This window comes from Trachurus trachurus (assembly GCF_905171665.1).
Source record: "Trachurus trachurus genome assembly, chromosome: 4".
NCBI classification, from domain to species: domain Eukaryota; kingdom Metazoa; phylum Chordata; class Actinopteri; order Carangiformes; family Carangidae; genus Trachurus; species Trachurus trachurus.
Window position 1 is genome coordinate 7600993 of NC_139898.1, and position 144179 is coordinate 7745171.

The 144179-nt window shown below is 39.9% G+C and overlaps 3 protein-coding genes across 4 annotated transcripts in view; 1 reads left to right on the plus strand and 2 right to left on the minus strand.

Moving 5' to 3' along the window:
- Positions 1-10042: 10042 nt before the first annotated feature.
- On the plus strand, positions 10043-76671 carry LOC310984913 (uncharacterized protein). 2 transcript variants are annotated; one of them, XM_083970288.1, is made up of 5 exons: positions 10043-10330; positions 17842-17981; positions 22141-22188; positions 67931-68136; positions 75435-76671. In XM_083970288.1, the coding sequence occupies exons 1-5, from the start codon at positions 10273-10275 to the stop codon at positions 75640-75642; spliced, it is 660 nt and encodes a 219-aa protein (XP_083826414.1). In that variant the 5' UTR covers positions 10043-10272; the 3' UTR covers positions 75643-76671. The 2 variants fall into 2 exon arrangements, with proteins under 2 accessions (XP_083826414.1, XP_083826415.1); XM_083970289.1 differs by having other exon boundaries at positions 17842-17963.
- A 23627-nt stretch (positions 76672-100298) lies between these two features.
- lmo4b (LIM domain only 4b) lies at positions 100299-111484 on the minus strand. The gene is made up of 5 exons (XM_083970290.1): positions 111010-111484; positions 109174-109414; positions 104527-104623; positions 103498-103653; positions 100299-101234 (listed from the first exon to the last, which is right to left on the minus strand). The coding sequence occupies exons 2-5, from the start codon at positions 109407-109409 to the stop codon at positions 101226-101228; spliced, it is 498 nt and encodes a 165-aa protein (XP_083826416.1). The 5' UTR covers positions 109410-109414; positions 111010-111484; the 3' UTR covers positions 100299-101225.
- Positions 111485-139587: 28103 nt separating this feature from the next.
- hs2st1b (heparan sulfate 2-O-sulfotransferase 1b) overlaps positions 139588-144179 on the minus strand; it is a 9543-nt gene continuing 4951 nt past the window's right edge. The window contains exons 3-7 of the mRNA XM_083970285.1: positions 143142-143227; positions 142616-142754; positions 142422-142519; positions 141271-141428; positions 139588-141155 (exon numbers count right to left, since the gene is read on the minus strand). Of these exons, the coding sequence (XP_083826411.1) occupies positions 140935-141155; positions 141271-141428; positions 142422-142519; positions 142616-142754; positions 143142-143227 (702 nt within the window). The 3' untranslated portion in view covers positions 139588-140934. The remainder of the gene's footprint in view (positions 141156-141270; positions 141429-142421; positions 142520-142615; positions 142755-143141; positions 143228-144179) is intronic.

Genomic DNA, 144179 nt, shown 5'->3' on the forward strand with positions numbered 1-144179 from the left:
AAATAAAGGCTGCCATGAAATTCTGAGCAGCCACAACAGTGATCCTTCTACACAATCAAAATTATCACCATCATGGACGGAGTAGAGTAATGTAAATGTCTTGCTGCTTATGCTTTTATTTTTATAAAAAGCAGCAGAAATATCCAAGTGATTTAAACATTTGCTTTACCAGGGTTTGTTTATGAAGTTAAAAAGACACTGTTCACTTCACAGCAAACAAGGTCCTCTGTCACTATATTGTGGTTGTGTGATTGTATAGAAAGACAACAAATGTTGAAAAGCTTTTAATTACAGACAAAATGCACATATCTCAATTAAGACCTTTTTATTCTAATCAATGCAAACAGAGACAGGAGGTGTGTGAGAGGGTCTGAAAAAAAAATAGAATGAACTGTTTCTGATCAGCTGAGCTGAGCTAGCACACTTTCATCAAATGTCACGTGTCCAGTGTTGTCCAGTAGAGTGAGTGTGGGTGAGAGTGAGAGTGAGAGTCCAGTAGAGTGGGTGCAGTGCCCATTCAAAAGAACGGGCACTGCACCTGTTAAGGAAGGTGGATTAATGCAGGCCAAATAATCAGCCCCATTAAGGGCAGCATGAAACCTTTCCTAGTAGTAGAAGGTGTCTGGCTGATGGCTTAGTGACCCAGGCATGTGTGTACACTCGTAGTGTCATGTTTCAACGTAATGTTGAAAATTTATGTCGACACTCCTTGGGTCCTCAGGAACACGAGCAGAGTTTAAAGTCGATTGCACAGATCTGTCAGTCTGTTGAGATAATTGAAGGTCATAAAGGCAGACAGGGTCCTCCACAGATGCATGCTCAAGCTGAAAGTTCAGTAACAAAATGTGTATATACATAGTGTACGTATGTATGTATATACACACTCAACACACTCACTGCAACACTCTGAACACTTATTTTCTTGTCTATCAATATAATGTGACCCACATTTTTCAAGCCCTCATATCTGGATAAAGCCTTATTTTCAGTTCCAAATGGTGATCTTTCTCTCTTCACCTTTTAGCACACGTGTGCAAAAGTATTTAACACTGCATCAAAGTCTTTTAAGATGCGAAAACATGGTTTTAACAAATTTTAACAAAACACACACCGCCAAGAGAAGGGAAAAAAAAGAAACAACAAAAATAAGAATATGATAAATAAATAATTAATAACGTAGCAGTAATATACTCAAATGATATGCAGAAAATGATGCCTGTAACTGTATCAACACAATAAATTCAGCATACACACATACTGCAGGTTGTCTCAGGCAGGGCTGCAGCTCTTGCTTACTGTAGTGCTCCTTGAAATCTCCCCGCGCTAACATGCAATATGTTACTTAGAGGACTGAAGATTAGCATATGACATGACAGATTACATTAAATCATGTCTGCGCCGTACTTTATGACATTAGCCTCTTAGCCCAGGCACATAGATGCATGCAAATGCTCCCCCAAACCCTCTTATTTAAATCTGCTGCATGACATGGCACCTTTGATATGATTATTAGTCATCTAAGCGACTTGACTTCACCCTCATCAGATAGGAGATGTCAGCGAAGGTGAGAAATGATGGCCACTTTGAACATGAACCTTGACAAGCTGCAGAAAAACACTGAAAAGCAGGCGTCTGACTGAAAATGTTAACAAAGGATGTCCACACGGGGAGGTTTACCTTAATGCTTTCCTCAGAAAACGTGTAAAAGTATCGCTGTCTCCCCAGATATGATAAAGGAAAAGGAAGGAAGTTGTTGAGAATGCGGTTGTTCTTTTCATGCTGCCCAACTCATTAGTAACAGAAGTCAGTCAGTCTCAGTCAGAACTGCTGCCCAGATGGCTCCCCAATCTGCCCCATGTAAGGAGTGAATCATCGTAATCACACATAATCTGCTTTTTAACACATGCCTTTTGCTTCAATTTAAAAAAAGATATACACTACAGTAATACATAAATCATGCTCTTTGCTTCTTTAGATCCTGAAGTGACACTGAGATTGCGAGTTATCATGCAGTCTAAAAGCACTCAGCGTTCTTGATATTTAAACCACATTCCCATTGTCAGTCACATCCAGTGTTTGCATATTGTGATACCCAGTCTCCTGCTCTTTGGGGAGGTAGGGATTGTAGATACTTCTCTCCAATTATTCCCAGTGTCATTGGAGAAGCCCCCAACACCACTCGAGTGTCTTGTCTGTGCTCCGTGGTCTTTAATCTTAATTATAAAGCTATCATTACAGCATGAACCCTGGGCTGCCAACAGTGGAGCCCTGGGCTCATCTGCTCCGAATCAATCAAACCAAGTTCTGCACTGGAGGACTTTTTCTCTTTTTTCAATCAGGTCATTTTGATTCTCCCTTATCTCATTTTCATAATTATGCTTGTCCCTTCTCTAATGGAGTGAAAATGCTCTACCTTTAGAAGCTTTACATGGTCAAGTCTGAATATTTAAACCTTGAACGTGTGACCTTGGTTTAGAACATGGTGACAGTGAATAATCCAAAAGATCTGAATTTGTTCCCTGCAGTGCTTGTTAACAAAGGCTTGTTAATAGTAGAGGATGAGACAAGAACAAAATAACTTCTGCAGTTTATTGTTTATGAGAAGGTGTTAGATATGGAGTTATGTGTCTGCGAAACTCCCTCATTCGCACTGAAATTGTCAGCTTCTGCTGTAAATCAAAGCAGTAAAATTGGATGACAGAGAGAAAGTTGGCAGCAGTCAATGACAAATTCTCCCTATCTCAAACGCAGCTGACATCTTAAAGCTGTGATCAAGTGGAATAATCAAAGGCATTCAGTATGTGAAGTACAGAATGTGTCTGTGGTGGGTGATATTGTTAGGGGGTTTGTATAAAGTCAAACTGAAATTTAAGATAAAAAGATCTCCATATACGTTTTGTTTGTTTAGACTTGTGTAATTAAACTAAGACAATTTAATTTCATCTCTTTTTCTGCAGTAATGGTGCCCCTTATATACTAGTCTCTCTTTTTTCTCTTTTGGGTTGTGAATTTTTAGTTGCAGAATTTTAGAAGGACAACAATGTCTCTGCCACATAATCCTGTAAAAATCCGGTTAACGGTAGAGTAGGAGATCCTGGAAAAACAGTTTGAGCAGGCTACATTTTAAAAATACACAATTGAAAAGTCAAAAACCCTTTCTATTTTTCAGACTTCTCTCTGAAGCCACGCCCGCAGAGCAAAGGAACACTCAATGCTTGTTCTTTTCTGCCCGAATGTTGTTGAAGACTCTGAGCATGCGTGCAATTAGTGCATTAGGGTACGCGGGGAGGGGCAGTTGGCAGTTTAATATCACAATCCAATGAATTATTTCATGGTGTCCAAAATGATTGGATGGTGTCGGTTCCACAGGTGACTGACATTTTTCATTTTTGTGAAAAAGCATTTAATTCATTGGTTGCAATCGGGGTGTGAGGAGGATTTCAAGCAATACAGTAAAAAATGCTCCAGAAAAAGAACTCCTCCCATAGAGTACCTTTAATGACGTCTAGTGGTTGTAGTAATGATGTCAGAAACCTAGCGTATCTCACTAAACCTAACAAAGTAGTTTTAGCACCCGAACCTAACCAAGCTATAACCATTACCATGGTGACAATGGTAGTTTCTCTCTCTGTATAGCCTGCTTGTTTATTATTGTAACCATGACAACCTAGGTGCGGCATGGCTGCCACCTTAGAGGCACAACTTTAGAGACAATCTATGACTGTTATCGCGGGGGTTGAAATATATGACTTTGGGGGACTTGTGGCAAATTTGCAGCAATTCAGGTGGAAGTAACAGTGTCAGCCATTGCTTACACCATCTGTTATTTATGATACAGAGGGTTACTTGCTTACCATCACCATGACTGGACCCATTAAAGACAGGCAGTTAACATTAGCTAGATTGAGTATAGGTACAAATGGGTTGAAAAGCTCTCAAATGTGTGATGGAGGCAGTGTTTTAGTAAGAAGTAAACCCTTAAAGTTTTGAATTCAAGCCAACTCAAGATCAAGCTATCTCTACTGAGTCTGATGTTAACCCAATACGTTGAGTTGAATATGCTACCCTACTTCTATAGTGTCCATATTGTGCAGATGCAAAAACTTAAGAACTACTCCTCCTAAATGCCGAGACGGATGAGTGCTACAGTGTTGAGGCTCATTGAAAAAAGGAGGAAAAATAACCTCTACCAGTATTTATGGGTTATACAGTTTTACATGCTCCAGTAAAATGTGCCATGGAAGTCCACAGTGTGTCTGAGAAATGCCAGCTTTGAAATGTCAGTCAGCTGCTGCCGAGGTTAACATCCATGCAGCAGCAACACTGTGTCCACAAACATGTTCAGAAATATTCTTATCCTCTTTTCAAAAATTAAAGGATCAAGACTTTCAATATTAGGGCATTTTCTGTTTGCTGTTGAAAGTGTCTGTTTAAATGTTCAGAGAAACTTTAAAAAAAAAAAGGCCCTCACTCAATAAAATCAAGTAGGCTATATTTTGAATTAGTTGTAAATCCTGTTAGAGAGGGGCATAATATTTTGGTTTTCAAAATGTAGTTTGAATTATTTTTTAACAGCTGCTCCATTCATCCTCTGGATTCTGCTCACAATTCATCAAAAAATTCAATATCTCTATATAGCCTACAGTGCAGACAGTATTTGGACAGGAAAGACATTTTTGTTGTTACTTCAGCAAATGCATTGATTCTGTCAAGGGCCCAGTGGCTTCAATTTAGGCAGATTTTCCACAAATATTGCAAGAAATGTGTGACAGAAATTGACATTACATAGTAGTCAAATTTTACAGCCTTTTGAGACAAACTGTTAACTGTAAAAACGGGCTATACAAATAAAATTGCCTTTGCCTTGCCTTATGGGTTCAAAAGACACACATGACATCAAATAAAATATTATATTTTGTGGACATTTGTTTTAATGACTGCCTGAAGTCTGACCCACAGATAACGTGGATAACACTTTGTATCCTCCCTGGCGCTATTTCTAGATTTTATTAAGAGTTTTGATTTTGTTAAAACACAGATAAATGGGCTATAGAACACCATGAGATATTTGAAACCTTGTTTTATATATTTTGTAATGTTTTTAGTTATTCAAACACTGAAATGTAACCAATATTCTCCTGTCTGGAACACTGGGGGTGTATCCACCGAAGACACTGAAACCACACCTGGTACTGGGAACAGTTCCACATCCATGTCATTTAACTTAATGCTAAAAAGAAACATGACTTTATCCACAAACCACATCAGCGACGTACAGTACAGACATACATTGTCTAGCCACCAGAGCCATATTCTGAGGCAGAGGAACCCACAACCTCATTCCTTACTATTGTCAGTAAATCCTAGTTGTTTTTGGAGGCTGGTCCACAAAAGCAATCTGCTTCTTTTCTTACCATCATCACAGAAACAACATATCACTGTAGGAATTGATGCGTCCAGGCTAGACTAGCAAATTGACAATCTGACTATCAGTAACTCGTTCCATATTTCTGTTCTGGTATATTATTAAGGGAGGGACACCCCAGGTAGGGTACCAAACGCGTCACTGTTTTGAGGCTTGCCCAAAAAATCCACAACCCGGAAACATGAAAGTAAAATACAGTTTAACAATCAACATCCACAATTCAGTACCACATGGTTCAGTGTTTGTTTTGTTTTTTACACCTATTCAGGAATATTTGATGTTTTTGTAAACAGAATACGAGTGATTCTCTCCCTGGTTTTTACTGCAGCCACCTTTAACTCTTGCTCTTTGTGGGGTCAGTTGAGGAAATTCCACCTGTTCACCCTTAAAAGCTCTTTTCCTGCTCTGGCCACATGTTTAGGATCATTGATCTGCTGAATGATGACATGGTGTCATCAATAAATGCCAGAGCAAGTTCCACTGACAGCCCTACCCAGGTCATACCAGCACCATGTTTGACAGATGGGGTGGTGGCCTTTGATCATGAACTGTGCCTTTTTTCCTCCACACTTTCTTCTCCCCTTCATTCTGATAGATGCGATTTGTATTTGCCACCAGGCCTTTCTGTTTTTGAGGCTCACCTGGACGGCATCCAGTGGTGAATCCTCTGAAGTCTTCAGTTGATTTGCTGATGAGAAAACATGTCTGCCCTACATCCTTGAGAGGTTTCTTGACTTGCTGTGCTGTCATGCAAATAGTTTTCTGCTAATCCACAAGATTTATAGTCCTTTGTGGACTAACTTGTTTGCCATTTTCTAGTTTTCCAGTACACACCTGCTTTTATGGAATATCCATAATTGTTTTTGAACAACCAGCGCTCTGAAAGATTTTGGCCGGTTTGCTAAACCCCAGTAATATCTTCTGCTCTTTTGTAAAAGACAATGGAATCACCACAGCTGCCCAAGAAAAAGTCAGTTGCCAAGTATCCAATTACTTTTGAACCCTTGTAATTTGAGTAGCATTGAAAGGGCTGTATCTCCCTCATACTTCTCTGTACAGTATATCGACATAAACCTTCTCAGGTTGACATTAGACCAATCACTTTAGGGTAATATTAATACTTTTCAGATCAAATATGTTGAAGCACAGAGTCTGAGGAATAAAGATATTCTAACTGTACAAAACTTACATTCAGGACTGTAGAGGTACCGTTTAACAGATAGTCTGTGAACTTGTGAACTTTGAACAGAGAGACTCAAATGAAATCCTACACAAAGAAAATCTGTCAGTCACATCATTCATCATTAAAGACTATGAAACAGATCAAAGAGCAGATGAGCTGAGATTTTCAACTTTGAACAGTCGCTGCAGGTACGGTATTGCTTCCCACTGTCCATGCCACCGAGTCATAGCACAAAAGGAGAGAAGCCTGACAAGTGAGCATATGAGAGAAGATTACGTTGAGTTCATAGGTCACATTTCTTTAATGTGTAAAACCTTCAAAATACCTTTTATTGCTGTCTGAGGGAAAGCCGACGCTCTAGTTTAATGCCATAGAGTGGTGGTGCTCATTGCTTTTAAAATATGCAAAGAAGTACATGCTAACATTAACCACTGCCTACATTATTTATCCTCCTGAAAAGTGTTTTATCAGCACTAAACCTGCTTTACTTTATTTTTAAATATTCAAATTAGGGCGGAACTGAAATATCTGCCGTGCAAAAAGGATTCTTTTTTTTTTTTTACATTTGATTTTAAAATTAAGCTTGCAATTCTCATATGTTTGGTTAAAGATGGTTTGGTTTATTGCATATTCTGTAGAACTGCAATTTTTAAAGGAATTGCCGAAGGCTTAGCTTATCCACAGTAATCAATATTTTTCCATGTGGCTCACATGCGGTGAGGAGTCGATGAGTGTTCAGCTTCTCCTCACAATGAATCTGTTGACATGTTCCGTCTTGACCAAAATGATCAAACCAATGGTGACGGACCAAATGTATTACCCTGTACTGTATGTCTCGTTGTTGCGTCATCATATGTAAACTACGTATAACATAATAATATGAACTCCGAGATTGTTGTGTGATGTAAGGGGCATGTCACTGTGTTTCTTAAAGGACAGTTCCAGGCAAATTCAACCTGGGGCTATTAGTTTCGCCATATTATCCTATTATGCAGTGATGAATGGGAGCGGACCGATCTTACTCTGTTTAGGCTGTTTACATCCCTCAAAACCGCAGGTTTTTTTCCACAGACAACATCGCCTCAGATGGCTATTCAAACATTCACCGAGGGTTGTTTACTTAAAGCAAGCGTGCATGTTTGTAAACGGAGCTGTAATACAAAGTCTAGCGAAGTCTCATGTGAGAGTCAAGTTTACGGCTAACTATGTTTACAGGTCGTCTGAAGCTCCCGTTTGTCTTATCAACAAAGGAACATCAACTCGCAGCCACAACGTCTTCGTAGCAGTAAGAGTAAGTCTGGCTGTTGTTTATTCTGCCTGTAAACATAATGGTAAATGATCTAATGGTCTGTATTTATATAGCGCTTTACTATACCTGAACGATACCCAAAGCGCTTTACAGTACATCACATTCACCCATTCACACACTGATGGCGGAAGCTGCCATGCAAGGCGCTAACCACGACCCATCAGGAGCAAGGTGGGTAAGGTGTCTTGCCCAAGGACACTACGGCAGCAACCGGGACAGAGCGGGATTCGAACCGCCAACCCTCTGATCATTGGACGACCCGCTCTACCACCTGAGCCACTGCCATAAACTTGACTCTCACGCGAGACTTTGTATTACTGCTCCGTTTACAAACATGTCGGCTTTCTTGAAGTAAAGAAACCCCTCGGTGAATGTTTGAATAGCCATCTGACGTTTTGTGGCATGTAAACGGCCTAAACAGCGTAAGATCAGTCCACTCCCATTCATCGCTGCTGTGGCGATGCAGGGACAGACAAAACTACTGCATAATAAAATCTTAAGAATCCTTCTTTTAGACCTAAAATATTAAGAAACTACAGCCCAAGGTTGAATTTGCTCAGAATTGTCCTTTAAGTTTAGCTCCACTTCGAGCAATTACTTCAGACTGTTTGTTAGACCTGAGAATGAACTCATACTAGATGTAATAACAGCAGTGTATCATGGTGTTTGAAAAAAGCTTGTTTTTCACAGCAACACCATAAGGTCATAAACTAACAGATTAATCTCTCTCAAGACACTTTGTCCATTTTGTAGTTTTTGGTTGATTCTTCCCTGATGTGGATGTTATTTACATGGCAGGAGGCTTTAGAGGGAGAGGGAAAAGCTTTTACTGTGGTTTACATTGGCCATGTATCATTGGTCTTACTAAAAACTAAAGAGCTGTTCCTCGCTTTTTAGCACTCAACCACCCACCCCCCAGCTCTTTATTCCCTAACACCCATCACAAATTTGGTCTGGTATGTGACTGCTAATTTATCCTTTCAATGTATGATATCCTGTCATCTCCTCATTTGTCCCTGAGTGTTTCTAATCTGAGATAATCCCAGTCAAATCCTTTGATTGTGTGTTTGGACCTGATCCATCTCTGAAGAAGCAATTTAATGGGCTTCATGGCACTTGGTGTAAAGTCATTTATCTAGTGGATTGGATGTGAATGCTTGTTTTAATAAGTGCTCTTCATGAATAGTAGGAGACGTGCCATTTAATTAGGCAGAGTATAGACCTATTCCATCCCCACAACTACTCCAAGTTTTTTTTTTTGTAGTTGGAGCTCAGTGCTTTGATGGAGAAGGTTTGGACTTTGAGATTTAGCATTTGTATAAAGACAAACCTGAGAAATCATGTGTTTTTATAGGCATAGTTAAAGGACAGTATAAACATTGTACTCCCTTAGAATCTTTGAAACTTTCCCCCCATTAGAAACTGAAGTGACAGCTGTCATGGGCAGATTTGATGAGCTATAATTAGCTAGTGTCTTGTGACCTACAGCTAACATTAAAAAAAGAAAACAGTTCACTGTAAAGTACACTCCAACTTTGGTTTTGAAGGTGCTCTGGTATATAAGATACAGGAATAAGTAGTTATTTGTGTTTGATGTATTTATTTGAATAGGCTGATGGCAACACAGCTTAGGCAGAGGACAGCTCTGATAGAGATATTGACTAGTAGGAGAACAAATAAATGCCACAACTGTTGCTTGGTAACTTTCCATCAATATTTCAGCAGAAATATGTGTGTGTGTGTGTGTGTGTGTGGGGGGGGGGGCATTCCAAAATCTGTTAGTCATTTCCCAGCCGTGGGCACGCATCATGGTTTGTTGCAACACAGCGTTGTTTTGAGGAAAGTACTGTAGTCCCTTCGATGACACACAACTTCTTCAACCTAACAACATTCTGCCTGTGTCTGTGACCAAAATACTCTTCATCTGTGCTATCACTATAATATAATGGAATATAATTTCTCACCCACAATGTCTATTTTTAGTCTTGACGCAGAATACATGAGGCTAACTGGCAAGCTTCTCTTGTTTTTTTTTTGTTTTTTTTTCGCTCCTTCATTTGGCTTCCTGTTCTGACGTGCCCCAGAGTGCAGCTGTGATTGGCTGCTCACTTTCACAACTTCCTCACAAACAGAAACACAGAGCGATCAGCTGACAGTGAATACAGTGATAGGAAGTGCAGATACAAAGTTGTACAATTTCGGTTTTGACAGACTAATTTGTCTGTAAATGTTGGTATAACCCGTGCGAGCGAAGGCAGAGGAATGTGAACAGGAAGTGGAGGATACTGCTGGTATCTGGAAGCACTCAGCAGTGGGTGGAAAAAGTCGTCTCTCAGCCACAGCAGAGAGTGAAACATGAGCAGTGATTACCAACCACTGTCTTCAGCAGAATCATGCAGAAGTTTATTCATAGGTAAGTGTTGTCCTGGAGACTATTTGCTATTTCTACAGTGCTCTCCTTTTGGGATTGATTTGTTCATATATAAAAGAGAAGAAATCTTCTTTTTCTTATCTTGAAATGCCGGCGTTCTCTGGGCCACCCAGATGTTACTTCACACAGGGCCTGTGACTGCCAAATGTCTCTGACTTCCTTCGGGGAATAGAAAGTTAGTAGGACTGAAAACATTCTTACCTCAGAGTAGGACTTGAGAGTTGTTTACACATCCTACTGAGTCTCAGTGGGAGAAGGATTACTCCTGGGAGGGAGAGGGTCGCCGCTGTTTCATGACATTCTCAGCTGCAAACTACAAATTCTGATGATGTATTGAAGATTTCAGACAGTTATGGTTTTAAATGTTAGTGTTCAAGTCATCCTGTTATAAAACAACTTACACATAACACACTCCAGTTGGGTAAAAAAAGTTTGTAAAGTAAATATAACCCTTGCAGCAAGCAGACAAAAACAGTCTTTTTCTAAATGTAGGTGCTTTGTTTTGATTTTGATTTTATTAAAAAAATACAATAAACAGTAACAGTAATTGTCACATGTACAAAAGTTCATTAAGGTCCAAAGGAGGCGTGTCCTTGAATTGTGTCAATGCCTGGTTTTCAAATCAAATCAAAATCACTTTATTTTTCTGTTAGGAACTGCATTGCAAAGAGTGTCGATGCAGGTGTGGACACACAACACAATAACAACAGCACATCACATGACAACAGCAACATTAACACGCATATTTAGCTGCAGACATGGCAACATAAACACGGATATTTACACACATTTACACAACCGACAGTTAAAAACAAGTTATAAGTGAATCTGTGTCTGTGTGTGTGGTGTCTGTTGCAGACTGTATCCCTTTTCTCCTGACTCGTGTACTGTAGATGTTAAGTGATTTTTTTTTCCCAGGCCACGATTTTATTGCTGATTTAGATTATTTAGTTTAGACTGTTACGGTGGGAGATGCTGACTGAACCAAACTAAGCTATTATGTTGAATGTGAGGATGGATTCAATGAAGCATTTGTAGAAAGCAACAAGAATTGATTGATGAACCTTAAGTTGGCAAAGTTTACCGAGGAAAAAGAGGTGTTGTTGGCATTTGGAGAAAAGGTATTTGCTGCTGAGTTAAAATGTGAGTTTGTGATCAATTATTGTACTGAGATATTTGTATGATTTGACCTTTTCTATTGTTTCACTGACAGAGTGTGTGGATGTGGTGCAGTGTCCATGGCGAAAATCAATGACCATTTATTTTTATACCTGCGCTGGTCCCTAATACAATTGCACCTGCAAATACTCAAATTTAGCCATTTAATAAACTCTTAGCATATTATATCTAACTTTTATCTTGTAATTGTGTTTATAATAAGTAAAAATGCACATATAGTACATAGAATTTAAAACAGCAGGTACCTTCACTCAGCCCTAATATTGCTCTATAATATCTGTAACAGTGCAGGGCAGTGATGTTGCAGACCCTCTGTGGCCTGTCAAGCATCTCTCCATGGAGATCACGGTCTTGTTTTCCAGTGCCGCTCTCAGTGACACTTCTTGTTAAAGGGGCACTCCACTGATTTTACCCATCGAGTTCAGTTTACTTGTCACAGAGAGCACTCCTCTGGCTGTGATAACACTAAGTCTGTATGATATCTTCAGTGGCTCTGGAGGGCCATCTGAAAAGGTCTGAAAAATAAGCCCGGCGACATCGTGATGATGTAATTTTTGAGTTATATCAAGGGAAATGAACAGATCTAGTGTACTTGGGGCTTTACACATACTTGGGCCGAACAGTCAGATTATCTCAGCCTGTGCTGGTATGATTTTGACATTTGATTTCAAGACCACTGACTGCATGTAGGTAAAAAAAAAAATTGATGGACTCCTCTTTAACTAATGTGTTCCCACAGCTGGGTAAATATCAGTTATCTGTTCCCAGGTTGTGGGGAAATGCATCGTAATATGAACATGTCTCTCAAACATTATAGTGATTTTAAGTAGGTAATTGATCATTTGAATCCAGCCCGTGGAAGTAAATGAATTATCTGATGTAATATTTGAGCTATCACAGTTTAAACCATGCCTATTTTACTGCAATCAACATTAACACACCCTTTTAAGTCTTGGTCACAACAACAACTGATGGTTTTTTTCTTTGTCAAATTCAGTAACCTGAGGAGTTCGGGACAAAGTGTATGCCTGTATTCTGTATTATTAGACACTTCATAAATGTGGGGCCAGGCAGAAATTCCTGTCCTTTATTTGTTTTTCCCTTGTTTCGTCTGTTAAAAGATCAGGAGAATGTTGTGGATAATCAGAGACTTATTTTTAGGCTTTGAGAGAGTTTTGGTTGAAGTAAAAAGTGCAGCTCAGTGCCGGGCAGATGTCTCTAACATTCACTCCTATCACTTCTCATCATCTCATTTCGTGACTTGGTGCACGCAGCAAAATAAAAGGTGAATTATAGAGCACAACACTAATCCCTGCTTCCATCTAGAGGTGCTCTAGGCCTGTGCTTGGAAGTGTTGACGGCCGTGGTGTTAGCTTACCAGTCCCCCAACCCCCACCCAACCCCACCCCCCATTGTAGCCAGATGGCTGTCACACAGGCGGTTCCTCGCCCAGACCATGCTGATTTCCCATCATTCTTTTGTTAATGAGGTCGTTAGCAATGCAACAGACAATTAAATTATCCCAATCTGGCATTTTCCCTCATTGGTATACTGTATGATATACTGTACAGGGTTTCAAACTCATCAAATGACATCACTTAGTTTGACTGCTTTTGTTGAGGTGATGGTTGATGTGATGATAAAAGGGTAGACCTTTGTCATTGTGTTCCTTATTATCCACGGCAGTAGAACTGCACAGCAGAGAAAGTGAAAGCCATTTTCAGACAGTCAAGTAGTATAAACAGAGTTCTTGACAGAGTTGGTGTTGGTATTATCCTCTGTGATAGCAGGAGATCAGTGTCTACAACTGACAAACTTTGTTTTAGTACATCGTCACCCTGTATGGAAACAACACAGCCTGGAGCTGCTGCTGCACACAGGAAGTTTTGTTAGCTGTTAAATCGTGTAGAGAGGGTGACTTCAGCCAGTTAGTCGAGTGCTCACCTTCATGTGAAACGCTGCCGAACACTGACACCGCTGACAGTTAATTATGGGAGTCACAGATCATGCAGACTTGTCAGCTTGGCTACGATTGACATGCGGCATGTTTACATCTCTGTTGTAATGTTGTTTTCTAGTTATTTTCACAGCAGCGCTGCAGCCGTTATTTAGCTCCAGAAGTGCCTTGGGGCTTGCCATAATGACCGTAAAAGCAGTACAGATTCGGAGGAATGAAATGTTAAAAATGACTTGTGGGTATAATTGGTGAAGCTGCCATCACAGTAACTTTGGAAATATTTTCGGTCAGGCTGTTGAAACACACAGACAGGCTGTTAGCTAGACTGTCATAGTCTATAGGTATGTCTCTGCATGGCTTCATTATTTTCCTCAAACTCCTCCACACATACAAAGTTATTTTGACAATGAGTGAAAACCAACTAAATCTGATATATTGTTAGACAGGCAGACGGAAAAGGAAGCAAACATAGAAATTTTGACACCCAGTAGAATTAGGAGAGTGCCTCACTCTTGAATGATTTCCATTTCTAGGCCAGGTGGTTTGTGTCAGTAACGGGGTGGTAAAGCAAATGGCAGACCAGACAGCACACATTTATCTCCAAATTCCTGATTTTTAACTTTGCTAAAATGAGTGCTGAGAAAAAAGTTCATCTGGTTTCTCTACTTTACAGCTTGTCTCAGAGATATTAATGCAAGCAGAGATATATGCGTGGTCAGTAATAAAATCCGCTTACACAGATTCTGATGGGTTACATTAAAAACCCAACCTCTGATTAAAAGGGTTTTCAGCTGAAGATAGATTTTCACCTGAAGCAATGCGTTTTAAGGAGAGCCCCCAAAGAGACAGGAGCTTCTGAGGCAGCAGTTTACTCCCCATTCAGACAAGTGCACGCATGACAGCTAGTCTTTGCTGTGTTTTTATGGGATGAAACCAACAGAATCTGGCTCCCAGCTACTGTCCACTGTTTAGCGTCAAAGCTCTTGTTTGGGAATCATCACTGTTGAGGATATTGGTGAAGTTTCTGCTGATAACAGCACAATAGAACACATCAGATGAATCTTGTGGCTACCCCAAACTTTTGCCTAGTTTCAGACACATGATGTGTTCCACTGCTGCTTACCTTGTATGTCCACTCTTACTCAAACCGGGACGGATCATTTTATTGCTTGACCAACCTCGGTTCAAAACAGCTGTTGCAAGTTGTGATGCTTCCATCACAATGGCCTGGTTCCAATCTGGCCCTCTATACCTCCCACTCTGTGATGGATAGTTACTCTCTGTGGAGTCACACTCGCGGCTGTGGAGGGTCTCTTAATTAAGGGGGAGGGTATAAATACACCAACAAGCTTTGGGGTGTCGTTACCTTTCTCCTACAGAAACAGGAAATTTATTGTCACCTAAAATATTTCGGAAATTGTATTGTAATTTCATAAATATTAATTTAAATGATGACTTTTCTTTGGCACAATGGTTTGTTTGTTTGTTTGTAATTACAGCACTAAAGATTAGGGTGGGTTTGATGTGAGGCAACATCTTACTTACAGTAGCCTACATATGTAGATATTTCATCCATCCTGGGATCAAAGCAGTGCTGCACTATTCTTGCCATTTGTAAACCTACATCGATGCAGACTCAGTGTTGGAGCACTTTATAACCCATCCCCTCTTAAGGGTAATTGGTTTGGAATGACACTTAATGTGGCGGACCCTCAATGCGAACGTGCAAAGTGAGAGTGGGTGGGAGGAGGGAGGAGTGTGTCGGGGCCAGATTGGAATTTGGCCAATGTGCTGTCATTAACAATTAACAACTCCAGATCCTTCTTTTCACCCTCCTGCTAAAATGCAGACTTACACCAGGTTAGGCTTAACAAGTTTTACAAAGTGCTGTTTTGATTGTATGAACTAATTAGAGAGAAATATCAAAATATCCAATTAAAAAATGGTGGAAAATGTAGAAATCAAGTGAGTGTAGCCCTACTATCTTCGTCAGTGTGTCACACTGATGATAGCAAGAAAAGTACTGTCAATCCTTAGGGATATGGCACCCTGAAAAGTCTGAGCGGATTTTGTGAAAATGCGCAAAAAGCAAATGCGAATTTATGACCGTTTCCATTCATTAGTGTTTTGCGATTAGGAGGAGTGTGCCGTGAGATTACGTCATAAGAGAGCGCGAATGTATCCAACAGTTGACACTCAGCTGACAGCTGACACTCAGCTGACACTCAACATCCTGGACAATTTACGTACTTTCCGGACTATAGACGCACCTGTATAAGCCGCACCAGCTAAATTTTAGAAGAAAATACTGTACATATAGGCCGCACTTGAATATAAGCCGCAGATTTTCATGTTGTAACATGAGATATTTACACAGAAAGACAGTCGGGAACTGTGCAAGTCCGCTCGCTTTTCCGCTGTTTTAGTTATGCTCCTCTCGCCCATGTGCGTCTGTTGACAACAAAGCCGGCGAAAAATCAATAAATGGAGCGGTGGATAACGTTAGGCTACATAACATATACGACGTTACGGCGTGTGTTTGTGTAGTCTTAACCGTCATAAACAAAACATTACGGGTTACGGAGCGCATTTGTGTTGCGGTGTGCAGAGACGAGAGCTGGGAGACCGGGGCGTCGTTCTCCATTTGTTTGAACGTCGCTGGGTGAAGTCCAGCAGCACTTCACCCACAAACATAATCTGTTTCCATAACAAAAAGTCGCATTTTCATTTAATCGATACGCTGACAAATCCACCCCCCCAAAGCGTAAAAACTTTCATGCGCATTTACTGCCTTTTTTCGAATTTCTGGCGTTTCCATTCAAGTATTTATTTGCAATTTTTGAAAATGCGAATAAAAAAAGGTGGATGGAAACGCAATTACTGTTAGGGTGCACTCACACTAGGGCCAGTTGTTCCGTACTGTGCTGAAGCACGAATGCCCCCGTCCCCTGTCAACCGCTGGCCTGCACTCACATTAGCCTAACCTAACACGATGAATGTGCATGTAACTGCAGAAAGAATGGCGCCTTTAAACGGTTATCGTGAAGTTTACTTAAAGGTGTTCAGAAATGGCCGTTTGTCAGTAGTAGTAGTATTAGGAGTAAGGAGTAAGGAAAACGAATTTGATTGGTCGTTATCGAGCAGGCGGGATATTCAATGTTTGGGGCGGGACCAAGCTTGGTGTGTGCGAGTGTGTTCAAGAGTGTCTGCTAACTTAGCTAACTGTTAGCTAGTAGATTTGCTACGTTATGGCTTGCTAACTTTGCTAGCTAGGCTAAGTGATGGACCGAGGAGAGTTTGTGTCGGTGGTGGTGGACGAGTCTCCTCGTTTTTCTGAGACGTTTGATGGCTGACGGATCCTGATATTATTGGCTGATGAATCGTGACCAACATGACGCATAATTCGTGCGCCTGCATTATCCAATGCGAAAAAAACAACTCCACGGCTCCTCCAACACCTCGCGGTATACAACTCTGCAGTTTCTCTCAGCGCAACAAAGCATTTTAGCATCATTAAATCTATTGTTTTGGTTTTTCACAACTTCCAAATCCACTAACCCCAATGTTTGCTCCACCAAATGTCAAACAGACAAAGTTTGTGAGTAGCCAATGACTGCAGTGATGAATTCAGCTGCAGTAGAGATGCTTCCCAGGAGTTGGTGTGTATCAAAACAGAGTAAAGGCGTGAGTGGATGTTGGACATTTAACAGGTAGCCAACAGAATGCCAACATTGGAAGTAGTGCCAACAGGCAACAGTTTGGTAACATAATTACCCTAACAACTTTATTTGTTGAAAATCAGCTTGCTGATCTCAGCATCTCCGTCTTGTTGTTTATTTGCTATTCTTAAAATTCCTAAAAAAAGTCCGTAGATGGAAACAAACACGATTCGAATTTCTTTTAATGCGCATTTCCCAGTAATTCGAATCACTTTGGATGGAAACATGGCTAATGACACACAACACTGACTTGGCAGGGTCAGCAACAAACATATCAAATAATGCACATGATCCAGGAAGGCAATGATAATAACTAAATAGATTGCTGAATCTTATTTCTCATTATCGGCCTCACATCTGCACCGTTGTGTTTATTGTCTTGTCAAAAAAGTCAACCTGTTACAATTACATTTAAAGCACAGATTCACTTTGCCACTCTCCCTCTGGGAAGAAAATAAAAGTGTAATGCTCATGGGAGCTCTACAGTTTTGAATGCTGCAATACCAAATGAGTTGTAGAGTAAGTAGGAATATTTGCAAAGGTCTTTTACCAAAGAAAATACAATGACACAATGAGCATGTGATGTAAAGCCAGTGCTAAAGTGTTCATAACCTCTATCTTCTCCTCTTCTTCTGCAGAGACACCAGAGTGCTTTATATGCAGGGATGTTGAACTTAAAGCCAGTGACCCACTGAGGAATTTCTGCGACTGCAAGAATTTACTTGCCCATCACGTGTGTCTATCCACATGGATCCAGAGGGTAAGAGAGACTTTCCATGTAGGGAACCTTGATATTTTGAATTTGTATCTCTCTCCTTATATATACAGTATATATATTTTAACTCATCAGCCATTTGTCAAAATGTGAGAGGGGGGAAATGTCTGGGTTGGATTTCTAATGGTGAACAAATGTGTTTGCCATGTGATCATTCCTTATTGAGACAAAACAATGCTGTTTGCTTCAAGTTAATGAGCTACCTTTCAAATGGCAATACCAATTAGTCTTAATGAGGGTTGCTAGCAATGATAAGACGTCATCGTTACACAGTTGGAACACAGGGGCTGAAACAGTGAGAGGTGCGTCATAATGAACTGGCAAAAATCCAGAGAGATATCATGCACCTGACACATGTCAACCTGCAGCAAACTGACTCTTTAACGTCCGTATTGCTCCTTGAACCAGGGGTTGTGTTGACGCAGCGGCCACCGGTGTCAAAAGATCACTAATAGATTTATCTCATCACATGAAATGTTTGTTTCAGTGGGTGGCATGGATTTCTGTCTGTGCAATCTTGGCGCTTATTGCAGCTCATGCTAATTACGCTTCCATCATTAATTCCCAGCAACTGCTGCTGCTGTTGCCATGATAGTAAAATTGTATAATCATTTCTGTATACCCAAGTATTTTCCCCAGAAATAAAAAGTGAAAGCCCAAAGTAACAGAAGAGGTGGTAGAGGCTCTTATGGAAATGGAAATCATACCACCAACAATTAAAAATCTCAGCTGCATCCAGTCACATTACAAAATCTCTCCATATTGACAGATGATACATGAATGCACTTTTCTGTTTTACATAATGTAATTACTACTCAGCTACTTTAAAGGCTATCATACTAGTCACATTATGTTACTAAAAGCAATGCCTGAAGCACTAAATGTCCTATCATACATATACTAAGGGTTAAAGCTGCACTAATTGTTTCTTTTAATAGATAATTTATCTTAACAACTGAGTAAAGTATAAAGAGTCAATTGTCTCCAATAATTATCCCTGACCTCTGAGTGAACATCACTAATCTAATTAAATTGCAAAGCCTTTTTACCTCATAACTTTACTGTTCTCTTAACAGCTAAAATACTGGACTTGTCAGGTGACTAGAAACTTGACCTTGTGTCATATCATATAAAAGTCTTTAGCTTGTTTTGTGTTTCCCCCACGTAACCAAGGAAAGAAAATACATGATTGCATTTATGTTGTTATAGTTAACCAGCTGAAGGCAAAACATACATACAGAGGTTGGTTTGCTTAATGTGATGTGATGGGAAAGTCCTTGTCAGCCTGAGAAACCAGTTGTGTAATGTATTTTGTCTTTAAATGAGCTTGAAAGAAATTATCTCACACAAAAGCCAGTGTTTCAAACTGGCAAACACTGAATGTTCTTATGTCAATGTGCATTTGCCAGACATTGAGAATCCAACAAAGAGACAGTGATATTGCATTGTGGGAAATGTAGGCTCTAGTAGTAGGGATTTCAAAACAGGATATCTCAGAATCTGCTGCTGTATTTAATCACTGGAGTACTGTTTTGACCAAGGAGCCAAAGAAAGGAAGAACTGAAATTTGTTTCAGTCTTTTGTACTATTCTATAATGTTCACTTCTGGTTCTTCAGAACGCCTCCTTCCAAATGAAGTAAACACCGGAATATATAGCAGTTGTATGGTGCCACAATATACTGTACAGAAAATATATATGTTATTCATTTATATAATTAATTTCATACAGTCACTGTATATTAATTCAAGATAAATACGTGTCTGTTGTTGAAACCTTTGTTGTCGTGCCATCCACTCCTGTGAACTTGGATACTCCACAAGTGGTAGACAACATGCTACAGCAGACCTTTCATCTGTACCACCCAGATGTCAGAGTGAAGAGCCACTTCCATTAAGTGTGTGTCTTCCCACTATACAATTATATACAGACACACACACTCATGAAGCAGGCACATGGACACACACACATACGCACAGTGAACCTCGGCCTCTGCTGTGAGTGTGCGCTGCTGCTGCTACAAGACTACTCTAGTTTTTGTGTGCAAGAAGAGCAGATAGAGGGAAAGAGAGTGGGAGAGAGACAGCGTGCGACCTTTTAGAGTGCTCAGGGTAGGGAGCCCCTTTCCCTTTTACGGAACAGAAATCAGCAATTGACCTGTCACTTTTGCTCTGATAGCCATCTCTGGAAAGCAGGTCATGCACATATGTCTAAAGTGCCTCTTAACCGCATTTTATGAAGCCAGAAAATGTAATCCAATAATGATTTGACTTGCGAGAGAGAGCCAGCCAGCTGGGAGTGATAGCATGCACTGTTACCACCAATAAAAGCAGCTTGAACAAAAAAGGGCAAATTCCAAGTCCTTATTTAATTTCAGCCACAACAGTGTGACACAGATGTTGTCACTAAACAACAGACTGAATTCAAACACAGCAAAATAGTACTGGCATTAATTTCCATAACTGTTGATACTTACAGTACTTCAGTGTGTTTATAGCAGAGGATTATCTGAATGATCATCATCATCTGCACTGAGGCAAACCATACGCTATCTGTTTTTAGACCGCCTCATTTAGACCCCCCCTCTTTCCCATCCCTCCCCATTCAGGTTCCCAAAGACAAATAGCATGGCACAAAACTAATTAGTAACCAGGAACTAGTTAGGAGATGCCCTTTGAAAAACATGTCCTGAGGCAGGATTTAAATATAGGGACAGAGTCAGTGACTGAGTGTGCCTAGGAGATCCCGGCCTCCAGGCGCGGCAGCACTTTGACCCCTGACCCTCATTATAGGGAGTGCATTCCTAGAGGGGTGAAACCCCTCACAGCACAAAGTACAAGGGCATGGGAGGACTGTATGGTTTGCACCGCACCAGCTGAGTGTGGCCTGGTGTGTCTCACTGCCCAGCCCAACTACAGGCTTGAGAAAATACAGAACAAGGACACAGGCTTTTGGAAAGTAATGGTATACAGTTGCTAACCCAGCAGATAAATACAAATTTTCATTTTTATACATCTGGTTTCACTCTATTGAAGTAAAAGGGAGTGGTATTCTGGAAAAAATGCCCTTCATGATTTGTAATCCCATCCATCTGAAATGGAAACCACTGTAGTTACAGCAAGAAAAAGAAGTGAGAAGAGGAGCAGTGAAAATGCTAACAACTTGCTAACTGAACATATCACTGAGAGTAGAGAGCAAAGTATCGAACCAGGCCTGAACAGATGAAGAAGATAATGAGAGAATTAGTTTATGTTTCTCTTGTGATATATACTGTAGGTATGTGTGTTTGTGTGTGTGTGTTTATGTTAGCAAGCATGCCCTTGACTATATATGCTTGCCTATATATCCCCTTAATTGCACACGTACACACACCCACACACTTACCCTGTCTCCCTCTCATGGGTTGATAACTCTCATCATTGCAAACAGACTTGGTTTACATTCATTAGTTCAACACTCACAGCAATCAGGCCACAGTGCCAGGGGCAATGGTCCTCTTTATAAAATCACATTGCCTAATAGCAGTGTTCTATAATTATATGCCATTAACATCGATCAAAATGTGCTCCTACATGCCATGCATATTAGCAGTGGATTTGGCACTTAGTGTTTGTACAAATGCTTTTCTTGTTCTTCAGTTAGTTAGCACCAGCTTGAAGATTATTGCCAGCATCTTATTTTTGTTTCTTGTGCTGCACTGTCATGTGAAGTGGTACAGTAGGGTAAGTGTATGTATTACAACAACATGTGTGTTTACTGATCTACAGAGGCCTTGTGGTGCAAAACATAACAACACAATACCTATAGAGAAAATACAACAATGTGAAATGTTGTTGTCTGTTTGGTTGTGCATTGTGTGTTTTATTGCGTTTAGGAAATTCTTTTTTGCATTGCTCATTTTTCAACTGTCTGTTGTCTATTGTTGTCATGTTTTGCACCACTGTTTGTTTTACATGTTGGTGTCACTGTAATTGAATTAACATTTTTTTTGTATAATGCACCTTTTATATTAAAAATAAAATAGCATTTTCCTAACAAACATAATTAGTTTATTGATCAAAACACAAACTCATAGTTATCATAGTGCACTAAGTTCAGCTATACATCTGTTGTTTTGATCATTCACTGTCACTAAATTACTTAAAAATATAATTTACTTACAGGGATGTGGGAGTGAAGACAGACTGAGATGCATCATCTGCAAAGCCAGGGTAAGTGTACTGATGTGTATTTTAATAGGGAGGTATTATCAGAATTCAATGAGATATTTGATGATGTCTCATTCTTTTAATCTTACTGTGTGAAATGTAGGTAGCAAGCATTTAAACAAACACCGTTTAAGTCATTAAACAGTGGCTGCATCTCACAAAGCAGATTTAAACAGAGCAGATCCATAATACTAATGAGCAATCAGGTCTTTGTTTTGCTCTGTGATTTAGCTGATTTGCCAGCAGTTGTGTTGCTTATGAGCTGTAAGCTGCCTTTTATTCCTTATTATTGCAGCAGAACACTCACTGTGGAGAAGGAGGGAGAAACATTACAATATTTGGCAAAGGATACAAGCCATGTAATGACAAAATCTGTATTCATTTCATGAGCAGAAATTAATCACGCTTTCCTTTGGTACATTCCTAATGCAAATTTTCCGTCAACACATTGTGTCTGGTGTTTGTGAGTTTATTTGTATGAAGTGGTGGAGCTGATGTGTCATCACAGATGGGGTTGCATGCTGGATAAGGTGGCCACATTACTAACCATCTCAGATTAGGAAGTATAGTGTTGATGTGTTGTATGTATTCATGCTTGCGCCGTGGGTCAAAGCATCACAAGCTGTCTACGCAGTGTTTTATTCATTGTTTGCGCTACAGCGATCAGTTGAAAATGTGATCTTTGCGCTTTGCTTTTGTGTGTATGTATGGTGGGTTTCCACTCTGTGGAAGAAAATGTCACAGTAACTCTGACAACGACCTTTCAGTATTTTAAGATATTTTAAACATGAAATCATGCACGCGCACACACACACACACACACACACACACACACACACACACACACACACACACACACACAGACACGTACCTATATTCACACACTAATGGAAGTCAGTGAAACATTTAGTGTGAGTGATGTATCTGACTGTTGTTATTCATCCAGGAACATGTGTTTGTCTACTTTTAGGGTCAAAGAACAATTGTTCTTGAGTGTGATGATGTTTTTTATTTATAGAGTAGGCTATACCATGTCTTTACATTATATACAACTGGACTTTGTTACGAAGGGGGTGATGATGTTGATGATGTTGTCCAAGGGCAGAAGTCAAACTGAACTTTGAATTCTTTTGTACAGGGAAATATAATCAACAACACTTGTACATATAATTTCATTTTTGTAACGTGGGATTTGGACATATTTGTAGTAACACCGTTTGAGATTGGGGTGGGGGTTCTCCCTAGCAGCAGCTAACTGACATTTGAGAGTCATGGTTGCTAGGAGACATGCTTTTGTGGCGTTGTAATGATACATCCTCTGACGGTTGATACAATCACACATAGCATCGGTTATCAGTCATTAAATAGGAATTGGGGGACACATCATGCTGTTTACTCCATGCTCTGCTCAGGACGTGGTTGGTATTTAGCCAGGCTTATTAGCTTACTAGCTTTCACTTTCCAACAAGTCCAGCTAGTCCAGCTGCCTTGCCAGGCTGGTTAGCTTCTTTTATTAGCTCTCACATGCTCAGTTTTGTGTTGGTCTTGCATTACTCAAAGGGAGGGTTTAACTAGCATGAGTTGTTGCAACAAATTCACATCCTCCCGGGATCTCTAAATGTGGATGTTGCATAAGAAATTGAAAACACACATATCTCCTTTTTATGCAATTTTGCATGAGAAAAGCAAACTTTATTCCGTCTATCTTTAGCTCTCTTGTCGTTTATATTGTCGATTCATCTTGCAAGTTTTTTGAGTGTCAACCTGATATTTTGATTCAGTCACTCAGCCAACAGTCAGCCAATCACAGGAGAGGCCCAGAGCATCCTTTCCTGCTGATTGGCTCACTGTTCAGTTGTTACTAGAGCACTGGAATAAGAGAGTAACGACACGCATTGGTCCAATGGAAGCGCCTCCTGATGGCGGAATATGGGTATTGCAAAAGTGCCCAAGAACTGACATCTCTGCATTGTTGGTGAATGAGCAAGTGCGGTGTTTTCAATAATTTAAGGACATTTCTAGATTACCCACGTTAATAGCATCATTGAGGACCCCTTACGGATAAACCTTAACACATAGGCGAGAAAAAAAAGAAAAACAGTTTTCTACATGAATGTTTCAATCTACATTTTATAATAAACAAATTATAAGTGTAATTTGATATGACCAAGACACCTAAAAACAAAAACACAGCAGTTTTCATCAATTTACAAGCAAGTGGGCAACACACATACATTGGAGTGAATGAGTTTTCTGGGCACTTTTGCAATACCCATATCCTGCCACTCGGGGCGCATAACCCTTACCATGGGAGTCAATGTAAGTGTCGTTACTCTCTTATTCCAGTGCTCTAGTTGTTACTAGAGCTCCAGAGAGAAGACTGAGAGAGGAGAACAAGATGCTTTGTGGTGCTTACAACTACAACTATATCTTCTTACATATCATAACTTAAAGCAATACTTACCTTTCTGGAACTTTTGCACATTTCTTTGTCTAAGTTAAAATGCTATTAATAATCTGATGATACATTAAAATGTAAGAGAAACCCAACAGGGTTAAAAACTCATCATTTTTTCATTCTCATATAATTCTGAGAAAAGTCTGACCAATAATATTATTCGGTCCGATTAATAAGATTTGAAGAGCGACCGAACCTACTTAATATGTAATCACTTTGCGCACCCCTCTCCTCCTCTCCCCCCTCCCGACCAGGAAGAACGCTTATTGACAGAGCAGTAGCAGGACACAGAGAGCAGAGGAGACTAGAGTCACAACACACAAGAAAGAAGGTTTTTGGAAATAAATAGTTTTTTTAAAAGACCAATTACTGCAGCCGCAGCTGGTCGTGGAGTTTCATGTCTGATATTGTAACGTTGATAGTGAGCAGCCCCCAGTGATACGTAAACACAGGAAGTCACATGTGTCTATAAAGCATCCAGTGCTAACGGCTAGGCTACTGTTAGCTCTGTGAGTTCTCAGCGGTCCGGACCCGGTTGAACTCCGGCCCGGCGCGGCTCGACTCGGCTCGGTCTGGATTTATTTTCGGCCTGAACCAGCGCATCAGGTGGCGCTGGTCCGGCCGCCAGCCCGGCTCGTTGAGAACTGTAATCTGTAACAATCACTTCCCCTGTGTCTCCAGTAGCAGTAGGCTAACAACAGTTTATTATAAAACTCATCAGTCATCATCACTGAGTCCGTTTATACGGTTTAAAACTCCAGTGTTGTGTTTGTTTGTGTTGTTCCCGTTTCACTCGCGTTCCTGTTCTGTTTACCGTTGCCATGCCAACGCATGCAGCGGGGAGGGAGGGGGCTCGTGGAGATGCGGCAGGAGCGAGAGGTGGGTGGGACTTGTGAGGGAGGTGGAGCTGTTGATTTTCAAATGTTTGTGCTGTGCTGAGTGAAATGCCAGATCGGTAAGTATTGCTTTAAGAGAAAGCACTGGGAAAGTGTCAAATGTGGGAAATTTAGTCATACATTATCACAATGCATTGAATCTAAGATAATCTTGAATGATGTAGTTAACAGATTTCCCCTTATTTTCAAAATGAGGTCCCCTCGATGTTTCAAGAAAGTCTTTGGAAACACAACCAAAAACGTCATGCTGACCTGCAGACTCTCCCTGGACTGTGATAATATAAGTCAGTGTTGTTTAAATGGAAGCCATTTTCAATTTTTTCTGTTTCCCTGCCAGTATATTTGGCTGCAGGCAAACACGTTTTAGGTGTTACACCCTCCCTGCTCTTCTCTCACCTACGAGGGGACATTTCTTGTACTTTTGCACCATCTCCAACTGACTGTTGCACTTGTCTCCGTCTATTATACCGATGGCATCGTCATCAATTATTAATGGAAAGCAGTAAATGTCTGAGAGACATCCCACTGTGAGACCAAACAGCCACGAACAGGGGTTAGTGGCAGGACTGGTGATTGCTGCAAGTGGCAGCTGTGCCATTTAGAGAATGATTGTTGGGAAGCTTCTACTGTATTGATATGAACTCTGCTACAGTAAGTTAATGCATCATTATAATAACATTTTAATGTCTGCAGTGGCATGGCCATTTAATATTGGTCCACAGAGAGATGTATGTAGATCAGGAATGACTGTAATGATGGTAGTGATAATCATTTGGTCCTGCTCTACTATCACTCTGTAATGCATTACTGCAATCACTGCTGGTTAACATTAAGAGGCTTTAGCCATTAAGACTTTGAGCAAGCAGTGCTCAACATATCGTCTCCAGTTCAATGTTCATTTCATTTCTAACCTTTTTTGTTGTTGTTATTGTTGTTGTTGTTGATGATGCTGCCTTTTTCCTGCATGTTGTTTTCCTTTTTGCAACGGGGTCTCAAATGTGGGCCATTTGTATGAGTTATGCTAATTTGTTGGGGCAATGAATGCATTAATTTCATTAGCACATGGCCTCAAAGCAATAATTACCAGAGTAGGTGTGTCACAAGCAATCATGTTAAAATTTGCCAGTTAATTATTAAGATTTTGTTCTGAGGGACCTGGATTTGACATGAGTCGCCGAGGGAAAAAAAGAGAAGAGAAAGTTAATGCATTCCAGTGGCCGAGGCTAGGTGCTTGTTGTTGAACACTGTGGGGGTGGCCGTGGCATTGTGGGCCTACTGGCACGATTTTTGCATGTTGACAGCTCACATTCTGGACTAATTACCACAAATAGCAAAGGGCTAGCTGGTGCTCGGTCAATCCAGGAGGGTGTAATTATAAAGAAAGGGAGGTCCAGAGCTGCCTAATGGCCTCTGCTCCCTTTGATTGGAGTCCGGTGGAGAAGATGTTGGTGGGGAGTGTTGAAGGAGGAAGAGATTCACAGCTGCCTTCCTTGGCCCTGATTAGCCCTTGTCCAACACAGAGCTGGGGTCAGAAGGACAAGACTATGTGTCTAATGATGCATACTTAATAAAAAAACAGTGTTTCTTGGTACCAGGAGGGGTTTCTCACCTGATAACTGTAGGAGCTGTATTGGTATAATAGGAAACTGTTTTCAAAAGTAATGGGGTACCAGTGGCTTGCTGCTTCACTCCTACCATACCCGTTGGGTACAAAATTTGAATTTGAATTTCCTGTAATTTTCCTGAATATTAAGTATTGCTATAAATTAGATAAGAATTTGAAAATGAGCTTCATTCGCAATATATGGTAGCACAAGGAAATTACAAGTTCTGCTAATGTGACTGTCTTAAATTGGTTGTGACAGGTGGTGACAAGTCCAGTTTCACAACAGCAAACATAATGTCAGGGATTGTAAAAAGAGAAAAAAAAAAGAGAGCACTCTAATCTAAATTGTCCATTACTCGTTAACAATAATGATGTCTAGTCTATCTGAAATATCAATGTGCTAATTTAGTTTCTTAAAGACATGAACAGCCAACTGGTTAATTGCTAATGCCAGTAGAAAAATGCAGACAGATGTGTTAATTTGGATATGCCGATTTTGCTGTGTAGACAAGAGACTAATTGAAAACTAAAAGCACTAAAAGCATGTCAACTCATTTTAAGTAAATGTGTATGTGCAGTGACTTCTCTAGTTTATGACACTTTCCATGGCAACCAAACAGAGGCTGATGAGGACTTGACCATTTAGAAAACTGGTTTTATCAGTGCACCTTCAGTGAAAAGTGGAGTTTCTGGCAGTGAGATGTCAGAATTTATTATACAATTGATTACTCATGGAAATGATTTATAGAAAATCATACTGAATTAAGTAACAAATAGGAAACACAACATTTCATTTCATACATTAAACTACCAGTCAGAAATACAGTAGACATCACTGTATGTTGTGTGTAATTTTATACATTTATTTTTATTTTTTCTAAGTCCAACTTCTACATAGACATTCATTGACAGGGAATATGTGTGAGTGTTTCAGTTTTGGGGCTAGTGTTTAATGTTACTGACAGATTGTAGTCTTTCAGGGGTAAATGTGTTGTTTTCAACAAAGGATTAGAAGTAAATGCATTTTGAGATACTCCATAGTAAAGAATAAAATAAGATTTGTAGTTTTAGATATTCTGGCCGTTGACAAACAGTAGACATTTCAAATCAAAACAGCGAAGTCAGTCCAGACAGAGCAACACTGTAACTTGAAATCTTAGTTTTCACTGGCATTCATGCAACTTAAAATCTCCTGACACCATTTCCCAACCTTCCCCGCCCCACGTCTCTCAAGTGTCTCCTTAAAGGTGCAAGCATTTACACTCCCATCCCCCTCTTTGAAAAAAAAAATGTTAATCATCACATGATTTTATATGGAAAGCAGATTATCCGTTGATTTTGATGAATGCAGCAGCTGCCAGACTCTTCATTTGACTAAAAGCAGGACATTCTGCCGAGGCCTCTCGTATGTCACTAAGCCTCTGTCAGGACAGTGCTGTGACAGGAGATGACACATGAAAGGAATTCCTCCTCATGGCTTTCCCAGGACAATGGAGCATGGCCTTGAGGTAGTACATGTGTTTGTGTGAGTTGGTGTGTGTGCGTGTGTGTGCAAATGTGTAGGATGGTTAGCAGTGAACCATTTCAATTCAACAATGGACACAAATTCAGAAATTGTTTTGTCCTCATATCTCTTGAAATAGTGTTCTTTCTTCTGGTATTTTACATTATTTTGTCACTTTCTTATAAACTTTCTTGAACTGGCATGAGCTTTTTATTTAAGGAAATATAAACTCTATTGACACTGCACCTACTGTGAATAAGTTTCCAGTTTTAAACGAGGATAAAACTGTTTTTGGATGGATTTGTGGAAACCGCGTCTTCAAACCTCTGCGAGCGTGTTTCCAATGGCAATGACTGAGGTCTAAGAGCCAGAGCTGCTAAGAGACATGTTTACATTGTGTGCTACTGACTAGTCATTATCATATGTTCTATAACCACTGGTGAAAACCCACTTGGTGTTATATTATTGATTCAAGTGATTCAAGACGTCTGTCCCTTTTAAGCATTTGGACGAAGTAATGAATGCTGTAAAGTTTTCAGTTGGTCACATTTTCAAAAAATTTAATTTGAATGCCAATTAATTCAGGTAATTAGAAAAGGTTGTGCACTTAACATTTCTCCTCTCATCTGTAGTGTCTGTGTTATGTCACTTGGGAAATGACTTAGCAGGTTAGTCTGTACATTTGTTGTCATTGTATTTCTCCCTAGATTGGAGAAGGTCCGGTCAATGTCTGTGTTATACATTTTGGTGATACTACATTATCCTACAAAAACAGCTTGAAATTTCATGCAGAAAGTGGAGGTTAGCAAACAAATTAAGTGAAAATATTGCAAGTGCATAGTTGCAACTTAGCACATTGGAAATTGGAAGCTTATTATCTTATATCAACATCTGCTGAGTCATGGACAGATCTCAGATATTCAGTGCTGTGTTCTTTATGCTTACATATACACAAATATTTTTTTTTTAATTTCAGTGTAATTGTCAAGCTGTACCCCCTTTCCTCTCTATAGTAGTAGTGGGTTCAATGAAGCATCTGTATTGGATGTAAATACCAAACAAAATTTGAACTGGAATTTCATTCTGGTTCAGACTGAAGAGCACAAGGCCAGCAGACAAAAAGCAAAACTACAATCTGGTTTTTGTGGATGAGTTTGTAAAAATATTTAATTTCCATCATTGTGGCTTGGTCTTTAATCAATATTTTTGAACAGAGAATACCCTCTCACCAGAGTAGTGGACCTTCAGAACAAAGCTACAAACAGCAGGATACATCTTTACCTTGGAAGTGGGACACCACTTGTTACTTATTTGGCAAAGTGGTCTTTGAGTTTTCTTCCAAAACTCGATTTTTATTCTGCATTAAACAATGTCTCTCATGCAGGGTCATTTTATGGGCCAAGACGACCACCACCCCGTCATCATTCATAGAGACAGAACATACTATACTTTGTGGGAGCTTACAAAATGGAGGGGTAGGGCCAAGGGCAGGAATTGGGATTGGGTTTTGGACTCTCCGTAATTTTAGCCTCTTTATTTAACCTCCATGGCCTCCTTTCCTTTCCTGCCATCCATCCCCAAGCACAATTCATTTGAGTTCCTGTTCAGAAGGGTACTGAGGCTGATTCAATTAAGTTCTCCTTTAATTGGCTTTCAGGCAGCCAAACTGAAACTGATGGAGAATTAATAACATCTCCAGTTGGTCTCCCACACTGTTTGCAACCAAGGAAACGTCCTAAAAATTGGAGGCAAAGTCGGTCCCATTTTCCATGTGTCTGTTTTGGTAGGTCGATAATACAGCTGTGAGGAAAACATGGTCACAGTTACTGTGTGGTCCCTTCTCTTGGTATGCAATTCATCTCTTTGTCAACACCCTTAGACGTTTAGTGCAAACTTTGTACCCACAAAAACACAGCAGACGCCAAAAACAGCCCTGCACAAGGACAGTAGATTTTACTATCCCTGCTTTTTTCTAAAAGATGCATACGGTTTTAAAATGTTTACTGCTGTCAAATCCATCTATTAGTGATGACAGATTAAAAGTCTTTGCATTTCTTCTACGGTATGTACTCTTTTATTTGTTGTGCATTGAAGCATGCTCTACAAATTAAACATGAGCTGAGAAAAGAGCCATTCTTCTGTCTGACAAGTAGATCTCTGTGGGTATGGCTCACTCTTTGTCCAGGGAAAGAGAGAGAAATCATTTGCAGATGCATTACTGTTTAGGTAGCTAACAAAAGACGAGTTGTGAAATGGCAGGAAATGATGGCTGCTAAAATTAAGGTTTGAAGTTCACATATCATTAACAGCCATGAAATCAACTTTTCCTCTGACTATACTTTCCCCCGGAGTCTGCCTTTGTCTTCAAACCGCGCCAAAGCAATCATTATGCTCAGACATAATGCACCATAATGACAGTAATTTCAGTATCAAATTTTCAAATGTTCGGCCTTAATTCATTGTGGTTAAGTAGCTTAGTTGTAATTCACATTTTCTCCCCTTCTTAGCAGAGTGCTCCAGGAATGAGACATTCAAAGAAGTACAGGAGAGCACGGCATGCAGGATCATTTAAAAGCCTGTGTTCATTTAATGTAAACTTAATTTACAGTATCAATTACATGAGGTCTGTGTAACGTTCAGGGTTTATTAGCAGCGAAACAAAAGATTTTTTTTATTATACCACAATGGTTACACTGATAAAATATTCAGTGCCAAGATTTGTTTTTATGGTTGTACATTTCCATCGAATACTCTATTATTATTATTATTATGATTAATATTATTATCAACATTTTTTTTTTCGGTTTTACAGATTCTTGTATCAGTAAACACTGTTTTTGTTTTGTTTCCTACTTTCCGTTGGATGGTTTGAGACAACATGATAGATGTCTCACGATAATGATTTGTTGGCTTTAAAAACTGCATATAATACATAAGCAGCAGACCCAACACTTGGCTTGCGTTGTCTCATCAACTGAGGCCATTTAAAGTAATGTGAGGAAGCAAACCAACAGAAAGTGCAGTAAATGTCTGCTATATCAGCTTCAAGTTTTTGCTGTTTTTGACCACTGCTAACCTTTCACATATGTAGCTGTTCATTAATCAACATTGTCCTCAGAGCAGACCTTGCTAGTGAGGATCAGTATTTTCATTATAAGGGCCCCCACAGCCATTATGCGCAGAATCTTTTGGTTCCAAACTGAGCTGTAAATTTTGAGAGAATCTGACACCCCAGCCCGAGGGTTACAGCAGAATGCTAACGAGGCCACAGCGACATTTCCATCACCATACAGTCAGTCGCACCATACATCAGCTCTGTGCCGAACATCTCCCAGCGACGCATGAAGTCAGTGACAATTTCAGACGTAACGCTTTATTAGTATCCCTCCCATCTCTGCCGTGTAATGAATAAGGCCATTTAAACAGGATTTACGATATCTTTAAAACTTGATTGCTTAGAATTTGAGAATTATTCATAAGAGTAAAGCATCGTTTGTCATACAGCGAGTGCTGTTTTGGTGGGAACAAATGGTTTTGTTGTAGTTTTTGAAATGAACTCCCTTTCATCCATTCTTCAAATAAGCCATTTGTATGCATATATATCCATGCAAAGGCTGTAATTAAAGGGAATGTGGCTCTGGTGACAACTCGCAATCAAGTTTTCTCCATAATGCATTGTGCCACTACCCAGCTGAAGTAATAGATATCGATGCAAATGATTAAGAATACACACACGTTTCATATTACACTGCACATTTTTGCTGAAACAAAGAAAACACTGTTCATATACAGAGATGACTGTGGCTCTGAGGTTTAATACATGTCAGATTTGGTTTGCTTATGGGTGACCTCTGTTTTTTTTTGTTTTTTTTTTCTCATTGAACAATACACTTAAGGAATTATATTATCTTCCCTTGAGTTACATTTTCATACTTCCACCATGAGAGGAAGAGGCATCCTCGCCTTGTTACAAAGATTATTGTGCTCAGCTCCTGAGGCAGTGTGACCATGCTTTGTGTGCGATGCCCAGATCATCTCTCAATTACACAAGGATCCTGAGGCAGAGGGTGGGGACCCAAGTGAAGGACCAGTTATGTCCACACACACACTGCTATAGCTTGGAGGCATGGCTTACTATAGCCACAGCCAGGAATGAGGCCTCTCAGGATAGATTTACACACAAATAAAACCAGTCTTATCTTGGCCCACATGTGAACGAGAACTGATTACACGGTCTACATTTCAATGCTCCAGATTAAATAGAGTCAATTTCCTATGGCCTATTTAAACCAATTTTAACCTGCAAACACAATGAAACCAAATCTTATATTACCACACCAAGATTTCAAATAAGTTAAACTCTCCACAGAGAAACAGTTTGAGTCTGAGTTTTAGAGGTTGACAGTCTGCACTGACTTTAATGTTAATGTAGCATTGGTACCTAATATAAAATACAAACACATTTTGGTTTCAAAAGTAATGGGGATGCAAGCTTTCTTATACAGCAACTACCTCTTCTTCACACACTACATGATATTTTGCCTCATTATTAATACATTATTATACATCACACACAGTCTTCAGGTACAAACGGGTTGCAAGTACTGTATTTGTGAGTTTATTAAGTGTATTTCCTCAACTCAGTTATTATTTTATTTTTGAAGGCCAAAGACACAACTCACTCAACTCACTGATCATCATAAGGTCAGTCTGATTATTTCAAAATTAATAAAACAACCTTCATAAATGGAGAGTATGTGTACTGCTCATTAGCTATCTTAATAATTGAACTTAATTAATTTAGCTGGAAATCAGAGAGGATGACTACAATTTAATTTCATCCTCGATTCATCTGAAATGAGAAGTTATTCTGAAACCAAAGTTGTTTATTGTCCATTTAATCTTTTTAAAACTAAATGTATGTGTGTGTGTGTGTCTTTTTCTCTCTCTATGTGTGAAGGGGACGCATGGACGCTCACACATGCGTGGGTGCGTTTTTAAAATCCCACATAACCATACTGCAGTGCCTCAGCAAAGCTCTTGATTAGTTGTGGTTTTATGTTTGGATGGTCCATTTAATTAGGTTATGTACGAGATAAAGGCCAGCTAAAAGTAATCACAAGGATTATTTACTCTCGTTAATTGAGGTTGCATCTTAACACCACAACTAAAGGTTAACGTTTTCTAGGTATATTATTTACCGTCCACACTCCAGAAGCTGCTCAAACCACACTCAGTGAAGGAGGAAGAGAAAACTCCACAGGTACAAAGAGAAAATGGAAAATGATTTGTAGCATAATATTGACAGTTGTTGAACTTTGGATATTTAACGGCCCTGCTCTAAGCCTTCTGAAATACTGTGCACCGCTCATTTTAATAATCTTACTTTGGCTCAGGTGTGATGTTCAAGTTTCCCGCAGCTTTAGGTGGGTGCAGCCCATCGCCACTCCTGATCTCTCCTTTAACGTACCACAGATAATTCCCCATGCACATGTAAATCTTAGAGCAAGCTTTAAAGTGAATTGAAAGGTAGATTTGAAGTGACATTGTGTGATTAATTCTGCCGCTCTCTAAATGACCCTTAGTTCTGTCTTCATAGGAAAGCTGTTCTAATAGTCTTTCAATAGTGATTAAAATTACAGAAATGTGAACCTGTAGGTTAATAAAAATGGTAATTTAACTAGTATCTGATTTAATTGACTCTGAAGAAGTACTTAAACGTGTTTGCACTCTGGAAAATCTACATGGCTCAGTGGCAAAGAAATTGGAATATCCAGCTGTCAAGATAATAAATTTGACTATTTCATCACTATAATCTTCATACAATCTCCCTTTGTGCTGGTTTCAACTGCTCTCAGCTAATGTAATAAATCACCTCCATATTTGGAATTATTTCATTTAGTGTATAATATTTTAGCGTAATTGTAATATACTCAACAGAACCCAAGGTGTGGTGATCCACCACCTTTGCAGATTTAAGATTTGAAAAGTTTAACTCAACTTTCCACCTTACATCAAACTTCTTATCGTGAGAATGTGCTTGGTTGGTAAGATTTTTTAGACTTTCTTCAGACTTCATGGGTCATTTTAACTCCCCAAATTCATCCATTCATAACCAGTAGGTAGAAAATAAATTGTTAGTCTGACAAACTATACAGTCCAAGTACGTAATCCTGAATAAATCCTGAATAAAATAAGAAATAAGGAAATGCAAATGAGTATTACCAGAATATTTTAATGAAACATTTTATAGGGTAGGGTACAAGTCAGAATGTCAAAAGTTTTGGAACAGCTACATTTTTTTTGTTTTTTATTCAATGTTTTTGTTTTTTTTATTTCAGTGATTAAAATTAACAAAGGCAGGCACTAAACTGGCCATGGTGCAACAAAAAAGAAAAAGCCTGGGTCACCAAAATCTGAAAAATCATGCAAATTTTATGAAAAATAGACCTTTACAGGAAGGAAGAAACTTGTGATCCCTTTTTATTAATTGTTTGTACACTTCTTATGAGTGGAGATAATAAATAAATACTAATAAAAGATAAAATGTCACAAACATGGTCATGGAATCACGTGCCCATGATTGCACATCCCTACCTGGCTCACAAACCAGATAATTCATTCAGGAGTATAATTTCTCCTTTTTTTCATTTCTTATTTATATGATGCCAAAAATATGCTCCCAGGGCTATCATTTTTCTGTAGCTGTTTGCAAAACCAGAGCGGTAAGAGGATTTATCTTCTTGACCCATCACACAAAGACAATGAGCTGCAGAATAGTGGTGTCCAACTGGGAGGGCGGAGGGTGGGTACACCCACCCATCCTCAGGCCTCCTTCTAAAGACAGAATCATGTTACAGGTGGAGAGACCCATTACTCTTGTCTGTATCAACTCTCACTGCCTTTCTGAAAAGCCTGTGCATGTGTGTTGGTTGCAGGGATTACTGTATGTCACTGTTGTGTATCTGGCCTGTTTTGACCAGTCGTGGCTTCAGGTTTCAGACTGTATACAGCATTATATATCTGCAGTGGCAGTGGCAGGACAAAGTGGCTTGTCCCTCTCCCTCCAGTAAATATCAACACAGTATCAGCCTTGGCATGCAGACTTGAGGAATACAATGGTGTTGCAGAACTCTTCACTTTTTAGGTGCCATTTGCCCCGGGGCTAGGGCTAATGGTTTACTCACTCCCCGACAGGCCCTCGGGCTCCAGGTAGTCTCACGTTGTCAAGCTGCTCTCATTAACTCCTATAACTCCTGGAGAGATAATGGTCAGACAGTCACATGTTTAGAGGTCTTACATGTGGAAGTGCAGTACACTGACAAACATGTTTACAAACTGAGCTACACAGATTATAGTTTTTATATTGGTCTTTATTTGGAGACATAAATTGCTATTCAGACGAACATTTATATTGTTCATTTGGTCTGCCCGGTGGGGGTGTTGTACCTGGGTGGTGCACGCACATAACAAACTGGAAGTCAGATTGATTATCAATAGGTAATTATAAAATATGATTATTATAAAAATTAAATGACACTTGACTGCAAAAAACAAACAAACTGTAGAACATATTTATTGACATCAATATATACAGTAGTACCAGGTAAAATATATACCTCTCTCTGACCCACTACATGCAGGGCATTGGTCATTGTTTTTACAATATATTGACATACTCTGAATTGGATGGTATGGTGTAATGATGGATGCTCAGGATCACTACTCATGATCTGTGTGGCAGACTTCTATTGTTGTTTCACAATGTATTATTAATAATAGTTAGTTGACCATTTAGATCAGTAGAGAATACATTGTAAATACGTATTGAAACAATGTTAGGTAGTCAAATAAACCTTTCTCTTTCTTCTTTTATGTTTATCTTTTTGTTCTCCCTCTCACCTCAGCCACTTCCTGTATCCATCCAGTTGTATAATTGCAAAATACCTATTATGCAGAAGGTCTCCCTCTAATTATACTATAAATATACTATAATTTGAATTAAGTTAAATTAAGAATTTTGATATGTTGTAGTTGGTGAGCACAAGATTGATATACGTAGATATACAGATCATTTGTTTTATGTTTTATCTAACTGCTGCTCATTAGTTATGTTTCCATTAAAATAAGTGTTACATGAATGACTGACATTACTTAAAATACAGTTTATATAAATATAATCATCTACCTCTGTGAGAAGATATTGGTGCTGGCGTGATGATCAAGCAAGCCTGTAGTGTTTCTATTAGCTGTAGTAGAGGGAGGTGACACGTTAGTGGTTGTGTAAGCCCCCAACAACTCTGCTCTTTGTGTTTTCTAATGCATGAGAATCTCAGTTCAGCATGAAGGTCTTGTCTACAGTAGTACAGTGGAGGCAGTGGCAGAAACTGTGGCATCAGGTTGTATGGACATTGGACAAAAAAATCTTGAGCTTTTGTTGCATATTTTCCTTAATTGATATGCCGAGACCTTTTTCACATGTATTTTCACATGTATGACAGCCTTAATGAAGTCTGGTGCATGTTGCCGACACACTCGGCCTCATACAGTCCTTCATCTCAGTCATGTCCACACAGAGGCCTTGTTAAAAGACTACATTTATAATTGGCAACTAAAAAAAAAGTGACATGAACTTCATAGATCTTTTATTCACCATATTTACTCTTTCCTCTTTTCCAATGAGCTTGTTCCAGTGCTAGTTCGGAGCCAGAGCCTGACTTAGCACCACTTCTTTGCTTTTCAACCACCTAAGCACTGGCTCCTGGCTCTCAAAACTGGTTCCAGTCAAGCACCAACTCCCTGCTGGTCTAGAGCCAGGAAACAGTTACTGTATGCCAGGGGCTGGAGTCGGGGTTAGCTGACCAACAGGACCACCACAAAGATATACATTATCAATATCTCATTACATCTGTCTAACTGCTATGTAATCGGTGCAAGCATAGTCCAAGCTAAGTAGCCGAGCTACAGGCTATGGCAAACGACGGCTAACGTTCATCTGAATCAAAACGTAATCACGATGAAGATGGCTCGCCAGTATTGTTGTATTTTCCGGCTGTGGATCACAATGTAGGCTCAGGCCTGTGAAGACAGGAGCAGCATCTGTTTGGGTAGTGTGGCTCTGACTTGGCTCCTTGCCAGTGGAAAGGCAAACTGGTTCTTTGGACGCTCTAGGGATGCACATGATTAACCGCTTAACCATTAACCGATGACAAGGACTTTGTCCGATTAATGCTATCGGTTAATTTTTTATTTATTAGCTCCTTATGTCATCAACTCATGTGGGCATGTGCAGAGTTATACATGCTATCAGTCACATTTCCCAGCAAAAAGTTACACTATCTGGAGGACTGACAGTATGTGCCAGTAATGCAGCGTAGTCCCCGTGAAGAAAGGTCAGACAACAAACTCCTAGATGTGCATCACCTGTAACAACGGCACTGCAAAAAAAAATAATAATTTAAAACGCTGGTTCACCTGCAGCTCCACAGAGAGTTGTCAGAGTGGCTCTAAAAACAGTTAAACATTGGACGATCTAACCTCCATCTGAGCTCCGATCAGCTGAGCCAGAGCTCAGTGGATGTGGCGCAGCTCAGCTGTTGCAGCGCATGTGTGTGCATTTCACACCGGCCCCTGCAAGTGTTTTAATCTCATTGGTTAACGGTTAATAATTGGTTAACGAGCGTCGGGAATCGGTCAGGAAAAAAAAAAAATCAAAATGTTCATCCAAGTTGAACCAGCTAGTAAGCACTGGCACTAGCACCAGGTTCATTTAGGTGGAAAAGGGGAATCTGTGTCTCATTTAACATCAGTCTCATGAGCTCTGAATATTCGTTTGGCCTGTAAATTTCCTGGATCCTCTCACAGTCACCTGTTCTGCCCTTTCTCTTTTAATCTTGATTAAATATGCCACTCTCTCTGTTTGACAGTGTTTGAGCTGCTGGACTGTTGCTTAGAGAAATATGCACCCAGGCCTATAGGACTGTGGACTGAATTATAGACTGCTAATCCAACTTGAGTTCGTAAAACACAGTCTCAGATAGAGGCAGTCACTTTGTTAATCTACTCATCTATTTATAAACCTTACAGCTGACTCACATTAAAATCTTCTGTTCTGATCTGGAAACTGGTGAGAGCAGACATAGCTGTCCCAGTTGTGTCACAGATAAAGACAAACAAACCAAGAGGCAGCACAAGGCAAGACAACACAAGAAACACAACACCTGTACAATCTAAATGAATTTGGTAAATAGTTGTGTAATCAAAAGAACTGTATCTGTTTAGAGATTGTAATCTTAGAGTCTTGTTGAGACAATCACAGAGGCGTTGACTAGACTGGTTTGAACTCAGAGCCGCAGCCACATGAGGTCATATCCTCAGTTCTTTCTGTGAATCAACTGGTTTTACTCACTAAATGTCGAAAGCTTCCATTCCTTAAAGGGGCATTGTGTAACTTCTCCTGCTATCTATTCACGAAAATCAATTATTTCGTTCAAAAGTCTGTTTTTCATTAATCAGTATTCCCCCCCATCAACAAACTGAAGTGTTCCTTTCAGCTCTGAATTCACCGTTCATATCATTCATATCTCCATGGAGCGGGTAAGCTCGGTGCTGGCTGCCATGTCGTGTTGCCATGTTTTTACGTTCAGTGGCAGCGTGACGGTAGGAAACCACGGAAACTCACCGGAGACACCGGAGCTGTCGGCTCAGGTCGAGGTGGCATCTGTGAAAAGTCACCGCGGTAACGCAGTGAGGAGGAATGGAGCGTTACACTGATGCTGCATTCACCTGCAGTCGGGCAGACGGCCGTCGTTAACAAACCAGATGTCATTTTAGTCACAGAAGTCGAGAGAAAGACGGTAAAACGTGGGTCAGGTAAACAATACGACATCGCCATGACAACATATTGTCACGTGTATTGTTTTGCCTCGTGCTGACAGACCACTTGTTTACATCGAGGCTTGTTTATGTCGTTACGTGCAGCGGCTGTCGTCCGTCTGCCGTCTGCCCAATTTGTGCAGCATGAAAAATACGATTGAGTTGCTTGCGATATACAACCACAACGCTAGATGGGAGTAATTCCTACACAATGTGCCTTTAACAAAAATCCCACACATGTTTGTTCAGAGATACAATTTTACACCCACTCAAAATAGTGAATAGTAAGTAAACTTTCCCTTTAGAATCCCCCCTATATTTTTGCAAAACTCGATTTTTGAAAAATTCAAAGTGATGACTGTATTATTTAAAAAATATATATAATTTCATTTATTTATTTGGTTTGTTTGTTTTTGTTAGTCAAATCAGATTCATAATTATTTTTTAAACTGTCAGTATTGAGTGAGAAAAAATAAACCTCCGTGTTGTTCGTGTTGCATGCTGGAACTTTACAACAGTAAACCCTCCCACCACTGTCAACCAGTCTGAAAGAGTTCTTTCTGGAAATAACAGTGTGTTTAAACAGCATAAAAAAGTAAAATTTTACACACATACAACACATTTTCTCTGTTCTGTTCTCTTCTTCTTTTTTCCCTGTACTTGTGCTTGTTGAGGTTGAAAAGATTAGAGGAAAATAGTGCATCATAAACTGGCTGCAGGCCTCGGGGCAACAGTGTCTGCTCTAAAGCTGGATAATCTCATATCAGTGTGGCATGTTCATTTAGCTTAAAAGATAGGACCGTTTTAGAAGCACCTCCTTAGGTTATTATGAAGCTTTTCATACTCAAGATGATAAACTCATTCTGGCACCTGTGTAATTTACTAATGACACATGATTTTAGCCTGCACTGACTGTGAGCCGAGGAGGAATTACAGTGCACTGCAGAGCCTCTGCAGATATGCCAGCCACTGACACCGAGACAGAACCTGGTTGGGTTGTGTTTTAACTTCTTTAATTAGGTGTGTTTACTCTGTATTTTATTTGCAGAGATCATGGAAGAGCCCGGGGAAAGGTAGATTTAATTAAGGGACACTGATGAAAGCACACAGCTCGTACATTCTCCAAAGTGTTTCCTCTGATATTGCTGCAAAATATCCCGATGACAGGTGGTGCTGGGGAGGAGTTGACACGGCTGTGAAATAGAACGATTTGGATTCATTCTCACCATGTGTAGGTGGGAAAGTGTTATAGGTCCTCTGTTATATATCACTGAACTCGATTTTACCGCTAAATAAAAACCCATTTAAATACACAATCTAAGTTATGCATCACAGTCAGTTTTTAAGAGCGGAAACATAAAAAAATGTGATTACACATAAAGGAATTCTGATGGTTGGTGAGATAGAGGGAATGTACGAGCAGCTTTGCAATTAGCAAGTGCAGGCCTGCCACATTGTCAAATGCCCTCACGCTCTGTCTCTGCGATAATTGTCACAGCCCCTCTCTTTTATTACAATCTGTCATAGAGTCAACCATATTCATTATGAATTCTTATCTGCTAGTGCTTTAACATTTGCCAGATGGCAGGTTGGTATCAAAAGCTAATAATGATGTAGTAAGGAAATTAAGACTTTATCAAAAGCTACTTAATGCCGGAAAAAAGGAAAATCAAAATACACTGATGCATTAGTTGATCCTTGATGATCCCATCTGTGAACGTGTAAAAGGTGAATCATCCAATCTTATAGTCACATAATATGCTAATGACTGTATGACTGTGGAGAGCAAAACTGAAATTAGATTGGGTTTAGCTTAACTAATCTTCTTTGGTCACAATTTAAGTTTGATTTAGAGAAGGATCCCATTTTATATACACAGATCTAATCTACTTTTTAACCAACAGCACAGAATCTACTGGTAGGAAATGTAAAGGGGCCATTACATTTTTAGAGTAAGATTTTAGCCTCACAAAATCCACACAGCTTTAAACCTATCAGACATTTCATTTAACTACCAATTCCCAACAAAGGGATTTACCTTTGCCACAAGCTGCAGGTGCACCTGTCTAATTAATACATGCACAGAATACCTAACTGTCTTCATAACAGAGCGGAGTCTGTATGTTAATCAACACATGAAAACACATGATTTTAAAGGCAGCAAATGCACATAAAATAAGGAGAACAAGCAAATGGATTTCATTTGTGTTTGACAGGAATCGGTAACTAACATGCTTCATGTTGCTTTCAGCTCATCGTTAGGTAACAGTGAATCCGAATAATTTGAGGAGAGCTTTTACATCAGTGAATAAAGGGAATGTGAGTTTGGGCTTTTCAAAGGAAAGTCTCTGCTCACCAATAACTTGTGCGAGAATGGATTCCTAAATCATGTGTGCATCAGTGCACCCAGTTTTAGACCCCACAGCAACTACAGGGAGGTTGAGTGACATGGAATTACTGGATTACATATAGGAACTATTTACCTTAATTCTCCAGTGGAAACTGGCCAGGTTGGCCTCAAGTTGTGGCAAAGGTGTCGGCCACATGCCAGGGTTCTTATGTTATATGTTTACAAGAAGGAAAGAGGTGGGGCCAGAAGCTTACCGATGTATAAGATTTGTCGGTGAACTGTTAACTAGTTTCTTATTTATCTGTGTTGGCTCATTTAGTCCCTTCAGGCATTTTGTCCTCAGAGACATCATTTTATTGGACACTGTAGCTCTTCCTCTATCGTTGGTCAGTATTGGGAAATTTTAGCTTGTGAACTTACTGCTAATATAGTGAACTGGTAAGGTGCTACTATCTGTAGTAAATGTAACTGGAAAAGGAAAAAAAACACAAAAGGAATTTGAGGATGAGTAAGACATGAGTCTGTGGCACTGATGTTGTATAAAGTATGAATTAAAGCTGAAAAAATGTACAATATACTGAATACTAAAATAGCAGTAAATACAGAGGCGGTATATGACATAGTATAGGATAATACAGAGGAGTTTGCATTGTCAGCATGCAGAAATGAGGAGATTTTGAGGGTTCTTATGAATATGTGTGTGACAAAATAAAACATTGGAAATAAGAAATGCTTGCCTCGCTTGTACAAGCCCATAACTCTGTGATACTAATATTATTCTTACCTAACATGCAAGTAAAGCCTGTTGTTAACACGTCCTTCTGTTTGAAAAGTAGGCCCACAACAGAGGTAGAATTTCAGCAATGCAAATAGCTGAGAAAATGAGGCTCCTGGGAACAAGAGGTATGGTCCTAGATTTCCCTCCTTCAGTGACATCTTGAAGAGTTCAGGAGTTATGTGCCAAAGTTGTGGAAGATAATGTCTGGTGACATAGACTTTGTCACATTTTTCATCCACTACTATCCAGCCCCATTGCATTCTGATCACACCTCTTCGGGCAGATAACTATTTCCTCAGGATTAATGTCCCAATTTCTGCATCCTCCAACACATCACAGTTAATGACCTTGATTTAAATCACGAGACGGTATGTAGGAACTCATATTACTTCCAAACAAGAAAATAGATCAGCCTTTAGGTGTTGTTTTTGTCTAGCCCTGTACTATGCAACTTTTGCCCTGCAGCTGTGAGTGAGAAAGCCGATCACCTCCACTCTCGCTCTGATTCATTCAGTGCTGGTTTACTAAGCTGGGACACCTCGCTCATACGTACACTGTTTATTATATCTTTTTTTCCCCTTCACTTTTAAGGCGAACTTCTGCATGCTGTTTTGATTGCTGGAGCTTAAACAGTTTGACACAGTGAGAAATCATGTAGGTTATGTGGCTTTACAAAAGTGAAAGGTATGATAAGCTCAGGGGATGAATTAGTGATACTTTAAAGCTTGTCGTGTGTTTTTCAAAATTTCCAATAATTCCCAGCATCTAAGCTAAGCTGGTGACAACATCACAAAAGTCAAGGCAGCCTGCTTATACTGTAGGCCTATAAATGATTTCAGGCTAAGGGGGGTTGGGCAGGTGGGGGTGAAACCTATGTGTGACATTCAAATTACACAAACACCGCCCCCTCAAAAAAAAAAACACACACTCCTTCCATCTTTCTCCTTTTCTTGATTTCACACACATAACCCACCTGCAGATTTCCATTGGATGGCAGTAATTCTAAGCCTAACACAGAGACACCATGACACCTCTGTACCGATTGTGGAAAATGAATAAAATTCACACATTGTCAAACAAAATCCATTATGAGAGCAAGTTTTGGGAAATGACACTGTGCTGATTGTAATTAAATTTAATACTGTAGATAAAATTGCAGCAAGGTAATATGTTTCTTGCATCATGCTCCCTTGGGTTTGGAAAGGCTCTGGACTGTATTTATTGTTCAAGTTGCTCAAGTTTTCTTAAAAATAAAATAATAATTATATAATATATACAAATATATAATCCTTTATAATCTCTGAAAGTTTGCACTTTTATTGAAACTTTTCATAAAATGGGGAAAACAATTATACATTTATTAGTTTAAATGTGTGTGTGTTTTTATTTATATTAAGTGAGGAGCAGAGTCCGGAGATAAAAACAAAAAACAAACTCACTTTCTTGTGATCTCTTTTAGCTTAAGGCCTGGACATAAACATTTAAAATGAATCATTGCAATCAAGGGATTAATTTGGGACAAATTAAAACCACCATGTATTAAGAAATAGCTAAAAGGTTTTCTAGTTACCTAGGGCTTCTATATTTTTTTGTGTCTATAGAAAGTGTTGATCCATGAAAAGATGTAGAACCAAAAACCATCTGAATGTACAGTGGTTTAACTTCTCTTTGGAGCTGTTTTCTGACAAATGAAAATGACAATAGAGCTGAGTTCAGGGGAAATAAAATGTTGCCAGGTTGGGGTGAAGTTTGTGGCATGTCTGAGAGTGATGTCTGCTTTGTTGTGACATCATGAAGCGACAGAAGTCCTCTCAGCTTATTTTAAGGCTCAGTTATTGAATACAGGCTTTGAGCATCTTTCTGTGGACTGTGTATTTTGTGTTTTTAGTGGAGACGTATTTCATAATCGAAAACTACATCTACCTGTAGACAATATGTGACCTTGAATTCTCCATTACCTGGCTATGGGTTGCTCCAGATAATAGCCAACACGCATTACTGTAACTATTTTCTCAAAGGACATGCAGATGAATTTTGCTCTGCCATTTTCTGATGTGCAACTGTCATTTCCATTTAAAAAATTCACTTTATGTTACTAAGGAGACTTAAACTTTCCATGACTGAATGTAGAAGAGGAAATCTCAGAGTTTAACCATGGAGTCTAAGTCTTTCTGCGACAAAAAAAAAACAGCTCCATCTTACACGGCATGACTATGTGATCATGTGTGATTAGGACACAGGGTGCATGCGTTTGGGTGGGTTTCTTGTTTCTTCTTTTTATTAGGATCCCCATTAGCTGCAACTATTCCTCCTGGGGTCCGAAAAAAGCAATAAAGTACACAAAGAATACAAAATATAACAACATTGTATAACAACGGGTTAGGAGGTAAAGCTTTGGATGTGGTGTTATCAAGTGTCACGTAACACTGCATTTATCACATTTTCTGTCAGCAAGTTGAAGGCGTATTAAACGGCTCTTACTATGAGTCCAATCTGTTGAGACATTATTTCAGTTTATCTACAGACGTATGCTGTTTGTAAACTAGTCATATATGTGAAATAAGATTCAATGGAGTTTGGCTCACTTGATAAATCAATAAGGATTTTTTTTTTAGATTTGATTTGAAAGACAGGATTTTGTGTTCAAGCTATTCCAAATCTCAAATAAATCAGATCTGTTCAAAGAATGTGCAGAAAATGGATGAATGTATGAAGTCAAGTGCTCCAAGGCGCAGCAGGTTGTAGTGACGCATGTGTGACAAAGCTGAATGCAGGCCTGTACAAAGCCAACTGACAACAGCTTTAACTGTTATGAGAGCATTATGGCATTTATTTCCATAAGACAAGTGACTAACAAACATGAGTCATGTGTTGTGTAGAATGGCTCCAAATGTGATGTTACTGTGATACAAAAATCATCCCCTGTGGCGTGGCTAATATTACATACAGAGTTTTTAGACCCCTTCACTTTTTTCCCATTTTGGTAATTGCAGTTTAAAGCCAACATTTTTTTAAAATGTGTGTGTTCTCCCATTATTTTCTAATAAATAACCCAATATAAGAGAATCTATTGAAAGATACATTGAAATACCACACTGAAATACACATTAAGACCTGCTCTTGTGACAAATGTACTACTCTTTTTTCTCTCGATCATCTCTGGAATGTTTCCACACGATACAGACCATCAGAACAAAAACCAAAGCATGGGGTCAAGGCTACTGCTTATTACTGTACATAGCAGTAGTGTGAATGACCAGGACTAGAGTTTCTCACCTATTCAAATTGAGGAATCACAAGGGCATTAGTAAGAGAGATGACCAAGAACTTGATGGTGACCTGGCTGACCCCCATGATCCTGTGTGAGATTCTGAACTACATGCCTCGTTTCCTCCAAAAATACCTGAAGGCCAAACAATTTTGTTCACTTTTGGTCTCATCTTTTAAAAACCTTTCTGTAAAGGTTTTCCTGCTCACAAGACGAGCGGTTCTAGTCTGACCACACTGCTATAAAGCCCAGATCACACTCGTGTCTCTGAGCTCAGCAGGCAGTTCCTTCCTCCTCATGGTTTGGTTGTTGTTCTGGAGACTTTCCCATTCACATCCAATCAGAAACATCTTTAAGTTGAGTCAAGTAAATAGGAAGCTCCTGAGGCAATTTTCAAATCTCTGATCAAAATGTCTGAATACTTGGGATATTTTTAAAAAGAAGAAGTGTTTTTTAAGTATTATAGCATAAGGCTTGAACATAACACGGGTAAAAGTGGAAGATTATGAATATTTTCTGTGCGCTCCCCATGAGATAATCTCCCACCATACAGATCCATCTCAGTAGACGATTAGTTGTGTAAATTCATTCTGAATAATGGAGATCTGTTTTGTCGTTTGCTAAACAGATATACAGATATGTGTTTTTTTCTGTTAAGGTCTCATAGCTGTAAACAAACACATCTGGATTTAATCACATAAGGCCTGAGGAGTTTGACTAATCAGTCTGAGTAACCCAAGTAAACTATTGCAGATGTGAGATAATTGCAGAGACAGGCCTCTCCAAATAACCTCATTTAGATTAGCACAAGTTACTCAGTCAGTATGAGGGGTGATAAGCAGGTTGATGTGCAGCTGACCTCTCTCATTGTAACACGACCTGCTGCAGTCTGTAAAGGCATCTGCTATTGTACCACATGGATATGTGTTCAACGTTTGGCCTCTATATTAATTATCATTAACACACTTTAAAACTTGGAGCTTGTTGTTCAATGAAGAATATGTGTTGTTGACACACATGCAGGAGATCTTGAAAGACAAAGTGACTTTGAAACGCAAGCTGCAAAGTATCCTCATTAACAGTGTAAAATAGGTTTCTCTCCAAAGAAGTGACAGAAATAGTGTAATACTGGGCTTCATGGGTAGATATGCTGGCTAATTGGCTCTTTAAAAGAAGGTTAAGACATTTTAAAGGCCTCAAATTGGTCTTTTCTCCTTCGGAGCAAGTTTGGAGTGCCAGAAATAATTAGGGTGGTGCTGATTGTTATGGAGCCTATATCACACTAAGGCAAAACAGACAGCAGGGAGGATGCCAGAGGAAGCTTTATGAGTCTCATTTGGCGTAAGCTGAACTGAACGCTCATTATAAACTGTATAGGAGATAGTCAGCAATACAGATTATATAACTATCTGGAGCTTTTAAAACAACCATTAGCAGGTTCTGAGTCATCATTGGAGGAACTGAATTTCTTTATGGAAACACTTACTCTTTGCATGATGATGTCTTAAGCCACGAAGAAACCTAAATGCAGTATGAAGAGTCTGCCTTCACCAAAAAAAAAATCATATTGATCGTTTGACATATTTAACTTGTTTTTATTTTGTTTTGTCTGCTTGTCATTTGGAAGGCATGAAGGAGAAACAACACACTAAACAAAACACTATCATGTGTGTATAATTATATTGCCAATAGCCATGAGCAAATAGCTGTTTTACACATCTGGCAATAACAGAAAAAGTTCTGCTCCTGGCTACACAGCAAACATAAATCACACATTCAGTCTCATTTCAGCTCTGTTTTGGTCTCCACCAGCTCCTGAGACAATTCAGCTTTGTTGTTAAAGATGCTGTCAGCATACAGGCTGTGACCACAAACGTTAATGATCATGGAACCAGTATCATCAAGATGATAAATCCTCTGAGTTCCATTGACTGAGGTTTTGTTTTTAGTTTTTTTGCTAACAGTTGCCTGCTGCTGGTGGAAACGCAAAACAACGACCATCAAACCAAGACAATGAGCTGAAAATGAAATAAAACACAAAAAAGAAACACCGACGTTGAGTCTCAAGACCTTTGTTATTGTAATAACTAACTTGATTCAATGTTAATCTAAATACACAGATTGGTGCAACTTCAAAGCCAAATTTGGATCAGCACGGACTTTTAAATCATTACTAAGACGCAGTGAAAAAGTGAAAATCTCGAATTTAAAGAAACCTATTGATTGATCTCAGTTGATCTTATTCATCACAAAACCTTCATTTGGTTTTCATTTGGTCCACATTAAAATAGTTGAAGAATATTGTGGATATTCTGATATGTAGACCCTTGAAACTCTTTCAGTTTAAGTGTCATCTTCATTCCTTGGCAATGACAAAGATCAAACATTAATCATCAAATACCCCTCTGCGCGCTCATTCCTCTATTGCAGCTGTTTGGGGACTTCCAGAGAGTGAGGTTTGGTAATGCTGACACGGAAACATAGTGAGCGGTCGGATGTCCTAGTAGCCTCATTCTCCGTGCGAGCAGAACATGTCCCAACTGTTGTCAATTTATCAATGTATTGTGCACTAGTGGGCACAGTTTGAGCCACCATTAGGACAGGTGCTTCCATCCATCATGGCCAAGTCACTTATTCCACCTTGTCAGGGGAAACTAAATGGAGCTATGGAAGAAATGTAAACAACCCTCAGTGGACAATCAGAGGAGCCATCTCAACACTCCAACTGGAGAGCTGAGAACAGAGAGAGTTCAGTCGACCGCGCTTCCGCTAATTGTTTCCCTTACGTCCATTAATTGTACAGAGACCCTGACATGCAGAATATGAGCTGCTGTTGAGTTTAACTGCTGCACATTTTCTTCTGGCTGTAATTATCCTATTGTCTTGATTACCCAGAAAATCACTCTGCACTACAAGAACATTGCATCTTAAGGAGCAACAAATCAGTTGGTGTATTTATGGTTTGATATGAAAATATTTTTTCTGTGTTTTTTTGTGTGTGTGTGTATTTTATGCAGACACTTCAGAATTATGGATTAAGAAAGCGGGGGAAATCTATGAAAAAAGTCTCATTTTCTGAGACACTTACAGTGGCATTTATGATTAATAGCCTGAATTAATAATACAACAATAACTAAATATCGTATGCATGTATTCACTGTACAAGGGGATGCACTCTCAATCTAATTCATGTTTGAAAATTTGTTTCGCTGAAGCTTGTTTAGGAGAGTTTCGTCTTGACAATTATAATCTTATGAGGAGCGCTTTTTCCCTCAGGCTGCACTTCATTCATTTTCGTTATACTGCTGCACACTACAGCCAGAGGTGAAGAGAACTGGGTTTTAATTAAATGACAAAAAAGAAATTAGAAGTTGGGGGAGATGCACAAATCTGTTAATCAATCCCTTCCAATCAGCCAAGGTGATGATGGCACAACAATTGTCGACAGAATGAAGTGCATAGACTAGAGAGCAGACAGAGTGTTAACTGTTTTCTAAATCAACATTTGCAGTCATGATGAATGCGTTTCTCTGCTAAATTAGCTTTATTTTGTACGGCACCGCCATAGCAACCACACCCCATACACTAAGCATTTTATTTTTAACTCGTATTTAAACAGAGAAGACAAATGAGAACTCAGAACATGGAACGCGTTTTGCAGCACAAGTGTAAACAATTTTATTTTATATATCTGCTTCAGTTCCAGAGTCCTGATGTTGCATGCTGCCTCACTGCCATCGCTTCTTTGGACACTTGAATAGATCGGAGCAATTGTTATTGTTGTCATTAACATGACAAATCAAATCAAAATATGTGTTTAGGAAAAGGGGAAAATGACGTCAGAGATGTTTCATATTATTGTTTTCATGACAAATAAAAGTGATAAAGTGGAATGTAGACTAATTCCACTTTTTAAACTGCCAATTCAATAAAGTAATTTTTGAAATTCAAATTCCAGTATTACATTTAAAGCAGAAGTAAGTGATATATTTGTGTTAATATAAGTCTTAAATAGTTATATCTTCCGACAGCAATCACTTACATAGAGTGTTTGGACCGAAACACGGGTCTCCCAGTCCCTATGCTCTGCTCTGAGCCGAGGAGAAAACATTTATCGTATCCTACAGTTTTTATCCAATGAGGAGAGAGAACGGCATGCAGGGCTGTGTGTGCAGCCCGGTGCAGCCAAGGGACGCCGTGAATGTGGTGACGTAGGGACGAGGACTGTTATGGTGCGTTCAAGGAAACTCGTAACTCGTGTTTTTCCGACCTGTGAAGTTGTACCAGTTCGATCTGGTATGAGTTCACGGGTCGGAAGTTACGGGTGGCCGTTATAGTGACTTTCACAGGTAAAACAGGTCGGAAAAACACGAGTGGGTTGCCTGAAACGCTACAAAATCGTAAGTTGTGACTTGAAGCTGTAATTTACGGTTTCAAAAGCCTGCCAGGAACGCAGCATTAGCCAAAACGACCGGATCGCTTACTTCTGCTTTAAATAACCACAATAAGCTATACATATATACATTCTTTGTACTATAGACCCTTTCAGAGAGTATAAACAAATACAGGTGTTACCAAGGATACTAATTAAGGCTCCATTCCATTTAGTGTAGCAGAGCGTTTTCTAATGAGCCACACCTGTCTTTGTTTATACTCTCTGAAAGGGTCTATATATATTGTTATTAATAATAATAATAATATTGTTAACTCACTTTGCTCACTAGCACATAACCACAAACTATCCTTTTAAAGCCCCAATGTATTATGGATTAAAGAAATATTATACAAGTAGTTCCGACCAAGCAATCTGATTGGTCAACAAGACATTTACAAAATGCTCAAGCAGCACCTCTCAGCATGACAGCATGCCTGACTCATCACTAAAAATATTACTCCGCCATGTCATGTTGTTGTATCCATCTCCATGGTAACCAGCCATGGATTCTTATTTTTTATTTTTTAGAAACGTTATGTTACTCATGAAAATAAATCACAAACTAAATCAACCTCCTATAGAGTCTTTCTGTCAGCTGCCAAACTCAAATTTTAGAACAATTAAATAACCATTTTTTAGTTAATATGCCATAAACTGTACGCTTTGTAAATGTTGAGCTAATCTCGTTAAAGCACACCCTCTAATAATATAGTAATGTTGCTTAAAAGGATAATGTCTGAACTCGTGAACTTCATAGTCACTCCACTCACTCTCACTTTCAATTCTTCATGCTAAGGTAAAATATCTATATCCTGGCCCTGGCTTCACATTAAAAACAGAAGTATGAGGGTGGCATTGATATTCTCCTCTAACTTTCTTGGTAACTTTGCATCTTCTATAGTCCTTGATTAAGATTTACTTTTAACTGATTTTCCATGAATCAGCAATTAGTTGCTGAATTTTTCTGAACTCAGTACTCGGTAGCTCCTCAGAATACTGTTAACCTGGTATTGACCTGAGGTGTTGCGTATAATATCCATCAACTGTTCTTACACAGAATAGTTTGTTAAAGTAGGAAGGGATCGTGTTATTATTCACATATTACTCTCATGAGTGTACCAGATGACATGTACTTCATACAATGTCATTTGTCAAACCCAAGATGTACTGAGATGATATTCCTGACATCCATTGTAGTAAACCATCAGATTTTAGGAAACAGCTGCTTCTTATATTTAAGGCTTTGTAATAGCAGGTCTGCACTGATTGATCCAAATCAGTGCTTGAGGAGGGAAGATGTGTTAAAAAGCAGCTTAGCACACGTTAATTGGCTTATTTCCAAACACAGAACATATCTGAAGTGTTGATATTAAATTAAAATGGATCTACATGTGAGAGGAAGTACGAGGCAGAAGCAAATTTACCAAACCTCATGAAGAGCACTCCTGTTGATTAGATGAGAATCTCTCGTGAGGTCAGTGGAACCCTTTAAACACATTCATACATGTAGATTTACACACACACACACACACACACACACACACACACACACACACACACACACACACACACACACACACACACACACACACACACACACACACACACGCATTCATAAAGACACATACTGTACATGTTGACTGATATTTTTCCTCGCCCATGTGGACATGTATGTTGATACAAGAGCAACAAAAAAATTAATCTCATTATCATGCCTTTTAAAAGACTTTTATGTGGTTATAAAAATAATAACAATAACAACAGAGTGCAATACAGTCCACATTCACTCTGTGCAAAGACATGGAACAAAAAAATATCACACTTTTAATCCAGACATATTTCACCTCATTCAGATATATTGTTGTGAAATGAATTCAATTCAATGTGAAAGTAATTATATCTATTATATTCAAACAAAATGTTGTAAACCTTTGGCCATGCTAATCACATCTTCTTTTATTCTGCGTGAAGACTCTAGTTGGCTGTTCCTTTCCTTTCATATTTTATATGCTTATTATCTAATTTTCTTTTGAAGGCCTTGATTATTCCCAGTCTGAAAATGAGCAATAATTGCTGCCCTACTGCTTACAAAGTCTGCTGAACAGAAGAATAAAAGAGTAGTCTTTTCAATGGTCAATCAACAATGAAGAACATTAATCATTATCTCACATTAACAGTTTCTTGTTTTGTGCATGAAACATGGTTCTGGAAGAATTAAAATGTTTTTTACCCTTCCAATTATGCATGGGATTTGTATGGTTACTCTGAGACATAATATGAACAACAAGCATAAAATAGAATTTACAAAGAGGAGAGGGCTTTGATCACATACTGTATGCCTTGAGGAGTCTTGCCTGAGAGTCTTTGATGTGAATCAGTGCATGAAAGACAGGTCCAATTGGCCTGGGGTGACCCTCAAATTTGCCATCTTTAATCATGTGTTCCGTGTCAGGTGTATAAAAAAATGATCCCATGTGGTTTATCTTTTTTTTTTACCATTATTGTATGAGGCACAACATTTCCTGACAGAAGAGTGTGAAACAATGCGCTGCTCTTAAATATCTATTATAGTTCTAGTATAGTAGTTATCGCACAAAAACACCACTGCTTGCTGTGAAAGACTTTGTAGAGGACACAGACAGGATGGGAGGAAAAGCCCTAACAGTTGTTGTGTTAATACCTTCATAAACACTGGGATTGTAGCACCTAATTACCATCAGATGGATGGAACTGAAAGGTCAGTCATAGCCTTTTTTAACCACGCTACCAACATGGCTTTGGGGATAGTGATGTCGGTCGGCCTGTCCCTCAGTCCAACATTTGAGTCCACAGTGAAATATCTCAACAATAGGGACGGACTGAAAGGATTTCCTTTTATATTTGCTTTAGCCATACTGAGTCCTCAGAGGATGAATCCTAATGAGTTTTTTTGCCTGACATTTCAACTAGCGCTACCAGCCAATTGAAATTTCCACCTGTCCAACATTTTACTTCTGAACACAATACTGCAAAACTCTATTAACTATTTACCATCCTCCTCATCTGTTAATGTTAATATAGTTAAGTGAACCAAAACATAACATCAGCAACTCAGCATCAAGTTTAAAGAAGCTTGTTGAACGTTTACTCACAAGTCTAAAGGAAATGTTATTAGTTCCTTATCATCTTCTACTGAATTTATCATGCTGACCAGCTTGAGCCTCCTATCTGCCCCGAAGACATACAGTAGCAGTGCTAAGGAATATAATGTTAAATAAATATTTAAATAAATACATTTTAAATACAACTTCTGCTATGAAAACAATTACAGCTGGAGCTATCATACTCACCACCACCACAAATAATTCTAAAAATGACTGATCAAATCTTGACATGCTATAAAGAAAGTTACGCTTTGTAAATGTTGAGCTAACCTCGACAGAATGCATTCATATTTGACTCTTGGATGAATCTGTAAGTCTGACACTCCTATAAGACCCCCTATACAATTTAAATGGGAGAATTTAGCTCATGGTTAAAAAAATATTTTAAGTGCGTTTTAATTTCTACAGCTCTGAACTTCCAGCCTTTCTGCTGAGATCAAATTCATCCAGTCCAACCAGGTGCACAAGGCGTTCTTCAGCTACCTTGCTCCTAGTGTCCACCAGAAGGTATTTGGATTGCTGCCACATTGACCACCAACCACAATTTGTCAGTATCCCCTGTTGGAGCCCCAGTTAAATTAGTCTCCATCCTAAGCCACGACCCAGATAAAAGAAAAGGGTTGATCTTAGTGTAGTTGTTCCAGACACAGTCGTCCACCAGGCCTTATAAACAGTGTCTCATTGGACTTAGGTGTACCAGTCCTGTTTGGTGAGGAGATACACTGGACAGCCTGGCTGGCTGCCAGACAATCAGTTAACAGTATTGTCTGACCCACAGTAATGAAACAAAGTGCATATTCAAGTTTTATTGGTTTTGATGTTGTAGCATGGATAATTAGAATGGATAGTCTACAACTACAACACTACCGTCCGATCGTTCACCAGCGAGCTGCCCAACAAATTATGGTTCAACAGTACCACCATGATTGGTTCAATAAAGTCTATGAGAATGTCTTCAAGAACAGGAACAAAGGGGTCCCCTAAGAATGATGCTCTCTGGGCGTTTTCAGGTGACCAATTAACTCTTGGCTTGACCAGAAAATCGTGCATGAGCAGTAACAGGCAAAGACTCCATAGGACAATCCCATGAAGTAGATTTAAAAGAGAAATATGAGTCTTTTTCCCATAACTGTCTCCTGTCAATCTGTGCGTCACGCTAAACCTGCACTCCCCACATCCAGTGAGAGAGCAACAACATATGAGAACAAGCAGTGTAAGGCTACTAAAGCTTACAAGTAATTTCAAATGCCTCTGACCAATAGTAAACGCAGAGATGAACCAGTGTGGCAACAGATAGGGAGCTGGCCTCATTAGCCTACCTAATCTTGGGAAAGAATAGCATTTGGATAATGTCAAAGACAGACTGGTGTTGTTTAATGCAGAAAAGGTTCACTCTGTCTTCAAAAGCCATAGTGTGGGCTCATCTTGTACAGTATATGTCAGCAGTCTTCTTGACTTATGCATCAACTTTTAATGCAGCATAGAAACATTGTACAATCCTGCATGCCAAAAAATTATGTTAAAGGGACACCCAGAGCTTTAAAAACCCAAGAAGTCCCAAACAAGTGGTCGTATTTGAAGACCATTATAGCAGACACCCCAAGATTCCATACCTTTGGTCCATGTAAGTTTCCCTTATCTCCATTTGAATTGGTAATTCAGTAGTAAATTGTAATCAGCAAATTTGACATCATATTGTCTTTATCATTCCTCCAACATATTGTTTACAGGTCATTTATTGGGAAGGATTATTTATGGCCCAAAGGGGGAAAAAATCAATGTATTGAATAAAGTGGTGAATGAATGAAGTTTAGAAAATTTACAACTTACAAAAAACTTACAAAATTTACAATTTAAAAATGATATATTGTACCATAATTTAGACATGGCAAATGCTAAATGTTATCTGTCCATAAACTGAATTCCATTGCTCCGGCTGTACAGACATTCCTGTGTTTAATAGGGTCTTGTTATTTCTATATGGAGATAGAATTTGAAGACAAATAGGATTTGAGGAAGCATATTACCTTTTGTCCCTCTCTGAATACAAAGGGCAGACCGTAGTGCTATCACAAAGAAAACAGCTTAGCAGCAATGCATTTGTTTTCCATTCACAGAGAGAAGCACTTTGTCTTTCCAATCGTTACCTGTCTGTGAATCAGTTGCTCCATTAAGGAGGGCCTAAAGAGGGAGGTGCTGTCTAGGGCTAAATTGCAATTAGTCGGCCTGCAAGTGAGGCTGGCACCAGTTAACTTGGGATATTGGAGTGCAAGGGCCCCGTAATCAGGCTTTGGTCATGTAGAACAATGCATAAAATTAAATTGACATTAATGAATAATTGTGTAATGAAAATGGAGGAGTAGAGTTAATTGCATGTTACAGTGAGTGTAATGCCCAGATAACCTTGTGTCTAATGCTATTCTTAGTCTGACTGCCAAGGCTCTCACCGTGGCTCCTCTCGGCAGGAAGTCATTAAAGCTAGGGAGTAGATAATGCCAGTGTGCCGAAACCCAGAGTAGCTACAATCTTGCAGACTTTCTTTCAATGCTTTTTTTTTCTTAAGTGGGCTATGCTGAAGTCATTTGTACACAGTCTGAATGAAATTAAAGGTCACCAGTGCTACACATCTATGTCTGGATGGGCTTTTAGAGTGGGGCCCACTCACTTACCGGGGTTGTCACGCGGTAGAAGAACGGGTAGAAAAACCTTTAGAAGAATCAGGAGTAAGATATTTGCCACAGATGAAGAAGACCTGAGTGATATGTGGTCTGACTAATTCAGAAATGAAGCACACCTTTTACTTGAGAATAATTCCATCAATTAGATGCTTCGTTCATAATTTCAATTTCAGCTTCACTTCCATTATCAGTCATGCAGTTCCCTACTTTTTTCAAAATGTCAGACCTTTCAGGCTTTGGTCATGCAGAACAATGGGAGAGAAGAACACATAGTATATTTTGACACCACTTACTGCTTGTCATCCTGAAAGAGTCAGGAGCCCTCAAGGTTTAAGAGATTTAGGTGAAGGATGACAACATGATCAACAGGAGAGGCAAGCATTAAATGTATGACATGATACACAAACTGATATTTATTTTTTCGAATGTTCAGTTTATTTTTGGGAAGCCCATTTTTATTTATTCTAACCGCTTAATTATTTCAAATAAAACAAGAGGCAGAGCAGGCAATAGCACTTAATTTTAAGGCCCATAATTCCTATTAAAGACAGTTCAGTTCAGACAACTTTATTTATCCCCAAGGGGCAATTCAGTTATCATTTGTTACCCCTCCAATTATTTAAATCCAAGCAAATCTTAAACTAGTGTAACATACAGTGTCCAAGAATAAAAATTAAAAAAAATATATACAAAAAAATAAAGTTTTTCCCATCAGATTCATGTCATTTAACATTTTATCCATGTCCATGTGGTTTGCAATCACGTGATACAAAAAAGGCACAAAAATACACTACTAATTCAAATTCTAAACTCACAGTACAGGACCATCAGCAGTAGCTTCCCAAAGGGACAGTCGGTTAAAAGAGCAATGTATCTATTCACTAACTGCTAATTTAGCATTGTCACACCTCATTAAGTTGAAATGCATCAGTAACATCATATTCTCAAAATAACATACAATAAATAAAGCTAAGGAAGCAATATCATAGTAATTTACCCAATCATTTCTGGTGATTCTGATTTGTGTATTGCATTTTCTTTTAATGTACTGACTGACTGAATGGGTCACTCATCTGATATATCGACCTTGAAGGGAATGAAAAAGATAAAGCAATACAAGTCCAGTGGTTTTTGGGTTACAATGACATGGTAAGTGTGTGTAATTATTACACATAAACAGAAAATCAGACTTTGAAAGACCAAAAAACACCCTGATTGTCACACATTTTAACTGCCGCAGTTTTATCAAACATGATAGACACAATACCACACAACATCCCACAAAACACATTACCACCTTACAGTACATGCACATCAGTATAGTAGGATCCCACTTTATAATCTCCTCTTGAAGTCCTGTTTTGGTGTGACACCCAAAATAAGTCTAGTCTTTCAACCTTTACTCGTTCAACCTTGTGTTCAAATGTTTTTTTATTCATGTTGAAATAGATAATCTAAGTCTGTTGATGGTGTCCCAGAATTTAAAAACTGCATGGTCAATACTGCAGATTATAAAGAAAAGGCGCAGCTTTAGGGCAGCAACAGCCCTGCTAAAAGGTTAATTTGTAGCTTTTATTTGTGATAAGCTAATATCAGCTGGCAGATTTATTAGGCTCTCCCTTCTGAGTGCCCCAGTTGTGTCTCCCGCAGGAGTATACAGGACAATAAATCAGACTGATGGACAACTCTTGGTATCACCTTTAGTTTGACAGCTGCACATGAACATCCAGCACATGTTTAAACCATAATTCAATATTTATGGAGTAAAGTGAACCTGCAATCTGACATGAGGTGAAGATTGTTTTCAATGACCAGTGTCCATCCACTGTACAATGAGGAGGTTCCTTTAGCCATTCTGTCTGATTTATTTTATTTCATCCATTTTTGAAGTTATCAGGCAGCCACTGTACTTCAAAGGGGCCTACTAGTGGTCTTTACAGTGACTGCCTGCTGCTGTCTACATTGTTTTAATAGGGTCTTCACAGCAGGTAGCAATACTACCATTTGTGTTGTTCAGCCCTTTCTGTAGTCTCCCTGATCTTCACTGGTCTCCTTCTTTGTGACTGAACTGTAAACAATACAGTGGTTTTCCTTCAGTTCCCTGTGTTGGGATGGTCAGGGCCAATGTGCATGTCTAGGTCATGGCTCAGCAAAACATACTGCATAATAGTGGATTAAGTAATAAGATTTACCGATTTGGTCATGTTTTCTTCGGTTGGCTGCAAACACTAAGAGTGAGTCAATGACGATGTCATAACTACAGTATAAAAGCTTTATAAGATTATTATGTATGATTTCATAAGAATCCAAGTGTGAGCTATATGAAATATTGTGAGTGAGAAAATAAAGCAGTTTTCACTCAATTGCTTCACCTTTGTAAAAGCTGCAGGCTTCATTCTCACTATATATCTCTTAACTTGCACTTTGATTCAGTTCACTCCATACTTTCTGTTGCCTGAAGCAGATTTTTTTAATGTCTCAACTTATACTGATATACATAAAAAGATAAATCCAAACTGGTCAGGTGGTTAAATTGTTGATGTCAACTTACTATTTCTGTCTATATCAAATAAATTAAAAAGTCAGGGCTTAAAGTCTTCATAAGCTTTCATAAACTTTTGCAGCACATTGACACTTGGGGCTATGCTGACTTACCTGTCTGAAAGGGAGCAATGAATAATTTGATCACATTTTTCATTTCACTCGAGTGCTGAACAAACAGGAATCTGTGATTAACAGTTTTAATTAGGATTCTAACTTGACAAATTCTTACAGCCTCGCAACGTGCCTAAGATGAATAAATCACTGGCCTGGGATCATCAAGCTGCCTCCTAAGTGAATGTGCCTCAAGATTACTTTGTGATTCCACAAACTGTGAGTCAGCCAAGGCTGAGTGTGTTTAACTAATCCTCTTCCCACCACATGTCAGGTGGAGGAAGTTTATGTCCACTCAATGCGCTGACTACCCCGCTCAGGTATGGGACCCACATGCTTTTCAGTGTTTCTTCTTTGACTCTTGAGAGCTGGGTGTCAAAACTGAGTGGACCCAGTGTTAGTTATCCTCCCAGCGTGTAACATGTCTGCACACGGGTAGTGGAAAAACAACAGGACAACGTTTGTGGGAATATGTGTAGATGTCAAGCTAAGGTTCATGTGCAGGTGATGCCGGCTAGTAGACAGCAGTGTCTTTCATTTTATTTTAGGGATCAAAGAAGGTGTTTTGTTAATTGGCCTTAAACTGGTGGAGCTGGTGTGTAATTTATTTAAGAAATCCATTAATCCTCTGTTTGTTTTGACTCATGTACTTATTTTACTGCAATTTTATTTTAAAAAAAAAATCTGAGTGCCAATGCTGTCATTTGATAGTGTAATTTTTGTGTGGGTGGCCACTAAAATAGTTACATCTTTTAAATCCCATCGGTGACATCCAAATTTTAATCATGTCACACTAAGGCTGCAGGACTACTTGTTGCTGGGAGTTTTCACAAGCTGGCCAAAGCTACTGATGGCTTGGCACACGTTGAAAGAAAACAAACAAAAAAGTGACTAGCTAGGCTAACTAGGTTCCACTTTTCAAAGGGAGAAAACTAGGCTCCAGTTTACATGTGAAATCCAAATTTAAAAGCATAACGGCTCTCTCCAGACGGCAAATGCAGTACATGAACTGCTATACTGCCTCTACAATATCAACATTTTGGTCAACGTGATGAGATTACATCAAAGTCAAATATACAAAAATCTCATTTTAGTTATAGTTGCTTGTGGCGAGGAGTGGAGTCTCGCTATTCTTGCAGTTCCTTTCTTTGTTGTATAATCTTGTTAAATTGGCTTTGAGAAAAGAGAAGTGCTGGGGTCCCAAACAGCTACCCTGTAGGGCACCTTAACATATAATCCTTGATTTTAAAAATATCTTTTGTGAGAAGCAGGGTTCTGTTCTTTCTAACCACAGAAAGTTTTGTGAAGCTTTTATCTATGACATCAAATTCATCACAAAAAATAAAATAAAAACTGTCTATTCTATCTAGAGCGGCACTAACCAGTTACTGTCTGTATCTGAACTGCTAATTAACCAACTCCATTAAGGTCGTGACAGTACATGGTCAAACCTCTGTTTCAATAACTTCCAAGGTAAAACTTATACTAACAGAATGTGTTGCATGAGAAGCTCCATAAAGCACTTTATTTATACTTTTTTCCTTGAATCACCACTCAAGCCTGTTCTTGCTGTGCATCAACTGTAAATTTATAGCTACAAAAAGTGCTGCACTGTAATTTTTGTAATAGCAGTTTGGTTAGGGTTGTAAATGGAGATACACACCATCCCTCAACCGCCATGACCCGCCCCAGTGCCAAATTTAAACATCAGTAATGTGCACTGGTGTCTGAAATTCCATTGTGAAAAGTTAAATTTAAATATTGATGATATGCATCATAACTATTGTAATCAGACATCCCAAGCTTCACCTCCATTATTAATTGTCCAAAGCATAATGATTTATTGTAGTGCTGCAGAATGATTATTAATTTTCTGGTTGATTATACCTGTGGGCGGCAACAACACTGTTCTGCATACAAGCATCTGCTAAATGAAAAAGTATTCTTCACATAAAAAGATGTCCTTGGAGAAACAACAGCTCATTTTTACTTTAATCAAACATATGTAAAGGTGCTGTTGATTAAGGGTACTGTGGCATGCATTCACAAGGGAAATATGTAATAAACGTTATCCGATGATTTTCTTTGTTCAGACTTGTAAGAGAAAAGAAAACTTTGTTGTGCATGCAGTTAGGCCCTGGATTCTTCTGAATCATTTGCATGCTGTAACTTGGCAAAGCACTTTAGAGCTGCACTCCAAACTGCACCTGCACTGCAACAAAAACGTGCAGCCCCAGTACATCACACTGGTATGACACTGGTGGTTTACATTCCAAAAGAACAGCGGAGAGTGACAGGAGTGTGTGTACAATACAAGCCGCTCTCAGCCAGGCATGTCTGGATACGCCTGAGCCACAAACAGCAGGCCAAGTTCAAACTTCATGTCAAGATTCGCTGGGATCTCAACACTTAGAGGAATGCACAGGTGCAGACACTCTGCAGCAGACAATCCCTGCTAACACTTGATCAATTTGACACTTTGCAGGTCCGAGGCCAATGGCAAGTTCCTGTGGGATTGCGATGGGCCTCGTGCAACAAAAGAAAGCAGCCCGAGCTGTTTGTCCCCGCATCCAGTCTCATACTATCTGGCCTGGTAGATCAGTTTCCTCCTGCTCATTTACAGCACCACAGCTGATGGTTGTGTAATAACACTTTTACCCTGATAAGCTTGGCATGGGTATCCAGTGGCATATTAATCTAGCCATGTCAAATAAATCAATGCTGGTGCTCTTAACAGCAGGCTCCCACTTACCTTTACTAATATCAGCTGGCATGTTTTATCAGGGATTACCTTCCCATAGAAGATTGCATATTTTCCTGTAATAAATAATGATGAAATAGCCATTTTACCGCCATTTCATTTATATTCTGTTCTAAGCGGTTTCACTGTCAGAGACAAACATGATCTCAGAAGCAAGTATCTGAAGAGCTCTATTTGCAGCTTCATTGATCACAAGAGATATCAGTGTCCCTCAAACAACATTTCCCAGGACTTTCATTAACTAAATTAAATTACATTTCCAATTAAAGTGCTTCACTCATAAAATTAGAGTGGAAAGACATGATGTAGTATTTTAATGATACTGATTAGAGATGTTGCTTAACATCACAGTAGCCTTATCCTAAATTAGATGAATATTTATTTGGAATAGTACATCTGACACACTGGCGCTGTGGAGGGAACATGGCGCTCTGTTCACCCCGTACTCTCCGGCCATGAGAAGGAGAGGCAGATTCATTAACAGACCTTTGCAGCCAATGAAGACAGGTGGCAATAATCCTGACAAGAGACAGATATGAAGCCTCTCATACAAAACCAATTTCAACTGCACTCCATTTTTCAAAAGCTCATCAGGGTGAAGAACGACGGAGTTGAACCCGTGTGGCTGCAGAATTTGTTTCTCTCTGATTGCCTTGTCAGGATATCTTATCCGATGGCAGATGACCAAAACCCCACCCGTCACAGACAAACTCTCCCTCTTTTTCCATCTCTGACACACAAACTGTCTCACACAATGCACTCTCTGTCTTACCCACTCACAGACACTTGAGCACATTCCCTTGCACTGTCTCAGGCCATGACCACACTGTATGCGTGCGGTGAGGGCGTGCATCTGCAGAACGTGTAGATATTCATTTTGCTGCATGTGTTAGAACAGCTGCATTTGGAGAAAGTGGCATTTAATGACGTTTTCTGTTTGAAATATATTCAAAATTAACATATACTGACAAAAATCGAACATTCTAAGTCGCAATACTCAGAGAGGCCATTGCACCAAAATCAAATCATGGCTCAGCATTGTGGAAGTAGAGCCAGTTCTGAATCTACCATGACCTGAAACCCCACAAAATAATGTAGATCGCCCTGCAACAGCACTGGTTACTGGTTACAAGTTCAGTGCCAATCAAGACACAGCTTAATCTGTTCCTCACAGTTATTATTTTTGATAGGCCAAGAAAAAGACACCAGCCTCCAAACTCTTCAGATACCTAGTATCATTCTCACTGTCTGGTTCTCAATGTCTGGTTAATAAATGGTTGCTTCTAATGTCAAGCAATAGATTATTGCTTATTCACACTGCAATGATTTGCTGGTCATTGTAAAAACTGCTTCTAAAACTTTCAGTTGACTCCCCCAAAAAAACATGGTATAAATGTTAACAGGAATCAGCTGCAAGCACAAACTAAACTGTTTCCATATAGGGCATTGATTCTGACTGTTGATCTTGGTTGTTGTCTTAGGTACAGTGAGGTTATATATCTCAAGAGAATGGACTCCTTTCTGTTTGGAGCCATGCAATCAGCAGCACATTACAGTAATGCTGCTATACATTAGCAATTAGTATATAATCCCCACCTCCATTAATGTGATTGAGCATGACTGTGTTATGGATATGCATATGTACCATCCTTTCTCTTCCTTTTCACCACTCCAGCTAACCCTGCTCAAGAGAGCCTCTGTGGTCGATGATAGGATCCACCCTGACTGTCCAAACACTGCTCCCACAGGAACATTAATTTCCAAGCAGTCCCATGAGTGAATCAAGAGGGAAAGCTCACTGAGCATGAAGAGTTGGGAGTGGAAACCACACTTCTTGATTAAAATAGTCCGTTTTTTTTCCAAGGGAGAATGTATAATGGCAAATTAATTTCCGAGAGATTAATGTACAAAGTAAATATTTTAGTATGAGTACTTATCTTTTAAAAAGTCAGAGGATGGACACCTCCTTTACACCCTTCCCCCTGCCTTGGTTTCCCAGTGTGTGTTGAAACAGCTTAGACGCATAAGGAGTCTAATGAGAGAAGAGATTCCAAGCTACCTGATGGCTCTCATCAATCACCTTTCTCCTTTGGAGGTGTGATGCCGGTCGGGGGATGGGGCCATGGAGGGACGTGTGGGTGGGAAGGCATCAGGCTTTTAATCTCAATAAGTTAATAGACTTTCTCGTCTGGTTCTTCTAAGTAGAACTTCATCCCTGTTGTTAGCAAACAGGCAGCATGTACACAAGAGACTGTGTCAGGAGCTGCTTGGCATTTCCACAGTTAATTTGTGTTGCACTTGAAATTAGGAGATCTGCCTAAAGTTAGTCGATACACCGATTACCATTTAAGGGATACTACTGAGCCAGGTTACGAAAACAAATCCAGATCTCTACTGCAGCAGGTATACATGATATCCCTAGTATAATGTGTGATTGGAAATATCAAAATATTTCAACAGCAGTTCTTCCTTGTATCAAATGTAAAGAAAAATGTAGGTATGAAAAGCTATTAAAAAAGCCTTCCAAAACCCCCAAAATCTCCAGTCATCCAACATAGATAGCGATCTGATATGATCTAACATTTCTAATTTCCCCTGCAATGAAGTGGCACTAACTAATGAGATACCTGCATATCCCTGTCTGAAATCAAGGCCACATTCTTTACAAAGTCATAATTTTAAGTGGTACCTGTGACTGTTATCTCTATAAACATCCATTAAGTGCTTGAACTCAAAGTTTAACAAATTAAAAGTTTGTTGTCAATCTACCAGCCTATATGCCCTATCAATACTTTGTTTCTGAAGCAGTTCATTCCACTCTTAATATTACATCTTACAGTACAATACTGGAGCTGTTTTGTTTTATTTATTGTTTTTTTGATTTTATTTTATCTATTTTATTTTGGTACAGTTGTGTAAATAGCAGGTCACACATGTCTGACCATGAGGATAATATTGCATTTGTCCCTTTATCCCCTTTGCAGTACTAATGTGGCAGCTCAGCTGAATTAATTATCCCCATGCTGGACAGTGTGTATGTGGTTGTACTTCTAAAGGGAGAGGGGGTAATGTGGAAAATATGCAGAAAATGTATTTGGGTTGACTGTCCGGCTATTAATAATGATTGTGTTTGGATAAATAGTGCCCTACTTTCAGAATCTGTGGATCTAAATATTCCCAATAGACTGCCTCCCTCCTGTATTGATTGATTGGTATAGTGTTTAAAGGTCATAGTCATAAAACATCAGGATGTAATTAACACACTGTGATTTTTAACCAGTGGTTAATGTATGGAGTGTTGACTTTTATGGCTTGCTTCTCAGTGCAGTGTTTGGATTACCACGTGTTATTTGAATTTAAGATTAGTTTCAGAGCAGATGTAATTTCTGACAAGACGGTGTTTTTTGTTGACCAAAAAGGGTCAGGTAAGTCTGCCAGGCCTGTGATACATATCTTCATATAGTGTGTCTTTAATCATGGTTTCCCAGGAATAGATAGACCATTACGTCTCCTTTTCCCTCTGAACCACTTGCCTCCAAAATACTAAAAACCTGCTTACATTCCATGCAGAGTCACGTGGAGACAAGACAGATGTGATGGTCTGCCTCCTTATGGCTACTTCACTCAGCTTCTTCACAGATAATTAATTTGGCTGAGAGAATACAATAAACATTTTGCGCTGCTTTTAACCTGATTCAAAGTGTCTTGACCTTGAAATGACTAAAAGCTGAGATCCCACTGATGGATGTGACGCTAAGAGCTTCATTTAAAAGTGCCTTTTCAGGATTGTCACCAAATTGTGTTCAATTGCTTTCAGTCATCCAAAACCTTAAAGACTGACCACCACATTTAGTCCCCATTTTAAAGCTCGTGTTGTCAGGTTCCATTCCTTAAATTACAAAAGAAGGCATTCATTGTGTGGCAACACATTCGCTCTGTCATTAACTTGGGGCTTGAGTCTATTCATATTTCCTCTCAGATTGAAAACACATGTTTTGGTTTAAGAAGACATTTATCTGAATATCTGGGGTTTCTTTGGCAAAAAGGATGGAATAAGCTGACAATTTGTCTCTCTGGGTGCACCAACGAAAACATTTGCTCATAATATATTTGTAATGTGAAGCCACATGCTATAAAAACCATAAATTGAACATAGAGTTGTATTTTATATATGATGAATTTAATAATTAATTTGATAGATACCAAATTTCACATGTAATCGTTTATGAAGTGTTAGTTTCCTAGGTCCAATTGAATTGAAGTAGAATTATTCATTATTATGACCTGAATGTGATCCACAGCTTTTTACTTTTCAGAGTAATGTTAACCCTCAAGTAGAATATATAAAATGTGTGGTTTAATAGACCAAAATGACCACTTTTCCTGACTTATATGGCTCCAAAGTCTCAAACCAATTAACCGAGTAGGACAGGATGTCGCATTAGCATGAGAATTACAAATTAATTGGCTTCAGTGTTTATCTGATAGTTCTTGGTGTACTATCAAAAAGATCATTTGTAATCAAAAAACACAAAAAGGTTGTTTTTATTTCACTGCACCACTGCTCCACCTTGAGAAAAATCACCACAAAAGAACCTAATATGAATTGGAAACCACAAACTCGGTAATTTAATCAGAGCGACCAAAATCAAAGGAGGCAAAAGTTCAGGATCTGAATGCATGAAATGGACCAGTTCCTTAGAACCTACTGACATAGCTCAGTTGTGGAGGAGCAAGCCTAGACAGAAAGGGCTGAGTAATGAAGATGGATGCATTCTGTTATCAGGCAGCCACTTACTGGGGCCTGATGTAACCTTAAACACTGAGGATAGCTCAGTTGCACAAAGAAGCTAATTAATGAATAGCAGCCATGAAAGAGGACAAGGCAAGTGTGCATTTGCAGATGAATTCCAGACACTAATCAAACACTGTTTGAGTGGTTTGGTTTGTCTCCAGAGCAGGGCGATATTTGGCGAGGATTTAAGGCAGTATTTGCATGTGGCTTGATGACTGCATACATGCTTTACTGTTTTTATGTATGGGTATGGCCCTGTGTGTGTATTTATTTATGTGTGTGTCTGGGGGGGGTTCTCTTTAAGCGTTTGTGCAGTTTTTGAAGTGTGACTCAGAGAAGTTTGGCATTGTCCTAAGTAACTATTTCAGCCAGTTGACGATACATTTGGCTGATTAACGGTGGTTAGTCATCTTCCTGCATAACTAGGTATCTAGAGTTTCATCCATAAAGACTAAGTAGAATAACAGAAGAACAAGCCTAGCCTATGATTGTCACAGCTGCTGAAGTTGTTGTTGTTATAAGTCAGTTTTTAAGTCTGCATATTACTGTGTTATAAAGTTAATCAAATGATACTAGGTAGTGAATGTCAGCCTGTTGTTTAGCTGTATTTTCTGGTTCACCCCTACTGCTGCTAGAGACAAGAACCAACTGAAAGTGAGTATGATAGTATATTGGACACACATTCATCAGGTGGATGCAAACATGAGTCCAAATGAAATATGTTAATCTGTAATAGCTGAATGTGGAAATTAAGGAGCTTGTTGCTGCTGCCTCTCAGAAAACTGAGTTATTACAAGTAACAACTTCTATCAACTGCTATCACTTCTTCAATGTTAGGATGTCAGAAGGGCAGGTGTGTTACTAGAAGCTGATTTGTTGCTATTGCTAATTTGTGGTTATTTCATTTCATTTCAATCTTAAAGCCCCTGTACAGAGCTTTTAACTGGATACGCAAAAGTCTCTGGTTTCTGCTGATGTGTCTCTGTGACCTACAACAGCAAATGAGCCCATCAGTGTGAAGATACGCTATTTCTAAGTAGTCTAATTCTATACCTCTGGGAGGCATGGTCGGGTCGGACCACTGACGAAACGATACGAATAGATACATTACGCTGCTAAAAAAAAACAAAAAAAACAAGTCCCGTCTTCTTTCCGACGTTTCCAAAACAAATCTACAAACGTCTTCATGACAGTGGGAAATGCAGTCTTCATTCCGCTGCTTTGGTCCACAGGGGCCGCCAAAATCAACACTAAATGAAAAGTCTGTACAGGGGCTTTAATTTAATTTAATGTAAAGTACTTGATCATAAACCAAAGTCTGGAGAAAGTGAAACTTTGACTTAATGTTGCACACTGGATTAACAGAGTGGGGATCGATTCAGTGAACCACAGTGTTAATGTGCGTAGCTGCAACGCCCATCGTGTCCTTGGTTTTACATTCCTGTTTATTCATGTTAAACTGTAACCATGTTGCTGAACAGTGTGATTGTGTAACACCACGAGGACTCACACATGCATATCGTGTGTCTCTGTCGTTCTCCAGTACCAGCTCCAGTGGAGTTCTCCATGGCGGTCGGTGAGCTTCCAGTGGCAGACGTGGCTTGTGCTGATCACTGTGTTTGTTTTGCTGGGTCTGGTGCCTTATGTCGTTCACTGCATGATGACCGCCTTCACCAGCCCTCCCCCTCCCAGCACCTTTAAAGTGGCAGCAGCCTCCTTTGGTCTGCTGACAGAGATCCTGCTAATCAAGTGAGTGTTTACATTGTAACTCTGTGTTTATTAAGCTTCATATCTGTACCTGTTAGAGATAAAGTGCCCTTGGTCTGATCTTCGTACAACATGCCAAAGACAGCCTGAATAGTAGTGATTAAAATGATGATTGTATTCTGGGTTTATGTGTGTTTTCATCTCCCAAATGCAAACAGTATTTTCCAGTAATATTTCATTTTTATGTGAGTTTCAAAACAAGAAGCGGCGAGCATCCGTGTCACCCAAATAATCATCTCTGAAAACATGCTGTTGTCCAACCCCCAGCACCCCCCTCACCCCTACCCCCACCCCTCTTGTTTTCACTTAGTCTTCTTTCCCATTTTGATATTGCTAATTGGAACAATGCCTGCGGTTCTGTAAACCATTAGTAAATGAACAGTCTGTTTTTATTAACATCTAACTTGTAAATACTGAATTAGATTCCTGGCATGAACAATTCTCTGTGATTACAAAACAACATGTGACAAATACTGTAATCAGATTACTAAAGCAGATTACGTAATCTATAACTGTAGTAGCTCAAACACAGTGCTGAAAAATACTTATATGCTTAATTACCAACAGACAGAAAGAACTATATGAGAAAGACAGGCTCCCCTGCTTTGTAATTCATCATAAAATATGATGTTGACAGTAGAGATTAAGCAGAAACAACCATGCAACCTTTAGCTCCTTTTCAGGCCAATAGCAATTCAATCTTTGTGTTCTCCATCTGTCCGTCCTCCAGTATTTGTCTCAACTAAAATAAGAGGCTGTTTGTAATTAACTCAACAAGGCTCGTAACATTTTTCCCCCCTTTAACCGCTTTTGCAAGGAATGTGGCCAGTGAACTGGTAATTAATAAATATGGTTGCACTGGTAATGTGCTTCTGCATCATTATGCTGTTGAAGCCCTTATCCACGCTAACAACGAGCTGTAATTTTATGACAGGAAATTGGTTTGTTTACAACACATTCAGCAGCTTCAGACGAGCTCCACTCTCGGCTGATCTCAGCTGCAGGTATTTGCTCATTGTTTGAGTTGAAAGAGGCTCAACTATGTTGTCATGCTAACAGTTATGCTGCTCAAATAGAAATACTTTGTTAATATCTAGGAATCATTTAAAATAATAAATAATAAACCACAAATATTAACATTACATACTGTATTTGATGCCTAAGTTTGCAGAACATTTGAGCTATCTGTCTGTAGTGAACAGGTTTGCTGTCAGCTGATGCTTACATTATAGCTGGTGCAGTAGGAGGGTTGGTGGGTGCCCTTATTAGGATCGGTGGGCCTCACAGACTCGTGCCCCATGGTGCCTGTGCTGCCTGGGATGTGCCAGCCTCCTGCTGCCCCCTGTCAGGGTGCATCTGAGTCACTCCTCAGCCCCAGGGGGGAAGTCCTTGTAAGGCACAACCCCCTCATCTCTCACCCACCACACACCCTGTTCATCTCTGAAACAGGCTTCAAGACAAAGATAAACAAGTAAACAGTTGGGACTGACCTTTTTTATTGCCTTGGACCTGTGCTGTGTTCTCATGTGACTTTTGATGAAATGATAACATACAGTAATGTCTGTCTAATGGCAGGGGGCTAAAGCATTTTGCCATCCTCCCAGTGACTGAGCCACTGTGTCTCTGTTACTGTACCTGTTGTCAGTTACCATGGCTACAACACCTTAGAGACACGTTGGGTTTGCTGTAAAGCAATTAAACACTGTAGACTAATATTTTGCTTACTAAGATTAGTAAATGCAGGACAGGCCTGAATAAATTTGAGGTAGTATGGTAGTTGCACAATGACAATAGTAATCGTAATAATGATTAAAAATAAATAAATAATTGCTAAATGATTTAATAGTAAATAAAAAGGGGCAAGATGAAAATTATATATATAAACAATAATAGGAGGAAAAAAATATTTAAAACCAAATATGTATTAGACATTACCAAATGTTCAAACAAAGTAATGTGTTTAAAGAAGAGATTTAAAGGAAGTTGTTTGAATTGAGACTAGAAAGAGAACCGGCTTAAATAGTGAACGCTGTTGTCAGTCTTAAGGTGATCACAAGGCTTCCATCCACAGATCAATTGGGTGTATATTTAGCCAATAATCAGAGGTGCAGTTGGGGGCAGAATTGAATTGATTTAGGTTATTTTTTTCTTGTGGTCCGACAAAGAGTAGAGAGTGTTACCTGCTTGACGTCATCCGAGGTGCTGATGACACTTCTGAGGAAGGCTGAAGTCACAGTCGAAACTGTCAAGCAGGTAACACTCTACTCATGTCTGAACACAAGAAAAAAACAACCTATTTTATCAAGAAGACAAAATGAACAAAATTAATCTGGCTGAATTGATTTTACTAACTGTATTACAGTTGACACACACACACTATAGTGGTTTTTACTTAGATGCTAATACACCATCCAAGCTGCTGTGGTAATAATGCAAAAGACAACTAAATGTGTATCATTCCGCCACTGAAAATAGTTCACAACAATAAACGGTTTTCTCCTGTTTGAGTATTGTGACAAAAAAACACAATTTAACTAAGAAATTATTTGAATTAACCTACATTTCCATCTTCAGCAGGAACCAATGGGCTTGTAGCTAAGTGTAGCTACAGTAACATACTGATTAGACAAGTTATAAAGTAGTGAGGGACAGACTATCACAATAAGAAACATACACAAGAATGATCATAATTATGTTTCTGTTTAGTTACATATCTATCTCTGAGATACAGCAGAGTAAGTCATCCTGCTTTTATAAAGATAATGTATCATTACACATGCAGGAAGAGATAAGGGAGCTGCAGCTTTGGATTTAGGTGACAAAATAAGATGATGTAGACCCTCTGAGTTGTGTTCAGACTGTTCTTCCTTGAGGTCTGCCTACCAACTTCATTCACATTAATCTGTCTAATTTCCATGGAAGTCTATGGAGCTCCTGAAGTCCTTTCAACATTTCGAACCTCTAAAACAATCTGTGAAGCCCTGACCCTCTTTCTACAGGTCTCTTATTGGACAGATTCACAAAGTCACATGACATTTGTCAGGCTTGAACTGCCTTTCAGAAGGCTGTCACACAATATGCACCCTCTCCTTCCTTTACTGTCATGGCAGGAGTCGCGGTGCTGAGACAGTGCCCTGACCATGCAGCTCCGCACTGTGAATTTTTATATGCCATTGCCTGGAGGTTAGAAACTCTCATTATGCCGTGTTAGATTTATTAAAATAGATTATGGAAATGTTAATTAAGTCATTAATTACATTATTTAAGCAGCATTGACAGATAAGGGAGTGTGTGTGTGTCTGTGTGTGTGTGCAAGGGGGGTGTCAAGCTCCCTGGGTGGTTTAAAAGGATGTGATTGGTGACAAGGGACACTGTGGAGATGGCGTCTAACCGCTAGCGCTGACATGATACAAAGTGGCCTACACTGCTCTCTCACCTCACGCTACTGTCTGCAGCAGTTTGCAGAGCTGCCTGAGGACGAGTAGCTCATCGCCCTTTTGCAGATATAAGTCTACACAAAGGGTACAAATGTGTTTTTTTGTTTTCTTTTCTTTTCTTTTAAATAACAACTACACATATAGATGGGTGACAAATTAAAGGAAATACCTGAAAAATGAGTGGAGAAAAGGGATGATAAAGCCCCCATCCATAGGGTAGGAGGGGTCAGTGAGTGGTTTAATGGGTTTGAAAATGATGTGAATCATATGTTGTGGCCTTCACAGTCACCAGATATCAACATAATGGAGCACGTTGGGGAGATTTTGGACAGACCATCAGCTAAACATCTAATGAGGGAATATCTTTTGGAGGACTGGTGTCCACCCCTCCAGACTGGTAGAGTATAAATCCCAGGAGCAATGAAACTATTGTGGCATCCCAGCACCTTACAAAGACACTTGATGCGGGTTTGTCCTTTAATTCATCACCTGTCTGGGAAGTATGTGAATTTGAGGAAAGGGGGGGAGCACAGTAAAACACATTTTGCATTCAGCTTTACATTGTCCTTTGTGTGAACATGTGAACAAAGCATTTGCTGTGACATTTGAGCAAAGGCCTCAAACCATATTTCCAGGCTGTTCCAAATGAAAACACAACGGCACAATTGTAAGATGAATTACCCACAAGTTGATACTATGGACTCTCTTATCTGCTGACAGTTTAGTTACCACAAAGCACAAGAAATGTGTTTTCCAATTCTCTGAGAATTGAGCTTTTCTCTTTCCCATCAAACCTATATTAAGGGAGGGAAAATTGCTCTGATCACACTTGATAAGAACAAATGATAGATGTTGTAAACAAGCAGAATGCTTCAATTCTGATCGGAGGCATTGATTTGCTTCAGTAGACAATTACTATGTGGACCGAGGTTATGCGTCCAGTCAATCTGGAGGGAGAAGGATTTTGTGTTTGCTGTCCAGCATTTTACTTTGTACAGAACAACGGCTCCCAAAAATGTCACACTGTTAAACTACAATGCATTATTGAATATTATAGGTGGAAAGGTACATGTGGAAATAATGAGCATCAGCCTTGATTTCTGTGGTCCTCCCACAGGTTGCCAGGTATTACTGAAAAGTGTCTGTCTTGATATTAAGTGGCTGCTGATTGAAGAAAATGATACAGTATGATGGCGTCAGAGTCAAGCTGTCATGATTAACTCCCACATCAGTCATATCAACCTCATGATAACTAGCTCAGGATTGTTGGTGTGCACCAACATAAAGAATCACATGATTGCACTTAACCGTCTCCAGAGACTAAAATATGCACATTTTTAGCAGCGAAGCACATCATCAGGGAGGCTATACACTACACCTTTTATACCTTCTTTTTTTCACATAGGGTTTTATAATATTGTGTAGCATTTGGTTGTGTTTGGGGGTCTATAAAACTAAAAGAGTTTTTGGAACACAGTGTGTCCACATGCTCATTACTTCTTAAACACACATTACATAAGGTGGAAATTATTAGAGGTACTTGTAACCATTTGGCCAATCAGCAGAAAGTAATGTTCAGTAACAACTCTGTCTCCCACATGCAGCTATTGCTAACATGTATTAAAGATGTAATGGATTACACTTTGATCAATATAACATTGCAAATATTGAATTTCTTCTCAAATTTACAAAACCAAAGTGTTTTTCATTCAGCTGTTTTTCTAAACAGCATGACTTGCATTTAGGCAACTAGAAGCTGCTCTGTTCACTGTTTTTAAATCAACAAAGGATGAAATCTCAGTGTGTATAAAGTGTCGCTCATAGTCACAAAATAGGGAATTATCACCTAACTCTGAAGTTACCTCATGGATTTCTAAGCCATCTTCCAGCTCATTGTTTTGGTTTTACCGCTCATCTTAAGTTTTGTTGATCCCACCACTCAAATCAGTGTTGTTGAAATCTCTAAAAACCCACTGCACAGCACCTGTTCATCACAACACAGCACACAGATGAAGTTCAAGACTACACAATGAACGGTGAAGGTAGCCAGATATTTTTCCACACATCACTGAGACCAAAAATAGAGCTAAATATAGAGTGAGCATTGGCCTGATACTCACCAGGTGGCCGAAAACATGACTGCAAATGACGCTAATGTTGGTCCAGCTCCGTTTATTAATCTAGTTTAGTCTACTCTGAAATTGTCACAGTGGTGGAAAACCTTCAAATCCAAATAGATCCTAATCTAATACCCACTTTGACCCCCAATACCTTTGAAAAGAGTACATTTAGAATAATGTATTGCGAGGAAAACATATCCTCACAATTTGGCACCTTTCAGCTCATTCATGGTTTCATGGATGATGGAGACCAAAATAGAGTTACCAGAATGCTTACTAACTTCTTCACCATGGCAGCTCACTAGGTTTTAATGTCAGGGACATTTGACACCTTGGTGTGCTGTCCCCAAATGTCCAAAAGTTACTGCAGGTTTCGGGGGTTGGTCATGCCCCTGGTTCGTTAAATATTGAGAAAGATAGTATTCATCCAAACCATTATTGTTGTCTTAATAGCTATCTTAATTTTAAAGGGGTAGTTCACTATTTTGGCCAATTGGCCCATTGCCATAATCGCTATAGTCATAGCAGTAGGTTCGTTACCTTTATTTGTCGGTGCAAGCTATTTTTAGAATGGCGGAGCAGAGCCGCGAGGTGCTCAGAGCTACGCTACGGCGGCTAATGGGATTTCTTGGTTTCCCTCATCAAACTCATCAAATACACAATCCAACAACTCCAAAACGCTCTTGTGGACAAGTTGTGACCTGCACATTCACCACGCTATGAGATAATAAAAGAACGTTACGAGACAGAGTTGTTTTAGAGGCAAATGCAGAGACTGCTTGATGAAAAACTGCCCCTGATGCGCATCAGCAGTTTTGCATGAATTTACCTCTAAAACAACTCTGTCTCCCATGAGCCTCCGTAGCGTAGCTCTGAGCAGCTCGCAGCTCAGCTTGGCCCATCTAAAAATAGCTCGCACCAACAAATGAAGGTAACAAACCTATGTGACTATAGCGATTATGGCAATGGGCCAATTTGCCAAAATGGAGAACTATCCCTTTAAGGGCTCTGATGTACTGAAACTACATACTTTGCTGCTTTGAGGACATAGACAGAATGATCGTCATGTCTATGTGGACACCTGTGCCCTTTCTTGAGACCCAGCCATCAACACTGACCTCCCACCTCCAGCTTCTCTGCAGTACAGGAGAGCAGCAGCTCCTCTGCTCCACAGGTTGTCAGAGAACCTAATCCAATAATGTTTCCTCCAAAATGGATTTGGCAAATGTGACAACCCCAAGTGGGTGTTGTTTTATAAACTACCATTATGTAAATATTTTGGTGGGAGACATTGTTGAATACGCTATAATTTAATTTCTTTGTTGCAGGTGTACGTATAGATACATGTGGAGTGTTTTGAAGTGGACATGAGACTGAATGAGACATCAGTTCAGGTTTACATAGAAAATATGTCCTCTTCCTAAATATTTGGAGACAGTGGGTCCAGACCAGACTCTATTGTCACATCATATCAGGCAGTTAAGCGGCGCTCAGGATTCAGCAGTAGTTTCCCACATACACTAAAGACTCAGTTAATGGGAGGAGAGGGATTTAATAATGAGATTAGGATTATGTTATTATACTAACAAAGTTATTTGGGATGAAGTGTGAATGTACCTAATTGGACTTGGACGACAGAAATGTGTGGGATGACGTAGTCAGACCCTGGATATCTGAGTCAGTTCTCTCCCCTAATGTTTGTTCACTGGTTGTGTTTTCTCAGGTGTCTGGCCAGCTTCCTCAGCAGCCGGTACCGGCAGGCTGAGCACAGCTCCTTCATCGTCCGGGCCCGCGGCTCTGAGGAAGACAGAACAAGTCTGGGCCGCAGGGATCGGGCTGAGGCCTCTTCAGCGGCGGCAGGTCATGCTTCATCAGCGGGCTCACCCAGTCAAGTGGATGCGTTGAAGAGTGGATGTCTCAGCCTTTTCTGAACCACTAACAGAGGGATTTTACAGAAAAGAGGGCCAGACAAAATCCTTTGGGTATGAGATGTGTCTAACAGCCATTGGAAACATCACATCTGTTTATCAGTGTGGCATTTATGAGATCTTACACTTTAAAACCTGTTTTTGAGGTGTCAAATATTCTTGTTTTCTTCTGTGTCACACCCTTACACTTTATTCAGTGGATGTATTCTCACATATTGCAAATTGATGATAAGGAAGAGAATGCACGCAGCTTGCATGAGTGTGTTCAGGCTCAGAGAGAAAAAAAAGCCTGAAATCACTCTCTATCCTTAATGATGCCCACACAGAGACAATGGGGCGCCGCTCTGATTAGTGTCACCTGTCCTTGTGCATCTCATCAGCTCCATTATGGCTCCATCTCCCATGCTTCTTCTGCTAATTGAATAGCCTGTGAAGTGGTGACGAGGACGGGGGCGAGAGCAACGTCTGTCCCACTGCTGCTTCAGAAATGGGAGTAAAGCTTCCCAGCGAGACACTAGTTCTTAAAACATAAACCATTATCATACAAATGGAAAAAGTGCCAACAAGTAGCCCTCGTGTTATTAGCATCATATCGTCTATGGATTATTTTCAAATGTAGCAGTTTTCCCATTGCATCTACTGCATGTTTTGAGAGAGATGCAAAGCCGCACTACACTTCAGTATATCAGACAGAACGTTCATATTCAACGTAGCCAACATTTTTCAGCCGTGTAGTCATAAAGCATGTGCACTTAAGAAGTATTGGAAATGATATAGCTGAGGATGCGAAACTGAAACGTTTGGCTAAAGGATCTGTATATTCAACCACAAAATCAATGGGAAAACCAAAATTGACAATGCATCAGATTGCAGCAGTGACCTGTTCTATTTTTGTTTTGTTTTTTTATTGAATAACAATTCACAGGTTCAGTTATTTTCCAAACAGCAGATTTTTGTAAATATGACTTAACTCACAGTAAATGGTTTTTGTCTTTGGCATTGTTTTCTACTGTTAACGCGCATTTGGTGCACTAGTGAACTATGGCGTGTATGTTAATGGAAATGAAGGAACAGGTGAGATACTGTATATCAGGCACAGTATTTGTCGGAGAGTCAGAGACTTTATTACTGGTTTGGTATTTTTGTGGAATATCATCATCACAGAGAAAAATTATTCCAATAAGTAGTAGTAACATTTGTCCACCAGGTTAATGACAGACATAACTGATTGGATTATAGCGATCACAGCGCTTCGGGTGATCAGAGCACATCATTATCATCTGTACCAGTTCTGTGTTTGGTGTGGTAAAGTTCCCATTATTCTGAGCCTGCGTGGCCACCATGCTTCACTTTAATTCTTTGGGTGAATCACAATTTAAAAGGACGGTACGGTTCGCTCTGTACTTTCATTGGAACAGTGGTCAAAATCAACGCCACAGAGGACAAAACATACTGACCTGCTGTTCTGAAAATGTGTCAAGCTCCACAAACACTGCATCCTAAATTACCCACAATGCAACCAGTAGCTTTTTTCTGTTAACAGAGGCTATCAGTTTTGTATTCTATTGGCTCAAGCAGATATGAACTGATGACATCATCAGGGTCGCTAACCCACCCCTCCACAGCCACAGAATGGAGTCCTCCTGTAAGGCCCCTGTAATGCTTCTTAAGAAGTTACTGTAAATAAAATAAATGCACTCCATAGGAAACTATCTTGTATATTAAATAATGTTGAATAATGAACTGTTGTGTTCCTGAAAACGGTAATTCAACCACTATGTTGTTAAGAAGTTTTTGTGAAAACAAATAAAAAGTGAGGCGGGCCTCAGTCTGATGTTTATATTGAATGATTTTCAGGTCTCTCTGTATTTAGTCAAAATAAAATACATATAATATTTTTCATTTCTGCAAAGAAAAGCCTGAAATCAAAAAGCAGTCTTTTATTTTGATTGGATAAACATTGCCAGCTGTGATGCAGGGCTGTAGTGTTGGTGCCTCTCCTGCCAGGCAGCAGCTTTGCTGTTATCTGCATGTGCCTGAGGCACAGCTAATGTAAAAAGATCCTCCTCACTCCACTCTGCTCTGCTCTGCTAGCAGTGAGATCTGCAGGCTTATCCTGCCCAGTCCCTCTCCGTTTCACCTCTCGGTCACAGCCAAGTGACTCTCAGCTGTGCACTACCTCAGCCTTGGCTTTCTATGGACAGAATAGAAGACGTACAGCAGTATCTCACTGCTGTATCTGGTAAATGCCACAATAACAGGCCTGCAGAGGCCTCCCAGTGTCCCCATGCCTGTATGGTTCCGGGGCTTAATGTGTGCGTGAGGGGCCAGATGGACACTTTCATGAGTGTATGAGTGTGGATTATTCTGCCGGCAACATCTGGGGTTCCACATGGTACAGCAGACTGCAGTAAGAGAGGCAGGTGGGCATGTAGGGAGGGCGCCCCTCCAGTGGGTTCTCTTACATCTATACCCACCGACAGGACGTCGCCGCAAATGGCAAACTGAAAGGTTACAAGACCATCCTTGAAGACAAATGCTCAACACCTTCCCCTGCTTTTACCGCCACAGCACGCTGATTCCAGGTGCACAATTTTGGAATGAGGCTTCTTTACACTACAACTAATTTATTTGAGAGTTGATTTTGTCCAAGAAATTTTAGCCATTTGGAAGAATTTGGATGTGCCAAGGATGAGGCAAGAGGAGCCAAGGATTGGACTGCCACTCTTCTGATTAATAGCCTACCTACTCTACCACCTGAGCTACAGCTGCCCGTGATGTGAGCGTGTCACCGCCATCAACGCATTATCACATTATGTTCTGAATGATTGTTGTCGGTGTTCATCACTGGCTCAGGCAAGCAGATCATGTGACAATGTAGACAATAGAAAGTAAAGCTGAGCAGGACAAGTGCTGAAACAATTAGTCAATGAATTATTTAGTCAACAGTACAGCAGCATTGCAATAACAACCAAAACAATGAACGGGGTTGTGTGAGGTAGTTATCGACAGTCTGTACGTGACTATGATCTGTTGTAGATCCAGATCGGTTTGTTTGCAGTTTGGAGAAGCAGCTGGGAACACCTGCACAGAAGCTGAGCGATGTGCCTCCATGGACGGGGCCTCCACAAAACATGTTTTAGCCAATTTTCTTTAAAAGAAGCAAAACATCACTTGAGGTGTACATTTCACTTAAAATATTTTCACCGTTTTATCTTGCCATCAAACAGAACTTTGCTACATACTGTAATTGATATCAACGTGAATACAACATTTTACTCTTGGAGCTGGTTTTAATTAGTTAATATATTGGTAGGCATTGGGCAGTGTAATCTTAAGCTATCATGTTGTAAAAAGATGGATGTTTATATTGAATCTCCATACAGTATAAAGGTCAATCTCCATGTATTGTTTGATTATAGATCAGGTCTAGGTTCTATATAAATGCTGTGAAAGTATCAAAAACCTCAGTCCACAGGTGCACACAACCTGAGCCTTAAAACAAGTTCTCAGGTCTTCTGTTACAACAACACTCTTAGCCATGCCCCACATCTTGCAGTATTTACTTTCTCAGAGCCAGCCGTCAGCCAAAACAATCAGCCAATTAGAAGACAAGGTCAGAGCCTCCTCTCTTCTGATTGGCTGACACCGACCTGTTGTCACTAGAGCTCCCAAGAGAAGCCTGAGAGAGGAGAGTTTTTGGCTCTTAAAACCACAAATATATCTCCTTATGAATCAACACTTCATATAAAACATGGGGAAGTGTAACATAAGTTGCCTTCAACTAAATGTAGAGCCTAACGTCCCATACCACACTATGTTACCTTCATATTAAAGGTACATTGTGTAGAAATTACTCCCATCTAGCGTTGCGGTTGTATATCGCAAGCAACTCAATTGTATTTTTCATGCTGCATTCACGTGAAATTGGGCAGACGGCAGACGGACGACAGCCACTGCACATAACGGCATAAACAAGCCTCTATGTAAACAAGTGGTCCGTCAGCACGAGGCAAAACAATACACGTGACGATATGTTGTCATGGCGATGTGGTATTGTTTACCTGACCCACGTTTTACCGGCTTTCTCTCCACTTCAGTGACTAAAATGACATCTGGTTTGTTACCGACGGCCGTCTGCCCGACTACAGGTGAATGCAGCATCAGTGTAACGCTCCATTCCTCCTCACTGCGTTACCGCGGTGACTTTTCACAGACGCCACCTCCACCTGAGCCGACAGCTCCGGTGTCTCCGGTGAGTTTCCGTGGTTTCCTACCGTCACGCTGCCACTGAACGTAAAAACATGGCGACACCATATGGCAGCCAGCACCGAGCTTACCCGCTCCATGGAGATATGAATGATATGAACGGCTAATTCAGAGCTGAAAGGAACACTTCAGTTTGTTGATGGGGGTGATTACTGATTAATGAAATACAGACTTTTGAACTAAATAATCGATTTTCGTGAATAGATAACAGGAGAAGTTACACAATGTCCCTTTAAGCAAGTAATGTAGTTAGGGGCAGCCAGAGACAGTGGGGGGGTTGGGTTGAGTTGGTCTGTTACCACTACACCACAGGAGCAGACCGGTCACAAAGGTATACCTACTTACTGTTAATTATAGATGTAAGATTGCACACCACAGTGTACAGTGTTAAATTGATTATATTTCAAAAATGGCAAAACTCAACCCAAACTTATTAATTCCCCCCTCTCACATTAGATTGAAGTCAAGCCAAGGCTTTTGTGAAACCAGAGCTCATTAGACAAGTCCACCTCATAATGAGCGGCCATGAGAGATAAATCTCCCACTCTGTGCTGACTGAGATCCAGTTAAACACACCCGCAGTGCCTCAGACCACATGTGAACAAGATATTTGCTTTGAAGCACCAACACACAGATCTGAATCAGCGTGTCAGAGTGCCAAATGTCCTAGGTTGTGAGTGACAGGAGATCCGCTTTAGAGTTGGCTACCTGTTGAGGAGGATTAAACAAAATACAGATGGTGTTTACATATTAAACAAACAAAGGCTCTGTTGTAATGGTGGGCAAAAATGCTTTCATCAAGTGAGGACTCAAAGGAGAAAAAAAAAACCTTGATTAGCTGTAATACATCAGTTCTATAGTCTTTCACAGAACCGTCAAAGTTGTGATCCAGACTTTTCGTTCTTCCACGTGTTCCCATATTCGTTCTCCATGAAAGCATCAGATAGAAAGTCCCCAGCTGCAGATAGGAAGTCATAAATGATGGTTTTTCTGGCCTGTGATAGCATCACATATGACCCTGGGATCACCTCTGAAGGACGAAGGCTGTTGTGTGTCCGGCCATGTATTCTGGCCGTCAACACAACACGAGCGCGGATCGCTCTGATCCACCACGGGTCGAGTTGAATAAATTAAATGAATTACCAGCTGCCTTGTGCAAGCTTGCAGGATGCAGGGTGGCATGAGCACGCCATTACAACAATGATAAGGATATCTGCATGGCCTTGTGTTAAAGGAATTACACATAGCATCCAGAGCCTTTAAGAGAGTCTGACAGTTCTGCGCACACTGGCAACTTAGTATGACATGAAAATGTGTGTGGCTGCAGAAAGGCTCGGCTGCTGCTCGGCCTGAGTCGGGGGGCACTGCTCGGCTGGCTTGCTGAGAAGTAAAAAGAAGAAGGAGTCTTATTGTGATGCAAATGGACACAGCATTGTGCTTAAACAATGCATTAATACGTCTCTTTTGAGAAGATAACATCACAAGATGCACAATAACACAAAATGATGTCCTCCGAGGTTATTTAAAGCGATATGACATCAAATCCTGACATTGCGAGAAGTGCTTACTGCCTGTCCGACTGCTTTTGTTTCCAGCTTTGATAAAAGCAGATGAAGGATAGAAGGCTGCTTCTTTATTCCAGCTACTATATGGCAAAAAGCCCATTTACATAATATTATGTATATTGTATTCCGCTGCTATTCTAATGTTTGAATGTAAACTGAATCTAAGTCTTTATGCGCGCACACAGGAAGAAGTGTTGTAGCTTAAACACAAGACACGTGGCAAGGTGTCTGATAACTTTGTCTTCTACCTGTAATCTGATGCTGCGCGGAGAGGAGGGATTGGCCTCACTTCCACGAGGTGATTTATGATTGAGGACATGCTAATAAAAATATCAAAACAATCTGAGCTCTGGTGGGGAAGATACCGGTCCACTACGTACATCATGCCCGACAGGCCTGCGCGCGGATTCGCCTGCTCCGTGATATTATGCTCGTATGGATGCCCTGTTGCCCTGCTCTTGAATAGAATATGCAGCTATTGTCTTTTTTAAATGATTATTATTATTATTTTAGAAGGGTCAGTGGGGGTAGCACTACTCACACAAGGTGACATTTACGTGAACATGTGCTCCTCCTAGCTTGATAGATGAACCATCTTCAAATCATGGTCCAAAAGGAGAAGTGGTTTTCTTGCTTTAAAATCCCATGCCAGTTTCCTTTAATTATATGGCGCTACAAGGGTCACCTGTCCTTTTAATAGAGCACAGCGGGCCGTCCTATTACACACGGTGGCACAGGATTGAGCAACAAGCTGCTTCAAAATCTGCTCTTACTAAAGGATGCATAGCCAAACTCACTGGAGAGACACTTTTCAAATAGTTCATTAAATGCCGACAATGACTGGATGAAAAGATACTGTATAGCACTGTGTGAGTACCCCCACCACCCCCCAACACACACGCACACACTCTCGCCTTTGATGGATTTATATCGAGCATGGGCGTGGACGCAGAGTAATTTAGTATGTGTTAAAAGCTCCTGCAGGGATGTAGCCTGTAATACTCACTCAATTCCACTTCCAATATCACTGTTCCTGAAATCTCAATGATTTTCTGTCTCTGTGTCTTTCCCAAGCACAAAATCATCACAAAGTACACTGTCAAAAAGAAAATGTTCTGAAACATGGAATCCACTCCAAACATCCACTTATGCTGTTGCCAGAGAGCACACAGAGTACTGATGTTGTCAAAGTGGTACACTGATGCATTATTAACTCTCAGGTTATTCTGTGTGGAAAACTCCTTTACATTTTTGAAGGCTGCTACAAGTGAATCAAATAAAATGCTGTAACTATGTGCTTGTTGTCAGATGCTTTTAACACAGCAGATTTTTCATTGCGCTGACATGCAGTTCATGTATGTATGCTGGTGAAACATATAAATATATATATATTGTTCGTCGTTCTCTAATACAAACAACTCTGGTGCTTGGAAAAAGCCATTCATAATTCTTATCTCTGTTAGACACTCATCTGTCTTAAAGGTGCATGTAGTGTTAAGTGTTACCTTGTAATCGTGTTGTTTTATTCCCTCGTGGGCAATCAGGAAGTGGAGACTGTTGGATGTCAGAAGTGCATCGCCAAACAGGAAAGCAGATGCAGACATTTGCCACAAAGGCCATGTTTAATTAAGCGAACATTGAGATTTAGTAAGGGGAAGCACTCTGCTGGAGCAACTTCACAGCCTGTGTGAGTGTGAGATCCACCTCTCAACACTGCTACAGAGCATTACATGTGTTTGTGTGCTAAAGTTCTATTTCCACTTGTAAAAGGTTTTCAAATTGCCTGTGTCCTTTTAAATTAGAGTCAATGAGGAGACACTTACGGATAATCATTTACTTTTCTCCATCATTCCTGTTGGTCGTGTTTGTTGACATCGCCACAGTGAAGTCCAACAGCGTGAGCAACACAGGTTGTATCCTTGTTGCATACATTGTTGCATATGTTACACCCAGCACACGCCTGTCAAAACATGAAATATCGTGGTCATGTGGCCTTTTGTTTTTTACAAAGATGACAGGAAACAACGCACATGCAGTTCAGAGGTAACATACAGTTAGTGTAAAAGTTTTACACCCCGTTAAAATGTCCAACTTTACAGCAGAAGTAAACATGTTTACAGCCTGGTACAAAAACAGTTTTGGCCTCTATAGTTAATTTACTAATTCATCATGACTGAACAGGGTGAATTTTTATTTAACTCACTTGTTTTTTATTCTAATTGAGGTTGTGGCCACTTTAAGTGACAGATAAACTACAAAGCACCAGAATTATGGGCGGAGTCAGGCGCTGCCAAGATGGCAACAATGGCCCAGCCCATTCTGAGCCTCAAAACCTCTTATCACAAACCTGTGGGTGGCATTGTTATAATGATAATGATGATAGATTATAATACATTTGCATTTGGTTTCACAGGCTGGTAGAACACACCTTTGTTAACAACAAATACACTAATAAAATTAGCACAGTATCAACAACAGGGATGTATCCAGGGTGAATGATGATTAAGAAGTTATTGCAGGGCTTATTGCAGCTCTACTGTGTCTTCCTGAGGGCTGTTGTGTGTTTCACCTAAAGAGAGACATTACGTCCATCTTTATGTACTGTCTGTGGGTAGAATCCAAAATGCTCCCTCACGTTAGAATAGAATAGAATAGAATAGAATAGAATAGAATAGAATAGAATAGAATAGAATAGAATAGAAAATACTTTATTAATCCCTAGGAGTAATAGGAATCACATTAATACTGATGCATGTTTCATGTCTATATTCTGTTCAGTACAGCCTGCTAGTCCTTGCATCGACAAAGAGAACAACAACAATAGCATGGTTTAGCAGAGGGCCGACTGGGCAGCAATCCATTATTAGCACATTTTCACATTTTCATGATTCACTTGACATAATCATTACCAACAGGGATGACGACCAGAATGACCACAAAAGCAGGAAGCTGATAATTTACAACAACCAACATGAGTGCAATTATAAAACGACAGCAACACCCCTGTAAACACGTCTCACCTTCAGCTACCAAGAAAACACTAGTTCTTCTCAGTTTGTTATTGATTTCAAACACAGTTGTGATGTGGAGTCACTGTCTCCTAACAGCGCAGGAAAACATTCCTTCAAGACAAATTTCACCCAATATGAGCTGTTGCACCCTGACACTGGCAAAGTTAGACTTGTATAAATGTCAAGAGAGATGTGTCCTCCTTTTGTTCGCTGCAGACATTGCCAGCAGCTCATTTCCTCCAGGAACGCATTAACAAAGCAGTTAATTCTATCATTAATTAAAAGGAATCACAATTCAGTGAACACTTCAAATTAATCTATTGAGATTTGCTCTCACACAGTGCTCATATTCTATGTTCTTTGTCTCATCAAAGAAATTGCAGCTCGAGAGGCATGTTTTTTTTTCTTTTTTTTCCCCCTCGTGTCATTTACGTCAGTCTGATCCTGTGTAGCTGCGTTAGCAAAGCATGTCACCAACGCTGCCAGGTTTACCGGTTTGACTCCAAAGGGATCCATCCATGCAATAAATGAATACACTCTTAGCAGTGGCAGGGGTCTAACACATTAGTTGTTTGTCTAAAAAGCAACAACTAAAAAAACATCTTAAAGACGTATTATGATGATGTGACAACTCATAAACTGCGGAGCACTGAGCTCATGTGAAATTGATCTAAAGGGCAATGTTTTCTTTATGGGTCTCGCTTTTTTGCGGAGAATCATGCAGCTCAATAGCAAAATGTTTAATCTGGCCATTGGCCACACGGAGCTGTTTATCTCCTCAGTCACTGGAGTTGGGTTATAAATACTTTGTGCTTGGCATCTCCACAGTATGGAGCTACTTGGAGGGTGATGAGGTGCTAATTAGCAACTGTTAGCAGGAGTAAAAAACTACATCCACAGAATGAAGCACATCTCGCTGTTGCCACTGAATGTTTCTCCGCCGATGATCCTTTCTCTGCTGCTCACAGACACCGAGGCTTGAGAGATGTCCCTTATTAACGCTGTGTACAAGAAACTCTCTTTTTTTTCCTTCCCTCCAGGCAAGCCAGGTCTGACAAATTAAAGCTGTGGAGTCATTAGATTAAGATAAGAACTTATCTTTTTCTCTGAGACAGACTTTTATCTATTGTATTTTCCCTCTCTCCCATCTCTTTGCCCACCACCCCCTCCCCAATTCACTGTGAGATTGTTAAAGTAATTGGGATGTTATGTGACCAGAAAGGCCAGATAGGTTTTTAACCCTGTCATGGATTAACCTTTCATGTCTGAGGTAGGTCAAAAAACGTGCAGTTGGAGACATGTTAAGACTCATTTAAGGGAATCTTGATGTATTATTGTCCAAAGACGGCTTGTTTTTTCTGCAGGTACATGTGCCAGGAGGTCTGGAGAAGACTCCTGTACGCTGTCAGGGGTTATTAAAGCATAAAGTGTATTTTTGGGGTCGCTGAGCAGGACTGGTGTAGTGTCTTCATCTCCAAGTACATCACTTAGAAACGTTCAACCAGGTTTCATCACATGCTTCCTGAAAGCTATTTTAAATGACCTTTTAAAGTTAATCACAGTCATGCTCTGTTGAACTAGTTTAAAGAGAATCTGCATCAAAAAAAGGGAAGAGGAAATAGCTGAATCTCTCTTATAATATAATCCGCAGCAGGATAATTAGGAACGCAGGTCTATGAACATCAAATAAACAATCACCATCAGATGCTTCAGTTTTGTCTAAAAGCTGTGTATGCATTTGACCCAATCTGACAGTTCTTCATTTTCCTGTGTTATTAATATCTAAAGGAAGAATCACAGCCTGGAGCGGCATGATTAGAGCTTTGAGATTTATTATTCTTCAAAGCAGAACATATGAAAACCACCTGAAATAAATGAGTTGGGCCCCTATGGTAGCAGCCGGTGCATTTCTATGATCCCAGTGTTTAGAATCCTTTGTTTTAAAGGTCATTGCACCACCTCGTTGATATCTAGACATTTCTTTGTAGCACTAATTGTGTCTACATTCTTGACCACTTTGTCAGACAACTCCACACTAGAGCCGAGAATTCAGAGGAGTATATGCTGCTTGTTTACTGCGATCAAGATAACAAGGACAAGTCTGTGAAATAACGAAGGCCGGGGCTGATGCAGAAAACACTATATTTTCCATTTTAATGGTGTTTAAGCGTGGAAGCTGGAGGAGAGATAGCTTGAAATATGTAACTAAAGGATCGGATTCAGTGGGATCCAAATGGCAAGGGTAGCTGTTGGGCATGATGACGTTCCTTTGATGTGAGCTATAACTAGCTTTAAACTCAGCTCGGGCGCATCATGGCTGCATCCTGACTGATGTGAGTATTCCACTTAGATGAGGGCCACTTTGTCGTGTGAGCCAACTGTACCTTTAATTTCAAATTCTCTAATGTCTCAGATGGGATGACATTAAAGGCCCGGGTCATTAGTGTATTGTAATGTTTGCCCACAACTGTGTGCTGGACTGTCATCTCTTGGAATTTTGTCATATTCATCAATGCTCTGCATAATGGGATGAGAAAGTATTTACATATTGGATCAAAATTGCCAGAGGAGAGCATTAATTATTGAAAAACTGACAGAATCAAAAGAACAGCTTTTTTCTCTTCATAGTTTGTTGTCTGCACAGACTGAAAGCCACTCTGTGCCCAGTAAACACAATTATCTCAATTTTAAAGGCATTGCTGGCTCTTTTTTTTTCGGAGAGAAAACATGCTCTACACAAAGGCCAGAGCATCTTCTGTCACCATAGTGAAATGATGGTTTGCCCTTCATGCTGCACTTTTCCAATAGGCTGTAACAAGCATGTGAGCGGGGACGTGGTACAGCCTCTGGAGAGCCACCTACTGTACACGCTGCATCTTTGTTTGTGTGTCAGACTGCTGATGTGGTTAGTGCGCCCTGAATAATAGAGAGTGCATCATATTGATCAGTGTCATTGAGCCTGAGACTTGTCCTGACTTAATTATTGAAAATAAAGCAGTGTGCTAACAAGGAAGTGGATACAGCTGTGCACATGGGTGTGCACATTCACTCCTGGTTAGTGTAGTGTGTTCTTTACCGTTGTGTGCCTGCGCATTATCTTATTACAGACAGCATCAGTTCAGATCACAGGGCTGTGAATGACATTTTTCCTCCTGTGTGATAAGAAACACGAGGCATCCACTGTGCTGTGTATGTCTATGAATTATTTGTGTAAATTCAAATTATGCCTTTATTATAAAGCTGACCTTAACCGTCATTTTACTGCAGCGGTTCTAGTACATGATGTACTTGTGAAATATTTTACCATAAAAAGTATTGTACCTGACTCATTGTTGTGGTGCTGCACACTAGAACTTTTGGATTTAGCTGTAATTATTTTATTTTTATGCATTTTCCCTATGGGGATCATTAAAATTTCATCTTGATCTTATCTTCATAATCATAATCCTAAAATCTGTTTGAATATGTTGTAACCTGCTTTTCCACCAATGCAGTAATCTGTGTTTATTTTATACTCAGTGCTAAAATCAGTCTTATAAGGTCTTCAAAAATATATCAGAATATAAAATGAGATCACAGCACTGCTGATTGATAAGGTGTCTCACACAGCAGACATGTGTTTAAACAGAGTCATAATGGTGGATGATGGAGTTTGTTTTACAACACTGCCCCAGTATATACAGTAAATTATATGCATGGGCAATGGGGACAGTAAGGACTTGAAAATGCAGACGGATACATTTTACTGCACCCTCCCCATATCCACAGTGTTGTCCCTTTAAGCTGCCAAGAGAGTGTAGGGGGGTGAATTCATGAGGGTCTTCTGTAATAGGCTGGCATACGCACAGGCACAGCCTGTGGAACCTTACAGGCTGCTGAAGCTGGTCTTGGCATTGCTTTTGGCAGCTATGTGGTTATGTGCTCTCTCACACTACACATTCTTCTGAAAAAAAGAAAGTTTTAACTAGCTGGTCTTACCACTCCTTTATAAATGAGGGAGCCCTTGGCATAAATAGATCTACATGTTCATTTGGTGTATTAAGAGAGACACACAGTTAAAGAGTGTTCATTACAATTGTAAATTTCTGCCCTCGGGCCCTTAGCCCAGCGCTAGATTACATGAGGTCTATGCTCACGGACAGCGCCTGGCATCTGATTGAGGGTCCAGTGCAGCTAATTAATTTCATTAGAAAGTGAAGTCATCTTCTAGCAGGAATTAATATTTGGAGCGTCATGTTGCTAATTTATTTCCAGATTTAATTAGCTCAGAGAAGAAATGTTGCTTGGGCAAGAGGACTTTTTAATTATCAGCTTGGATAAATTTGAAAATGTTGATGCCTAAGGGTTGAGTTAATTAAAACCTGCATTATTTTAACTTTAATTAGCTCCCATCTTTGTTTTTCTTCACCATATGGCCATGTCCTGTAGTCAAATTTAGTTAATTAAGCTAATTAAGCTAATCATTTTAATTACTCAAGACAATGTGATTGGATAGAGGATGACTACAAGTTTATAGCCAAGTACTTGTTTTTCATTAAGTTGAAGGGACAGAGTTATTTCTGATTGCAGTTGGCAAGCATAGCAGAGTAGTTTGAGAATGTGACAGCCTCTGAGATATTAAGGCTGAAATCTAATTGCATTCCTTCATAAAAAAAAAAAATCTTGTCACCAGCACAACTCTTTTAGAGGAGAAATGGTTTACTACAACATCTTTAAGCTTTCTGCTCGTATGCTGATGTTGGCCCCTTGTAGTCCATCAGATTAAATAATGTCTGCGCTTACTCACATTTAAGAGCATCAGCGTCAGACTGGATCCTCTGTTCCCTCGCAGGAGCATGTGGGAGACACAATAACAGATAACATGATCTACAGATAAAGTCGCTGTTGGTTCTGATAGTGCAGTAAACATGTGAAACCTCCACATCCAGCTTGTTTCTTTTGACCATAGACGGCTATGAAATTGAATTGAAATTGGGGAAAGAGGCCTGAGTCTGTGGTGGCTGTTGGGATAGGATCCTGCCCTTCCCCTCCATAACCCCAAAGAGTGGGGTGGCTGGGGCGTGGGTCTCTGTGAGCCTGCTAGCAGCTGTGCGTCAGTCTGGACACAAGCTGGGCCCATCCAGAAGCCAGGCCTAGCTGACAGATGCAGAGGCTAAACCCAATAATGAAATAATACTGGGAGACATCATGTCCGTGGTTTCCATCATTGTTAAAAGATTTTGGTAGTGAGTACCCCCACTTAGGTAATTTGTTTCCATGTATAATCCTATTGCTCACTATTAAATTAAACCAACTGGTCATTTCAGTTTGGAGCCTATAAATAAACTGGTTGCTATGTGCACAGGCAGCATGTGGGACGTCTCATCTGATTAGAGGGGAAGCACTTAATAATTTGAACTGAAAAAGGTGACCTTCAGTGTCAGGTGACCTCAGTGGTCTGCCACACATATGGCCCGGCAATATTACTAATGTCTGTTCCTAATGTATTTTTACAATCCCGATCCAGGACCACTCTCCACAAATTGTTTTGGACAAATGTTGATGTGCGGTGAGATGGCAAAGAGTACTACACCAGAGCTGTTTACATGGTCAACAGCAGTAATGCTCTGGTCAAGAGAGATGATTGGCCTCTCCCTGCTTTCATCAGAGGGAGGCTGGTTAGTCATCGCTGGGTGGGTGTGTGTGTGTGTGTGTGTGCGTGCGTGTGTGTATTCAGGTCTTTGTCGAGAGGAGCCTCCAGCCTTCTCATAGCTTCACTGTAACTTAGAGTGCAACATGAGAGCAGAGTTAGTCACCACATCTCCAAATGGCATTCCTCCACGTCAGTCATGTTTCTGTCCTAACCTGCATACTGTACATGGTCCTACAGCTGCTCACCCACATCCTCATCTCACCTCTGGACCACCACTTGACAACTCTCAACACCACTCAACTGTATTTGACAAAAATGTATAGCAGCACAGACTTTTATAAAGCACAAGAGGTTCATAACACAAGAGTTCATATTGTGCCCTCTGAGCAGCGTTATGTCTACAGGGCAGATCGGAGGCTACTGTGAGTCGCTATCAGAAAGGATGCAGGCGGCCAGGAGCTTCTATTAATGCTGATGTCTGCTAGCATTATTTTAGCATTTGTGGGAGCTACCAGGCTATCTTTAGGCTAGGATTATAACTATGCCTCTTTTTGTCAGCTGTGACACCAATTTAGTAAAAAGCGAAAATACCAACTTTGCTTTTGTATAGATACTGTAACACCTAACTTGATTGTCGTCACAGCATAAACAACTATCACTGTTTGAATCAACCTCAGCTGATGTTGAAGGCAAGTAATTTTTTTTTTATGTTACGTTAGCATACATTTTCTCATTGTTACTGTGGATTGTGTTCATATTTTATTTAACAGCTTATTATTAAGACATAAAAATCTGATGACAGCCACACATGGAGCTTTAAAATGAAAAACAGACACTATATATGCAGACGGTGCAGACATTCAACTTGGGAGAACCCATGCATTCTAACCTTAACTACAACATATAATCAGCCTAAATTAGCTATTTATATGTCTATATGTTTGTAGTTTTCACATGCAATAGTTACTGCACCATTGAAGTTTTGGTGGATATTTTTATACAGAGAATTAAGACAATCACACAATGTTAGAGAGTGTTGGTAAAAAAAAAATAAAAAAAAATAGGGGAGCTCCAAAGGTACTGTAGCTTAAAAGTGAACTCAAAATTGCACAAGAGTAAAATTTGTAGGCTAAGAAATTTTGTTTTCCTTTTTCTTTCACTTTCATAGCAAAATATCACACAAAGCCATTAAAATAAAATAAAAAATAGCTAAATGTCATCATCCTGACCTAATCACCTTAAAAAAAAAAAAGAAAAATCCAGGTTTGGCCAACTGTCCAACATAAGCTCCTTCACCAGCCAAGGAGAGCTTGGTGCGAAGCAGCTTAATAGATTTAGATGAAAGAGGGAGTCATGGAAGCCTCAACCAGCAGACAGTGAGGAGAGCATCTGCTCAAAGGCCACCTCCCCACGCCCGGATCACCATCTCCAGAAGAACTCGGGCATGGAGCCTCCATCTCCACAGCTCCACACTAATTCCAGTGCCCCCGCCACACGCAGGCTAATTAAGGCCATGCATTTATTTATGACTGAGCTCATTAAACAGGGAAAAAGATGGTCGCCGCTCTGAAAACACATTAGTCCCCGAGGAAACTGCCTGTGAAGTCGCTCTCCTCAGGCTGTTTCAGGTCGCAGATTCTGAATCTTTGTGACATATGAAGAAACAACGAGCTGTAATGCCAAAAAAACAAAAAAAAAAGCATCAGTTCTGAGGCGATGAAGTGATGGTACAGGACATTCTTCAGGGAAGCTGCTTGAACTGGTCCCATAATTACATTTATAGGTCATTGACTGGAGGATGAATAGAAATCCCACTTTCAGGTCTTTGCATGTTTTGTTCATGTGTATTTATGAAATCTGTTGTGCATTACATCCATGATGTACTTCCTTTAATATAATGTGACAACTGCAGCAAAAGGATGACACATTGGGAAAAAAATATCCATGATTAACAGACATAACTCAACTTAGATGAACACACCCTGAAACACACCACACCACCCCCACTTTCTTTTTTTAAACCACTATGGTATTTAAGTTAATTTAGGACTTTGGCAGTGTAGCGCTATGAAATCAAAGACACAGGATATCCCTCAGGTATATTTTCTCTCCCTGGAGTGCTTGTCTTTCTCACTCACTCACTCTCTCTCTCTTTCTGTGTGTGTGTGTGTGTGTGTGTGTGTGTGTGTGTGTGTGTGTGTGTGTGTGTGTGTGTGTGTGTGTGTGTGTGTGTGTGTGTGTGTTGTGTGTGTGTGTGTGTGTGTGTGTGTGTGTGTGTGTGTGTGTGTGTGTGTGTGTGTGTGTGTGTGTGTGTGTGTGTGTGTGTGTGTGTGTGTGTGTAAAGGGCATAGACAGAGGAATCTAACACAGATCCTACTCCCTTCCTTGTAATTGCAAAGATAATGCCAAATCACAGTCCTTTGCTGAGACAACTGGAAACTTGATTTAGTGCTCTTTAATGGCTCCAATTTTGTAGACTCTGAAGAATTCATTGTTTCTACTTGTGCTATTGAGCTTCTTGTCTGACCTGGAAGCATAACTGAAAAATAATGCAGTTTCACGCTTTTATTTAAAAAGGGTGTTTAGTTCAAAGCATATGTTATCCCATCACTCACCCACTGTCCAGAAATCAAGCAATATTCCAATAGTTGGTTAAAGGTCCAGTGTGTAATAATTAACAAAGTTAATTGGCAAAATCTGAATAAACTACCCATGAATATATTTGTATAAGTGTATAATCGCTATAAAATAAAATTTGTTTGGTTTTCGTAGCCTTATAATTATTCTTTTATAGATACATATAGCAAGGGTCTTGCTTTAGAGAGAGTCGCCATCTTGCACCGCCATGTTTGTACAGCAGGAACGGAAAATCCAGCCATAAATTACAGCTGCTGCGCAGCAATGGTCGGGGCCGGTCAATTTTAGGCAAAATTAGGCAGTTTGAAAGTGAAAGTTCCAAAGCTGTAGCACATATGGTTGAACTTGTTATGAATTTTCAAAATGTTGAAATTTAGAGGTGTGCTGTCTTGTGTTTCCAATTGAGGACATCTGGTATTTTGATCTGTCATCATCATTGCTAGGGCTTGAACTCAAAACTTCTAAAACCAAGAACCAGCTCCTAACTCATTGAGCTAATTGGCTGGATGTGAATCCTGGTGTGTGGCCTCACAAATAGACTCGAGTCACCAGACAGGCAGTAGTTGTCAAGGCAGATTTAAGAATGGTCAAAATGTCAGAAATTCTGTTATCTAAACAAAAAGCTGATAATACATAAATTGCATCTTGACAGCATGGAAATATTGGTGAAGTGTTTTGCTTCACAAGAGAAAATCTGATGTTTAAAAATACCACTCTTACTGCAGTTGTTCCCATGAGAGCAGAATTCAAAATGTTTTCAAAAATTCAGTTTTTGAGATAAAATTCTGATATTTGCCAAACTTCATCCAAAATATTGTAATTTTTTTTTTTCAGGAAGGATTGAAAATGGATTCAGCAAGAATTGGATGGTATATGTTTACAGTACTGTTTACAGTCAAACATTTTCATGCACTGTAGGCTCAATTTTTGATAAATCAAAAATCTGTGTGGATCGTTTGTGAAGGACAGCTCTCTAGCAAATTGTGGGAGGAGATAGGTTTTATAAGTTTTACAGTTTTTGAAAAAAACAGACTGATGGACTTCATAATTTGTAATGAGTTTCAGTGGATAAAAGTTTCAGCAGTATTGGGGCTAGATTTTTGTGAATGTTGCAAAACTGTAACATGTACCGTTGGTTTGATTGGTAGGAACCCCCCTATATGGGTCACAAAATTGCAATAAGTTTGATTCTTTCTGAGGACTTTTGTTAAATGTTTGCCCCACTGTCTTGTCCCATCTGCACCATCAGTGCCAAATTAATACACTTTAACTACACAATAATGGAAAAATGTGTGCTTTGTTGCATCATTTCTTAAAAAATGAATCAACTAATGTGTTTTATCACACATCTGGTAATCAATTATTGAGGTTCCCTGAAATATTACACCCCTACTCCCTTTTTTATTTTTAGGCAGTATTTGTGTAATAAGGAGCACTGGGGTAAACATTATGGTGCATTTGCGAAGCTGCTGGCACAGAGGGGCTGAAATCAATCCACAGGATACCCACTCAGCGCTTCATTTTAGGATGTCTGATAAACAACAGCATTTGGTGACCTTTTGGTGTTCTTATGGGGGATTTAACCCCCTGCTCAGAGCTGCGCCATGCTGGTGGCTCCAGCAGACAGGAGCACAATTTGCACTGAAACTCAGATGGGACTATTTCTGCATGGCATCACAGGACGCCTGCACATAAACGATGATATCACACATTGAGGTCCTCTGATTCACTGGACAGTGCAAGACTCCGAGTCTGACAGCATTTTCGTTTCATCATCCAGAGTCACAGACGGTGTGCAGGAGTCTATTGTGTGTGTGTTTGTGAGTGTATGAGACAGAGAGAGAGAGAGGGAGAGAGAGAAAGAGAGAAGTGGGGTGGGGGTGTAGGGGTGAACTCTCCACTCTCTGTAAGACTCTGTGTAAGATGCTTTCAACAGCAGGCAAACTGGTTCTGCACTTATTGTGAGAGGAAGCTCTGAGTGTTTAGAGTACTCAGCCCACTTAATGCATTATTATTGTTACTACATTCTTGAGGAGAATGGGAGAAAATGGAACAAGGAATGCTTTTCAAGAGTCAAACCAGTAAAAGGAGAGAACTCTGAGCGTGTGTGTGTGTGTGTGTGTGTGTGTGTGTGTGTGTTTAATGTTATTTCCTTTGTATTTATGCTCATTTTTTCACTAATATCTTATAAAAGCAGCCTGCATGTTTGTAATATTCTCTGGTGAAATAAACATTAATGTCGATAGAGGAAGAGGTGCTCCTATTCTTTTTGTGTATTTTATTTATTTTTTCCTGCAAAAAAGATGATGAGGTTACTTGTTTATAAAATGATTAAATGTCCTAATCTTATAACACTTCACGTCATAATGACATAGAAGTTCAGTTTAAAAACAATGGAAACGGATACTTTGGATGTATTTGGGGGAAATCCAAGATATGTTTTTATATGTGAACAGATTGATTTGTTCAGGTATTTGTTGTTTATTTTTAAAGAGACACAACTGCACTACAATTTCCACAGTAGATTTAGCATCCTGAGGGCAGGAGGTGCTTAGTTTCTCTCTCTGCATTATGAGTGCATTTCCACTGCAAAGGACGTCTGAGCGTAAAGTGAGCCTCTTTTCGTCAGGAGGTAAGAAGCCTTTTAACAGTAAAAAGCAAAGCTTTAACAGTGCTCCTTGCACCAGAGTTCACAGCATACATAATGGAGAGGATAGAGTTACCTGCTACTTTAGGCCAAACATGACTGCCAATAATTGCCTTACTAATATTTGCATGTCCCTCTCTGTGTTATCGAACACCCCACTAAGTAACTGAGCACCCCAACCAAGGCACTATTTTAAGGTGTTTGCTGATTCCATGGTGGGCTGAGACAAGACAATTATGAACCGCATTTCACACCATTATGGTGTTTTAAGTGGCCTCAGGTTTCACTGAGAGCTTGGATGCTGGCCTGCTGAATACCACGCACATGTATGGACTTTGTAGATGTTGGCCTAGACCTGCCAGATGTTACTTTTCCAGAAATACATTTTTTCAATTATGTGTGCCTGCAACTGGGCTTTTCCTGCTGACTTAGAAAATACCTTCAAATCCTTATAATCAATAGGCCTATAATTAAAAAAAAAAAAAGGAGTTCAGTCTGAGAAGCATAATTTGCTCAAGTTTTGTCAAAACGTGATAAATGGTTTATGAGATACAAAGGAACAGACAAAACCCCTTGGACCTAATCAGCGTAATTACAGAAATGCTGGAACACGATGGTGAGATGCATAATTTTCACAGGTTTTGGCAAAATCTGATCAAGAGTGGCCAAGAAAACAGATGGATGGATGAACTAATGAAGGAACAAATGAAGAAATGAAAGTTGAGTGATGATTTGATGGAAGTTCCATATAGGAAATACAGGAAATGGTTAATTACACGCTATTTATGATATGCAAGGAAACATGAGCTGAAATGAATCTACCATGAAAAGCTGCAGTATTGCAATAATACATGTTTTGAATTACAGACAACATTAGCTTTGTGCTAAAGTGGCTAAAGTTAACCACAGGTCATAGAGAGAACCATGTTAAATGAGCCAGATGCTCAGTGATTTTTATGGGAATTTTTGGGAAATTTTCTCGCACCATTCTGATTTACGACGTTTTAATGTAAGGTGATTTGTAAGCTTAGCTTAGCACGAAGATCGCAAACATTCTCGTGTTATTCAGTGTTCATTTCTGAGCTGGGTGGGTGGACTTCATATTTACAGGGGCTAGCTGTTTCCTCCCCTGTCAAAGCTAACCTGCTGCTTCTTCTCTCTAATTTGTCACTTTCTTTAGTTGTATTATTTTTCATTTAAAAATAATTCTGGTGTGTGTCCTTTTTTTTTTTTAATTTTTGCTTTATTGTAAAAAAAAAAAAAAAAATACAACCTAGCCTGGCCAAAAAACAACATTAAGTTTCTCTAAAACTTTTATGAAAATAAAATACCAAGAATTCAGCACAGACTCAAGGCTGTGGTTGCAGTTTCTTTGTACCAGAGCACAGTGTAGGCTATGCACTGTTAGTTTCACCTTGATGTTGTTCTATAGCTACAGTGCCACAAAGCTGGGTTAGATCTATTACTGTAATATAGAGGATAGTGCCACCTGTGGTGCCAAGCTGATGTTCCACTTTGAGAACAGTTTCTGAAATGGGAGGAGCTTGTGACAAAAGGCAGGACAGTAAAGCTACAGTATGATGGCTGAATATTCAGTCGAGGCTTTCAGGTCAGTTCATGACTATGTAAGCAGTGACATCTGTTCAAGGTGGTCCGGACAAAAAACACTTCTTTCCAGCCCATGAATACACTAATAAAGCCTGTATAAGGTGTTGTGTTTATTATTTCTGATACAGTATAAATAGAAAACTAGTTTGGCAGAAACTGATATTTCAAAATAAAGTCACGAGGAGCACAACATCTAGTCTGCCCTAAAAATCTCCCAATCACACTGAGGTAAATGATAATCAAAAGCGTGCGGCAGAATGAAGACATAAACTAATTACAAATAAATACAAGGTGACTAATCATAAGTAATCCAGTTGTGGTGCATCAGCCGACTCCCCAGTGAGAGCAGGAAGGAGCTGGAGTTGAGGCAAAGTGATTTCCCTCAGGCAGACATGCCATTTAAGTGTGCTCCATTGTTGTGTGTGAGATCCATTAGCCCTCACTCCGGTTTGCCACATCAAAGCAAACTTTCACATATGGATTATGTGTAAAATGTGTGTTTTTTAAATAATTTGAGTCTTGAAGTGAGCAATTTGGATCTGTGTGCACACATGTATACAGCTTATGTATATTTATGTGTGTGTTTTTATGTGTGAATGGATGTGTGTTTAGTGTGTGCGTGTGTGTGAGAGAGAGAGTGAGAGAGTAAACAGCTTAATGGAACCAAGCGGATTTCATAATGGAAAAGGCCAACGTTAGTGTAGCATGACACAGTGCTGTTCTGATGTGGATTACTGAGGTCACTTTAAAGCAAAATCAAACCCCAAATCAACTTAAAGGATAATTTATTTTTTTTAAATCTGATACTCAGAGGCGTCTTTGGCTTGACAGTCGTTTAATAGGAAGGTGAAAGTGGAGTGCATGTTCTGCCTCTGTGGTTATCACCTTCAGTGGACATGGATGACAACTGTAACATGTTTCATAATTCACACTCAAATCATCCTAAAACTCCTTAAATCAAATGCAACAGTTAAGCTAAATGAGGATGATGGTTTTGAAGCGTTTTGCAGTTATCTGAGTATTAATGCTGACTCTATTTGATGTTTCAATAGCTATTCCCACAATTTTCGAGTTTTAAGTATAAAGCCTCTAGCCAAAGCTCCATTTGAATGTCATGTGATGTGATTGTTTTATTTATTTATTTATTCATAATAAATCTGACCATATTCTTTTTGTGTATTCGCAGTGATTCAGCTCTGAGAAGTTCAATTTTACCACCAATATTTACCAGCCACATGCAGGCTGAGAGTCTGACGGCAGAGTCCAACTCCAGACTCAGCCTGTGTCACAGCAAATATTCCTTTTTTCTTTTTTTGCATTTATTTAGCTTGTTAAAGAAAAAAGAAAAGTGCACATGTCCTCCAGACTAAATTAAATAAGCAAAATAGAATGTGTTTTCTTTGTATCAGAGGTGTTGAGTGTACTGTAGGTAGTAGGTAGGAATGGTTTTGCACATCTTAATTCCCCATTTGTATGAACTCAGTCAGATCACAAATGCATCTTAGAAATGAGACCTACATTTAGTCAAATCAGTCAGATACAATATCAGCCTTAAATCAAAACTTCAAAAAGGGAACTCTTGTTCAATAAGCACAGCAACTAATGGACAACTACAACTTGTTCAGTCACAGAAAAGTATAAAGTTATTACACCCACTTTCAAGTCTTTGCATTGATTTTAAAACTGCAAATCACTTACTCTAATTGGAGCAAATTACATTTTTCTACACTTTATCCACATGAACCTTTAAGAAAACTTATAAAACATGAAGAAAGTGTAATCACTCAGTCTGCTACAACCTCTCTAATGATGTCACACACCATCAAATGTGACCATGTACAAATCTCCGTCTCAAAACTTCCTGTTTATTGTGGTCTGGAATTCAACTTTTGCCACAGTCGAGTTTTACACTTTTCATCTGATTTTAATTAAATGTTTTTTTTAATGAGTTTCTTTTTTAATTTTTTAACTTATTTTTTATTGCACTGTTTATGGAGCATAGTATAATTGACACTGTGTATGAAAGATGCAATAGACATAAATCAATCGATCATTTTGACTTGTCCTCACAGGAAACACACAGGTGTGTAAACCTGAGTGAAAGTAGAAAAAAGAAAATGTGCACAGACTTTTTTAATGACGTCGCGGTTGTGACGATGAGCTGGCATGCACAACAACAGAAGCTTGAAACTGAAGCAGCTAAATATATTTTCAGACAATATTTGTTTCATGATTTACACCTATGATGTCAAAATATCTGAATGTCTTTCTGGTTTAAACTATTCATTCAAGCCACTATATGAAGGCTCATTCACAACCTACTTAAAAAATGACACTGACATTGTTACTTTTGCTGGAATATATGAGCTGATAGTGAGTGACCTCGGGTCTAGTGTGCGCTGATATTCAAAAAAGATAGACTTACATGCAGGACTCATGTTAAATTACTTAAACATGAATAATGGGAATAAAAAGGTTGTGGGTTATACTGTGGGAGACATACTGTAGGTATCAGAGACATTAGCATTCAAGAGATCAGTTTCTCCAGTTTTGAGATAAATTCTGATTTAAAACACAAAAGTCTGTTTACTCTTGAGGTGTGTTTCCTCTTCTGTTGGTGATGATTTCTGCATGAAAGTCTTATCCCGTAGAGCAGTATTGTTTCAGTGACAGCAGAAGGCTCACGAGAGGCCCAGACTCTGCAGATAAGCCCATCAGCCATTACCGGGTCCCTCCTTCAGACCTATTAGGTCTTGCAAGGACTTCAAACACCAATTTGTTCTGCAAATAGCCCATTCAATTTGTGCCTGCCAAAGAGAGACACCTCTCTCCCTCTCTGCAGTAATTGAATCTTCAAAGGGACATTTTCCTATATTTCTGTCAGGTATTAGAGTGATGAATAGCAAACGGTCATTTGAAAAGAAAGAGAGGATACATGTTTATCCATTTTCAGTTAGACACTCATCACGCGCCTTGATGATTGCCGGGCTGGAAGCTGAATGGCAGCGCCACTGAGTCTTCAATAGAGGATAGAGGCAAGTCATGCACTGATCACGCCTTTCTCATGAAAGATAAATTCTCAGGCACTTGCTAATGGGATCTTGTAGTAATTATGTAATTCAGACATAAAGATGTCACTGGCATGGTTCGCTGGTAAAAACAAGGGTCTCAGGACAACATCGCTCAGGAGATGCAGCTCGAAATTACCATCGAGTTCCCAAATTTAGAAAACTATAACTCTAAGCAGGGATTCAGAAGCTTTGCAATAAATTTACGGAGGCTTTTAAATCTTCAATATTTTTATTAATTAAATACACCATACTGGAGCAAATGTCTCGGAAAATATCACAAATAAATTTCTCTTTCATTCAGCATTTATATGTTGGTGATGATCTCTACATTACTGACTATGAGCAAATTTCTTCAGTTTGCCATGGGTTCAGGTTTTCAAGGGGGAGGGGGGAGAACTGGAGCCGAGTGCGGAGAGGTTGAATGTACTGTAGCCACGCCTGGACAACGACATTTACATGCATACTGTACATACATGGTAGTTTTACAAATACACCAAGAGAGTGTTCATGATTTGTTTTCCACAAAAAGCCACAGATTTTTAAAACCCCATCTTTTTATATATATATATACCACCAAAGAAAAAAAAAACACATTCCCCTTTGACAACATTTAAAATATAGAAAGTGGAAACACCATGTTTTTGGGAAATAAGGATAGAAAAGGAAGAGAGGAAAAATGAAAAGGTCCCGGTTTTTCCCCAAAATGTCTTTAAACAAATATGCAGAGTTGAAAAGCCTGCATCTCTTTAACCTCATTAGTCTTTTTTCTCATTCCCTCACTTCAGTCACAACATCCTCTTGTGTGTTATTTAATTTTCTCTTCTTGAAGAGTCCTCTAGGATTCTGATCGGTCTCTGGTCTTTTTAATTCCAAGGTCACGGAGTCCTCAGCGTCCTGATTCAGGTGCGGTTAAGTGCAAGTATCCACCCATATTTGGGGAAAAGCCAAGGTTGAAGGCTGAGCGCTGGGTATGGGTTGCAGAAATAAAAGTCAGGTTACTGGTAAGATGGGTAGAGGATTCCTTTAGGGCAAAGGGCCTGGGAGCACAGCTAAAAGGCTGGGGTGTTGCTGATCCACACTGTCTCGGGTGACAATGAGTAAGGGCTAAAATGAAGGCACACATCCTGCTTCCTGCACAGCTCCCGCTTAACACACCTGAATAGTGAGAGAAAGAGAGAGAGAGAAAAAAAAATTGGGCTGTCATTAAGGGCCTCAGTTCACAAGATGACATTAATGTTTGTTTCACCCTGATAAATCAACTTTCCACCAGCTTCACCAGTGTTTAATTTATTGATCAGCCAGGCTTTGAAAACCATCTGGTGTCCTATTTACTTTGCATTAACTTAAAAGTGCATTCATGAAGCGATTCTCTTTGGTATAATTAGAGCCACGCTCTAACATAACTGCAGGAGGTGTTCAGTCCTGTGAAACAGAAAAATGCAGGGGAGTAAAGACAATTATCTGTCTTGGTTCCACCAGCATCCAACTTTTTCATCTTTTTTTGTTTTTTTCCTTCTTCGCTTTTTTTTCACTTCGTGATTCTAAGGGGTGATTTACTTTTCCCTTCATCCCTCAAATCACTAGGAGGGCTTCAGTCTATTAGTAATTGCAAACTCCTACTTGGGGGCTAATTAAAGTGACTGACGCTGGGAGGGTCTCACTCCCCTGGGTCAAAGCAGCTCTGTATGAGAGAGGTAATTTGTCTGTTCTGAACAAAGATATTAGGAAGAAGCTGAGAAGAAAGCTTAATAAATGAGCATCAAATATCCTATGCCATGAACGTAGACATCTCCAATTATGTTCCGGCAAAATCACACATAATCAAAACAATGGACAGTAGATAACCCAGTGTTTCTCTGACTGCTTCATTTTCTCCTCTGCTACACCAGCCTGTGCCTCTATACTCAATTTATGTTGTGTTGTTCAGGATACATGAGGTATATTGATTTTGAGAGCCGTTGTGCTACTGTTGGTCTGTGTTGTTTGAGACCGTCCAACTTCTGCTTTAACAGAAGAAATGAGAGCTTCAGCAGCAGGATGATTCTCCTTATTTCACTCAGCGAGATAACAAAAACATCCTGAGACTGTTCCCACTGAGCGATGTGTCTCTGTTTATTTAATAATTCTCTCTGCTATAATTAAAGCACCAGGGCCAATATTCAGATTGCATTTTAGCATCAATAATTCAGCAGTTTTCACTACAATTGATGTTAGCGCATAAATAAACAATGAGGCCTCATATTTACTATGCCAGCCATGCTACAAGAGACATTGGGGGTTGGAGTAAGGACTTAAACAAGACATTTAAAATTAAGTTAGATAATGCAACAGCTTTCAATTTAAATGTGAGGAGCTCTAAGAGCTCTAAGAGCTGATTTGTAAAAGTGACAAGCCCTTAAAAGGCCGGTGACGTGGAGGGAGGGGGGGAGGGAGGGAGGGGTGCGGGAGTGGGGGCTTAATGGAGTTCTACCTCTCCTCTACTCACAAAACCACTCAAGGTGAAATGCATGCTCCCAACAATATAATTCCTCTTTCAGTCAGACTCTGACACACTCCAAACACCTCCCATATCTCTCTCTGTGCTGTGTGTGCAGACAAGGTATCAATAAAGCTCCTTGTTGTGAGGCAAAAATGATTATATCTCCTGCGGGCAGAATGAAGCTATCCTGAAGAATGAAGTTATCCTTCATATATGATTAGGCCTTCTGTTTTGCTTTCACTGGAGGCATCAAGATCAAATCAGGGAAAGCCATGATGACAGCTTTCATGATATACTAGCTGCTGCAGCTTGCCGTCTGTGTTCAACCTCAGGTCCTGGATACATATTTTTGGCCACGAGTAATAACTTAGCCCAGGTGATCTCCCGCTCTTGTTGATAGAGAAGTCAAATACTGTTTTAAACACTCGGTATTAATGGCAACGTGTCATTTTTCAGCACAATTGGGAGTCTGGCTCGGGACAGCAAATAAATCCAAGATGAGTCAAAATCTGTATCTGCTCGTAACAAACTGAGCGCGAGGACAGCCGTACAAAAAAATCATTTTCACATGTTTTGTGCTGACGGTTAATACAGATTTTCTGAGTGTGTTGTCCTCCAACAAGAATGATGGAAAAATCCATTGGCTGTCTAAAAATAAAATTCATCTCTACTCTGTAAGATTTAATATCTGCTGCATGCCTTGCAGTGGAGTTGAATCAACGACATCGATATAAACAGAGTGAAAAATGTTGGCTTGAAAATTACAGATGTTTTTCTTTTCCTGCTAATGACTTCAACTGACTGATGACAACCTTTTACTGACTTGTCCTTTACTCTGAAGTCATCAAACTTCTAATAGAAACAAGGCCACAAAACAACTCCGGAGCCCCCTCCACCATCAGAGAGACCCCGTCACACGAGGAAGGTGGCGAGTCTTACCTTCTGGTCGGGCAGTAGTGGGTTCGTCTGCAGTGAACTCAAGTGGCCGTTGATGAGTGCTGTGGGTCTGTCGTGTTCACAGAACAGGCTGCCGTTGATGTAGTGGAACCGGTCCCCGGGGACGAGCCGGTTCCGGCAGGTGGAACATGTGAAACACTGGAGGGGCGAGAAAAGAGGAGCCATGTCAACCAGGTCTGACGTCCATGAGGCAGAGCTCAATCCTATTACTGTACGTAACAACACCTTCGAGCAAACACACATGCTGATGAAGGGACACACACAGACACGTACACATATCTACGCAGCTGTGTGTGCATTGGCTTAGTGTGGTTAAAACTCTAACTAAACTTTTTGTGATAAACTGAGAATTCCATTATATCAAGAAATTATGAAGAAATGGCTGAAAACTAAATTATATTGTACAAAGTGATGTAATTAAATGTCTTTGTTTTGTCAGACTAAGTATTTCAGAACTGTGAAAAATCCAATTCATTATCCCATAAAATGATGAAGAGCGACATTTCTGGTTATGTTTACAGGGGCAATTAGCTGCATTTAAAAATAGTTGCTAATTAAATTTCTATCGATCAACTGATGATAAATCAACTCATTGTTTCAATCCAGCAAACTTTATTATTTCCCCGACAGTTTTGGCTGTCATTTACAATTATCTGAAATAAAAACAAAACTTTTTGCTGTCAGGATTTGGATATTATTAAAGACTTAGTTGTTAAATGAATTAATTGAAAAAAAGAAAACAGCAATAGTCCTGTAGCTTTCCTGTGTGTTCTTACATTATATAAATCTTACATTTACAAGAAAATAAAGCTTAAAGTTATTTTTTTTTCAACCTGTTAATGTCATTGTGGACAGCAGCGTGCCACCCAAACCAAAATATAAATACAAAGTAGATAAGGAAAAATGCTGCTAAACACAAAACTAGGAACAAATCAGGTTTATAAACTGTGTGCAACATTCCTACTGGTACTTTCTTCAGTTCAAAACTAATGGAGGAACTTGAGTTTTTACCTTGAGATGGTACACGTTGCCCTGTGCCCTCATCACCAGTTCACTGGCTGGGATGGACTGGCCACAAGCGCTGCAAGCTCCACTGTTTCCAAATAATCTGAGAGGAGGGAGGAAGGAGGAAAAAGAGCAGGCGTTACTATGGAACCTCTGTATGAATTTGCATAGATTTGCCCTTGTGTAATGGACTGTGGCATCCACACTTTTGTCTGCTGAGTGTGTGACTGAATGAAAACTATATTTAGTGCTAAGTTCGCTATTCCCCTGCTCCATTTCTAACGTGCAGGAAAAACACACAGGAGACGAGAGAGAGGAGAGAAACAGCAAATCATCGCAGTATCAACAGAAAAATGGATCCTCCTGTACTCTGCTCTCCACAAGCATCTAGCGCTGAAACTGCATATTACTTATGGTGCACATTTTTTGCAACCTAATAATAACCTGGAACATAAGCAATCAGGACCTAAGAGGATTTGATTGTACATCCAGGCGGAGACGTAGTGCTTTTGCCATTAGGACTCCTGTGAATGCTCTGTCAGTGCCGTGTTTCCATTAGAAACCCGTAGCTACTCGGGTTGATATATAATGTGCATGGGTTAACCTTTTCAATCATGGTGTCAACACTTTAGATTTGCTTCTGCTCATCTCTTTCGTCCCTAACCTTCTCTCTCTCTCTCTCTCTCTCTCCTTCTCTCTCTCTCCCTCTGCCTCTTGATAATGAAATGCTTGCTCCAGCTTCCCTTCTATCTTCCTTCTGAGTCCACAATTTAGATTACTTCATCTCGGTGAGCAGCAAACTGAATGAAATTTCGATTTGAGCAGAAAGTAATTTACTGGGATCTGGACCCATTTGTCATCATATCTCACCGGGTGTTTGCTCTATCACTGCACTTTTCCTAAGCAATCAAATAAGACCACGGCATCTGACATGCTCCGCAGAGAAGAGGAGAGAGGAAGAGAGGGATGGAGAAAGAAAGGGATAGGGGGAGTGGTTAACACTGGTGTGTGTGCATCAGATAAAGTTGTTTGGCAAAAGAAAAAGAATTAACAAGAAAAAGAAACTACGACGGGAAAGTGTTTCAAGTTTTTCCAATTTTTCCCCCCATTAAAACGTTCTTGAGGACGATTTTATGAAAAGTATTTAACAAATTCAGGCTGAGAAAGAGCGAGGGAATTAATGCTTCCCCCATCCCAACCAAAACCCAGGCGTTTGTTAGATATATTGACGGACAAACAAGCCCGAGCTCTTTGCAAAGGGACACAGAAATGGCTTTCAATAAGACAGCCTAGGCAGAAGCAAATTTTGTCTTGGCATCATTTGGAAAGGCTCCATCAAAACTCAATTTCAGAAACTAATTAACTGGAGACTGTCGTCACAACACTGCCAATTCTCTGCTTTCACTGGGACAAGCATGATAGTGGAAATGAACATATAGGCCTTGCTTTAAGAGAAGCAAAACTACACTTCTCCCGCAAAGACATTTCTGCATATCAAAGTCGCCTCATTCGAGAACTCAAACTTTGCTCAAATTGAAAACATGTTCGTCGTGTTCGTGTTGAATTTATTCCTCGAGGAGCTTCCTCCCTGTGAATGCTTCTGAGAGGTGTCCAAACCACAACTACAGGACGGTTTCAGCCCTTTTTTAAAATATATTTCACCACTGTGTAGAACCTACAGCAGGTTGATTATGTTTTTTACCAGGGGTTAGCTCTTGATAGTATTTGATTTAAGAAGCCAAAGCCTTTAGGTGCTCAATTAAGCTGCTATATCAGTTTGAACTTGGGCTCTAATGGCCTCCTCTGCCAGTGAACTACAGCGCAGAGGTGAAGTAGACACCCCAGGTCAGTATAATTAAGGCCAAGGGACTCTTTAATTGCAATGACACATCTGGTTTCTGCTTTTTTTCCCTCCTAAAAAACACAGTGGCTCTCGCTATCTTCCTGCAGGATGGATTTATCTTGATTTATCTGTTGTCTTGCCCCTGTGGATCTGATTTTGCTACAACCAACGCGTCTGATTAAATTAAATAACAAACAAAAAAACACATTTAGAGCCGTCTGTCGTCTATATAGGCAATGACTATTGGATTTCATTTCAGCACTGACTGCCAGGTGAAATATAGCATGGCTTGCTGCTAGGCTGTCTGGTAAATGCAGACCTCATTCACCAAGGCCTTTGAGTAGGGTAAAATTACCCCACAACAATGATTTCTGCAACACAGTCCATTAAAAATGCCTCTCTACATCAGCAGCCAAAGCACCTTAAAAGCACTAGGCCATATTGATACTGAAGCGGGGCTTTGCATAATGGCAAGAGCTGCATTAGAGAAAAGGGTGGAGGGGCCGGGGACAGGGTGGGGAGGGGTGGGGAGATTGCAAGGATGAGGGAGGGTGCGTGTGGATCTGTGCTGTGGATGTGCGTGTGTTTTGGGAGGAGGGGGATGGGGATGGGGAGGTGTGGGTGTGTGCAGGGGTGGAGGGTGGTGGTGGTGGTGGTGGGGGATCAGCCAAATTACACTTGGTTAATTCAGAGTAACAGATCTGGCCCCAAGTGAATTGAAGGCCTTGAATTAATTCTGTTATGACAAATCAAGATAAACGTTTCCCCTAAATTGCATGCGATTTAATTAATTTCTGAGATCCCAGTTTTTTCCTGGCCTAATAGTTCACATTCTCTTGTGCTGTCATAGTGCTTGAGTGGGCAGACTTCAAAGTGATATTAAATAACCAACTATTAGATTTACCTCACACGTTCTATTGGAAAAGTGCCATTTAATTACCTAGGCTTATTCAATTAGGGGGACAGCATTCTCCCTGAATCCAGCAGCCACAAGTAAATTAATTCTCCCTCTACTAGCAGCCCACAGAAATAATATCACCTCCAGCTTAAAGCGACATGATCCCCACAGCAAACGCAACTTTGGCTTCAAGTTTGACATTAAAGCTTTTGGTGGCTGCACAGCATGAAAAACTAGAGATGGTGTGGGTCCTGTGATGTTTGTGGATATTCCTCCTCGATTGGTAGATGGGTATCATCCCAGGCCGGGCACACGGCCCTTTATAGCCCTGATGGGACACGTTTTTGACTTCATGCTATAGCAGATGAGCATTTTAACACCAGCTCCATGAACAGAAGTTTGGGGCTACAGCTGAAAATGTATGTCATATGGGCAGTTTAGAAGTCTATTATAAAAATGAGTCTGCCCCTTTAAGATGAGGGGGGGAAAAAACAGCGGCAAATGGCCTTCGCAATAATCCCTCTTCTCTATCTGTCTTTCTCTCTTGCTCTCTCTCAAAAGCCAATTTGGTTAATTAAATGTTTTGTTTGCAGTGTGGCTCTCATTCATTTCGGACACGTCATTGGGAGCGGATACAAGCCAGGGACCAGATCTCATTAGATAAAACCCATCAGGACTAAAGGAAATGGAGGGGGACTATAATTAAAGCTTTTAATTGTGTAGACTCACTGTCAGATGTTTTTCCCCCCTGCTCCTATCTTTATCTCTACAGAGATCTCATGGTTCCATAATATGCATTTTAGCTCTTCCACCAAGCATGCTCTCATTACAAGTGGAAAGGTGTATCCACATTTCCCCCCCTTCCAATTTTAATTACGTTATAGTCCCATTATGAATGAAGTAGCCCATTGACTTCCTCATCCTTTTTATGAGGTGGGTGTGAAAGCGCACAGGCACACTTTAGATTTTGAATTACCCGTGCAGATTTAATAGCAGTGTTACATGTTGACTGTAGTGCAGTTCCATCTTTTAGATTATTAATGCAAAAGAAATGCAGTGTGCCCAATCTCAGATACACGAATCAAAGTGTATTTTCACCTCTAACAAAAACAATCAGGTGAAAAACATACATATAAAAGTGAACTGGAAGAGTTAGAGAATAAGCAGTTAATTAATATGTTGAAAACCAATACCATCCTTTCCTTTCAGCCCAGCAGCAACGTATTTGAACTTTCAGCAAACTGTGACTTGTCCCGTCACTGCTCTACATTACCGGAATAAGGGTGTCATCAACAGCCCCTGGTTGGGTGTCTAGCACACCTAATAGAATATTTAAAGAGGGTCTCTTTGCTAATTAAATGGTGCTTTTCTGTTGAGTAAAAAAAAAAAAAATCAAAGATAAAATGACAAGTCTGTGCCTAACCCCATCCATGTACATCGTCTGGCAAAGCAAACAGAAAATCCTACAAGACCAATTTTCTGTCCTTCAGTTGACCATGAACAGCAAACAGGACAGACATGCAGATGGCCTGCAGAACAACTCTTTTGCTTTGTGCTCTGTCAACATGCCAGCGTGTTTGACCTCGTTCAGGGTAGGAGAGGGAGACCTCAACCAGGATCCTTTAATGAGCACTGATGATGTTAGTACAATTTAAGACACATGTTCCGCAGAAATACACCCAACCCTGCACTGCTTGCATGACCAGCACAGATCCCTGTTAAACCCTCTATTTTTTTTAACTTGATTTAATATCATGACTTAATATATTCCAGCATGTAAATTTATCTGGTTCCTGAGAATTTCGTTCCCCCCCCCAAAAAATGAATGCAAGATGTGAAATGAGTTATCCAACTTATGGGACAATAAATGACAGAATATTGAAAAGCGTGTTTTCGGAGGTCTTTGTCTCACCTGATATAGTCGTTTCTACAGAGGATCATGCCACTTTTTGTGTAGCACGATGTTCCGATTTCGCCCAGCTGGGCCTGACAGCAGGAGCACTTGAGGCATCGGCTGTGCCAGTAGCTGTCCATGGTGTACAGGAGGAAGCGGTCTGCGATTTTGCCCCCACACCCTGCACACCGTTTCCAGGACAGAGAACCTGTGCCCACTGGCGGCGGCTGGCTGTTGCCTCCGGGATTCACCATTGTCCCTGCAAACACAAACAGAAGCGCTGATGTTGAGAGTTACACCCCAGAAAGGTGCAGTTCATACATTTAACTAAATGAGTATTGTTGTGTGTACACAGTGGGGTCAGGACCTCAGATGGATCACAGGCAATACTGGCTACGAAAGAAGGTTAATGCAATCATGTGAACCACGGTCCATGATTTAATTTACCAATTATCAAGTTAATTGAAGATTCGAGGCACTTTAACATCTTGTTGCATCAGCGTGGTCTTTGAGCAGCTGCAGACTGCAAATCATACCAAAGCACAATAGCTGCTCTCATTAAGGGAACAGTTCCGAGTCTTGTTCTCCTACAAGAGAGCTACGAGTCATTTAGTGAACTAATCTGCCCTTGATCTCCGTCTCATCCCCACGCATTGGACCTCTCATGATGAATGTCTGTTAAATGATAATACCAGGGGGGCAAAGGAACAATTATACAGCCCAGGCTTTTGTTGAGCTGATCCAAAGAAATTCTACATAGTATTATACTTTTGCCACTTGGATGCAGTTTAAAACGTGGAAGGTGGTTATCGCAAAGGAAAAAGAAGAAATAGACTGAACAGGACTGGCTTCACACTGACACTGGGAACACTTTGGCTCTGTGTTTACCAACACTTGATGCTTGCTGGGCCTTTGACCTGGACAATGGATATGATCTGCCTGGTGACTATAAACCACTATTATAACAACACATGGCCTCTGACACACCACAGACCTGCTCTAATGATGTTAAGTGTTCTAATCTAATAAAATGCAGGCATTTGTTTCACCTACAAAATTAATGTGGGTTCCTTCAAATGTAATCCCCTTCAATTTGGTCAGACAGACTACATGCCTGGATAAAGCCAAATCTTCGTTGAAAGGCAGGTAGGCTAATTAGAGTTGGGGAGAGGGGGAGTGGGTGGGGGGTGCACACAGAAAAGCATTCAGTAAGCCCATTAGCGATGGCTCTTAGGGACAAACCACAGCGTACCTTAGTGCTGATTAAATCTAAAAGGAGATGAATCAAAAAGCCGACCTGAAAGTGACTCCCTGGATAAACAAGACGGACCATCGTCAAGTTTCATTCAGAGAGGAGTTTCTTTTCTTTTTTTCTCTCTCTCTCTCTCCCCGCTGAGGGATGGAGGGGACAGGAGGGGAGAGGGGGAGAGGAGGAGGAAGAGAGGGAGGGGAGGAGGGGTGGCTTTTAACTTAAATGGGCTAACTCAAGTAATTACACGGGCAGGCAATTTGGGCGCAGAGACCAAGTCATGGAAATAGAAGAGAGGGGAAAAAACCTATCAGGCAGCCATGTGCTAAAAGGTCCTGTCCGCTGACTGCTGCTTGTTTTAACGGGGAGGGAAAAAAATTAAAGAAATGTAGCATCACGTCGGTGTTATTGCGGTGTAAACGCGTGAATACGGGGTGAGGAAAAAGGAGGTTAATGTCGCCAGAACAACACAGGCTATCGAATATCACCTTCACATACTAGTAAAGCCGACGACGCTGGTTTCCAGTTAAAACTGGCTATAATTAGAAAGAACAAAATACATAATGAGGAGTCACCATGCAAACAGAATAGCAACAAACACCCACCTCGTTTGTCTCTTTTAAGGGTAATGGCTGTAAAGTTAAAGGACTTGAAGGGCAAGTAGGTGAACAGGTAGGTGAACAACAGTCCCAAAAAAGTACAGGTAAAAGAGCGGACACACTATCGCGCGCGGTCGGCCTCCAGCTCCGCGCGACAGCGAACCTCAGCGAGGACTCGTGCTCGTGGATTCACTGGCAACAAGCGGAGCGCCGAGCAAATGGAGTTATCAGATAGTATTTCCACTGGATGGTTCCCGTTTTACTGTTGCTGCTTTAGTGCTCTTTCTTTTCGCTGCAACAAAAGAAGTCCATAGCGAGACGTAATTACAGGTCTGCGTGTGCCGCAATGTCCTCGAGAGCGAGAAGTGCGTGTTTTGACGAAAGGACGGAAAAAGAAATAAGGAGGCTGGCGGAGCGGAGCGGCTGTAACTGACTGTCCTCTGATCTGGTCTCCGGGTCCCGTTAGCTGCTTGTTCTACATGTGTCGCTGACAGGAAGAAACCTCCAGTAAAAAACCCCTTTTAGCCTCGTGACGAAGGTGCCGCCGCAGCCAATCGGCGCGCGGTCGATTTAAGAGGAATAATAAATCCAGCCAATCACAGGGAGGTGAGATTGACTTGGACACACAGAGACGGATGGAAACGGAGGTGATCGGTCGAGGTGGACCTGAGAGGTGCGGGAGAAACAGAGAAGAGAGTCCTACTGTCAAAAAAAAAAGAAGAAAGAAAGAAACAAAAAGACAGTTAACACAGTGACAGTGGAGAGGCAGCAAAGTATAGCCCAAAGAAGGGTCTCTAAAAGTCTAGACTATCGGTGTGCGTCTTGTTTAATAAGTTGCAATAATTAATGTTGATTTATTAGGCTTAGGTTTAGGCTTATCTTATTCAGTAATCTTACTCATAAAAGAGGAGTGAATGGCTGCGGCAGCTGGATATGATCATGGATATTCCCCATCTCTGCTCTGAAAGGTTTTCTACGAGACCGGACAAAACATTCTTTAGATACAGGCTGCATGGCAACATCCAGTCGGCTACATTCATCTCACGTCTGAGTTTAATTAGTTGACATTCAATAACTACTTAGTTTACTGAGGATGACTCCAACCTCTGGGAAATATCGAGGCCTAATAGCTGCGTAGTGGCGCCATCGTCTGTCACTGAAAATAATCGCAGCAAGGCCTGCTGTCGTTTACAACCTCATTAAGCCTCAGGTCGTTGGTTTCAACACCTATTAAGGCTAATTTGCAAGACCTCGATTTGGCTGAGATCATTTAATTAATTCAGTCTTACAGTTTTAGTTTTTCACCATCATGTGAGACATCAAAGAGACAATAAATTGGAAGCAACTGAAACAACCTTTTAATGAAAAATATTGTGGTGCTGAAGTGTTTTTCAACAAGATGCCAGCACAGAGGGTAATTCATCCTCTTCTTACCTGAGAGAGAGGCTGTTTACTGCAGCGGCCTTCAACTCCTCTGTGCAAAACTTAGTGATGTTAAACTAAAGAAAAAGTGTTTCTATTGGAGAAAAGTTGTCTTAGGGAAAAGTTGTTTCAGCGGGTTGAGTGGTTTTACATGACAAAACAGCTTTATTATAAGATGCCCCTGGCTTAATTAGAAAGACATCAGATGTATAAAGATTATCTTTTTCTTGACTTTAATTGTTTAATTATTCCTGCAGCTCCAAAGAGATTGTGCTGCATCAAGCTGATTTCCCTTTGGCAAAGCCAATGCTACTCCACCTTGGTTTGAGCCACATTCTCTTGACATTCTCATCAAGCCTCTCACTCGCTAGAACAAAAAAACCACAGAAGATGGCGAAGAATATCTTTTCCACCAAGGAATGATTAATTGATATAAATGATTAAAACAGAGGGAAATTATGAAATGAATTTGAAAAGAGGCCTCACAGGAAAAGCTTTGTTTGTTCCAGGCCTTTTTTAATGAGCTTTTCATAAATGGGCAAGAGAAATTACTCTGCATGTTCTTTTTCTGGAGCTCTTTTGCAAAATAATTATGGCTAGTTGAAGTGAAGAGGAGGAGGTGGAGGGGTCAGGGAGTATGGGTGGGTGGGGGGCTTAGAATTGAACAGAAGGGGGGGGGGGTCCCTCTGAAAGTGATCATCTCCTTTCTCCACAGAGATCTTTCAAGTCTTGTGGCAGTTTCCAAGCAGCTGCATTATGAAGCAGACCAGATAAAAAAAATAAATAAAACACAGCGGCACACAACAATATGATGGAACACTATTTCAATGTTTAAAGAGGGACAAGAGAGTGTCAGATGTGGCTCGCAATGTTGATACTCCCCATAGGGGTGATCTCACCGAGATGAAAAGGAGACCACGGTGCTTCATAATGAAGCTGCTTGTCCTGTGGGAAAAAGCAAGAGAGCCACCTTCAGCATGGTGGTTAACTTGAAATTGGGATTCACTCTGTTATATTCTATTAACATGACATGAGCCACAGAGAGGCTGCTTTCAATCTGCAAGTTTACACACCACAGGCAATCTTCTAACTAAACAACATTCAGGTCACCATAACACACTCTCTCACGCTCATTTCATAAGATCACATTGGTTTGTTTACCACAGCTACATGTGGCCTTGTCCTCTGTGCTGTGCGTGAGTGTGTGTGTGTGCTGTCTTTTACAGAGAATGGTATTCAGTTAGCTGAGCCAACTGATGAGGGAAGATTAGAGTTCAGATTATCTACAGATAGAGAGGACCCACTCCATGACTGCATGGAATATGGCAGACTGAGCAGAAAGATCTCGAAATGAAATCTACTAAATGAGCAGCAACTTACATAAAAAAAAATACATTAAAGGAATGCTTTGACATTTTGGCAAATGTGCATATTCACCTTCTTGCTGAGAGCAAGATGGAAAAAACTGGAGACTGTAAGACAATGAGCACATAGGCCGTTTATCCATTTAGACACTGTCTATCACGCTTATCCGTGCAAGGTTGTGGGGGGGTGGGGGGACTGGAGCCAATCCCAGCTGCCGTAAGTCTGGTCACCAGTCTATCACAGGGCCGACGCAAAGAGACACACAACCTCACACACTCACATTCTCAACTCTGGGCAATTTAGAGTCGCCAATTAACCTAATGTCTTTGTGACTGTGAGGAAGCTGGAGAACACAGAGAAAACCCACAGACACAGGAAGAACAGACAAACTCCACACAGAAAGGCCCCAGGGAATCAAATCCTGAACCATACTGTACACCACTGACGCAACAGCTTATTTGCGACTCATGAGTTTAGTTGTGAGAAAGCCACAGGAATTATAACATCAGCAAAAAGTACAATAAGTTAGTAAACAAATCAACAACAAATATGATGTAGTGGCGTTAGTAGCTGTAATCCTGCACACATTTATATTTGCTTTCAGGTTTTTTTTCATCTGTCCCATTCTTTTGTTGTTAGTTTTTTTTTTTGTTACATCCTACCTTAACCAAGGTAACCCTGATGAAGGTTGTTTTTAACCAAAAGCTTCGTCTATTAAAGATACTGAAACTTGCATCTGATCCACCTCTTCTTTTTTGTACACTTATTTGTGGTTTTCTGGCACCTTGGCACACGCTGGTTGGGAGTGCGGTGATTTACTCCAACATCCTAAGACTGATTACTGGACATCCTGTCTTATTATCTAGCTGCCAGCACCCCTGATATGATACAGCAGAGTGGTTTTCAATTCCCACAGTGTATGTTGTGTCTATTGGCCTATCTACCTTCAACGCAGTTAATGTTGTTTTATTGTAACCAGGAGAAAAAAGATCATCCAGTGTAAAAGAGGTGACTAGTTTTTTCCTAAACCTAACCAGCTAGGTTGAGTGCCTAAAGCTAAGCAAGCCATGACCTTTAGCAAAATAAACACAGCGAATAAGGTACACAACCCTTGATACAGTGCATGTATGCAAGTCAGGTACTGTATATGTGCCCATCTGGGTTGTATCAGATGGGTGAAAAAAGCAACCTCGGGTAAATGTCCTTCTCATGTTTAATAAATATATAGCTTGGTCAGTTATGGTTTAGCCAACCAATGCTAAGTTCATATTTACTTTATAGTTATGAGAGTGGTATTAACTTTTTCATATAACTCTTTACACGCATGTAAATAAGCAAACGGGGTAATAGTCATTTCTTGAAATAAAGAATACTCAAGCTAAGTTCATATTAAGTCCCTAACTTATGTCAAAGTATTGTGTGTATCCACCCATAAAAATAATTCAATTATTTTAACATTCAACAATTGTGATAGTTTTTATTGAAAGACTGCGGCAAAGTCTGATACAAAACATAGCAATAAAACATGGCCTTTCTTTTGCAGTCATGGATGCTATAAGAACACAGTCTTTTCAGTTCTTTGCAAATCAATACACTGCATTTCATGGTTATGGGACACTACAGTCAGTGTAATTGAAATAGCATGAAAATAAGCACATTTAAAATGACTGAATTAGAGTCATCAAAGCCTTCAATCTGAGTTCATGGCTGTGTTGCTTTGTCTTGTGGTATGTTCTCTGTACTCCTTCCACTTTACCATGTGGTTCAGCTCGACTTGAGTCACGAAACAATGAAACAGCCAGTGATGTTTTGTTCGATATTGCCCACTCCAAATATGTCTCACTTCATTTAATTGGTGGTATTGATCCATCATTTATCATTCTAAATAAACATAAAGCAAGTTTAGTGAAGAAACCTTTGTGAGAGCGTTTAAGCAAATAGAAATTAACAACTCAATAAATACCCTCTGTGTGTCACTGGATTTCTTTCAAGCCTGTGCTGATAGTTCTTGTTCTCATCAGATCTGGGCATAGCAACAGTCAGGACCAATATACTATAGTGGTCTGAAGATCAAAAGAATGAAAAAAAAAAAAAAAAAACTTGTCACATGGACGTAATAGAAATGAGTCACCACAGAACAAGAGAGATTTCACAATCCAAACTTCTTTGCTGTGAAAATATTGTTCAGCATACAAACTGTTTCTATTCAAATATGTAAACATGGATTTAGTGATGCTAAAAAGACCTGCATGTATCAATAGCATGCACAATTTTGAAAATCAGAATTTTAAAGCTCCTCTTTCTCTTCTTCCTCATCATCATTTTACCAATACTTTCTCCCTAAAGTTGTAAAGAAACTCAATTTCCTCCACATCGAATGCAGTTTGCTGTTCTTTCACAATTCCTATCTGTTTTATATAAACAGAGTGTGGCTTTTCTTAAGCCAGTCCATCAGCGGAATATTACCCACTAAAGTAAATTGTTTATTTTCATTTTATTTGGTTGAATCATGCCATCCACCCATGATCTATCCATTAGCTACAGCACTTATCCACGCAGGGTCACGGGTATGATTTATACCTCTTGAACTAAAGGCCATTTGTTAATGCATAAACAACAATTAGCAATTCTTCACCTACGTAGTGAAATCCCACAAGGGTCCACTCTAGAGCCACTTCTATTTCCTGTATAGACAGAGACCTACCGTTGGGTCCTGAACCCAATATTCAAATTTATGCTGTTATATATGTACACAGATATATCTTAAACTGTCTCTGTGCTCGGCAGTCCTCTTTAAAATGTCAACAATGGCTTAATAAGCACTGTCCCCATCCAAAAGAAAGTCGCCTTCCTGTTGTAGAAGCAATGTTTGTGTCTCAGGAGAAAACCTGCAGGTTATTTTGTAATATAAGTGCCTTGAAAATCTCTCATTTAGACCAGTTAACATATCCACTCATTCATCATTTCCCATGTGACTCATTGTATCACCACTTGGTCACAGACTGGTCTGCCTACCTTAAAACCACTACAGTCTCTGCACAAGAGAGCACTGAAAATTAACTGAAGCCATTTAACTATCACCATTCTGTTTCTTTTAAAATACTTAGCCTTGACATTTTAATTAAGTATGTGCATCTTAAAGCTTTTTATAATTTAATATTATAGCAAAAACAATTCCACAAGATATAATACAAGGGCACAGAATTATTCCATTGAGAAAGAGTCCAGTGGGTCAATCTGCATTTTCTGTAAAAGCTGCACATCAGCGAATGATATTTTCACTACTCTCAGAGCCCTGACTTATGTATCATACAGTACTTATAGCTCAGTTGGAAAATGTCTTGATAATCACTCACAAAGTGATCAAGAAACCCGATCTTCTCTTCTGTCTGTAGACATATTTAACCTGAAATTAAATTATATATTTAATTATATTAAAATATAATTATGTTTGTTCTTCATTGTGGGTGTCATGTAATTCTATCACTTCCTTGATCTTTCTGACACATGCTAGGGACCATGCTAGGGACGCAGCTCTGATCAGAGTAGCATAGGAGAAGAACTACGTGGGATATTTATGTTTCATTTTTACCTTCATTAAAGAGCTTCGGACTAATTGTGGTATTAGATATATTACTTGTAACTTGTGAGAGGGAGAGTGGATGCTCCTTCCACATTGTGTCTGAAAACCAAACCTGCATGATCAGAGCCTCTGACCCGGTGTCACAGCTCTTGTCTCAGTGGCACCGCAAGTCCGCAACACCAACGTGCCCCGTAAACTGTAATCTCTTGTTTATGACAGATAAGACTACACAAATACACACACTGTAACATGTAAATGATAATCCATTGATCCACCGATTCATTATTAAAGGCTTTAAACGCACATGACCGGAAGGAGGGTTAGCAAAACAGCAGAGAAGTGACCCCCAATGCTGGCTAGTGGCTGGTACGATGTAAACAGAAAGTAATTGTCGAACCCATCAAAATTTCTTAATTATTTAATTCAGACTAAATCATTTTTTATGGAAAAGCAATACATCCCTCTAAACGCCCTGTGGATGTTTTAAGAAAAAAAAAAGCTTTTAATAAGCATTCTCCATATTCAACCTTTAAGTTAAAAATTCACTATGCCCATTACAATCAAACCACTAAAAATGTATTTAAATCTCAGTGTAAGAACTGCTTATTGATGATTAGTGATAAATGATGAATAAAGCTCCCTGTAGCAATTCAGCATCTAACAGCTCATTGTTTTTGTTTTAGGGCTAACAACTATGTTTTGGTTATCTGAGAAAACACAATTGCAGTCTACACTATTGCACAACACCAAACAACAGGCAGACAAAGTTACTGTGCAACTAGAGGAAGCACTCTGCCACTAAAGCGCCAGATATTTCCCATAGGAACCGAGACGGATCTGATGCAAAAGCTAAAGCTAAGGTGAATATTGGACTTGCCTTCCGCTGGATGAAAATATGACTCCATGTGTGCTAATCATGTCCAGATTTTCCATTGATCTCTTATATATAGATTATAAAAAGGATCTAACACAAATTGCACAAAGTCATTTAGATGGGAGAGCAATTAAAGAAAAAAGATGAAAAATGGGTGAAGAACAAGTTGACTATGTCCTCACTCAAAAGGCAAGAGGGGTCACTGAGTATGGAAACAATGTGAAACATGCTGTAGCTTCTACGGTCACCAGCTCTCACAGATTTAGAGAATCAATCCCAAGAAGCATTGAGACTGTTCCGGTGGCCTTGTGCTGGTTTTTCTTTGGTTACCTGTCTGTAGATCTTAATACCACATATATTTGTAATTTTTTACATTATTTTCTAAGGAATTGACAAAAGATCCACACCTTAAGCCTAGATTGTCATCATTGTACATGTCCTACCAGGTATGGTAGAATATGGTTCAGTATTTTTTTTTCTCCAATCCTGGTGACAATATAGGGAAAGGTCGTCTCATTTGGTGTTGCTAAACAAAAGAGGGAAATTAACTGTAATTGTGTAACTATAAAAAGTCAAAGGATTTGGGCTTCATATATCGAGCCTGTATCAAGTTTTTCATTATATTTCCATTGAATTGTAATGATATTTCTTTGGTTTTTAATGAATGAGTGCACATTTTTGTACATAAGAGGCCCTTGAATGTGAACAACAGAATCTGAAGACTTCTCAACGATGGAGGGAAAAAATAGAGTTTGCAATGATGGAATTCATGAACTAAATGACAGAGAGCTGAACCAGCCCTTCATTTAAGTGCTTTAATCTTTGGATAATTACTTCTACACACACATTTCAGACTCTCTGCATGCGCGCACGTATAAACACAAACAGAACACCATGTGCTTTCTCTAACAACACTGCTTTAATGAAATGTCGTGAATCCTTAATGAGTCTCAATGTCTTGTGATAAATTTCATAATTATTCAACCCCACACAACTAGAGTGGGAAATTCATCAGTCAAAGCAAATTAGTTGGGATCCATTAAGGTTCAGTGTCTTGTAGGGACATTCACTTTATTAGCTCCTTACACCCATTGCCATAATTGGGAGCATATTTCATTTGGCTCTAACCCCACTTTACTGAATGGCTGCTCTTTCCCTTTTTTATTTACAGCAGCATGCTTTGTACCGTGTACTATGCATACAATCGCTGTTTTAATGTACAATACAGTGTGGGAGGTGATCCTTTCCTCTGTTAAATCCAGGCTCCTCTCTTTAACTGTGTTGGCATTTCTTCAACATTTGCCTCCACAGCGTTTCCTCATTTGTCTTTCAGTGAGACACAGAGCCAGATCTACCTGGTTCATCTTTATTGATTGATCTAAAACTTCAGATGAAAGAAGTAGTAAGAAGAAGTGATATGTGCTCCCTTTAATGTAGATTAAAACAAGCCAATAATGAAAGAGGGGTTTGTCTTTTTGCGAGGCGGCCACGGTCTGAGAACGTAGCTCCTTGTTGATCAGTGGGACATGGCAGAGGGGATAATTTCTTTAGGATGACTGATGATGGCTTCCACCCACAGATGCCTCTCTTGTTTGTCTAGGGGCTGTCTCAGGGTTCGCCTTACCCTCACTCCGTTCCCCCGTGCTCTGACAACCTGCAGACATCTCAGATGAGCAGCATTCTTCCCACAGAGACACCAAGTCTCAGACATGGAAGAATGGACAGGCCTTTCTGTTTAGTGTTGGGCTTGAGCAAGTGATGCTAAAGAGAGGCACTTGGTGGTGGATCAGGAATTAGTCATACTCTAATTTGAAAGATTGCAAGAAATGGCTTCTTGATGCACTGCATGCACCGTTTGACAGTTTTAAATAAACGTCTTAGATTTTCATTACGACATCTTAGTTTATGGGCAATGACATTATAGGCCTTGTTGTGGGTGTGCTTTTTTTGAATTATTAGAAAGTTTGTTTGAGTGTCTTAAAAACAACATCCCTACCAAGGTTCACTCGACAAGGACTTTTTGCATTTTTTTGATAATGACTGTGAGCACCAAAGGCAAATATAGTGAAACCTCATTGGGAGGTGGATGCTTACGGTCGCAAACCTTTCTTAATTTTATCGAAGTATTCATTTTAACCCAGTTAAAAAATTAACCATTATAAAAGGTGTTTTTTCTGCTAAAGATACAGTGAAATTTTGTTGCAGTGTTTCAACCTACATGTTTGTCTTCAAAAGACTACATCCAAATGTGTAAATTTCAATGTGACACTCTCTCTACTGTTTTTGTAACCAACTCTGTTTGGATGACCAAACTAACTCACCCACTCAGATCTTATCAGGCACTTTGTATTGGAAGATGCCTTGCTGTGTGTGTGCTGGCACAAAGCCTCTAGAAGCACTTGTGTTCACAATGCTACCTTCATCAAGCTGTGGGCTATTTTGTTGTGTTTGGCTCATTTGGTGTTTGGATGGTGTCGTGCCACAGCTCTGGTTGGATTTATGCAGACCAGGTGGCAAGACCAGAGCAACTTTGGTACCCATCTTAGCATCAAATGTTGATTTTTTTTATGCTTGCACTGAGGTTCAGGGCAATAAAGGTCATATTTGCGGTTACTGCAGGAACCAGTGCAGAAGGTTTCTGTGACCGGATTTTATAACTGTGGATTAGTGTGGTAAGTATGTTATATATGTTATATTTCGGCTCAGTGATTGAAAGGTAGACCGGAGAAAAAAAGTGGGTAGAAGTCTACGCATGGCCTTGAAATTCTTAATGAATTTGAACTTTCTTTTCTTTTCTTTTCAGTTTTAAAACTCATTATCTGTGTTACATTACGTCTGGCATTCATACCAGTTATTAAGTTCGTAAAAATGGAAGGTTTTGGAAACACTGTTAAAAACATTTAGTTTGAAAACTCCAAGGTTGCATTATAGCGTGGAAGAGAAAAAATGGAGACCTTTGGAAATGATGACAGATTGGGTGTTATTGGGTGTTAGCCTCAGTTGTGTGAATGCAACATAGATGAAGGATTTCTGTGCAGTTTAGTTCTGTATTTTAATGCTGCAATTGTGTTTTGTGTAATTTAGCATGACCAATGCTGACTGGTCATATGGTCTGTCATGGTCTGTCTCTGAACAGAGATAGTTTTCAATTTAAAATATTGTTTCAAAATGAAAATCTATTAGTGTTGATGTGGCTGAATATTTTGCACACCTATTACCAAGGTTTTACCGCATAGAAGACCTTTGATACAAAGCTTTCAATGAGAGGTTGAACATATATTCCTTTCATTAGTTGCACACTATGAAACAATAAAGAAGGTACATTGACCAAAACTGAGGTGCTGTGGATATACAGTATTTCAAATTTGTTGTGTCAGTGAATTGTTGGGTGAGACACTGCTTACAGCTGAAGGGAAAAATCACTTTCACACTTAGTAGCAATTGAATTATTTTGTGAGGTATCAGAGGGACACAGATTTTTCCAGCATCAGCAGAAGGCCCTTCACTGAGGCCTTGCAGTAGTGGCTTAATCTCATTCTGCCCACATCATGGCCATGTTTGTCCAAAAAGCCTCCGCTGTGGAGCTGACCTGATTGGAAGGTAATAAAAATCTAAGTCGAACAAAGGAAAGAAATAAGCTACATTCAAGCATGCACACACAAGACACACACACACACACACACACACACACACACACACACACACACACACACACACACACACACACACGCAGAAAATAGCACCCTTATCATCCCTGTTTCATTTAGAGTTGATTGCTGTCGGATTATAATGCAATCACCACGCTGTGTGAGCCGTAACTATGGGAACTGGTTTTAACTGTTTATCTTACCAGAGATCTTAATTTAAGTTTGAACACTCTGGATCACTTAGATGTGAGAGACATGGGAAATTGACAAAGGGGGGACAACAAAGAGAAGGGAGGGAACGGGAGCTGTGGAAGAAAATGGAGAAACAGACACTTTCTTGTTCTTTCTGTTGTATTTCATATGCAATTTAATTTGTCTTTCAGAGAGAAAATCAATTTATGATGACAATCCGCGGGGCAGTAATGAAAGCAGCCTCGTTCCTTTGCCATGGGAAACTTTCCGCCAGAGAATGCCACTAATCTTGGCAAAATGAATCATTCACACTTTATTTGGACATCTGTGTTAACCCTCCACCCCCACCCACCCCCTCCCCCCTCCCTCTTTCACTCGACTTTCATTCATTTGTGACAGTTTTATTACAAGTTGTGCAGGTGGCTGGAGGCGCAGGAGCCAAAGAAATGCTGCATGGAGATGGTCCAAAATGTTGAGGAGTTGCTGAGTTTATACTGATGTTTCCTCCGCACAGTACGACTGTCATTATACTTAGGACAATCAAAGCTAACATGCTATCAATGCCTGAAATGGCACAATTTTTGTCCTTTATAGTCGACCTCCAACTTTGCTGCAGTCTTCTCACTAAAGATGACAAAGATGTTTGACTTTAAGGTGTGAACATAACCAGATTAAAGGCTCTAAGGCTACGACTTCATGTAAGCCTGAACTAACTCCATTTTAAATACAGGAAATTGCACATGGTGCCACACTATCCACAGTGAAGTTTGGAACTCACAGTAAGTAGGTTTATCTCTGTTTTGGCATCCCAAGAATTTCTTCAAAACATTGACAAGCTGCCTTCATTTTGGAGCTAGCAAGAAAAGTGATACTAAGCCGACCTTATTTCTAGAGCAAATTGAACACAGATAGTAATGACCAAACTGCTTTACAGAGGATATTAAAATGAATGGAAGAATGAAAGTAAGTGAAACAAATGAAAACATAAAGCATACTAAATATACTGTGTACAACATAGGTCTAGTTTTTAAGCTGTAGTAGTCAATATTTGTATAATGATTGGTGACTTTTCGGGTCTTTTAACAAGGAAGTAATGTTGTTTGTATCAGTGCTCTGTCTGGATACAGGACATACACTGATATACTCAGTGGAACCACAGTGGTGATTCAGTGTAGTCAGTTCAATTTGAAATTTTGATAAGATAAAGATATAGATTTGTTGGTGCATGCTGCACTGGCCATGAAGGGTATCATAGGTTAAGAAAGGTTCTTTGTTTTAAGTTTTATACATTTCCTACGTACAGTACTGACTTTTTCTTATTAGACTGGAAGTGTTATATCTGTTGTGGCATAAACATCTTTACTGATGTATTTATTTGCAAATGCGTATAAGTAATTCTTTAGAATGAGATTCCTGCATACTATATTTGCATAGCATGACCTACAAATGGCGAGGTCAGCGATCAATAGTAAGTTAATTAATGAAGAGTATACAGTGCTGTGAAGTATGGATTTCTGACTGTGTTCCAATCATTGAAATGTCATCAGAAAAAAAACTGCCTTTGATTTACCTTGTATTTCTAATTTGTGGGCTAAATAAAGAAAAATGTCAACAACTCATTGTGGAAAGAGAAATGAAACTGTAACATATGATCTTGTATTGAGTGATAACTCTAGGTCTCCAAAGATTTTAAATGTTAAAGTTTTTTTGTGGATTTATTTAGAATTTCTATACAAAATTGCTGCTGACTATGGATAAAGATAGTGTGTACTCAATTTAGCTGACATTTAAACAGCTTTGATCCAGACAAAGAGTTAGCAGGAACATCTACAGTATATGGTTAAAGCATACAGTAAGCACGTGTTTGAACTTGGGAGGAAAAGCTAATGAATTCTTTATGAGGCATGTTAAAGATAGAGCCATGCACACACTGAACATAATGAGCATCCACTGTCGTTGACCCATACAGAAGTACATCTCAGTGAAAGATCACTTTGAAAATGGATTTTATTTTATTGTACGCACATCATAGCTGCAGTATTGTTCAAGCTTTAAAAGTTTACGTTGGGAAAGTTGTGCTGTGAGAAAGAACAAGGATAAAAAAAATTAAGTTCTGATTACAATTATGGGACGTGACACTTAGCTGATTTCAAATCAGTGAGGCCAAATTTCACAAAGCCTGTCAATGGTGGCAGCAAGCTCGCCAGATCCCTCCCCAATCAAAAGTTTGCTCTATATAATTTTACGCAATCAGATTTCTCCACAGTCATCCAGTGCAATCAGGTAATCAGAGGGGAGCATTAACAAGACAAATGGGGTTTAAAAAGTGGGTGCACTCTGTTTGCAGGAACTTCCTATGGAGAAGCCCCCTCCCCTCCTTGATTACTTCTATCACCCTCATACAGCGCAACATCCCTGCTAAACAGCTTTTTACCAGTACAGGCAGTATGTGCAGTAAGAACCAGTGCCACTGTCTTTACATTTAAAATTTGACAGGTAAATTGTTACTCTTAGGGCTATTTCATGTCAAGTGATTAACTGCATCAACAGTTTCACTGAATGAGTCACATATTGAGAACAGTAATGGCACTGTGGCCTCGTTCACACCTTTCATTAGTGTGTGATTTTCTGTGATCCAGATTGCACAGTCAGGGACCATTTATGCCAGAATGCATTTTGACTCCATCTATGCAGATGTTGGATGTCTTACTGGATTTGCACTGACTGTTGTGCGACTTCTTTTCACCTTGGCTGACTGGGTGAAATATTTAATCACACTGATCACATTAACACAAGGATTTGGTCGTGGAAGGTTTTTGGAAAATAATGACTTCATATGTTATGTCCTCCTTCATAAGATATTGTAATTACTGGTTGGTAAAAACGAGCACCTTGTTGCTAATTAAACTGGATCAAGATTCAAGAAATTTCTTATTAAGTAAAGATTAGTAACTGGTTATTATCTGTAGCAATCAAAGGCACTCAACTGCCAATTACATATTTTAATTATGTGCACACATGGTCTTGGAGGGAGTAGTATTCACAGTCTGCAGTGAAGAAAGAGCGCAAGTCCAATTTAGCTAACCGACACAAAGTTTTTCAGTTTTAATCGATACAATCACTTTCTTTCAAATCTGTTTGACACATGGGTTGTTACATCTGTTCTTCTTCATCTTTTGTGTATCTACATTTTTAACTCTCCTCTAAAAACTTTTGTTTTGGGGGTGGAATCTGGACTTAAAGAGTAACAACCCAGCACTGAAATAGGCTCGTTTGATCTTTTGTAAAGCTGAAGTGACCAGTGTTTTACTTATCCACCCATCTGAATGGGAACCAAGAGTGTTTGATCCTCAGTGAAAAGAAATAATATTTGACACATGGTCTAGCAATTTTGTAAAACGCACTGTGTGTTAAACTAAGCTAGAAGCTGTAGTTTCATACCTACAGTATCATACAGACTTGACAGAGTTTGTCATACTTCTCATGTAATGTAAGAAAGACATTAAACATATTCCCAAAAGTGTCAAACTATACATTTATCAGAGGAATCTTCTTGACACATTCGGCTATGAATCCTGTAGTGGTTGGACTGTGATTGGTGGTTTAGACCAAGCTGTGCACATTTTGTTTGGTACTTTGAGCATGACAGATACAGTACTTTCACATTGCACTAGTACAGTTTACTGGAATTAAGTGTCTTCTATCTCAAACTTTAGTCTCTCCTAGTTCTAATGATATATTTCTGGGTAATCTAAGAGACTGACCTCCTCAGACACTCACTCAGTCCTTCCAGCAGATTTTCTTGGCTCTGAAATAATTAGGGAAGACGATGTGAGGATGACAAAAGACAACAGTAAAATGAAATAGGCCCTCTCTCTGGCCCTTGGGTTCTTTGCAGCAATTCTAATTAAGCCCATCCAGAAACAGAGGAGCTGGATTGGGGCAGTTTCTCATCAGGGTCCCTCCATGAGCCTCTTTTGTCATGAACACACAGCCAATTACAAAGCTCAACAATAGAGTGGGGAAGTCTTATACCCTCCACAAAGATGAGAGACTATAGAGAGCTCAAAATATCCATAAGCATGGAGTGACTTTGTGAAAACACTCTCACCATCCTGGGAAGTGAAATCAAATATGCATCCTTTTGTGCGTCTGTGTGTTTGTATGTGTGTGGCCAAAATGGGTGGACATGAGACTTGCAAGTTCAATTCCCAGTGATACACCCACCAAAGTCATTTCATGTTTCCAGGGGTAACAGACTGGTGTTTCTAATATGTGCATTACACTAATTGAAATGAAATAAATTTAACTGTAAAATATAACTGTACAGCTCCCACACTATATCTAGACATGCCGAAGATAACCTCACTTGTTTATCATCTTTGCATATTAATCTTGACTCTTGGCGCATAATATGAGTGGCTGTGTAATCTCCAAGCTTGCCAGACCATAGATTATGGAGCTGTCTCTCATTTTATTCATTGTGCACAGAGGGTAATTACCCAGAGATAAGTGTTCCTCTATCGGGGTCCAGTCACAGCGCTCCGAAAGCAATCTCCTCAGACACGGATCCTGTCCCAGGCTATTTGGGCAACACAGAGTGGGAAGTGGGTGCTGAAGGACGCCGGCTGAGCTTTGTGGTTACCTGCGTTCGGATGAGGCCTCCTGACAGTCACGGCCAGGTGGGCCAATCTTTCAGTCAGACACCCTATTTACCATTGCAAAGCTCTACTGCCCTGCCTCATTTATAGCTGCGATGAAAAGCAGATAACGGTGTACATTCACCCCACCACCTCTATCCTCAGAGAGAGGGAAAACATTCCCCTGGGGGGTCTTGGACTATTATTTTTTGTGTCACATCAAAAATGAATGCTCCAATAGATTTGTAGGGAAATCAGACGACGTGTCAGAAAGTGCAATTAGTCATTGAAAGAATATTCTGTTTTCTGTTCTGATGGGGATAAGTGAGGCAAGATTAATGTTTCTGCGAAAAAAAATCAATAAGTGAGAGAAAAACATACTCTTTTGTGTTGTGAATGTGCACCCAAGATGTTTGAGCTCGGCAATCATAGAGAAACCGATGTAAATCAGGGAAACAATAACCGTTTCTGGAGGTGGTTGTATGGACAGACCCATACAGATTTAACTTACCAAATTAGTGTTTGATTTTCATGAAAGAAGGCACAAACTTAGACAAGCATTGTTCTATTTAGCTCTACCAAAAAGAGAGTGATTTGAGAGGCTATTGTGCATCAATTACTGAGGCGTATCTAAGCATGCTTGACTAGACCCAAACCATAATATTTGTGGCTGTGTACATTCTAGGATATTAAGTCACTGATGAAAAGTAATGAAAAGTTTACTAAAAATGCATGTTAGTGTGTATTTCTTCTTAAGGGATTATAATTGAGAATATGAGCCTATTCTGATTGGATGGAAACGGTATGTATAGGGGTAGTTGGCTGGGTTGTTATTCTTATACTTTTAAGGATTGAAGGTGTAAAATCAACTTGTGATTTTAATTCTGTTATTTCTACATCTAGCATTGGCAATGACAGCTGTGTGACCTTCTGGGAGAAATGATGTGAGTTCAGCATCAAACTTCATCCTTTACCCAGCAACAGCTGTCTCCAGCTGTGAGAAGCAACATCAGTGTTAGCTCTTGTTTCTTTTCTTCTGCTAAAGTCTGCACGCTAACCAGCTAGCTCCGGTCTATCTTGTCACCTCACAATGGCAACTTAAGGCAGTGCTACCTGTCCCTCGACTTAGCAAGGGACAGGTGAGAGAGTGTATTGTAAATGTAAAGATGGCCAAAGCTCTTGTCCAGACACATTCATCACCACCTGCTCCTGGTGAGAAACCATGTTTTGGTGGTTATAATTGCCACTTACCCACACAGAGAATATCTAAAGCATAGCCCTTTTTGTCCAGTAAGTGTCAAGCTCCTGTGATTCCTTTTTAAAGCTGAGTTACCCCCCAGTGCTTGTAATTACTGAAAAAATAACCATTTACTTCAGCTCTACCAACAGATCAGCACACATGTGTAACTCAACATCCCAAAGAAAAATCAAAACATTTCTGTCACTCACCACCAGTGACTGGCTGCAGGACAGGTCAGAGGACCCCACCCCCTCAATGGGACATGGGCCAAACTAACAAATCACTACAGTAGCCAAGACGTCTCAGATGAGTGCAATAATGAAAAACACGAATGCAAAAGCGACAACACGACAGCAAAGGCTACAAAAACCAGCATCACAACATGATGCCAAAAACCGCACAATGGAAGTGAATGAAAGCCAAAGCGGATGTTGACATTAAACCAACAAAGGTAATGTTACTTGGCAATGTTTGAAGGTAACTATAATGAATTTAACATGACACTGGGCATAACACTACTATCACTGCTCAGCGTTGATCGTAATTTGTCACCATTCATATTAACTGCAGTGAGAAAATCCCCTGTCAAAGAGTCTTGATGAGAAAGACTTAGGATCAGAATCTTTATTGATCACACTATGATTTTTATCTGTCGACTGTCAACACCAGCTGACCCAGACTACAATAGACCCTGTCTAGCATGGTCAGATCAGTGGATGCTAACCTTAATTAATGATTAGCCATGTGATCAGTATGATCAGTTGTTAGTTGTTAGCAAAGTGGGAACCACGCTAATATGGTAATCTTGTTACTTTATCATAAAATACCATAAAATACTAAATAGCATAGCACTATAATAGGGGGTGGTAGAGCAGGGACAACAACCCCATTAAGATAATGATAAAAGTTTTGTTGTTTCAGTTAAACGGTGCTAAAGATCATCCCCAAGTCTTATATAGCAATATTAACACATAGATAGTTCCCTATCCTTTGTTCCACAATGTGAACTCCAAATGAGGACATTCCCTGTGGACCAGTCGCTCTGTTTCCCTGGACCCTGAGGCCTCTCTGTGATCCCACTGAAAGTCACTGTCACTGGGGGACAGGCGGGGCAATGGTCCCTGTGGCTGTTGATGTTTTACCTTTATTTATCATGGAAAAGGTTTTGCTAAGCATGCATTTTCTTTGCTTGCTCTTGCAACCACAGACATCTGCTTTTGGCCTTTGAGCAGCATTAGCAGAACAAATGAGAGCAAAATGGTTGTTTTTGGAGGTGAAAACATTACTCATTCCTTTTCAGCACAGACATTTTTCCAGCTGGTGTAGAGAGTCTAACAGATACAAATCTACTAGCGTCTGAGGTTAAAGTTTGGTTTATTCACCCAAAAATTCTTTGTGCATTTGAAATTTTTAATGAACCATGGTAGTAAAATAACACCATTACTGTTCTTATTAGTGGGATATGAGACCATCATCATCATTGTGTCTATATTAAATTCTCCAAACAGCACGTCGCTTTTCTCCTCTGCTGATTCCAGTGTCTGAATGGCATCATCACTCATCCCTCTTGCCAAAAAATACACTCCTTCTCTCAGACAAGAGAGTAACGGCACCAAACCATTTCCTGGTGTCACATGTTTCAACTCTGTGAGGCTGACACAATTCTTTCTTTCATTAAAATGAAACATGAGATGCCAGATAATCTCATAAATATGTGTTGTATTTCTTCTTCAGCACCCACGCTGGCCGGGAGAAAGAGGCAGGCCTTTGTTTCGGGCTTCCTGGCACACAGGAAGTGATTGCACTGGGACAGTGAGGGACACTCATCTCTTGGAAAGGGGGAATGTTCGAAGACGTATCCCTTTTTGATCAAGGCTTGCTGACGGATCTCCCGGAGAAAGGCAAATGGGGATCATACCGGAGCCTGATGACAAGAGGCCAATTTTGATGTCCCTTTTCTCTCATTGCGGCGCTTCTCTTTCAAGCCAAAATCTGTTTGAGCAGCCTGGGAAAATGTCCTTTCACCCACCTTCCTAGTCACAGAGTTGACAGGACAACTAAGAACTAAATGAAGCTCAGATGAATGTAGAGACTAAATAAACTGCTTGGGTCTTAATTCTGGCTGCAATGAATAGGCTCCTGATTGCTTTATAAATGTATTTCTCATCTCATTATGCAGGATAAAACAATCATCAGGAGTCCATTAGCTGTGGTCATTCTTTTGTCTTTATCAGTGGGTTTGAGTAACGCTTTGCTCATTCACAAATGGCCCCACAAAGGACAGAGAAAAGAGGAAACTGCAGAAAAAGTGGACAAAATAAAAGTTTTCTGCAAAGCAAAACAAGGGCACTGTGCTGTTTCATCCTAGATTGTTTAATTCAAAAAATGTTGACCCATGTGAGAAACATTATATCCGAGCAACATCAAGCTCCATATTCAGTGTAACCATAACCTCAAAGGCCACATGTTCTCACTGTGTTTATAATGCATTAGTGGAACAAACTCTACACTGTACTCTCTTCACAAATCCCACCTGGCCATGTATTAGTTGCAGATGTGGCTCTCTAATTCATAATGAACTAATAATGGTTTTGTTAGTGCAAGATTGTTTTCCTTTCCTCCCTCGCACACACATATATGGAGTTAATCTGCAGTGGAGGTGTGGCGGTGCAGCAGAGGTTATTGCAGCCTGTATGAAACATAGACTTTGGAATGTGTTGTTGCCAGATAGCAGCTTTGAATTGTCTTAATATGACTCGCTCATCATGAATGGATCTGTATCATTAAATATCAGTTTTTTTTTCCTTTGGGGAGCCGCTCTCTATATGTGTCAAAATTATAATGAATTATTGTAACGGGGGGAGAAAAATTCCAAGCATTAGCTCTCAAACACACCACAGAGAGACTGCATAAGTTCAGCACTTTGTTTTAGTTGACAGTCTTTGACTGTATTTGCAGCAAATGAAACCACATGACACAGAACTGCAAATTAATGACTCCATATTTTGATGGTGCACTGATATAAAGGAGAGCTCAAGGACTAGACATACGAGATAAAGTAGAACAAAAGACGCAGATCTAAAGGCATCAATTAACAGCCTGATCCAGCTTTTATGTTGAAGAGACTGCAGTGTGGAAAAGAAAAATACTTCTCTGAGGCACTTTTCAGCTGCATTGACACAGTCATACTGACTTCATTAACACATATAAGACCCACATTTAAGTTATGTTTGATGTATCTAATGACATTGTAATTCACTGCATATTCATTACGTTGTGGTGACTTTTGTGGTTATGAGAATAATGCTTTATTTTCTGGCTGTGTTTTACTTTTGAACTAAATGTATTATCTTGGTGACAGTTGTGACAGGGCTGCAGGATAGTGAATCTACCAAAATGAAGACAAAGCTGCAAACATAACACAGAACTGTGTTATAGCAGCAGGAAGACCAGGCTGCAGGCAGGTTAAATATCTCTCAGTCTAGATGATAGAGGAAACAAGTGTGTTTGTTTGAACTGTTTGACCTGTCCCTTACTCCTTTGCTTTTTGTGTAGATTTTGTATAGACAACATATACGGAACAACCTGTACAAATGTACAGGTTTTAAACCAGCCAAACCCTTTCAACATGCTGATAAATCCAAAAATCTATTCTGCGTAGGCGTGGCTGCTAAACTATTGAGCAAATGGTCAATCTATACAAAGGCTCTGCCATCAACATGGAAATCCCTTCCACTGAACATGCCAAATTCAAGATCAGCCTACAACTCCTTATAAAAAATCTGCTTATGATTTTAGAATAGCACAGACAAGGCCAAACACATAATGTATTTTGTATTGAGCAGCTTATTTTTATGATTTATCTGTATGGATTTGGCCAGCTGCCTCTGCTCAAATCAAGCTCTGAGGAAAATGGAGGAAAGCAAAGGGTCTTACCATGGTTTGTGTTTTAAATTTGTATCTGGTGTTTCCACACAGAGTGACCTCTCATGTATTCAAGCGCTGTGCTAGACTCAGACATAGGACCTGATACTTGAAATGCTGGAAATCCCATCCACTTCTGTGGTAAAACTTAGCACCAGCTGCTTTAGAAACCTCTCAAATTCCCATTATTTTGCTCCGTAGAGTGTGCCTGCAAGCACACAGTTGTTCACACAGAATGCATGCACTTTGACAAAGGCAGACCATATCGTCTTGAGCAGTATGTCATCCTGCTTCAGTTTATCAAAGGGCGGAAAGCATGTCGATGACATGCAAAGAACAAAGCCATAACACGTGCGGTGTGAAGTATTAAATTAAAACGTCTTCCTGTTACTTCCCTCGTAGATTTCACCTCACCGCTTTGATGTCTGACCTGTGAGGAAGGAGTGAATGAACCTGCATGCTCTGTGTTATTGCAGCGTGTGCGTGTAGTAGAGTCTCATTAGGGAATTTTACCCCTGCCAAAGATTTCGCAATAAGCAAAACAAGGATGATAAAGAAAATGAAAGAAGGAGATAAAGCAGGAGGAAATCCAGAGGAAAGAAGGACTGGGGATATTGTAATTAGTTGCACCTGTTTCCTTTAACCCAGCTCCAGTTTCCCTCTACAAACGCATGCAGATTACCCATCAAAGCCCCTCGTCGCTGCCTCTGCTCAATGGAGCCTTTGTTGCCAGTTGTCAGGGAGGCAGCCCACAAAAGTATGTAACACAAGCAGGCCACATTGCTCTGGAACTTACAGTACATGCAAGCCTCCACCAGCCACTGCAGGAATAATAGGGAGTGTTTGTAGACACAGGGTCTGCATCACCCCCGTGTGCATGGGAGGCATGGGTGGCACTTTCTTTTTTTATTCTTTTTTTGGTATTCTTTTTTTGATGTGACCACAACAGTGCCATCATCTGTCAACACACTAAATTGGGCCTGTATCAGCTCTTAGGGAAGAGGAACAAGCGCTGCCAAACAGGCCTGATACCAACCCTGTCATTTGCTTGTTTTGCATAAGCAAATGCATTTATGACAAAGGACAGTACAACTTTTTGTTTCACAACTACTTTACTTTGGAACTATCAAACTCTCAGTCAATATATTGTGGTGAATACAGACATATATAAAAATAGGATGTGTGATATTCTGTTGTCAACATATCTCACCAAAAGCCCAAAAACCAACAGTGTATTAATCCCTGTACTAAGTGTTGTGTTGTGCATGCAACACAGCTTCATGTTTCTTATTCCTCTGTGCCCTTGGTCCATTGTTGCCCCAAAACTATTCAATTTTTCTATCTCATTTGTTGTGATAATATGAATGTTTTTCTTTCAAAGCAAACGCTATGATTTGATAATTAGTTTCAAAAATGGTTTCAGTCTCTTTAAAAACTCTGCTGACCTTACTGGTGAGTTGGACATTACACTCCCATGCTGTGAGGCCAAACATCATTAGGCTTCACCAAGGTTCATTCTACAGGAGATCCCAAAGTTTCCAAATATATCTATGTCTGATTGAATTATGGGGCAGTGTGAATGAAATGATGCATCATAAATAAAAGCATTTGACTGCCCTTTGGCCTCCATACCTGAGGACTTAGAAGTTGTACAGTAAAGAAAATTGTTGTTTGTTTTCTAATATTTGCCTACTGAAACAACTTTCCCAACCAGCAGTTCAGAACCACTTGTTCAGCTACTGGGTTATTTCATTTAATTAGTGCGCTTTAAAGTGTATCGTTGAAGGACAACAACACACTAATTACACTTTGTGTATATGGTACTTGTATTTTTGTTATTTGAAGGTTTATATTGTAGTATAACAAGCTTGTGATAAGTACTATTGATGCAGTGCACTTGTTTTGTGCGTCCTCTCTGCTGCCAGGACACTTAAATGTTGCTTTGTGAGATTGATAACATTCATTTTATCCTCAGGAAGTACTGATGAAGCACTGATGAAGATGTTGGCAGCTGCTGCAGCAACATGAACACAGTTCACCAAAGACTTCAGTCAGTGGATATTGACTCCTGGGTGATGGCCTCTATAATTAGTATCATACATGGATTGTTCTGTTTCAATTTGCAGATGATCTGAATCCAGTAGCTTTCCTATTTCCTCCATACGGTCACCACGTAATTGAAAACATTTAGAGTTCCTGTTTCTGATTCCAGATCAGCCAACCCTCCGCACAGCTGCAACAGTCTAATAGCTTTCATTTGAAGGAACTGTCCTTGATTAGGTTATTATCAAGATCATTTAGTTTTTCAATAAGAGAGGTACGGGGAGGAGGGACGGCAGTGTGGGGGTACAGTGGTATTCTCTGTCACTGAATTGGACACTGATAGATTCACATGCTCACCTCATGGAATGTATCTGACAATGAACGCCGCGGTGGAGGCAGGGGGTAAAGGGGGAGAGACCGTCCTGCATTCAAGCGCTAATTAGAAAAATTAGATCTATGAAAGGCAGCGAGTGATCTAGGCCTTCAACCTACGTCTGTGTACCGCTGTAGCAGCACAAAGAGGAGGCAACAATGAGCATTGAGGAGAAGGGAGGGGGGATAAATAATTTAATCCATTATCTACTCTGCAAAGCTCATCAGCACTGCTACACAATGGCCACGATTGAATTGCTGATTGCATTTCTCTCCTACCCTCCAGGAGAAAATGCCCATGCTCCACTATGTGCTCTCAGCCTGCCAGCAGAACCAAGAGCAAGAGAAAGACAGAGAGAGAGAGGGAGAGGGAGGGAGAGACTGAGAAGTGTAGAGTGTCTTCCACCAAGGTCAAACTACAATGCAGCAATCTAATTAAGAGTATCAGAGAGTTTCCTGTCCAGGGTCAACCTCCCCGTTGTGCTCACAGGCTCATATTGTCCATCATGTATTACATCATATACTCCTACATGTAAATGATGGATGTGATGCTGATTAAATCTTTTTATTTCATCTCGTCCGTCCGGATTTAAGTGATAAGAGTGTCTAAACTATAGTGTGCGGTAGTTTGTCCAGCAACACGTCTCACTGCTAAGATAATAATAATAATAATGGGCTCTGTCTGGCTTTTCCTGCTTCCTCCCACAGTGCAAAGACATGCATACAAGTTAAACTGGCGACTCTAAATCGCCCATAGGTGTGAATGTGAGTGTGTGTCCAGTACCTCGTTCTTCTCTTGAAGTCAGCCCTGTGATAGACTGGAGACCTGTCCAGGATGAACCAGCCCTTGCCCACTTTCAGCTGGGATCAACTCCAGCCTCTCATGACCCTGCACAGATAAGCAGATAGACAGATGGTTAATGATAATAACAAGTATTTTACTGTAGTAACAATAACTATGAATCCATGCCCTAGTAGCAGGGCATGTATTCTGACAGTCAAATCAGTGTCAATTGATCCTCTGCTTTGGTCCAAACCTATTTTTTCTCACACATTCCTGGTCTCCAGAAGATGAACCCTACTGACCTGAGCGATTCACTGACTTTTTGCAGGTGACACCAGCTCAGTCTTAACTCACCATGAAACATCTCAACATCAAATATTAGAGTTGCCCAAGGTTTTGTTGACACATTTATGATCCCCAGAGGATGTTTCTCACCAATGTTGTAATCCTGTAACTTTCCCTCCAGCATCACCACGAGTTCACACTTCGAATCTAAAGTGTAACATGTCAACAATCAGTGGATGACACATTCAGGTCTCATTGTGGATGAACTGTAATAACTTTGGTGACATTTTTGTAACCAAATACTTACAAATCTTGTAACATGCCATCAGTTGTTTTCTGAGTCTAGGGCTTTAATTAGCTTGCTAGCTCACAAAACAAATGGCTTTTAGTACTACCTGCAATTCACAGAACTAAGCTTCCTTTTCTGAACAATAAATAGATGTTTTGGAAAAAACCAGCAGCTTGTTTACCAATCAGCAGCTCTGCAGATATTTCTGGAATCCTCAAAGACTTTTCAAACCATCTGGATGAAAAAAGAAATCCTATAAAAAAGATTTTTTTTTTTTTTAACTTGTTTACCAAGTTCCAACTCTTTTCCTATTCAGATTACCCACTCGCTACTCTCTTTGTTTGGACTGATTTTGTACTTTTCTGTGCAGTGGTAAGAATATTTTTTTGTTCCAGATGGCTAAAAGACTTTTTGATAACTCTGGAATTTTGTGTTTGTTCAAACGACTGTCTGGGGTTTTTCAAACATTGCCAAGTACAAAATGTTTAGAGAAATAGCTATTCAGCTCTGTAACTTTAGTGTAACTCTACAACTAATACATGAACAGTAAAGGGCGGCATTAAACTGTGCCTCAGAACAGAGTGCTGCTAGCACGGCTGTACTCTTGGTCTTGTTTAACCATCCTTTTCACATTGTCAAATGTCAGTGTGTAATGGCTAAAAGGCAAGAAAGCCTTAATGAATGAATCTGGCAATGCTTTATGATGGTGATGGCTTCCATCGTCCTCTCCCCCCCATCAAGTGCAATCTATCATCTGCACCAGGCTCCAGTAAAATAGGAATATCAGGAACACTTGAGGTTTTCTTGGCTCAGTGCCCCTGACATGCTGGCTTAATTTTATCTTCCATTTCAGTGTGGCACATTTACATAAAACACAGGGAAAAGTAGTACACATAATAGTCCCCTTTGGCCAAGCGCTTTAAGGTCCTGTCCACAGTCCCAGTGAGGGGCAGTCAAGCTGCCTCTGCTCTGCTCTGTTTGTTTTATGGAGCAGTAGTTAAACCACTTTGAGGTCAGCTAGCTGCAAAAACTGTGCTGGGTCTCCTATGGTCTGCTGAAAAAGGGTCCAGAACCAATCCAGAGAGCCATTTGTAGAGGTCCAGCCAACTTTCATTGACAAAAAGAGGTCATTATTCTGCACACAGTTTCAGCAATAACGGGAGAAAATGCTCTGGATGGGTTGTAATGGAGACATCTTACTTATGTCAGAGCTGTGCCCCTGCAGATCAATTTCTCTTACAAAGGTTGTGCTGCCGGAAGAGGCACATCATTTAAAAAAAAGCCAAAAAATGTCCCTTTCACAACATGCAGCAATATGGGCACTCCATTTACACACCCTGAATTAATTTGAGTGCTGTCATTATGCAAGTGTAGCACAAATTGCCCAAGACCAAGTGAAACTATTTATAGCTATCACAAGGCCTGGGAGCCAAGTGTGCCTAATGGTGTAATTTGTATTGTTAATGGTAATGCACTATTAGTTTGTTCCATTTGGCTTTGCACAGGTGCATTAATGGGGGCTTGGTGAACCGTTTCAGTCAATCCAAGCCCACATGCTGTTCTGTGGAGGTTTTGAGCAGGACCACGGCTCCCTCTAGTGGTTCAGAGCACAACAACAGCAAGACAAAAAAACAAAGCCAAGACTTAACACTGCGAACACAGGCTCAGGATCCAAGGTTAGGAGACAAGCAGGTTTTCCTTTGTTCAGACAAAAGCCAAAACCTTTTGTTAAACTGATAAAGTCTTATTGTGACAGGAAGACCTGCAGCGTCCTTTAAATGGCACAGAAGCAGGACGTCATGAACAAACAGCTCCCACCGCTGTCAAACAACAACAACAAAGCAGGATAGACTTTTGAAATATTGTGTTCCTAATTAACCTTCAAGCTCATCGGGCACAATCAATATAGACTATAGCCTTTTTTCTAATTGAGATGAAGTAATTATCAGACTGTATTCATCTCGTTAATGAAATAATGTTCCAATATGCCTCCAGCAAAACTGTTAATTGAGTTCTATTTTCTGAGATGAGCAGCCTCTCCTTGTGTCCATGGTCACAAAGCGTCAAATATGGGTTGGGGCCTTTGTGCTTGTCTCTGTGTAGACACAAGAACAGGCTGTGGACTGGTGGAGCATGCTACCGTTCTCTCCCTGCAGACACTCTCCCTCCCTCCTGTCTACTCTCCCATCAGAGAGGAGGCAAGAGTTGGTAATACCGCTGACTTCAGCAGATCATCCCGTCCCAGTCTGTTATTTCACGGTTTCAGTGGTTAAGTACTCCCTGTTGAGTAAGATATAGCGAGGCAATTATTCTGTAATTATGGAGCCAAAAGACGAGAAATGGAGGCAGGAGTTACTGAGCTCATGTAAATCACTGTAAGAGACCCAAAGAGGGTGAAAAAACAGGCCTGGCTGTCCACATATAGGAGGAGTTCTGGCCCTCGTGCTCTGTTTGCAGTTTAATCTCCACTCCAGACAAAATCAACTTCAAAAGCCTGTGATAAAGAGGCTAAAAAATAAAGCAGATTACAGCTAAAACATCCATTAATCATTAAAGTCGGCTGACAGACAATTAATCTGCAACTATATTGATAATTTGGCTTTAAACTAGGAAATTTCCAGCAAAAATGCAAACATTCCTCAGTGTTAGCTTCTAAAAATTTTTTTTTCTTTATATATCTTTGCTTTCAGGCTGTTGGTCAGACACAACTACTGTAGTAATCTGAAGATGCCAGCTTGAGCTTTAGATGGCTCACCTTTTTTCACTATTTCCATTGTATTATTTATAGATAAATTATTCATTGATAGAGAAAATCATTTCTCCATTCATCAGCAAAGGGTATAAAAGTCATGGGCATTTTCCAGGCTAATAAGAGGCCGTTGGCGTTTGCATCATGGGAAATGTATGATCCAGGTTTAGAAAGCTTTTTTTATGAAGTCATAAAGTTTTCACTCTCTACAGTTTTGGCCTCTTTTTAAAAAATGGTTTAGCCATAAGACTGAAGACTGCACACAGTTATTGTATTTTTGTGGGTCTTTTGGGGATCTAGGTGTTGAGTGGTTGCTCCACCTCTTGGGTCCAAACTGCACTTAAACAAGACTGACATACCAAACCCTCCATCCTATAACACAATCAACTGTTTGATGGATTGACAAAAAATTTCCTCCATATTCATGTCCTCCTCAAAATGAGTCATAACTTGATCTCCTGGCTTTTCTTCTGGTATCATCATCTGGTCAACATTTTTATCGTCTCCAATATTTTGTTTCATGACCAAATATCGGCCAAATTCCCATCAGCCTCAGCTGCACTTGGTGATTTATGCTAGGGTAAATTACAAATGTTAGCATGCTAACATGATGCATTAATTTGGCTCCAGCATGTTAGCATGTTAATGTTAGCATTCAGCTTTGCCCAAGCACAACCTTAGAGCTGAGCAGTAAATCAACCTTACACAATAAGAGTTACTATCATTAACCAGAGTAAAAAGAAATAAAGATGAATTATCTGGATACAAGTGTCTGCTGTACATGAAACACTTAGTATTGCAGTTTTTGTCTGATGCAGTTTTGAGGGATGTAATTTCTCTGAATCGTTGATACAAGAGCACAGTGTGAGATATTTAATATGAATGTGTTTTCAGTTTAATCAGGAAACGTTCTGTATTATGTGATAGTCATCTGTGGAGGTTATTCTATATCAGCATAGTGAGCAGACATGAATAATATTCATGCTGAACAAACATGTCATCAATGTCAACTTCAAGGCAGGGACAATCTGAGAAGATGCTATCCAGTTGTACTATGGGAAATGGTGTGCTGGGTGTTTTGGAACGTGTTGTGAAATTTTGGCTCATTTATGTTTTAGTGAACATGCAAAGAAGCATCATTTCAAAGAATCCATCTCCTGCAGGCCTCCCAGCTTTAAAATGGTACAACAGTGAACGGAGCACCCTTTTAAAAATGCTTTGTCAAGATTGAGCGGTGCCATTAGAAGAGTCTCGCAGTGACAACTCAAGCATCAGTGTTCCCTGTTGCTCTCCACTGATCAATGCCATCAATGAAACAAACACACACAACAGACACAATCAGTAGAGAAGATAGCAAGAAGAAAATGAGCCAAAATACTTGCAGTATGTATTCATGTTTAGGCCGTCAGTGTGTTAGGTGACGTAAAACAAAACAAAACATAATAAAACAGGAAAAACAGTTCTTAAGAATACCCCAAAATAAAAGGAAATGATTGCAGACTCACTGGAAAATGAAAAAAACAAACAAATTGTCCTATACGTTGTAATAAAGGCACTATCACCTCTATCTCTCACCCACCTCCTTTTGATGGAAATAACCCTGTTGCCAAGTCAAAGCTGTTTCACCCTGAACTCAAACATCTCATTCACTGTTGATTAGTCCCTTTCTCCAGCTCCATGTGGTCCTTTCACAGGCTAAAAAACAGCACAATGAGTTATATCAAATATGCTCACCATTATCTCTTTGATAAAATATTGATACAATGTGTTTAACATGTCTTAAAAAATTGAGAACATCTCAGTGGGATAAAAAATTACTAGTCACGCACCGAGGGATGCAATGGTCTGATCTATTTTCTGTTGCTACCGTTTGGTCCATAAGCATATCAACGTTATGCATGTTAACATAGTCTCCACAAGTTCAGCTTGGTTTTGTGTTATGTTTTGTAACAATTACATATTCTGTAATTTGTAAACAAGTACTGGTGCACCTAAAATGGATTGTGCAAAAAACAAAAATACATACATAAGCTTGTTTCAAACTCCACTTGGCCAGTGCCCAGGCAAATGCATAAAATGTGGTTTTTAAGTCGTTTAACTATTGTTTTCTGCTTTTATGTCAATAGTCCACTCAAAAATCCAAACACACAACTGAATAATAATAATAAACCTTGTGTTTTGGATTTGAGATGTACCACATTCAGTATCTATTTCAGCAGAAATTCTTTTTCACAGCTCAGACTGACGGTTCATCTATGTTACATTTTCCCCAACAGCTGCACAGCAATAAAAAACATTAGACACATTCCTTGTAGAAATACCACCGTACAGTCTGAAAAGGCTTTTCTGTACTATACGGGGGTGAAAATTGGAATCCCAGAAAAAGCAGGATTAGAGGAAAAATAAATCCAGCATCAACCTGTATCGCTTAGTGTCTCTCTTTGTGTCCCAGTGTCTGTGACTTCTAATAAGAGTTTCTGCCTCTTCAGCCCTTGTCATTATTGTCTGGCTACATGTTCAGTTCACTTTGGGTAGATCTTTTCATAGAAGAAGCTCTGGGCCAGGACATAAAGTTCTCCGTCCTTCTCCCTGACAGCGTGGGCACGCACAAACTGAAACTGTTCGAGTGCAAACTCATAAAACTCATTTTCGATTTTCCAGATGTTCGACTGCTGCAGCTTGGTTATTGTCTCTTTGTTGAGAGGCTTCTTCTCAGTGGTCTTTCGCAGATGGGACTTCTTTCCTGGAGTAACATGAGACAGAATAATGAGTCTGTCAGTTCTGGGCAACAGAGGGATAGCGCTGATTGATGGCGGAGCATAATGAATGCTGTGACATGATCTGCACTGTGTTGCTACCTGTCCTGTAGAGCTCCGTGGCCCCCTTGAAGAAGTTTGGCAGTGCTGCTTCCAGGATCATGATGAAGTCCTCCAGCTCCTCAGTCACTCCAACCAGCAGGTACTCGTTCACCAGGTTGTATTTGGCCTGTTCCAGGGCCCATCTACTGCCTACATTCCTGCACACAGCAGCAGGCACTGAACATGAAATACTATCTGCACATCTGAGATCAGTCAGGTTGATGTTTCTACCTGATGTATGTGCTGAGAAAATTCTGTTATATTACAGGTTCCATGCTCTTCTAATGCTGAATGAGTTTGGTGAGGAAAATCGATTTTCTCCAAAAATCTTTTGCCTGTTTTGCCATCTGTAGGTTAAACATGACTATACTGAACATAGCTAAAAACATACATTGTTTCTACATTCACTGAATGAGATCAAATGTTTTTGGTTTTTGTTAAGGGTCTTTCCATCAGTTTAAAAACAGTCAGTCTGTCTGTTTAGTTTTCGGAGAAACTGAACTCACATTTAATAAACATGCAAATCAGAACTTGGAAACAAAAACAAGAGACACTTAGATTGTCTTACATCTCGCCATGATCTCAATTTTCACCTCATTAATATGCAAATGCATGCAACACAGCACCCAAAATCTGAATCAGAACATCTTTTCCATATGGAGTCTCCATGGTGAAGGTATAAAGTTTCTGGTATGTATTGTTCTTCAGTTGTTTGAAAGAAAACAAAATCTGTTTCCTCCTAATCAAGGTTATTAGCTCATTAATTAGCCGGGATTTTTACACCAACATGTTTGTCTCTGCACTCTACATATCTGGAGTCAGTCATGAACTTGTTAGTTTGAAGTGTTAAGGCGTTACAGTAATTTCGAGGTAATCACTGTTCCCTCATGAATATGCAGATTTATGCAGAAAGGTTCTCCACAATCTAATCACATCATCTGCTTCATATGGGACACCACCTGTGGTGCCGATATGGAGTTTCTACTACATATAGTTCACCTTGTTGTGTCTACAGAGTCGCAGACGTCGGCACGGAGACATAATGTTCCACGGATCAGGTACCACAGTGATGGGATGTAACAGTTAATTGCTTAATGTGCGCCGACTGTGTCTGTGTTGTGCTTGTGATGCAGCAGGTGCAGCCCACTCACCAGCACTCTGAGTGGTGGCCACAGAAGAAAGGGATCTGCAGCCAGAGCTTCTCCGGCGCACAGTCGGAGCCGCCTGATGACACACACTCATCGAAGGTCTGAAAGAAAACACAACAACGCTTGATGAACAAAAGGCCCGGAGGGTGAATGAAGAAAAGATTAACGAGGAAGAACAACGGGTAGTAAATAAAGACCTTTTTGTCGCCTTGTTTTCGTCGTCGGAGGCCAGGTCTGTAGTCGTCTCCGTAGCGTAGGAAGTAATAGTAGGACACCAGGCGCTCTATGGGGTCTCGCACCACATTTATGTACAGTGGTTTACCCTTCACACCATATCTAGATGAAAACAAAAGGCAGACATATTTATTAAAGACTCTACCTATTGAACTGATACTGGTTGAAAGATCAAAGGGCAAAAGGCAGCCGCCAGGTTAATAGCATGTTTATTCCACTTAAGAATCAGCTTTTCCATTAGCAGCAGCATCAGAGGGGACCGAGGCTGCAACTTAACAGGATCTCTCTCACTGAATAACACTTACACCATTAGGATAATTACCTCTGATCACCCAAATGATAGTGTCACAGGAGATAAGTACAACAATGCTATTAATCAACACTAAAGCGCGCGTTAGCAATCAATACATGACCTCCCTTTATCTGCTCCGCTAACTGTTTGTAACTAATCTGGATATTAATGGCATTACAGGAAATGAAGGGCCTTACTTTGAGAAGTCCAGATAAGCTACATGGCCGTGGTAGAAGCCGGGCTTCATCTCTCTCCATGAGGTGACGTTCCTGACAAAGCGCACCTGTAGCCCAAGATAATGGAAACTAATTACAGAGGCAGAAGGGAAACTGCAGGGAACAGGAAAGCAGGGCAACAACAAAACAAAGTGACAGCAAAGACTGTTTACACAGAGGAGACATTTATTTTTTGACTTAAAATCCATTTATACAAACGTTTTCATGTTGCACCAATTTTTTTTTGTACAGAATAACCCCCCACCCCATACATGTGAGACGGTATATACACAGATAAAGTATTATGCATATATGCAGGTAAACTGGACTGATCATATCTGTGCACCCCGTCACTTTTGGCACTCTTTATGTTGTATGTTTATCTGTTATGTTTGGGACCACCTGGAGTCTTCCTATAGGTGGAGGTGGCCAAGAACCCAGTGGTCGCTAATGGAGCCTCAGAGGTCGTCGGCAAAAATTCATCAAATAGCTAATTTTGATCAGCTGAGTTAATGTTGTCTAAGGGAAACTAAGTAGTTGCAACTTTTCCACAACAGTGTCTATCAAAAAAATATGTTGGACTGTTTGAAGCCTGAAAGTCAAATCGAAGGGCAAAAAGTCACAGACTATTAGGCTACACCATTCACTGCTGCTGGTAAACGATTAAAGGCAACTAAACATCCTTCTCAGCCTCTTGCACAGGAAACTAAGAGGAAACATTTGGTGAGAAAATCAAAATGGATTTTAAATAAAAATGTATATTGGCAAAGGGCCGCCCGAGTCGGGATTCGATACGTGGCCGGCTGCAGCGAGAACTATAGCCTCTGTATATGGGGCGCCTGCTCTACCAACTAACCTAACAACGCCCCGTGTATTGGCCTTTTAACCATGATTATGTAAGCACAGTAATCAAGAGCAATCAAACAAATGTACTATGAAGAAAAAATAACATCAGCAACAAAACTCGTAAAAAGAAAAAGAAAGAAGGGACTGTGAAAATCGAGTCATAAACTGAAATGA

Coding starts and splice junctions, on each gene's coding strand:
- LOC310984913 (XM_083970288.1), top strand. CDS start 10,273: ATGAGCAGTGATTACCAACCACTGTCTTCAGCAGAATCATGCAGAAGT. Junction 22,189..67,930: donor GCATCATCTGCAAAGCCAGG/GTAAGTGTACTG, acceptor GTCGTTCTCCAG/TACCAGCTCCAGTGGAGTTC. Junction 68,137..75,434: donor ACAGAGATCCTGCTAATCAA/GTGAGTGTTTAC, acceptor GTGTTTTCTCAG/GTGTCTGGCCAGCTTCCTCA.
- lmo4b (XM_083970290.1), bottom strand. CDS start 109,409: ATGGTGAATCCCGGAGGCAACAGCCAGCCGCCGCCAGTGGGCACAGGT. Junction 104,624..109,173: donor TGTAGAAACGACTATATCAG/GTGAGACAAAGA, acceptor CCCTCCTCTCAG/ATTATTTGGAAACAGTGGAG. Junction 103,654..104,526: donor GCAACGTGTACCATCTCAAG/GTAAAAACTCAA, acceptor TCGCCCCTCCAG/TGTTTCACATGTTCCACCTG.